This window comes from Ylistrum balloti, unplaced genomic scaffold (genome assembly GCF_031769215.1).
Source record: "Ylistrum balloti isolate Yb309-2 unplaced genomic scaffold, AGI_CSIRO_Ybal_v1 Utg369958, whole genome shotgun sequence".
Classification (NCBI taxonomy): domain Eukaryota; kingdom Metazoa; phylum Mollusca; class Bivalvia; order Pectinida; family Pectinidae; genus Ylistrum; species Ylistrum balloti.
The window spans coordinates 7,501-111,776 of NW_026782057.1; the positions used below are offsets into that span (position 1 = coordinate 7,501).

General features: G+C 34.2%; 7 protein-coding genes across 7 annotated transcripts; 4 read left to right on the forward strand and 3 right to left on the reverse strand.

Moving 5' to 3' along the window:
• Positions 1-5,165: 5,165 nt before the first annotated feature.
• On the reverse strand, positions 5,166-9,031 carry LOC132547517 (alpha/beta hydrolase domain-containing protein 17B-like). Its single transcript, XM_060211272.1, has 2 exons — positions 8,294-9,031; positions 5,166-6,613 (listed from the first exon to the last, which is right to left on the reverse strand). The coding sequence occupies exons 1-2, from the start codon at positions 8,938-8,940 to the stop codon at positions 6,394-6,396; spliced, it is 867 nt and encodes a 288-aa protein (XP_060067255.1). The 5' UTR covers positions 8,941-9,031; the 3' UTR covers positions 5,166-6,393.
• Positions 9,032-9,383: 352 nt separating this feature from the next.
• LOC132547494 (uncharacterized protein C9orf85 homolog) lies at positions 9,384-13,705 on the forward strand. Its single transcript, XM_060211252.1, has 4 exons — positions 9,384-9,638; positions 10,060-10,173; positions 10,814-10,896; positions 11,824-13,705. Exons 1-4 carry the CDS (start codon positions 9,433-9,435, stop codon positions 12,066-12,068), a joined length of 648 nt encoding a protein of 215 aa, XP_060067235.1. The 5' UTR covers positions 9,384-9,432; the 3' UTR covers positions 12,069-13,705.
• An 8,294-nt stretch (positions 13,706-21,999) lies between these two features.
• Positions 22,000-36,072, reverse strand: LOC132547490 (mitochondrial import inner membrane translocase subunit TIM44-like). The gene is made up of 15 exons (XM_060211245.1): positions 36,006-36,072; positions 34,666-34,758; positions 33,731-33,820; positions 33,518-33,595; positions 32,159-32,230; positions 31,149-31,310; positions 30,649-30,709; positions 27,387-27,453; positions 26,851-26,936; positions 25,735-25,827; positions 25,041-25,165; positions 24,285-24,335; positions 23,648-23,737; positions 23,240-23,350; positions 22,000-22,939 (listed from the first exon to the last, which is right to left on the reverse strand). The coding sequence occupies exons 1-15, from the start codon at positions 36,057-36,059 to the stop codon at positions 22,820-22,822; spliced, it is 1,353 nt and encodes a 450-aa protein (XP_060067228.1). The 5' UTR covers positions 36,060-36,072; the 3' UTR covers positions 22,000-22,819.
• Positions 36,073-36,336: 264 nt separating this feature from the next.
• Positions 36,337-41,578, forward strand: LOC132547495 (methylmalonyl-CoA epimerase, mitochondrial-like). The gene is made up of 6 exons (XM_060211253.1): positions 36,337-36,422; positions 37,660-37,710; positions 38,025-38,132; positions 38,890-38,949; positions 39,931-40,017; positions 40,420-41,578. The coding sequence occupies exons 1-6, from the start codon at positions 36,378-36,380 to the stop codon at positions 40,570-40,572; spliced, it is 504 nt and encodes a 167-aa protein (XP_060067236.1). The 5' UTR covers positions 36,337-36,377; the 3' UTR covers positions 40,573-41,578.
• An 8,230-nt stretch (positions 41,579-49,808) lies between these two features.
• Positions 49,809-64,876, reverse strand: LOC132547498 (uncharacterized). Its single transcript, XM_060211256.1, has 5 exons — positions 64,556-64,876; positions 54,553-54,643; positions 52,567-52,743; positions 51,553-51,717; positions 49,809-50,017 (listed from the first exon to the last, which is right to left on the reverse strand). Exons 1-5 carry the CDS (start codon positions 64,874-64,876, stop codon positions 49,809-49,811), a joined length of 963 nt encoding a protein of 320 aa, XP_060067239.1.
• A 1,759-nt stretch (positions 64,877-66,635) lies between these two features.
• On the forward strand, positions 66,636-67,130 carry LOC132547500 (uncharacterized protein K02A2.6-like). The gene has a single exon (XM_060211257.1). It carries the CDS (start codon positions 66,636-66,638, stop codon positions 67,128-67,130), a length of 495 nt encoding a protein of 164 aa, XP_060067240.1.
• Positions 67,131-83,529: 16,399 nt separating this feature from the next.
• On the forward strand, positions 83,530-94,395 carry LOC132547501 (uncharacterized). Its single transcript, XM_060211258.1, has 5 exons — positions 83,530-83,850; positions 90,040-90,130; positions 91,560-91,736; positions 92,497-92,661; positions 94,187-94,395. The coding sequence occupies exons 1-5, from the start codon at positions 83,530-83,532 to the stop codon at positions 94,393-94,395; spliced, it is 963 nt and encodes a 320-aa protein (XP_060067241.1).
• Positions 94,396-104,276: the final 9,881 nt, after the last annotated feature.

Here is a 104,276-nt window from a genome sequence, read left to right on the forward strand (position 1 = left end):
GCCAAAACTTATCAAAAGAGGAAGGATTTAGAAAGTTGAATGACACGGTAAACAGATGGTTGAAGTGAACCTAGCAACTAGGCACTTGTAACCATCACAGGGTGAACACGTAACTGAAATGACAAACAGAGCTTCTGATGATGTTGGTTTGTCTACATTATGGTGTACTAACCATATAAGGTGCTATATGTATTCTATCCATCATCAACACACCACCCTAACACACAAAAAGTGTATAGAGATATCCCTCACAAATATCCTTGGTTTACATCTGTACATCTTTGTTTATTTACATTGTGAAATGAAACAATATATACCTGCACCCATTCTCTCAACAGTAGCACAAATAAGACTTTATAGCTGGTCATAAATTAAAACATATCAACCCCAGTGATGGATCAAGCAAGATATTATGTATTTGTCGGAGGGAGATCAGGTATGAAAAAATGAAGTCATCGAGTATATTTCAAGAACATTGCAGAGAAGTGACACATACTTGCAACATATTTAGGAAGTAATTAAATCACAAATAACCATCGGAAAATGTGTATATAAAGCCTGAAGTTTGAAGGACAGATCAGTTGCATTGGAATTATTTGATACCAGCAAGGAGATAGATTTAGAATAGTTAGACTGACTTATCTAAGCAATGTAAATATAATACAGATATATAGATACAAAGAATTGTCTCCCTTGGTAGCGCAAATGGTGTGCCAAGCAAGTTTAACCAATATGTGCCATAGGGCAGAGTATAATAAACCTATGACAAAGCATGTAATGACATCATAGCCAGATTGCAGTTTCTCATACACAACAAAAGTCAAAACATTACTTATCTGTGACACAAAACTTGGACATCATAAAGTTATAAATGTTTAGTATCAAAATTTTACAGGTGATATTGCTCTTTTCACCTATAAAAATAACATCTTGATAAAACTATTCCCTAACCTTGATATACCAGGTGATTAGTCCCTAACCTTGATATAACTAGCCCCTAACCTTAATATAACTAGTCCTTAACCTTGATATACCAGGTAATTAGTCCCTAAGTTTGATATAACTATTACCTCACCTTGAAATAGCTCTTCCAAAAATTGATATAACTAGTTCCTAAACTTATTTTAGCTAATCCCTAACCTTAATATAACTCTCCCCTAACCTTGATATAACTAGTCCTTAACCTTACTATTCCCTTAATGTCAGTAGATTATGATTATGCAACGGAACTGGGTGATAATAGAAAAGTCACTCTAGTAGCTATCTCTAGTATCTGTGATAGTGCTATCCTATAACAGACCAGATACTCTATGTGTGTGACTAGGAATGTGCACTGGCACCATTACAAACACATTCTTTGATGATTCATCCACACCAGATTCTGTATGAAACATTACATATCATTTCAGCATTTTCTACTAAATGTGTTTTGTTAACCTTTATATGTTTCTAAATCATTCTACAAATGAAAATGAAGTTGAAACAAAGACACCAGTATTATCAATCTCAAATTCACCTAAAAAATAAACAACACAAAACACAAAACCCTATAACAATGTACCTTGAAACAGGTAAGAAAAAATGAATGGATGTTTACATGTTCTTCATCTATGTGACTCTTCCCACTGCTAGGTCTCACTATTGATACACATCAAATGTGGTATTTGTACTGTCAGTTGTTACATTGAATGGTTTCATGGAAAGCAGAAAGAATGTAATTTTTCAGGGAAATTGTGATCAATGTTTTTTCTTATTTTCAAATTATCCATTTCTGTGTGATTTGATTCAACCCTCCAAAGAAGTAAAAAATAAAACCACTCTGACATACAGCCTGACAATATTGTATATTAGACATCTGATGGTGTGAATTGATATCACTCTGATCATATCTACAACAAACAGCAGGATCCACCACAACCATGTTTCTGGTACGACACCTATAACGCTGGCAGCAGTATAAAGTAACCATTATCCTACAAAGCATGAACAACATTGGGGTGAAAATTTGAACCATGCATACAACTCTCACCAGGCGTCTATATATATATATATATATATATGTACAATGAAAAAAAACTATGTATGTGATATAAAAGAGAATGAAAAAAAGTCAACAAAACCATTCACACAGTTCGATGATTTTATACATTTGTAAACTGAGGTTCACATGTACGAACATATGTATCAATGCAATATTAAAGCTTCATTAACAGGTTAGACAATAGCTCTATATCACACCTTCCTGAAAGCAATAGAGAAGCAAAAAAACGAACGGTGTGGACACAAAAACAAAAAAAAACCTAATGGCACAACATAACTATTAACCCAATGCTTAAACGGTAGAAAGTATCAAGGGAAGCAACTCTTACAAAGTTCTGCAACCAAGGCAAAGGTACCAAATTCTATACAAAATCTAAAAATTTGTTGGGAAATTTTGATTACACTTTACGGCCTATATGGCTGCCCTATTGTAAATATACACAAAAGAGATTCATCATAATCCATTTCATTATCACTAGTAACATTGTATGTAATAACAGCATTGCATCAAATTTGCTACCCTAAAATTTGCTAATTCAAAACAGATGACTTCCATTAACAGTGGTGCCATTTCCCTTTTAAAACAGTGATAGAGAAAATGCTCAGATACAATGATAATAAACAGAAATGTAATGGAAATGAAAACCCTGATTTCTTGCTTAAAATCACTACAGAGCATGAAGTAAGAGGTTATGCATTTCTATTATAGCTATTTACATAAAAGGCTAAATACTTGCAGGCCACTACAACACAAGATTGTCAATTGAGCAATATATATTAGCACTGACAGACTTTCTTGTGAAAACTTTTCATCTATCCTGATAGTCCAAATAATTCCTAGAGAATCCATGGGCTGGTACCTGTACCAGTATCTTTGTGTATATATATATATATATATAATTTAATCTATAACATGTGCAAACAAACGACAACATAGTGGATTTAAATGAGAAAATTGTCAGTCCTAACAGTAACATAAGCATACAATAAGTGGACGGAGCAACCAAACCAATTTTGAGTCAACAAGTCGTCTGAAGTAAAATTAAACCCACTTTCATGTTGGTACAATTTAAATTTGAAAATTAGGATGACAATAAGAAGCCCCTTTTCAATCCTAGAAGTACCAAACGAGGTATGATATACAGAGTTGTGTATGAGAGTGATCCAGTGATCCAAATAAGTTTTATATAAGATATACATAATATAAATATTCCCTCTTTCTGATTTAAATCTTGAAAATGGTTCCAATGGAATTGTACACTCTCTAAATGTGTATATCATCTACAATATATAGGTAACCTGGCTTTCTGATCAGGATCAACCTTTTTATACTTACTATACTTACAGACCTGAATCTCTTTCCTGTTAAAATAAACATTTCCTATAATTATACATTATGTATCCTTCCTAACTGATACACATCACCATTTAAGACGTTATTAAATATACATACATATGTGGATCTGTACATTTATTGCACTGCAACTCAAAGCACTATGTATACAGGTGTATATCATGAGAGATTAATAAATGTATAATCAGCTGTGTCTAGGATCCATAGAAGAAAGCGAAAATGTGCCAATGCATCCTTCAATTTTGTTACTGTTTTATCTCTTTTGTCTTTTTTTTTTTTTTTTTTTTTAGCAAAATCATTTTACTGGCTGATGAATGTTACAGAAGTGACATTACATGTCATCTGAATACAAAACAAGTTTTTTTTTTCTCTGTAAAGACAAAATGTCATCCTGTTGATGCAATCGCACACTGATTTTTTGTGATATACCATGGTATCCACCATTTATGAAAGATGATTTTTGTCCAAATTCAGGAGTCACGTTAATCATAATATGCCTGTATTTATCAAAGTTTAGATATTACATCTGATAATACTGGTAAAAGTCTACTGGACATCAAATAAATCATGAATCAATTGCTAAACACTAACATGTTTTCTTTTATTTGTTTTTCTTTTTGGCAATTACTACAACAGTAATCACAAACTACCATTTTCATCACAACACATGACTAAAAATGGGTTGAAAAAAAATCAGGATCCATATCGAACGAAACTTATTAAAACTTAACTTTTGTTTGACATAGTACTCATTTACATTTAATGATAAATTAAATGCAATATTTTTTATATTGTTTTACTTCAAATATATGTTTGTTTACCAATGAATTATTACAATTTTTAGAGAAATAGTTAAGTTGTAAATATATTGCATTTATTCCATTAAACAGCCAATCAAACAGAAGGAGGAAAAACCCAACAATACAAAACAAAAAAACCCCAAAAACAAAACAAAAACACTAAACTGTTCAATGTGCAGGTCATGTTTCATCAAATGCTTCTCCATGAAATGAAAAGAAAATAAGCACGCTTAGTTGGTTTTCATTTGTTTGAAGTGATAGAACAGAAATGTTAGACTCCATCATTTCGAAATCTCTTACATGAAAAAGTTAGTAATTTTTTAAAATGATAACCTCAGCAAATTAATACTAGTACAAGAATGTAAATAACAGATGTCACTGAGAAATATTTTGTCAATTTAAAGTAAACAAAATCTTACTTCTTTGAAGTGTTTTTTTTTTTCAAATCTCAAAAGAATACTTAATATAAATACAATACGTAAATGCACTCCTGACTGACAGGAATACTGTACTCATCCATGGCAATGAGGTTTCAACACAAGGTAAATCCTAAAAGTTTCAAACACGCTATTGATCATTCACATTTTGAGTGTTACATTCACATACATCACAAACATATACATCCAAGTCATTATTGAAACTGAATTAAATAATAAAAAAAATGGCAAATGTGTATATAATAAAAACAAGCAATATCACATTTGAAGCATAAATGTACATTGTGATATACATCGAATTATGTTTTTTTTATCTGATTGTGACACAGCGAAAGAGTTAAGGATGATTAAAAAAAAAGGTTTTACAAACATTCATATAAATTTATCACAAATCCACTTAATGATTCCTCAATGTACATACATGCTACAATGTTCCTCTTCCATGTATCAGCCTATATGGGCAATTAATCATATACAGTTTCCATATACCAAAATGACCTAAAAATCATGGAAACTTTATACATAAATCCATTTCATATTACATTACACAGTTAAATGTATTCATAGTAATTTTTTTCTACAAAACAAAGCTGCTTTTAATAGTTGATTTCAGCTCTTACCGTTTAAACATGGCAATGCTGAAATATTCACCAGGTTTTTATATAATGAATAATTCTATTTTATTTCACTACTACTTAACATACATTTTGTATCTCCTCCATAAAACAATGGTATAAGCAATTAATGAAATGTCAAATGTTTCCTCATGTCGATAACAATAATTGTCAATACAAACAACCACATAAAAAGTCAACAACCATGGTATGTTTAGACTTGATTGACACATTCTATATACGGACATAAGTAACTGAATATAGAGGAATATGCAGTTGATAGAATATAAAAACTTTCAGCAAATTTGATTATTGTCTCAGTTGTATTTTGGAGGAATTTCTTAACTCACAAACATTGTTGCTCAGAAAAACAAAGGACTTTCTAGTCTGTTGTTTAAAGTATTATCAACATCAGACAGTACATAATCTCTATAGATCAGAAACAGCAATTTGTATTTCAAATTTTATTCCTTAATTCTCATAAACCATTGAAAAGTTAATTAACAGCAAAAACATGTATAAAAAGAAACTTTGATTTTCCTTGTTTGGAAACAGGTCCAATAGTAAATTAATTAGACTGAATTACAATGTGTTACAGTAAAAATCAGTAGAAAAGAACTCCGGTTTATTGATTCTGTCAAATAGAGTGTAGTACTGATGAACTGTCTTGTTAACTAAACAAGCATTCTTCAAGCCTTTCTTGCATTATTATACATGTATAATGAAAATCTGCATATTTTTCAACTGTCAAACATTGTTTTGCATGCAAAGTTTCAAACGGATACAAAAACTTTAAAATTTGGTTTGCATTCCAGTCATGCTCGTTCATGGAAATACTCCACTATCTACATGTAAATGAACACAAAGAAATCTAAATAAGAAAAACAAAGTACTGGTAGGACAAAATGGTAACAGGAGGTTTTACAGTTATTTCATGTTTTACATTGTAAGAACAAACAGGTTTCAATGTTACGACAATGACAACAAATTAATTGGTATAATGAATTCTTGATATGGCTGGTTACGCTATATTTCCATTGTCATCCATGTACCAATGCCTACCAACAATCCACAACACAGATCCATGCGATATCAGGAGACGATTATATCAATTCTTCCTGAACAGGCTGCATTATGTTCTCCGCGGGTCAATTGACCGCCAATTCAACGTTAATGAATTGTTTAAGTCGGTCTAAGTATTGTCCATAAAGTTCGACATCGTTGTGTCCTGCTCCCTCAACCCAAAGTGGTTCCACAGCCCTTGGACATCGCTCATGTATGGCTAGGCCATGAGAAAAGTCTATAACCTCATCTTCTGTCCCATGTATAACTAGAACTGGTGATGTTATCTTTGGTACTTTGTCAATACTGTAAATGAAAAATATCAAAGAATTGAGACATTTCTGAATTCAGTTGGAAAATAGCACATCTACATATTTTCATATATGTACAATTTATAAATTGTATATTAAAGATTTAAATCAAAATATATAAGTTATAAATAACATATATATAAAATGCTATCTTTATATATATATTCCAGTATCTCAACTATAATCATATTTTAGATACAGTTCAGAATTAAGTTCTTTTACATGAATTCTACAATCGTAAAACTGCCAACAATTTTATCTTATTTATTTCTTGTAATATATTTTCAGTTGGTGTAAGCTTCTGTAAATATTCTAAAGTAAATGTCCTTTTCAAGCTCAGATAAATTTTCTCTACGTCACACATGAGGACATATACATACATGTACATGTATATTTATATATGTGTATATTATATACCAAATATCATTACTGACAGCACATACACAAAGCTGAAGTACAAATATGAACTCTCTGAAAACTCTTTACAACAAATAAAGAATTGCTGTAAGGTTTTTTTCCTGAAAATTTACAATACTCTTCATATACATAAACATACGTAATAGGGTATACACAATAAAATCTTATCTCTACTTAACATCCCTCATGTACAATATTAGCAAATATATAAAATCTTAGTTCAACTTCCTTCTAACAAGACCTCATCTATAGAAAGGAAAAAAGCACTTGTTCCACTTATACAATTTATATGATCAGTATAGGGAATCTGATAACATGTCTCAAAAAAAAAACCATGGTCTGCTTTAACCAGTTCCACTCTGTACAGGTACACTGTGTTGGCACATGAAGTCTTATGTAGTGTACTTGCACAGAGATGAATTTAGATCTAGTTTTAATCTGATTGTGCTTTAACAGACAGATGGTGGTCAACTGTACAGTATATATGACATCATCTTATGAGTGTGTCATCAATATTGTTGGTTGTCCCCAACCATAGATCCCAAACACTTGACTCAAGCATGTTCTTGCAGATGCTTGCCATGACTGTGTGGAGATAGCCCTAAAGTTGTTACATAACATGAGAATTTAAAGGTGACTGAGAAGGATTCCTTCTGTGATCAATTTAAATAATTTCTTTTCTGAAATGATAAGTATCACTCTATTGCTGATGCAGCCAACACCACACACATGTAATTACATTTTCCATTTAAGCTGTACACTCCCAAATTCATGAGATGCAAAATGACACTTCTACTCTATCGTCTCCATTTCTTCATAGACACATATAGATATAGTATTGATATTATTCTATAAATGTTAATGTAGGAAGAAAACACAAGTTCGTAATTAAGAGCCACAAAATATGGACATGTGCATGTAACAATAGCTTCAATTATCTGAAATTACAATAATATCCACAAGCATACATTGAGAAAAGTTTAAAATTCATTATAACATAAAATAATCCATATTTGCAATTTTTTTGTAAATCTGATTTTTCTAAACAAGAGACCCGAGAGGAATCTCTCAACTGACAAACTTATCTGGACCTGATCATAAACTGGAGATCTAGATCTACAGATTTATGGAGTCTGTAATTATGATCAGTTTCTAAAACTAGTATATAAAGCGATATTTAGTTGAAAAGATCAATTTTCTACACAAGACATTAACAACTTATGTGCAATTATTACAATATCAATAATATTGTGCATACCTAGGAAAAGCATCAAAGAACCATGTTCTCTTTGTATCAGGAAATGCCACTCTCATGCCGGACATCAGTGGAGAGTGGAGAATAGCTGCACCAACTTCATATCTGGACGCAAGATCTACAGTAGGCACTGTGCCGATACTCTGTCCGTACAAAACTACATTCTGTGGACTTATACCATATCTTGTTCGCAGAGCTTGCCAAGCAGCATCAATGTCTGCATAGAGATTTTTCTCTGATGGTTTACCCGAGCTGGCACCATAGCCTGAATAGTCATAGCTGAAAATGTTACAGTTGATTCTGGACCCTAGTCCTATGTAGAAGCTGCTCATTTGGCCCAAATCAACCGCATTGCCATGACTGAAAAGAAGGGTATATTTAGCATTAGGGGAACACCTCGCAAACATGCAGGGTATCCTGTTTCCCCTAGAAGTCCTTGTCATAAACACTTCAATACAGTCTAGTTCTCGCTGAGTGTACTGCCATTCAGCCCTGTCAGTCAGATGGAGGCTATATTTTGAACCCGTTTCATCAGATATCAGTGAATATGTTGGTTCTGGAGGAAGGAAGGCCAATTTTGCTGCTATTCTTGATGGACATGGCGGACAACAAAACAAGCAACACAGCTCGCTGAACGACAGGCTGTTCATGATGTCAAACGAAAAGCGAACTGAAATAGAACCAAAACGATGTAGCAGAAATCAAGCTACCATTTACAACAGTTCCAAGATACCAAACGATGTCATGTGTAGGTGATTTAACACACAATATTGACATACACTTTCTGTTCTTTCTTTCCTCTAATAATACAGCGTGACGTCACTTTGTCATATCAACCGGAAGTGACAAATTGAATTAATATCATATTATCATAACAATTGACGTCCACAAACAATTCGTAAACACCAGCCACTGGAGTTATAATTTACAATGTAAAATTCTAAACACTAATAACCGTTTCATTTGTTTATCCAATGATTTCATTATGTGAAAAAATACTTCCTATGCAAGCGTTTGCATGGCTTGGACTTTTTGAATAATTAACTGCGGAACTAAAATCCCGTGTACGCAATATCCGGTAATAATTTTGACAAGAGCACGTTGTCTCTTATTGACTCTGTCACTACACCACCGTCTTAATAATGAGTACACAAAGAGGAAATGCGAAGAAAGGCGCACAAAAATACCAAAACAAAACTGCGTTTAAAAATGATTTGCATGACCGGACACCAAAAATGCAACAAATCAAGAAAGTTCAAGTAACAGGTGCTTGTCAACACTGTACAGATGTGATAGAATGGAAGATCAAGTACAGAAAATTTAAGCCTTTGACTACAGCTAAGAAATGGTAATGTTGATCAGTAACTCCTTTTACTCAATGTCATGTTTGTCTCCAGAATTGAATACAGGAGGCAAGTTTTGTGTCTCCGTTTATTTCAATTAAAATGTACCATTCAAACTGGCTGGAAAAGCAAGTGCTCTAAAAAGTAAATACACGTCCACAAAGAATGATTTTATGGCGTTGTCCTTGCGTTATAAACTTCTATTTGCTTGGAGATCTCCCACATTTTTTAATAAATCGATTACAGAGGTGTTCTCCCAAAAAAATAGATTAAAAGATTCTAGGATTACATATGTTTTAAAACATTTAATGCAGTTTGTTGTAAAAGTGATCTAAAAATTATTCAGTTTTATGTCAGCTCCAGACTGCCTTGTATTCAGAGCTAAACATGTCTCTAAGTATTTCCTTTTGCCTCTCTCTTTTGTAGTACAAAATGTCTCCAAAAAACTGTGAAACAGTCTTACTTCATCATGTGTGTTCCTTGTATGACAAAGCTTCAGGTGTGTGGAAAATGTGGACAGAAAACAGAAATAGCAGAAAAGTAAGTAATTATGAGAACATCAAATTCCAATGAAAAATATATTTTCTGAAGGTCTAATATTGTAGTACATTTTTTCCTGAACATTTATTCATAAATACCATCTTTCATACAACTAAGGTGTTTATTGGTCCCTTAAAAAAGCGTTTGGCGTCAGTCAGCAAAAGGTATTATCAAGACACCTAAATTTACACTACCATTCTCAATTTTAGTGAATAGCATTGTATCTGTTTTATGTTCTAGGTATGTGATGTAATTTATGTAATATTTGTGTCTTGATAAAGGGGCTGATTGCCTAAAAAATTTGACAATTTACTTATCTGTACTGTTGTTATTACTTCATTTATCATATATCGGTTCCAGTAATACAACTCCTACAAACATTTGTTTGTTAGGATCCGGTATTAATATTGGACCATACCATCGATATTAGTTACTAGATTCTATATATAAATATTCCTGGTATATATATTATAGATGTATGTATATATAGATAAGATAAATTTTCTCTTATGTTCACACTGATATCCTATGTATTGTCTAACTATTTAAGTTACTTTCCTTGTATTTCTGAGGTGCAACATATATATTATGCGCAAAATTTGATTATAATACTGGAATAACTATTTTCTATATTTTTTAGACCTGGGGTATCTGAGGCAGAACAGATGTCACAACAAAGTCAGTCTGAAGCAGAAATAGAGTTTCTGACAGAAAGACAGAGAAGTACGTAATGATAAATCTAAGACAATATAATCGGGAAAACTTTAAATTCTCTCAAAAATTTCATTTCACATCAGCATGCCAGTATATGTGCTCCTGCACTTCATATTGGCTGAATTTGATTTGAAGTTGTTTGTGTGTTATGAGGCACAGTGGTCAAACAGTGACTGTAGGGTTGTTATTTTGAATTGAGACATGGATGCTGTGTTGTATTCGTGAACAAGAGACTTTATGCTGCTTGTTCTAGTAGATTAAGCTGAAAATGAGTACTGACATGTGGTTTAAAAGTTGGTGTACAAGCTTTAAAAGGCACTCTGGCTGTATGTGCCTTGTAGCTGATTGGCCTGATAATAATTTGAGAATTGCTTAAAATTTTAGGCAATTGAGTTGTTGTGATAAAGGTAGAAATTTGAATTATTATTAGTATTAAATACAAATTATAATGAGAGAGCCCTATTTTTTGCTATTCTTTGGTTGTAATTCTGTACAATCATGCATTTTTGTGGGGCATTATTTTTCTGATCCAAAAAAAAATGGTTTGCTAATCTATGATTTTGCAGATAAAATTAAGCTCAAGAAGTCTTCTAATACTTATTATCAAAGTTCGTGGACTTTGTGGATTAGAGAAATCAACAAATATAAACCTCCCCATGAAAACTAATCAAGATTAAAATTAACAACATCACCTTATTTTAGGGAAAAAGAAAATACAAATTCAACATTTTCTGTCTTTATAACTAGAAGCAAAATTAAGAATGGTGAAAATAAATGTCTTTATTCATCTTGTTTTGTTTGAACCTAGATAAAGAGAAGATAAACATTTCTGGTAAAAAAATCTGGGTTTTTGTAGGTCTTCTAAACAAAAACTTGTGTTTGTATTGTTACATTGTATACAAATTTGAATTTAAAATATATTGTTTTGTCATGTAGGACAGTTTTTGCGGTTACAAGCCAGTGGAAAGTTGACAATTGAAAGTTTAAAGAACCTCAAAGACAGTGATGACAATGACTTCTTTAATGATGATGATGAGGAGGAGGAGGAGGAGGAGGAGGAAGAGGATGATTTAGTGCTTGGGACTAAAACTGAGGAAAAGTTGTGCGATACACATGCAATGGACAACATTGACATGAATAAACTGAAAATAGAGACAACAAAGACTGTGATCGTTCAATGATACACATTGTGAAAAGGTCTTTGATTTTGGCCTCATATATAAGGCTTCCCAGTATCCTGGTTGCTTTGATGATAAGAACTATTTGAGTTGGTTTTCAAATGAACACCAACTTGTTATTTAAAAAACACAAGCTGATATAATATGCCAATAAAATGGTTAGAGTTACCTGTACGGAAAGACACCACTGCCACCTATTCCTTCAAATGGATTTTATCTTTATCATGACCGAAAAAGTGAAACCAACCTGTTTCACTGATTTTTGTTTATTTCAATAGAATGGTTCCAGTAATTTTTGTTACGAAATGCTTGTATTTATAGAGAACATTGATTATATATAATAGTTTACTTTTTGGTTTTGATTAAGTATTAGAAATATGTTTGTAAGATTTTAACATTTCAGTCAGCAATTAACATTTCAAATGTAAATATATACACACCGAAACACATCCTATGGAGAAGAAACTGTCGTATGCCTACTGAAATATTTTCATCCTTGAATCCCAAAAAAAACACAACTTTTGCCTCCTAGTGACTCCATCTTCATAATAACGCTAAGGGTTTCCCTCTGAAAACATTGACATGGACAAGTTTTCAACTCCTAGTCTTGTTGTGTTTGCCATTGGTGATAGGGTGTGGAACAAACAAAGCTAAACTGCTTTCCTGTTCACTTTTATTGTTAGGAGGGTCGTCGTTACTTGTATGTTGGAAATTATAAAAAGAAATCCCTGTAAAATAAGGTCAGTAAACATAGGTACTACTCAAGTAAATACTGTAAGGACACCAGGTAATTTAAATTGCAATATACATAATGTCTATAAATGATTCACGTTAAATACAAGTAATTGATAAGTAAAAGTGGTAACACGCTTTCCAAGATGTCTGTAAGTACACCATGTTGTAGTTGTCAGAGTCCAGTAGGTCCTTTAAACTCCCTGGCCACATGCTACGCGCCCGACCCAACAGACTACTATATGCACTTCCATAAACACTCGGACACACCCATGTACAAACTCACACAGTCGTGCACTCCACACTTGACAAGCCTGAACACACTGGACCAACAGACTACTGATATAAACAGAGTGACACAATCAGACTCGCATGGACACTATATATAGACATAGACAGGGAACACCCCCTTTTAACTGTGATACACATAATTAACTAAAACATGTATTGACTATATAAAAAATAACCTTATGAAAAATGTATATGAGCAGTAATATAAGGCCCGGATGAATTTTTATACACATGAATACCAAGGTAATTACATTTATTTTCTAGAATTAGTTATGTTACATGACATTAGCCTAACTTTTGATTTTTCAAGGCTACATCATGTCTGTAGCATGTATTTTCAGTTGGGAAATATAAACCACACTAATCTTTGCTGGAACTGATATGTAATTTAAAGAGATTATATCAACTACATAAAGAAAAATTTAATTATAATTCTGTTTTCTATCATTTTTGCTGATTTCATAACTTCAGAACTAACTTAATCTTTAGTATGTACACTCATCTAGGTAACCAGGGAATGCTGGAAAGACTGAAAAACTGTATTCATTGTGAGAATTCAATATATATTCCATAGTGTACTACTGTTATCTGCTTGAAAATAAACATTAAGAATTCTAGGCTTGGTTATTGCAAGAGATATGTACCTTGCAAATTAAAACCTGTCAGTTGTGCACAATGAGTGAACAAGATATACAGACAGGAACTGGGACATATAACTTGATAAGTACAGAGGAGACTGATAACTCTGACATCTGAGGAAGGACAAGAACACCACAGGGTGAAGTATGGCATGCTTATCCCATACAAGAGAGAATGAATTAACACAAGTACAAAAATGAAATAATGAATATCTTATTTACCATAATATTACTTTATCAATCACATAATGTGAAATGCAGGCAAAGAACTAGCGTTTCTTTAGAAATAAATTACCAAAAGGTCAAAACCAATGATGGTGTCTGTCAGCCATTTGATCTTTTTAATCAGTCCCATATTAGGCTTTACACATCTAGGCACTAAGGGAAACCTACCTTTGAAATCAAAAGGTTTCATTCAATACTTCTCCAGAGGTGAGTGAGTGCTTTATTTGTTTACAACATCTGCGCCTATGTCGGACATTCCTAACCCTAAACGGTATAAAGTATCATTACGTCGACGCAACTCACTACCTGATATGTCTGATATTTCTAGTGACTCTGGAAAATCTACAAAGTCTGCAAAATCTACCATGTCCACCCCAAGCAACCCCCCGTCGGAATCGTTCGTTATACAGAGCCAGGGTCAAGTCATAAACTTAAACCAGCTCGTCCAAGCAACTATAACATCGCCAGGTTTTGCTAGCAGTATTGCCCCATCCTTAGCTCAGGCTCTTGGTCCATCCATTAACGAGTTCATTGTATCAGCTATGACTCCCTTCACTACTAAAATTTCTAAATTAACCGAGGAAATGGCTGTTCTACAAAGTGACAATAAATCTCTCAGGAGTAAGGTAGAGCAATTAGAGTCCAAGGTTGATAATCTAGAGTCCTCTTTGGAGGAGCTTGAGCAATATGGGAGGAGGACCTCGCTACGTTTTCACGGAGTCCCGATGAAGCCAGAGGAGACACAAATGACCGACGAGAAAGTAGTAGAACTATGTGTCTCGAAACTTGGTATTCCTATTTCTACAGACGACATCAATAGGTCACACATCATAGGCAAAGTGAGGAATGGCAAAGCTCAGATTATTTGTCGCTTGCGAAACTGGAAGCTCAAAAATCAAATTTTTCAGGCAAAAAGTAAGCTGAAGGATTCCAGACAGGGCATTTTTATATCGGAAGATTTAACAACACATCGTCAGGCTCTGATTAAAAGTCTAGGCAAGGCCAGAAAAGAAAAAAACATTCACTCATATTGGACAAATGACGGACGTGTATTCTATAAACGAGAGCAGAATTCGCCCAAAGTCCTTGTCAAGACCTTCAGTGACATATCCGACCTTGTACCAGAAGGCCATTGAGTGACTGTCATCGTTTACACAGCCAAACATTACATAAAGTGACTTTCCGGAAAAAAAACCCTCACAAATATGTAAATAATAAATCAATACTTTAATGATATATATATATATAATTTATGTATTCATGTACATGTATATATACAAATATACGTATCAATATGCAAAATTAATATTACTTGCCATTCCGTGTACTGACCTTAAACATACCATTTAGTACTGTATTTATTGCTGTACTCTATACATAATGTATAATGTATATACATAGTGTATAAGGAGTCCGTACTACTATGGTTGGTACATATTCTTGTATATAAACATATCTATATATAGTTGGATATAGTTCATGTTTATTTTAATATACATTTATTGAACACATCGAAATTGATAGTCAGAGACATATATCTGTATATGACACAAATGTATGTGTTACGTACATATATTATTGACAATTTAATGAACATATTGTATATAACAACCAATCCCATTTCATGTTTTCCAAATTAGAAAAATAATGAAGCCATGTTTACTTTTTCTTTCATTTTTCATTCTACTGTTCTGCTTTTATTTCTTCTTTCGACCCCCTCTCTATTTACCTAGCTACCTTGACCTTATATCGACAACCTGGCACGTGCAGTCAGTCATGCGTATAAATAAAGAAATTCTTCTTTACGATGGGTGTTACATGTATGCGTTTTCATTGAGTACTCCCGGGAGAAATCCTGTGCAATATGCTATTTTTGATAACGGTTAGTCGGTGATTTGTCAGTAATATCGCACAGGATTTCAATCGGGTGCTTTTATAACAAAGCATATGGAGGACTGTTTTTTTTAAAAGTACGTTGTGTGATATAGTTAAATGCTGACTATTTTTTCAATGAATATACACTGTTTACAAACCTTTTATTAACTGCTGTTAAAGCAGGCGTATGTTCTCTCATGCTGATGTGCTTACAGTGACACTTTCAAAACATAATTTTTTGTTTTATTTTGCTATTATTACTTGTATTGGATATGGATGTGGAAACTAATCCGGGTCGTCAGTAAATGAATTATCTATTTTCCATTTAAATGTAAGAAGTGTAAGAAATAAAATAGAATATATTGAAAACCTTACAAATGAATTTAATATTTTATGTATGACTGAAACACATTTGGATATGAATGTACCTACTACTGAGTTAATTCTACCTGGTTTTGCCGAACCGTTTAGAAAAGACAGAAATTTCTCTGGCGGTGGTATCTTAGTATATTGTTCTAATTCTTTAAAATGTGTCCGAAGGAATGATCTGGAATTTCTGGACGGGGAAGTGATTTGGATACAGATTGATTTACAATACTACTTTATTAATATGTATAGTTTATAGACCAGAAAATTCACGTCATCCTTTTTGGGAAAATTTTAAGTATTCTGTTGAAAAGGCATTAGATATTACTTCAAATGTTGTTATTGTTGGCGATATAAATGTAGATATGCTAACACTATCTACAAATCATATTTTACATCAAATTATGTTGGAAATGGACTTAACAAATGTTATTGATGAGCCGACTAGGAGAGGTACAACCAGAAATAGTTGATCCAATCTTATTAACCGATCCTGATAAATGTACAGATTCATATGTTATTCCAATTGACCGTAATATTAGCGATCATGATGGATGTGTTGTACTTTTGTCTATACCTGTGAATCTATCTTGTACATACAGTCGAGAAGTTTGGGCCTATAAACATGCTGATTTTAATAAATTAAATTATTTGATAGATACTTTTGATTGGGCTGTTTTCTTTCAAAGTTTTATATCTGTTAATGAAGCATGTGTTGAATTTACCGGGCAGTTTTTGACGTTTGCTAAAGAATGTATACCTAAGAGAATAGTTCATATAAGGCCTGATGATAAATTATGGATGAATTCGGAATTAAGAAAAGCTATTCAGTTACGAGACCGTCTACATAATGCCGTCAAACATGTGAAGTCCATTTCAAACTTAGAGAAATTTAAAAGACAAAGAAATGTGGTCAATAACATGAAAAAATATGCCAAAGAAATGTTTTATAATAGTGTTGGTGACATTATAGATAATCTGAATACCAGTGATCCTAAGTCGTATTGGAGACTAGTTCGCAAATTATTAAAACATTCTGGTTCTCAAGAGGTTATTCCACCACTAGTTAATCCTGATAACGGAAATATTGAATATGAAGATGATAAAAAAGCAAATATTCTTAATAATTATTTTAGTTCTATCTCCAGAATTAGCGATATTGGCAATGCTTTGCCTCGCTTTGATTCCAGAAATGCTTCTGTACTTGAGTCTATTAATGTTGAAAGTGACGAAATATGTGATATTCTGAAGATTCTGAAATTAGGAAAAGCATCTGGTCATGATACTATAAGTCATCACATGCTAAAATTTACAGCGAGTTCCGTATGCAAGCCATTAACAATCCTTTTCAATATGTCACTTGATCATAAGATATTTCCGGAAAAGTGAAAAACAGGCATTATTTTACCTCTGTTCAAAAAGGGCGATAGGCATTTGGTGTCGAATTATCGACCAATTACTTTGTTGTCTTGCATAGGTAAAGTCTTTGAAAGAGTTGTTTTTAAATATATCTGTAATTTTTTATTGATCATTCGTTATTTTATGAAAAACAATCTGGTTTTATGACTCATCATTCAACTGTTCACCAATTAATAGAAATGTATCATAGCATATGTTGTTCACTGGAAGAAAAAAACATACTTGTTTAATATTCTGCGATATATCGAAAGCCTTTGACAGAGTTTGGCATAAAGGTTTATTACATAAATTACATGGTTATGGCATTAGAGGTAGTTTATTACAGTGGTTAGAAAATTACATTTCGAACAGACAACAACAGGTTCTAGTAAAAAACGCATATTCCAAAATAAGTTATACGAATGCTGGTGTTCCACAAGGAAGTGTCTTAGGTCCTCTATTATTTTTGATATATGTAAATGATATTGTTGATAATTTGAATAGTATTTCACGCTTATTTGCTGATGATACCTCTTTGATGTATTCTTCATCGTCTTATGTTGATATTGAAAGGTCTGTTAATAGAGATTTGGAAAAACTTGATAAATGGTCTAGAGATTGGCTCACCAAGTTCAATCCACAGAAAACTGATGTTTTATTAATATCAAATTCAAGAAATATTTTGCCCTTACAACTTACTTTTGGTCATGAAACCCTAAATTGTGTTAAAAGTCATAAACATTTAGGCGTGGTATTTAGTGCAGATGCAAAATGGTCGTTACATATATCCGAAATTCAAAAAACATGTATGAAAAAGGTATCAGTACTTCGGAAGTTTAAGTTTTTATTGAGCAAGAAAACTTTGTTAAGAATATACAAAGTATTTATTTTACCTGTATTAGAGTATGCCTGTGAAGTTTGGGATGGTTGCTCTTTAGCAGATCTCACCAAACTTGAACACGTTCAGTTGGAAGCAGCTAGAATCATAACGGGCCTGCCCTCATTTTCTAGTAAACGGTCATTATATCATGAATCTCAACTTAAACCTCTGTCTGATAGAAGAAAACTTAAGAAACTTTCACTGATGTATAAAATCCGCAATAAACGAACACCCTCTTATCTAACTAACCTTCTATCTCCTAAAGTACACGAACGGAATACCTATCAAGTGAGAAACATTGAAAATTACACTGTTCCCAATTTCCGACTGTCTAGTTCATTTCAGTCTTTTATTCCGTCTTCTATTAGACTATGGAATGAATTACCTAACAGTGTTAGAGAACAGCCATCCATAAACAGTTTTAAATCATTGATTCAGTATAATGAAAATGACTTGTTACCTAAATATTTTGATGTTGGAAATCGTAAACTGAATATTTTACATACACGATTGCGTCATTCTTGTAGTATTTTAAAATATGATTTGTATAGAGTTAATATTGTAAGTGATCCTACATGTGCATGTGGTAATAGATGTGAAAATGTAATACATTATTTTTTTGATTGTGTGCTGTATACACAACAACGACAAATCATGTTTGACAGTATCACACGTTACTGTAACGTTTCTCTTAATGTTATTCTTTCTGGTTCTCCAAACCTGTCTGATGAAGATAATGAAAGTATTTTTCTTGTCGTTCAAACATACATAAAAAATAGTAAAAGATTTTAAGATCAGTAGCAATTTTGTATAATATATCAAATCTTACTCCATTTAGTCTCTACCGTTCCCTTTTCTTCCTTTCTCCCCCATTCTTTTCTTCACTTATTTTCTATACTCATATATATATACTTTTGTAAATGTTATTGTTATTGTTGTCATGCCATTTGTGTATAATGAAATCTGATGGAGAAGGCGTTTTTAAGTTGCGATAACTTGTGCCCAATCCTTTTTGTTGATTGACAAATAAAATATGTTTAAATAAAAAAAAAAGAAAAAAACTTCTCCAGAAATAAGAGTAACAAAAGACATAGCAGTAACAAATGATAATTTAAAATCCAAGAGGGCTGCCTGCAACCATTTTGTTTTTCCTATTAGTCATGAAACATCAACCAGTCTGTCAGTTCATCAATTGGTCTATGTGTAACTTTATCTATTGCATATCTTCTACTTGCATTAATAGTGACCATGCTGCTTCACCCACCCAAGTGCCTCCATATGGGGTCTGTTTAATTTGTGATGCAGAGTGAGCTGTACACATTTGTGTATTTCACATTTCATGATGCTGAACTCTTTGTCTTGCTGCACCATTGGAGCCAATACCATTTAATGCTGGATAATCATAAATGTTATAAGTTATTCCTTTGTGGCAATGCCACACCAAAGGGGAGCTCACTCTTCTTTTTTAAGAATCATTCCCAAGTCACATGGACTAATCATACTTCCTTGGTGGGCTATTTAAATTCCCCAGTGTCTGTGGTCCATCTGTCCATCCATCCATAAATAATGTTCATCGCTATATCTTGGATTTTTCTCAAATTTCCTTGGTCCCTAGTTGTACCCATTTGATTTTGGGACTGATCAGAAAAACAAAATGGCTGAGAGGCAGCCATCTCAGATTTTTTCAATGAAGTTTGTTATCACTATTTCTTGAAAAATACTTTTTTTTTTTCAAATGTAGGTTTCCCTTGGTTCCTAGCTGTGCCCTAGGAAAGTTTGTTATTGATTTTTCTTGAGAAATATTGCATAGATCTTTATGATAATTTATGATAATTTCACGTATTCATTCCTCTTGGGACCTCGTTGTGCCTGACCAATTGTGGGACCTATTCAAAAAATAAAATAACAAACAGGCAGTCATCTTGGATTTCGCAAAGTAAGTTTGTTATCCCTATTTCTTAAGAGGTACTGAATGGATCTCTCAAATTTCATATGAAAGTTTCCCTATGTCTCTAGTTGTCCCCCTTTGATTGTGGGACTGATCGGGGAAAAACATAATGGCTGAGAGGCAGCTGTCTTGGATTTTCACTTTGAAAGTTTGTTATCACTATTTCTAGAGAATTTAGACATAGATCATTTTCAAATTTTAAGTGTTGGGACCCCTTGGTCCCTGGTTGCTCCCGTTTGATATTTGGTCTGATCAGAACAACAAAATGGTCGAAATGTGGCCAGCTTTGATTATGACTTTGGATATTTATTATCGTTATTTCTTGATAACTACAACATCAATTTTTTCTCACATTTCATGTGTATGTTTCCCTTGTTGTGCCCGTGTGATCTTGGTACTGATCAGAAAAAAAAAAAAAATGGCTTCCAGGCAACCATTTTGGATTTGGAAGGTAAAGATTATCATCACTATTTCCGCAAAGGAATGTTAAGATTTTTCATTATTAAGAGCAAAAACAGAAAAGAGAGAAGAAAAGAAAGGAAAAGATCCAGCTTTGAATGAGCAAGTAAGGATCGAACTAAGGTGGGTGCCAAGATCTCTTTTTGAAAGATTGAATCACTATAGAATGTCAGGTAATCTTGTGATTGCACAGTTGATGATCTTTGATCAAATGTCCTGGATAGTGGTGTCGACCCTGAAGCAAATCCTAGCAACATCAAAATGGCTCCTCAAAATTACACAGGAACTGTTCTAAACAACTTCCATGTCAACCATAAATAATTCACACTACAACTTCAGTGTAAAACATACTTTATTTTCTCTTAAAATGATGCCAAGATTTAAAATGGCTACTAGAGTGTTGAACTTTTAATCCATAGCTACCTAATGGTCATACAGTTCTCACCTGGTTTTCTTTATGTAAACTGTATCAAGGAAGTAATAACTGAACCTGTTTAAGTATAGCAACAGTTGTTATGACTAGCAACCCCAAGTTGTTAATTATACATTAATGTTAATGACCGCAATTTATAAAAAAAAAAAAAAAAAACCAACAAAAATCGTGTTATTGAATACATTATTGAAAAACATTTGAAAATGATTCCTGAAATATTGCAGTTCATATATTGGTTAACTTTAGTTTTATAAAAAGAACTGACTTGTCAATTCATTATGATTTCCCTCAATGAATTGAAGCCTTAATCAGACTACCCACTGTTTAAACGTAGATTACGACAAAATAGCACATCAACACTTGCTTCAAATAACTGTAGTACTAAAACATCATTACCTTGGAGAGTCTGAGGTAGTGTTACCCGTTAATTCAAATAAATAAGTGTATTCGAAACTGAATATGTTTGTTATTGTTATAATGCAGTACACAATTACTGCAAAAGTATAAATGGGAAGAATTTGAAACGTTTAAAACTTACATTTTTACATAGAATCTAGTCTTTAATTATTAGGCCTTGTTTGGTAGCAAGAAGATCTCTACATAAGAGAGGCAGAAATGTTCTTCATAAATACAATGTATCATGATGTTTTCTGACAGCATCTTAATATTTTCTGTTATTTAAAGTATTGCTGCCTGTAGACTGTGGTAATAAAAACGATGTTATAAAGACGGCATAAACTTACTAAAAATAGATATTTTGAAAACAAGATTATAACAGCAAACCATAGGTCATTTCATGGCTTCCACAGACAATCTTGCATCATTTTTGCATCAGGGTTATGGTAACACTTCAATGTGAACCACAAGTTTTTAAGACTTAGTCATAAAAAATGCCTCTGTTAGTGTCATGCGAGACCCATTATTTCCAGATTTTGAGGGCAGGGAGTTTATCTATAAAGGGAGTATCTGTATAAGCATTCAGGAGTCAAGCTACACAGCTTTCAGTATCATAACCTTTAGAGTTTCAGCATTTTTGTCTATGCTATATCCCACATTAGAAAATTTTACTTTGAGTGGCAGAATGGAAGTCTTATCTTATATTAATTGTTAAACACAGAATATGCTGAGGTAGCTTGCATGGTGAATTCTTGCAGAAAAAAACCTGTTATATCATTTTTCTACATAGTGTTTCTCCAAACTGCAAAATTCATTATATGCAGAAATATCACAGTCAGATTATCTGGATGATGGTCCAAACTGAACATTTTGAATTGCAGCAAACTCCACTCTTGCAAATATTCAAAATTTAACTCTTTGGGTTAGCTAGGTACTCCACAGGACTTGAAACCCATTTACAGGCAAGAACAGCAGCACTTCTAAATCTGGTACCATGGTTTTAGATTTCAATAATTTGGGATGTCTTTTAGACATCCATTATAATGTTTTTTGTTATGTTTAGCATTTAAAATTTTTGATGTCTTCAACGTCTCAAAAATAACCCAAGAAGAATCAAAGCCACATTTCTCCGATCTGTTCGGACACGTCCAGTAATTTCCATGCAGCTCTTGGACTATACTCCTCTTGATCCCTACACAAAGCCCACACATATGTGATCCGGTTAACTTTGTCCTGAAACAAAAGCAACCATTAAACACATTGGGATTCAGTTTCATAATTTATTTTGTATCATCTGAAACAACTGAATGATACACTACCATACTGAGAGAAATCACATCAGTGTTGCTCAAAGTTTTATATTGGAAGAGCGTTTAACTGAAGATTATAAAAGAAGATCTAATGTTTCAAATCAATTGAGGAATTGGACAATTTTGAAACTACTTCAAACTTTATTGATTCAAATTTTTCAAATTTAGAGATTTTATCAGGTATATTTCGGTGTAAAATTTCAACTGATATTTAAGCACTTACTGGATCTCCATCTACAATCTTTCCCTTCACATCACGGACAACCCGTATCTCTTGCGAGCGGAAGGTAATGATAAGCACTGGGCCCTGTTCCATCATTTTCGCACCAACAATCTGTACAATCAGAGAACAAGTACATTTATACAGAGGAATTTTAAACTTTATATTGGGGATATGGAACAATGCTGCTTGGAACCAAGGGAAACATACTAATGAACTTTGAGAATGATCAAACAATATTTTGTGAAGAAAAAGTGATAATATGAATTGGTTATTGAAAGACAGATCCCAGACAAAGGGTGATTTGAATAGTAAACCATCTGATCACAGCGAGCTAAAAATCTTAATGTTAATGTACATATGATATCACCACCTGAAACATGGCAGGAATGACAAAGTCTATATAAATACCTCAATGTTATTGATGTCCAGGACTTTGTGGTCTAATTTAAGGCCCACAGCCTGCCTTTGTTTAGTAGTATGCGCTAACGTGTTAAAAGCCTGGAAAAAATATTCAGTAATTACTGTAGTATAGTTGTTTAGCTACTGTATCGCTGGTAATATTCATGTGTCAAGATTTATGTGATTTTCATTTAAAACATTCATATTACATCTTAACAAAGTAACAATCTTGATGTAAAAGGACTTTAGAATAAAAAGCCACATACAAAATTACCATGTTACTCTGTGTCTTTATTACTCTATTGATCTGAAAATAAGTCCCCTTCTTCATTTTTGCAGAATCATCAATGTTAAAAAAGTAAACTAAAACAAGTTCACAAACAAGCCCTTCCTAAACTTTAATACTGAACTTTAACACAAGGGTAAGGGACTTATTTGAGGATAAATGTAATATTAGCAAATATATTTCAGTCACGGGAAACATTGGTAGAACAACTACTTTAATCTAATTCAGTATTTACATGTGAATAAATACATGAATATTAAACAAAAAAACAATGATTTTGTTCTTAATAGAATTCACTTTGACTTGTATAGCTAATGTTACCAATGGTGAACCCATTCCTTACATATGCTTAGTACTTACCCCTTCAAAGCACCAATCTTTTAAGATTTCAAGGTTACCACTAAGAGTTGCCTAAAATGAAATTGAATTTTAACATCAGTAGAAATACAAAAGAAACGCAGAAGCATGAACATGCAGCCAGACATAAATAAAGAGGCTTGCCACCTTTCTCTGTCTTCAACCTCACAAAAAAAACCTTATATTTTCCAACATTGACTGAAAATCAGACTAATGAAACCTAATCCTTTTACACATTTCAAGAATTTACTGTTATGAGAAAATCAGTAAAGTAATACAGAAGATTTTTTTTCTACTTGTTGAGATATGTCTATCTGTTTTTGTCAAAACTCCTTGGAAAAGGATGCTGTGCTCAAAATCCCTTGTAATTTGGTACAATTATCAGAGGAAATGTACATAGAACAACATGTGCTTACAAAGTACCATGTTGCAACAAAATTCTTAAGTAGGACATTAAAACTGTACTGTGTAAGGCATGTGCTAATTGCATGCACACTTTGTAAAATACTTTATATCTTCCAACAAGTTATAACCTCTTCAGTAAATGATAAATTTTGTGATTGTATCACTGTGAAAAAGAGAATTCAAGAAACTGAAATCTTTTACATAAATGTATAAAGAAATCAAAGAAGAATTTCTCAAAAACCAGAACATCATTCTAGTCATGTGTGCCGAAGGGGGATAACTGTGCATCATCCTGGTCATGTATGCAAATGGAGGATAATTATGCATAATTCTGTTTTTACATAGTATACTTACTTCTAAGATGTTTGGAATGAAATCTAATTGACACATTTTGATGAAGGTTTCTTTGTCAAATGTTGGATCTATTTTACAGATTTCTGTTAAGACTTCAGACATTTCTGTTGTTGTAAACATACCACCTGAAATGATAAGGTAATGGGTCAGTAGGGGCAAACAGCAGATGCATTTACTTCAACCAATCAACAAAAGTTTCAGTGACCAATCTATTCAAGTCTTATCACAATTTATTAATTTTAAAGCATTCAGTTTATAATAAAACACAAGAAAATTTGATATTGTTACTGAGAAAGATGTTCATAAACTGAAGACTATCGGACATATTTCATACTGAGATTCCTGGAAACCTGACTATGCTTATGAAGCTTCTGTATAGCTAAATCATGAATGCTCATTTTCCAATGAGGTGTAATCGGCTGATAAACCCTCAACCTTGTAAATGTCCTGATAACTTATTGTAACTTAATCACAAAAAAACTTGGTAAACTATAGACAGTTTATTTATATAATTCCATCATCTGAAATATTTATTTAGTAAAATTCTGACTTTGACTTTCTTAACTGTCCAAGTAACAAATTTGATTATCTTGAATATTTTCAGAGTTTAACAACTACTAATTACATACTTAGTGAAATGCTGGTTTTGTTAATTTTCCAGTTTATGTCTAACTCAATCATATCAAGTACTCACCTAGTAAACTGCCTACTTTGTCTGTGAAAGTCCGTGTAACTCGTATCATCACATTATCACTTTCATCATATTTCATCTTAAGCTCAAACATTTCTACAAAAAACACATTACATTTAAATAAATATTGCAGAAAAAATACGTTTTATAAACATCTGAATAGATATTAATAATATTTACATTTACACTTCCAACACTTCTACAAACAAAATATCAAATTCAAATGAATGTTTTATAAGATTTTGAATGAAACTTTTACCTCAAATTATCATTTTCTATCTCTTTGTGTTACTGGTTGAAATAATTTCTTATTACGTAGTGACCTCTATTCCTTGAGCTACAGTATACTGGTTTGGGCTATTTCATGGTGATTAAATTTCCTGCACGTCTATCCATTGGAATCTGTATAAACTAGTAAATAACAGATTTCCTGACGTTTTGACTTATATTGATTGTTTGCTGGGTATTTGATTTTGGGTTATCACTGATAATTGTGACTATTGTGAAATTAAATCACTAACAAATATTAGAAAATATACAGTATTTACACATCATTGGGCACAATTTTCCTACATATCTGATTGGTTCTATCTTCAAGCATGAATGACCATTTCTTTTTTAGTTATGATATAGAGACTGTTATCATATACAATGCTAAAATGTAAATGTCCGATGTTGAACATTGGTGAGATTTCCTTTTTATTATCACTAACATTTTGATACAACTTTTTATATAATCTGACCACTATTGCTCATAAAATGACACACTTGTTCGATATACATGCATCATTATTTCACTTTACATCAATATAGCATGAAATCAATGTCATGAAAAGTAAATTGTTGGCAATAATGAATGAAAAAAGTAAAATTCTCTTTAGATTTTTATATCTGTTCTTCCAATTTTGTTTTTTCAAATATTCTAGATAAAGAATATTATGGCCGCTTCTAATTTTTAGGTTCTACTTGCCTTGAAATCACTCCATAGAAAAAATGATACTGAAAGAGAAGCATATTGACCTCTAACAAATGAACTTTGAACTTCTATATTCTTTTGATTTTGACAAAAAAAGGCAGATGAATATATACTGTTGTTCTGATACTCCGCCTTGTACTTACTGTTAATATACTGATTATTATCCTTGAAATTCGTCCAACTTTGATAGAATTTGGAATCTTTGTGTAGTACAATACCAGTGTCTTCTCTGTAAACAAAATGTTGTTATAACAGTGTTTACAGGTTTGAAACAACCCAATATATAATGACATATCTGATAATTGGAAAAAAATCTTGCCTATATTTGTGTGACATCTCTGAAACTTGCAGAATTTGATATATATTGGTAGAAACAAGTATCTATTTAACACATAGTCTGTATCAATTATTTTTTGTTAGTTCTGAATTGGAGTGCTCTTACAAACAAATGATTAAGGTTGTAAGTATCACCTGTGATGTTAAAAAATCACACTTTTTCTTTTATTGAAAATGAAAAGACAACATCACATTTTTTTTTCCAAAAATGAAAACTCTGCAAATGAAGTCAAAATTCATTACAAGGTATACAGAATGATAATATTTTACTTTCAGTGATTCTGATAAGGTAGAGCTTTGTCACCTAAACAAGAAATGATTATGTAATTAATAAATCACTCACTCGTTAACTTCCACTTCGTCTTTCCTCCTAAAGCTTACAGAATCTTCAGATCGCATTCGAAGAACCTCTGAAAAAGACAAACAAAATACCTTAATTTGACCTGAAACTGATTTCTGCATATCGAAAGCCTCATTGGCAATACTTCTACTCTATCTACTGAAATATAAACTGCAATGACTTTTAGGACACAGATTTGTCAGCTACTGATTAAATTTTGATACTTTTCTTTTTCACAAGAACCTTTTTCTACATTCTGCACTGTAACTACCATATTTTTAAAATTCTGGTTTGTCTCAGCCTTCCTTTTCCAAAAGAATGAACATGCAACTTACGGCCAAAAGTGAGGCAGTGTTAAGGGAGACATTGACAAATAAGCGGTGTTCTATAGAAGAAAAAAGATCAAATACCAAATTCAACTGCCTCTTCCAGATCAATAGGGACAGTCAGTACAATTCTTACACTCTACCTGCAGGGAACCTTGTGGGTAAAATTCTTACACTCTACCTGCAGGGAACCTTGTGGGTACAATTCTTACACTCTACCTGCAGGGAACCTTGTGGGTACAATTCTTACACTCTACCTGTAGGGAACCTTGTGGATACAATTGTAACACCCTACCTGTAGGGAACCTTGTGGGTACAATTCTTACACTCTACCTGCAGGGAACCTTGTGGGTACAATTCTAACATCCTACCTGTATGGAACCTTGTGGGTACAATTCTTACACCCTACCTGTAGGGAACCTTGTGGATACAATTGTAACACCCTACCTGTAGGGAACCTTGTGGGTACAATTCTTACACTCTACCTGTAGGGAACCTTGTGGATACAATTCTAACATCCTACCTGTAGGGAACCTTGTTGATACAATTCTAACATCCTACCTGCAGGGAACCTTGTGGATACAATTCTTACACTCTACCTGTAGGGAACCTTGTGGATACAATTCTAACATCCTACCTGTAGGGAACCTTGTGGATACAATTCTAACATCCTACCTGTAGGGAACCTTGTGGATACAATTCTTACACTCTACCTGTAAGGAACTTTGTGGATACAATTCTAACATCCTACCTGTAGGGAACTTTGTGGATACAATTCTAACACCCTACCTGGAGGGAACTTTGTGGGTACAATTCTTACACTCTAGTTGTAAGGAACTTTGTGGGTACAATTCTTACACTCTACCTGTAGGGAACCTTGTGGGTACAATTCTTACACTCTACCTGTAAGGAACTTTGTGGGTACAATTCTTACACTCTACCTGTAGGGAACCTACTGGATACAATTCTAACATCCTACCTGTAGGGAACCTTGTGGATACAATTCTTACACTCTACCTGTAGGGAACCTTGTGGATACAATTCTAACATCCTACCTGTAGGGAACCTTGTTGATACAATTCTAACATCCTACCTGCAGGGAACCTTGTGGATACAATTCTTACACTCTACCTGTAGGGAACCTTGTGGATACAATTCTAACATCCTACCTGTAGGGAACCTTGTGGATACAATTCTTACACTCTAACTGTAGGGAACCTTGTGGATACAATTCTAACATCCTACCTGTAGGGAACCTTGTTGATACAATTCTAACATCCTACCTGTAGGGAACCTTGTGGATACAATTCTAACATCCTACCTGTAGGGAACCTTTTGGATACAATTCTTACACTCTACCTGTAGGGAACCTTGTGGATACAATTCTAACACCCTACCTGTAGGGAACCTTGTGGGTACAATTCTTACACTCTACCTGCAGGGAACCTTGTGGGTAAAATTCTTACACTCTACCTGCAGGGAACCTTGTGGGTACAATTCTTACACTCTACCTGCAGGGAACCTTGTGGGTACAATTCTTACACTCTACCTGTAGGGAACCTTGTGGATACAATTGTAACACCCTACCTGTAGGGAACCTTGTGGGTACAATTCTTACACTCTACCTGCAGGGAACCTTGTGGGTACAATTCTAACATCCTACCTGTAGGGAACCTTGTGGGTACAATTCTTACACCCTACCTGTAGGGAACCTTGTGGATACAATTGTAACACCCTACCTGTAGGGAACCTTGTGGGTACAATTCTTACACTCTACCTGTAGGGAACCTTGTGGATACAATTCTAACATCCTACCTGTAGGGAACCTTGTTGATACAATTCTAACATCCTACCTGCAGGGAACCTTGTGGATACAATTCTTACACTCTACCTGTAGGGAACCTTGTGGATACAATTCTAACATCCTACCTGTAGGGAACCTTGTGGATACAATTCTAACATCCTACCTGTAGGGAACCTTGTGGATACAATTCTTACACTCTACCTGTAAGGAACTTTGTGGATACAATTCTAACATCCTACCTGTAGGGAACTTTGTGGATACAATTCTAACACCCTACCTGGAGGGAACTTTGTGGGTACAATTCTTACACTCTAGTTGTAAGGAACTTTGTGGGTACAATTCTTACACTCTACCTGTAGGGAACCTTGTGGGTACAATTCTTACACTCTACCTGTAAGGAACTTTGTGGGTACAATTCTTACACTCTACCTGTAGGGAACCTACTGGATACAATTCTAACATCCTACCTGTAGGGAACCTTGTGGATACAATTCTTACACTCTACCTGTAGGGAACCTTGTGGATACAATTCTAACATCCTACCTGTAGGGAACCTTGTTGATACAATTCTAACATCCTACCTGCAGGGAACCTTGTGGATACAATTCTTACACTCTACCTGTAGGGAACCTTGTGGATACAATTCTAACATCCTACCTGTAGGGAACCTTGTGGATACAATTCTTACACTCTACCTGTAGGGAACCTTGTGGATACAATTCTAACATCCTACCTGTAGGGAACCTTGTGGATACAATTCTAACATCCTACCTGTAGGGAACCTTTTGGATACAATTCTTACACTCTACCTGTAGGGAACCTTGTGGATACAATTCTAACACCCTACCTGTAGGGAACCTTGTGGGTACAATTCTAACATCCTACCTGTAGGGAACTTTGTTGGTACAATTCTTACACTCTACCTGTAGGGAACCTTGTGGATACAATTCTAACATCCTACCTGTAGGGAACCTTTTGGATACAATTCTAACACCCTACCTGTAGGGAACCTTGTGGATACAATTCTAACACCCTATTTGCAGGGAACCTTGTGGACAAATTCTTACACTCTACCTGTAGGGAACCTTGCGGATTTAGAATCCCCATATTTATGTATAAAAGACTTTGGACTTACCTGGTCTTTTGTAAGACTGTGCTCTTGTTGTATCTATGTCTTTTAATTCATTCTTCACAGCCTATATCAGATTAAACCAATAAAAGGAATCAATACACTGGTAAACATGATGACATGACACAATACATTCGGAGTCGATACTTAATTCTCAGTTTGATAGGCATCATTTCTTTACAATAGATACTCATCATAAAGGCTTTGAAATATTCTACATGTAGTGACCTTTGTCAGCTGCATTTAAAGTACTTGTTGTAATTTTACAAGAAAACTCATAAATATCACAAGTATTTTTTATTGCGGTGCTAACTCTAAAATATCTAGCCGAAGGAGACTTCAGAAATACAGAATCTAAGAATTTAAACACATGATGGTCCTTACTTTTCCAGAATCATTGTATATAATTATTATATCATTATATAATTTCTAGTCCCTTTCTTGAAACCCTTAATTCCCAAATTAGGAGTTTTCACTCTTTGAAATTGAAATTGAATTTGACTTACCTCTGATATTGTTTGTATAGGCTTTGATTGACCTATTTGTTGACTACCCTTTGACACACCTTTTGAAACAGTTTCTGCCAAGTTACCAGCAGACTTCAATGTTTCTTTCGTGAATTCCTTTCCTTTTTTTGCCACTTCATGTTCAGACAATTCATGCAATGTCTACAATAATGGAAATAATACAAAGGATGATCAAGATTCAGTCTTAATCAGCATAAAAAAATATACATCATTGACATCAGAATTATGATATCCTCTCCATTCGCTAGACAAACTCAGTTAATTGGAAAAGTATATTTTAATATTTGACAATGCACATTACAAACTATTTTGAACAGTTCTCACTAGATAAGATGAAATATCATACTATATATTTGACAAGAGAAATGTATTTCCTAATGTTTGCTATGTATACATACTGAAGCATATGAACAATAGCTCCATAAAAAACCTCCATTTCCAATATTGTTCAAAATTCTATCAACCTATACAAGAGCTAGCATTCTGGCAATACCTTAAACAGGTTTCATAAGGACCAATCTAGACTGAGGGGGAATATACTCTTTTATGAAAAGGTGAAATATTTTCTATATCAAGAAGTAATTTTTCTGTTCTAATTTTAGTTTAAATACCTGAAGAGACATTAAACAATGATAGGTAAAGTAGTTGTCATAGATTTATCCAGGTCATGAACATGTGGTCCCATAATTTCCCACTAAACTACATAGAGCCATGCCCAAATGACAAACACTGAGCAGATATTCCAACAAGCTCATTTTCTAGCATAATTTGGAATTAACCACCACTATGCAACCTTGCAAGACTTGTTCTAAACCTACTAAAAACCAAACTCTCATGAGATTGGCAGCCCTTAACAAAATATGCATGATACTGTGATTGTTGGACAAAAGTCTTCATTGACAGAATGTAAGAACCCTTCAGACTACCTATTCAGTAAAATTCACATCTGACAACCAAACTTATGATACATTGTAATCCTGTCTACTCACACCACTCAGCTTGTCTTTGACCTCATCAAACTTCTTCCCAAATTCTTCGCCTGTTTCTTTCTGGATGTTAATCTAAAAATGAATCACAAAATTAGAATAGATTATCTGGTCTACATTTTCAGTGACTATAATCAATGTTTCATTAACTATAATGTTAGACCATTATCATTGTATCCTTACATGTATATAGTATTAATTAATTCTATTGCAGTTCAACATCAGAACTCAAGCTTTGTCAAATAGGAACTGTCACACAAGCATGTTTATTGTTGATAATACATATTGAATTCTATATCCATCTTGTTTTTATCATCATTACCTAATTGTAAGGCACCTGTGTTGGGCAGAAATGTATCAGGAGTAGATGTGCACAAGGTGAGCTGTTTACGATAGCATACTTTGTTTACTTGGCTTGTATACCTGATATGGTTTTAACGCTATTTTAATGCATGTGAAACAGGCACATCAGACAGACTGTAAGCTCCAGTCAGCCGTGACCATAGTTTATTATTCAAGTGAAAGAAGTTATATCTATGTTGTATTCTTGTTAACTTCATGAAGTGTGTATGTACTACTATTGTATATGGGTTGTAAACACATACTTGATTGTTAAATATGTAATTATGTATCCTGTATCGTGCATTTAACATATTTATTAAAGCATGGAAGCACTGATCTATTGTCACAGTGTTGAACGTATGTATGGATTCTCTTTATTTCTGGACTCTTTCTGTTGGACATAAACTTTACTGGAATAGCCATTGGTCATTGCAATTATGAAACTTTACTTTATACTTAACTGGAAGAGTCCTAAGTCACTTTCATTATAAAATAGGAAATTAATTTCATACTTTACTGGAATAACCTGTAGTCATTGTCATTATGAAATATGACTTAATTTTATACTTTACTGGAATAACCTGTAGTCATTGTCATTATGAAATATGACTTAATTTTATACTTTACTGGAATAACATATAGTCATTGTCATTATGAAATATGACTTAATTTTATACTTTACTGGAATAACCTATAGTCATTGTCATTATGAAATATGACTTAATTTTATACTTTACTGGAATAACCTGTAGTCATTGTCATTATGAAATATGACTTAATTTTATACTTTACTGGAATAACCTATAGTCATTGTCATTATGAAATATGACTTAATTTTATACTTTACTGGAATAGTCCTAAGTCACTTTCATTATGAAATAGGAAATCAATTTCATGGCTCATGATTATCAGTAGTTTCTTCTGAGGCATGTAGATCCAGTTAACTTGAGATAATAAGCTTAATCACTAATCATTGATTAGTGCTCAATTAGCATTGTACCTAATGTCTATTATACTTACGTATTTTTCTTTTGCCTTTTGCAGTGCATCTGATTCTTCTAACTTCTTTGTTTCTTCTCTAAATTTTTTCAAGTTTTTCTGTAAACAATGTGAACAAATGACAAATTGATTCAAATAATTATGATGTATTCTAGAAATCTTGGAATATGAGAATTTCAAGTATAAATGTCTTGTTCCAAAAACTTCTACCGATGGAAATTAACAATTACAAACCTTCATCTCTTGATCTTTCTGAAAACCTTCTTTTATTTCATTCCAGACATTTTTGAAAAAGTTTGGTGGTTGACCAGACATATGTCGAACCTATAAAAGAAAAACAAAATGAATGCAAAGTACATTCAAACAAAAAATTCTCTCACAATCAAGAGTTGTCAAAATTTATTTCTTCAAAAGATCACACTTTTACTTTCTCATCCACATTAAACTAAAAACCATCACAAGGACAGTCATTCAGATCCCCCACCAAAGGAGCCTAGTCACTGATATTATTTAATAGGATGTTAAGAGGAAATAGTAAATATGAAAGATAGAATGGAAGTGATGATTAAAGTCTTATTACAAAAGGTTTTGGAGATAAGTTTTAGAAATGCTGGAATCAATTAATTTAATTTTCTGTCTTGAACTTAACCACAGCAAGGAAATATCAAAACTGAAAACTTTTCTATAGTATACTAGACCAACGAATTGATGTGGGTTTTAAGTTCGTGGAGATATTTGAATGTGTCTTGGATATGTGCACTGGAAATGCTTAAATCAGTGATTGTGACTTTTGGTTTCCATAACCATGAAAATATTGAAACGAAAAACAGCTCCATAGCAAAAGGTATCAGACCACTTGATTGACATATGTAGAAATTTTGTGACAATGTCTTCAATGATTTTGGACATATGTTCCAGAAATGCCACAGGATAGATGAATGAATGGAGAGCTGGAGGGAATCCCTTTGTGTATCATTGGAAGAGGGATAGTATTATAAAAATCTTTATACAGACGGTACCTTTTAAATAACAGAATTAATTAGCTATTGACTACATCTACTAATTATGTCCAGCTATGCTACAATATTTTATCATATTGCATCTGTATGTAATACAATTTTGAAAGGTTCGTGTTTTTTAATATTTACACATTCCTGATTTATCATTACCTGCTGTTGATGAGTTTGGCAGTTTATGTATCCAGCCCTTTGTACAGGTGTCTTTGTCTCTGATGATGCTAGACATAATTGACATTTGATGAGCTGAAATATCAAAAACAAAATGTGTTATATTGGCCATGTGCACACCTGAGTTTAGTTTAATGCTTAACATCCTAATAACAGCCAAGGTCAATTAAACAAGGCAGGGAAAACCACAAATTTGTATATACAAAGTGGCCTATTATATGCCAATAGGGGTAATAGATTTATTATTAAAAAAGTCCAAAATTAATTTACACTTACATGTAGTAAATTTTCAAAATTTTTTGCCTAAGTAGCATTTATTTAGTCTTGGAACATTATACAATTGCAAAAACATAATTCATTTGCATGTGAGAAAGTACTGAAAATATATGCATTATTTTTGGTCAATCTTACAGTAGCACAATCACTATAGCATTGACTACTACATCAAGTTTCTACTGGTACATAGCCAGAACTTTCAGTTACCGGTAACATCTTTTAGTAAACAATTATTTTCCTATCTTGTCATGAATTTGATGCACCTTTTAATAATGCAATGCCAAAAATACTGTTTAAATATGATTTCTGCTAATTATAGTAACAAATCCATACCCCAATTACATATATAATAGGCCATTTAATATATTACATGTATATTGCAAATTTGAGGTTTTCCCAGACTTGTTAAAGAATTCTATGTTTGGGTTGTGGATGAGAGCCACAGTTCCTAGATCTGACCTGCGGCCAATACCTGGCAACTACCCCAGGTACGTCTTGGAAACGCGACCCAGAGGTGGCTGGCTGATCAACACGGTCAGTCTATAGACTTAAGTCTGTGGTCTGACGCCTTGGCCACTCGATCGGCCACTGCCGCACCCGTTCATCAAATAGAAAAAAAAAGACATTCATATTTACTTTGAGATGGAATTTTGAAACAGCTTCATTTGCCGCAATTTTGAAACTTTACCATACAAAACGATTTTCTAAATCTGGAAGGGTGTAGCCAGGTGTTATATTAGCACTACATGTGCCTGCGACCCAATTTATTTTGATTCGTAAAGACTGGAAAGAAGAACCAAATAAGTGAATCAAGAGTTTGCCAATTAACGTTCAAGATTCCGTAAATATTGTTTTAAGAAAAGTTTGTTTTAACAACTGAATACTGGTTCCATAAACTGGTAATTTTAACCTTCTAGAACGTGTTCTATGAAGTTCGGTCACCTTGCCATTTCCATTGCATTCAAAAGGCAGAGTCATAGAAATTGGCAAAACAACTGTAAGCATTGAAATAATTAGCATTAACACTATGGAAATAAATGGTAAACCTGTTGTATTGCAGCTTTTTGTCGCGTCCCGGTTCGCAGAGCATGAAAAGCCATCTTGGAAAATGTTGCAACACATGTGTGAATTTTATCACAGCTTCCGGTTTTAGTTCCGGTGCGTTCGACAAAAAAGTTGTCAGTTATAATTACTTCAGAAATATCATAAAATGAGTTTCATAGGGGAATTACTGACACGAAATATTTTACACGTATTTTTATATTGATAATTTGGCATTATATATTTTATATATCTTATTAAATGCAAGAGTGAATACGTCTACTGCTTTGTAGAGGTCGACGCATGCGCTACTAAGTAAAACGAATTTGTTTGTTGCTGTAAGGTCAACTTAATAGCTGCTCCACAACGTTGTCACCATGACCTGCCTGCTTAAACACTTATCAAGACGAGCTATTTCCATGGTAATACGGTCAAAAAAGTAATAGATGACTGTTGTGATATATTTGCAGTGTGGATGCTGTATGGTTACTCAAACTAACTTGACATTTCTACTTTCACTTTTCCTTCAATTGGTTAAGTTCGATTTCGTTTGTAAGAAATATATTTTGATGTTACACATTTTGATGATAATCAACAAGGGATGATACGGGTATACCTCGTATGAAACTGATAACTGGTAAAAACAAAACCTGTCGCATGTGTGCAGTACATGTGCATGTACATGCAAGTATATATGTATGTTAGAGTTATCATAGCATTAGACCCAAGGGGCCTGTATCATTCACCTGCTAATTTACCGTTCAACAATTTAATAAAGAATTCAAATATGACAAATAATTTCGGATGTAATTTCCATATTAACTCTCTGCCTTGTGGTCAAACAGAAGTGAGATTCATTATTCATTAAAAAATATTCACACAATATATTTACACAATATCCTTGTACAGAAGAAGGTTTATTAAGAACTTACAATTTCCCGATTGGGCCTACCCCACTTGGCTTTTGGGGTACAGGTGCACTATTTATACAGAACTGATTCCCCCTACCCATGGATACTTAACACCAAATTTTGGCTAAATCCAATCATTCCTACAGGAGGAGTAGAATTTTAAATAATTTGTGCTTTTTCCTCTATTGGACCCTGCCTTCCCTTGCAAAATTTCCCCTTTTTGGCCTGCCTTTTCTGCCCAAGGGGTGGAGACCTAACATTTGTACAAGACTGATTCCCCTTCACTCAAGAATGTTTCAGGCAAATTTGGGCAATATCCATTCGTCCATACAGGAGCAATAGGATTTTAAAGAATTTACTCTATTTCCCCTATTAGGACCCAGCCCCTTCTGTCCCAGGGGGCCAAGGCCTAATATTTACATGATTGATTCCCTTTCTTCCAAGAAAGCTTCAGACCAAATTTGGGCAGTTTCCATTAATTCCTACAGGAGGAACAGGATCTTAAATGAATTTCCCGTTTTGGGCCTCACACCTCAATCCTCAGGGAGCTGAGAACCAATAGTTATACAGTTAGGCTCACCTGTCCCCAAGGATGCTTCTTACCAAATTTGTCAAAATATCTTTGGTCTTTCATGACTAGTAGCAGTTTCTAGTAAAAAGTTAATGGAAACTTGTCAACAGATGCTGCCCTACGGCATGCCAATGCTTACAGAACTTTAATGAAATAAAATTGTTGTAATTTTTGTAGGTAAGAGTACAGGACAAGATGTTACACTCAGGGAGGGCTGTTCAGGCTGGAGTAAGTAATACATTGTGTATTAGTATAGATGTTCTTTAAGGAGGGTCTCCTCCTTTAAACAGGTAATGTATACTATGATATGTAACACAGGACACACAAATGTTGCTTCTACATACATAGATATATATGTATTGAAAAGTGTAAAGCTTCTTCTGCAAATAAATGAATGCTAGCTCATCTCATACCAAATTAAGGAGGTATTTTATAATTTTTAACAATACTGTGGTAATTGAATGTCACATGACGACATATGGAATGTTTTTAATCACAAGAAATGTAGTATGTTTAGATGTTGTTTTTTGTTTTTGTGACAGAACTGGAAGATTGGTAAAATAAACCATGTGGCCATGGCTGTTCCTGACATGGACAAAGCTACTTCTCTGTTCAGGGATGTCATTGGAGCTAATGTCAGTGAAAAACATGTAAGTAATAATCCTGTTTCATTTGTAAATGGGATGGATGATAAGTTATTCATTTTTGTATATGTGTAGAAGTTGAGAGTACATGTCACCTTAGCTAATTGGAATTTCCCTTTAGTTGCCAACTGGAGACTGAAAGGTCACAAAGATATGAATATCTGTTTTTTCATTTAGAACTTTTAATTTTGATCATAGCTGTGTTTGAAACTGGCTTTAGACCATGGCATATGATTAGTCTCATCTTGACATTTTTTTGTCGAATGGTAGAACGAAAAAAGAAATCCATTATCAGGTCGATTTTTTCCAATGTTGAGGTAGTTCTCTGCAGATGGATTCCTTACAAATACAGAGTCCAGTTCAAGAAAGTAAGCAAAGCTAAAGGTAGAGGTGACTAGACAACATCTGTCGAAAGATATCAGCAGACTTTAATGGTTGACATGTTTCGGCAAACTAAGTATGCCATCTTCAGAACAGTGAAACAGTTTAAAACATAGGAATTATACAGTAGGAGCGATGCCTCTGCTTAGCAACTGCACATGATGTTTACATGTGATGTCAAAGATGTCAAATTTGGAGACACACAAGACATTGTAAGTCAATATGTTTCTGATGCACTGAAAAATATGTAACAGGATGGTAAAGACTATGGTTGTATGAAGGATCTGGCTAAAATTGCCTGTGGAGAACACTGAATATTATCTATTTTATTTTTTTGATTATTTGTATAATTTTTATTCAACATGTTTTATGATATTTACAGCCTCAGCCTGACCATGGTGTTTATACAGTGTTTATTGAACTTGGAGATACAAAATTGGAGGTTTGTACAATTAATGTAAATGCTGTCTATTTTGTATATTGTATAATACTAATTTGTAATGTTTTCTGGATTTCAATTGACTCAATCAATACATAGTGGATCTGATGGACAGTTAATTGCACTGAATATATAGAAACAATTATCGAGGATGAATTTTGACCTTATATAAATGTAACAGAGGTCATTAATTATTTCAATGCCGCGTTTGGGATTCAAACCTGGGACCCCTGGCTTACTAGTGTGACACTCAAGTGATTGAGCTAAAGAGAAATTTTCTCTATCCAAGTGATGTATTGTGGTAAGTATTTACCAGGGTTACATACCCCCCCCCCCCCCCCCCCACCCCCACCCCTCCAGGAAATAACTCGTCTTCAAGTTTCTAGGGATTACAGTGATGCTGGTGAAAGTATTGCAAAGTATTATTTTTGAAGTCCCTATATGTGTGCCAATGTAATGTAACACAGGTCATTATTTATTTCAATGTCACCACTATGATTGGACCCTTGGCTTACTAGTCTGATTCTTAACTGATGGAGTTAAAGAGAAATTCTCTCTGTTTGAGCTGTATATCACAGATCGTGTTACGCCACGGTTACATAAAACTGTTCATTTTCACCCAGTGTCATGCTCTTGAATACAATTTTTGATTTTGTAAAAGAGTTTTAGCCACTTTGTATTTTCAGCATATTGGTAAAAATGCAAAAAAAAGAAGAAAGTTAAAACCTTGCCAAAAAATTCCAATCTAATAATATAATTGATCAGTAGATTTTACTTCGGTTGTTCACAGGCATCAAACTCTTACCAAAAGATAATGTTTGTAAATTTAGTATGTAAATTTATCATTACTTAGCAAATTATACTACCAACTCCAAAAAATATACAAAATTTGTTAAAACCAGACTCCAGACTAGGATAAATATGTCCTGCAGTGACTATATTCTGGTTTTTGACGTTAATTTCCATGTCTTTGTTTTTCCTCAGTTACTGAATCCTATGGGAGATAACAGTCCCATACAGAACTTCTTAGACAAAAACAAGAATGGAGGAATGCATCACATCTGTATTGAGGTAAACACGATTTGTTTTGTTTAAGATAAATGTATGGTGTCATACACGGTAGTGTAAATTCTTCGTTGACTTCTTCAAAGTACACCCAGTACCCTCTGTAAATTTGCTATTACTAAATATTTTATCGGTTTCTGTAAACGGTTATGGTGAAAATTTCCTCTGTTGCATCATTAAGATAGCATGTCATGGAAAATTCCTCTGTGACATCATTAAAGCTTTCTATTGTGGAATTTCCACTGTGACATCATTAAGACAGTTTGAAGAGTGAAAATATCAAAGATAGCCTTTGACACAGGAGCAGGTCCATGTTTCATATTTATTTGTAAATATCTAAACTTGTGTATTTAATGATATATCATCAAGCAGTGCTAAAGAAAAAGAATGTTTCTTTCTATTTCAAAGGTGGACAACATTACTGAGGCGATGAAAGATTTAAAGGACAAAGGAATTAGACTGTTGAGTTCAGAAGCAAAAATAGGAGCACATGGTAAACCTGTTGTGTTTTTACATCCAAAGGATTGTAATGGTGTGCTAGTAGAGCTGGAGGAAGCCTAATCGCAAAACATATATATATATATTTATTTACCTGATAATGTGTAGTTGTTAAATTTCATGGCGTGAATATTTGATGGTTATCCTGGTTCTAGCTTGTTTATGGGCATTAAATAGTGTGCCTGTCTATCAATCAATAACTCTGTACACAGACATCAAAGATAATTTCTGAGATTTTAATACCCAGTAAAAAAATGTTTGCAGTAATTTCCTTTTGTTCCATCACTCAATAATCGATAGTACAATCGAACTAGAGTTACTTACAATGAGCAAAATAAAATTTACAGCAAATATTAAGTACTATACAGTATATGATCCCTGTACAAGTTTGGTTTTGATCATTGAATTTAAAATAAATATGTATCATTGTAATTTAATGCATAGATACAGTCATGTTCAAGGGGGAGGGTATCATGCCATTGTTATTTGATCCCTAGAAATAATATTTTCAATGTTTGTTTGTTGGACGGGTCGTGCCGTGGGAATGCACTTGCCTTTCACCTAGTTGTCTGGGGTATTATTCCCAGTACAGACATGAAAAGGTATGGAGTCACCGCCCCACCACGTGGGTTTTCCCCAAGAGTCTGATTTCCTCCCACGTTTAGACCCAAATCACTCTTCCATCTGGGTCAACAAGAGTGTTGCTAAAAGCTGATAGCTTGTTTTGCAGTTGCATAATAAACAAAATTGGTATGCAGAAAAAAATACGGTATATATACAATGTATGTCAGTGACTGTGCAGGTATTAGGGTTTAAAGATTGAACACAGATGATATATTTATACATGAAAAAAATTGATGTTGAGATTATGTCAGAGAATAAAAATGATGTTAGTGAAAGGTTAAAGAGAAATAAGTATGATGAAAGGGAGAGAAATTGAGAGTAAATGAGAGAAGAATATATGAAGAAATGAGAAAGTAAATGTTTTCAAATACTTTTTCAATACTTTTGTTGTGTTTTCACAAGCAGTGAGATGTATGTTTCATTAAATTATGGCGTTGAATCACAATGTTTATTGTCATTATATTATTTTAAATTTAAACAATATTTATTCAATAAGTCAGCATAATCAGACATGTTACTTTGAAAAAAAATCACTGCTAAGTACAACTGTTTTGCATCAGAGCTATCATTTTTTCCCAAGACAATTCCAAAGTCTACTTGGAAACACCTACATCTCTAAGATGATGTCGGGGAATTAGTTGTCATGATGAGTTTTGTTGTGAATAAAATATTTGTGTTTAGCTTGGAATACTTCATAGTAAAAGATTGACTAGGAAAACCAACTTTTCACATGTATAACATCAATAATTTTAAAAATGATGGTAATTTTTCAGAAGAGACGAAACATACCTGTGAAGACTGAATATGAACTAACACTTACACTTACTAAACACTTATGCACAAAATGAGTGACTAAGCATTCATACTCACACAGATTACTGGACACTAACTAAGTTGAGTGAACAACTGCTTTTGATTTAAGTGGCTAAAGACTAACTCATAAATGAGTGACAGGACAATCATAAGTGGAGTGACTAAACCTTCACAATTAAGTGACTTAACACTCACACAAGAGCTAGGTGACGGAACACTCAGTCATGAGTGGAGTGACGGAGAACTTTCTCTCTATTTGAGGGACTAAATACCTACTCATGTTTCGAGTGATTTAACCCCTTAAACCCTAAATCAGAGATGAGTGTTAGGACAATGATGACTTGAGTGACTGAACACTCACCAATTGAGCGATTTGTTGCGCTTTTATTCATGTGAACTAGCGACCCATTGGTATGGAACCGGACTATCTACCACTAGACTAATGGGAAATTCTCGAAGCTAGAAATGCGATCAAGCTGTACTCTCAACTTCTACACTGGTATGATGACAAACAAATATATATCAACATTACCTTCTGCCCATCTATCTGTTTCCTTTATCAAAATTACATACATGTACCTGCTTAATCATTTAAAATGACAGTGTTAGAACAGTTAATACCAACCTATTTAGCATTATAAAGGACAAAAACATATAATAAGTTCTTATTTCCCTCTAGCTTTCAGCTCACTTTGGTTTCCAAGGGATCCAAGGTACTGATATTGGGCATGCTGGGGATGAAGGACTACCAAGTTCAAATGAAAAGCATTGATCCACTCTCAAGGTCACAAAGGTCAAATGAGTGTTAAAATTTTTCAAACAACTTTTTGATAACCAACAGGCCAAGGGGTCTTACTTGTATAACGGGTATGTAACATAATGGGCTACTTAATTTGTTAAAATGAATAGCTGGAAATTCTGCAAACTTTGTAAGTAGGGCAGAAGCTTGGTTAATTTGGTCTGTAGGGGGCTTTGAAGGCGGGACCCTGGACAGAATAATTTACTCTTTTTTCTCTGTAAGAAGGACAGGTTTTTGTCCAAAAAGTACCGTGACCGAGCATCTATTTCAGTTCATCATTTTGGTTGATCTAAAAATACATGACTAATGGCATCAGGCACAGTGTAAACATTTATGTACGTCCTGAAAGTGGTGTGTTCAATTAAATGTCTTACTTAAAACAGAATATGACATTTTGTATTTAGACCATGATGGTAACATCAGAACTCATCACTACACTTTATCAACGTACAGTTTATCTCTAGAAACCATGTGTTGGGAATTTTCTTGTTATAAACTATTGAAGCTGTAATATGAAAATACCTATGGGTAAAATACTATATAGAATATTTTAAGTGTGGAAAACGCGGTCGTTAATGTCAATAAAGGGATATCCATTTCAAAGAAAAGCAGTCTCTTTTAAATTTGATGCAAAGATTAATTAGGAAATTGATGTTTAAGAGTTTTGTTTTTGGTTAAAGTTCAAGAGAGTATGATGACATGGTGAATGGAGTGATTTTAAAGCAGCATATCATTGAAATGTCTTAGCATGAAATTGTAGGATTTTAAACTGCTACCTATACTGATAAACGAACAGAGAAAATTCAATTTCACAAAAAAAAAACTGTCTAACAAGAACAGAATAATTTTCCCGACATGATCCTCAGTATTTTTCATCCTTGCCAAATTATTTTCCTTTTCTGCTTCAATAAAGTAGACAGACATGTATCTCAGCTGTTTTGTTGTCATCACACCTGGTATCGAAGCATCCGGACTGGAAAAGTCAGGTTTGACTATAGAGAAAATTAAAGACTGAACAAATAGCTATTACAAAGTGACACATACACCTAACAGAGTAAACCGAGTCATAGGCGTCAGTTTGTACTAAGTTTGGAAGTGTTTGGCGGAACAATCAGTTGAGCCCGCTTTAGAGAAACGTTATGAGGACCGTTAATAAAGTCTGTTAGATGCATGAATACATTATACCTTGTCCTTTTCATAGTCATAGATGGGTTGTCCTAGTTAGCAATCTTAGGAATTTTTATAATATGTAAGTGACTTAACAGTCTTTGCTGCTGGCTCTATAAGAAGATATCGACATTCATTTATATTTCACATGCATTAAAACCCACGTCCATCATACCTACCCACCAGAATTGGAAATCAAGTACACGACAGAATCTTCATCAGCCGCTTATTTCGATTCCTTCCAACAACAAAACCAATACGATACGCATGATGATTTCAACTTCCTCACCTACTGTTAATTTTCCATTTCTAGGTAGCAACACCCTGCATACCCAGCATATGGTGTTTACACATCGCAGGTCATTCGACATTCTATGACTTGTTCTCACACTCACGATTTTCGTGCATGATGTCGATTACTGACATAAAACTCACCATGCATGGATTCGAGGGAAACAGATTGACAAAAACGGTCTCATAGGGAAATATGCAACTGCCTTATGCGATATGACGTTAAATTAGGCGTGTTTTGATGCTCGTTAACCGAGGATACTTTACTCTTATCTTATGGATGGCATATGGGTCTCTCATTTGTTGTTTCTGAGATAGTCATTTGTTACTACAAGGAGGCCCTGCCTCAAAATCATCCTAGCTGTTCTTGAGATTTCTTTGAAAATCCAAGGGTTACGATCGTTTTCGATCTCTGTACCCTTGGAACATTTCATTGCAAACTGGAGGGCACACGCGAATCAATTTGATTAGTCTTGAGTGGGTCTCAGAAGAAAAAATATGACCAATCGCAGAATACAAAAGAACGATATCCGTCTTCAAAGTCGATACAACATACCGTTATGCGACCTCGAGATTTGCCTGATGTACATCAAATAATCAGACTAGACTTGTCCACAATGTGCCGCATATGGAACCTTAATTTTTTCCATGAAATATTCCAGGGTGCAGTGAACGAAAAATGCTCGTAACCTCTGTAGTAACAAGGATTTTCACGGGTCGATAAACTCAACAAATAGATAACAATATTCCATTTTAAAGCAAAATTGACCATGCCACAAAGACTCTGTTCTCGCGAATACATTCGGTACAGTGCTTATACAAAGTTTGATACCGTATCCTGTACCAAGAGCCAGGTACACAAGTCCTGATATATCACCGGGAAGTTCAAGTTTAATTAGATGTAGTAGAGAAGGTGACACTGTAGCCTTAATTGTAATAAGTAATTATAGTACTTAAAATATCGTGTGTGTGTTTGGCTGCCATTAAAAAACGGTGATGAATACTTTTAGGGAATCAGTAACGCTCCGCCAATCATGCATTTGGTCCAGGCAGTTAATGGCAGTAAGAGGACGATGAGCTCGTAATTACAGCAGTTAAAATGACCGACAAAAATAACATTGGTAAGCAAAACAGAATATTAACAGATAAATAAGTAAATGTTTAAAACAATCGGACCGGCAGGTCGATGATCAAGGATGGTTGTAAAATATCTATTACGTTACATCATATATAGGCTTTAGATAAGGAATCGTCTGACTCCCATTTTTCACTGACTCTGTTATTCAAATTTTTTTTATTAGGAAAGCCTTACGGCTAATGAATTTAGTTTACACGTGGAATATTATGATGTTTAAGTGATAGATAGCCGTTTTTACATGAACTAACTCTTACACCTGCACACGCACACACTTTCACACTCCGATACACGAGCGTTCACACTCATTCACTCAATCGTGCTTGTTGACAAGTGTTTTCGCAATCAGTCGGTTTTCTTAAATAAAATTGGAGAATTTAACAATCTTACGGGCTACTGTTATCATTGTCCCAATATTTGGTGACACTGTTCTCTAACATACATTAAAAAGTTAGAAAGATTGCAAAAGAGAGTTTTACGCATAATACTAGATGCAGATTATTCTGTATGAGGTGAAGAGCTTTTTGTTTACCAGACAGTGTTAAGTACTGCCAAAACCTGAATAGTTTTAAATTTGAATGCACAAAAATATACATTCAACTTTTAAATATAAAATTCCACTGTCTGGCAGTTTTAGCATATATTATCATCGTAACTGTATTTCATGATTGTATTTTATGTAACTCTTAATCCCTACTGTGTGTGTCACATGTTTTATATACATTCATAATGCATCTTTTAGCTAATTTTATTTAAATGTTCTCTTACATCTTACTGTAATATTAAGATTTGTCTGTAATGTTTCAATATTAATTATTATAAATATTGTATATTTCTGATGTCGGCCACTTGTGTGAACTCAAAGTGCCATCGAACCTGTTTAAAATCTTTTATTATCATTACTATTAGATATCGCGAATCGGATAAAGTCCACCGTCAGCCATTTGTTTTATGTACGAAAATGCAAGCTGTATAGCTAATTTTATGTGGCGACACATAAAAACTGCTTTCCTTTATACCGTTCTATAACTTGATTGGTGATGGGTTAACCACCCCCCCCTCCCCCCTCCGCACCTTAACCAGGTTGGTGTCTCATAACTTTACATAGAAGTTACAACAAATTCAACGATCAGTGATTTTATATGTATTTGAGTCCAGATCTCAAGATTTTCCTGTAAGACTCGCTCAAATTTTAGGAACCAAGTACTCTTAATTACTGAACTCATCAAAATTTTGGAAATGGTGCTCTGGACCTAGCAGAATAAATCCCACAAAAATTACTGACGTTTGCTTAAGGCGACTTAAGCTAGGCAATGAGTGTTCATCACGAATTTTATCTATTTTTTTATTCATTCATTTGTCAAAAAAACAATGAATATTTCTAAAGTCTAATTTTTGATCAAAAGGCAGAAAGAAACAACCCTACCCAGCTGTTGTTAACGTAGTAAATGACATTGCCTATTAACTTTTAAATGTTGGTTATTAATTAAATCTTATTCGTGTCCAAATGACTCTTAGAGATATTCTTTTAAGTATTCCGAATATACCTATGGTGCACGAGGGCTGATTGATAAGCTGTGAGCCTCTTATGTAAGGCTTTGAATTTTGACGGACATATTGCATTACTTTTTAACATAATCCCCTTCAATATCTATACACTTATGCCAGAGATGTTTAAGGACTTCAATGCCACTTTTAAAGAGATTCTTTTCTTGGCCATTTAGAAAGTCCTCCACTGCATGTATGACGTCATCATTTGAATTTTGGAAATAGATGAAAGTCTGATGGTGTGAGATCAGGCGAATAAAGCAGAAGCTCAATCAATTCAAAACCACAATCGTTAATGGCAGCCATGGAAATGACAGACTTGTGAACAAGGGCATCGTGCTGCTGTAAAGACACACCTTATTGACTTTAATATTTTATCTAAACTGTCTAAGAAATGAGGCATCATATGTGCTATTGTTTGTTTCTCGCTTTTGTAGATAATCTACCATTGGAATACAATAGGCAATTTCAGCAGATGAACCATTATATGCTGTCTTTGGCGAGGCTTAGCAAGGGTGCTTTCATTATTTTGACTGTTGTTTGGTCTCCGGGGTTAAACTGATGGTCCACGTTTCATCCATAGACACAAATACCCGAGGAAAGTTAGGAGAACCAGCATCTAAACGATTCAGTTTAACATTAATTAGTTTAATATGAATAACAAGCATTGAATATCATCTATGTATGTACAGCCTTTGTATCGAGTGTTACTTATAATTCTTGGCATATGTTTTTATAAATTCTTTAATGTGACACATGAACCAAAATGACTCTAATCATTAACTACCTAATATGATATTGTATAGAAATATTCTTTTTACTTGCGTGTCTGTTTTACAGTCTTTTAAACCCAACAAATTGTATTGAAGGGAAGATTTGAATGTTGAAGACAATAAATGAAACATTTGTTACAGCTGAAATGTTTATTAACTTTAAACATCGTAAACAATACACAAACATATATCATTGATGCATGAAGCATCAGTGTGAGTCCACTGGATGACACAAAAAGAATTGTGATAAAAATGATAAAAAAAATTTACAGAATGATATTTAAATTTGATTCTAAGTTACAATCCTAAACCATAAATGCCATAGACAACACAAACATGAAAAAGTTTTATTGAACTCGAGGAAAAAGGAAATGATGAGAGTCATCACAACCATCATAATATAGGTTAATCTATATAAACGATTAAGTTAAAACAAGAAAAATTGCTGAGTAGATACTAGGGACGATAGCTCAGACGTTGGGTCGTCTGCCTATATAACCTCGGGTAAAATCCGAGGTGTGTGGTTTGGAAATAAGCCGGATACTGAACTGTACTGCACTACACTACACTACACTACACTACACTACACTACACTGCACTGCACTGCACCGCACCGCACCGCACCGCGCCACGCCACACCACATCACACCACACCACACCACACCATTAACAATGGCGAGGCCAGTCTCCTCCTCGTACATATAGTGTAGTTTGGTGATTATATCTCACTTAAAACACATGACCGACTCTGTTCAAACTGAAAGTTACACTACTCGTCCTTTTGGTGCATAGCGGAATAAACATATTCTTCCCGATGAAAATGTGTAACCATACCAATTTTTGGTGTGAGGGAACAAGTAATATGTTTTGTAAACAACCGCGAAAAGCTGCCCCATCAGTATATAATATCTTTAAAAATGTGATGTGAAATTTAGCTTATCATTATCTTTTAATTGCTACATATTACAATATTTTAATGTATGTTTCGGTATCATTTTTTTTGTGCAGCCCTTTCCTAAAAACTTAATTGTCTTTACGTGACATTCGACTGCTATCTTCGAATTTAGTGGTAGTAGACACTGCTTGTGGACTAATGGTCCCCGAGGTTTGTCGTTACCTGCATGCCACGTGTTACTTCATTCGAATAGTTCAGAATATACACATGTACTCTATGATCTGATGAAATTATAATAAAACAATTACAAAGTCTATGGAATTATTGGGCCAATGCACCTCCCAAGCTACATAGATTTTCACAATCATTCCGGTGATTTTTTTCTATTTTTCTCATTTGCCTTCTGTCCCTTAACATCAGTGACAGAGGTATAAAACAATTGTTGGAATTTCAAAAGGTATGAGTGATTTTAGTAACGATTTTGAATGAAAAAAGACGACACTCAAGGATGAAAAATACTGATGGTATTTAACATTATCTAATCTAGCTATGATCATTGACAAAAACAGCCAAACAATAACAACAAAAACTATAAAACATACGCTAATACCATTTTCTCAATAGAATATCCTGCAAATTTAGCAGTTTGTCACAAATGGCTGAAACTTCACTATCGCTCTGTGTATGGATCAATAGTGAGCGTTATGCATGGAGTATCGAGGATGGTTCAAACACATATATTATATTCTTCCTATATACAACAAGAGCATGTTATATCTAACAGCGAGATATGAGAGAAAACTTAAAATGTATTAGTTCAAACTAGTTTTTCTATTATTTTGATAACGGAACACAAAACTAGGTAACTGTAGACAGCCTTTTATTTCATGTATACTTAATTGTTTCGTTTAGAATCAAGACACGTAATTTTTAGTTTATGTATTCTCAAATTCATTACAAATTAATTCGTTAAAGACTTTATGATCTGTATCATGTTACAAATAATGTACTATATTTCAAGTAAAGCGCATTCAACATTTTCCAACATTAAGTAATAATTGCATCCAAAAGCACGTGATCAAATTGATCCCGTGGTGTTTACATCATACATTCCATGATGACTCTACTTTCAATTCAATCAACGGCACTTGTTGAAATTTAATTGAACTGAAACAAATGTATATGCTACAGAATATTTCACGTAATTTTAACATTTGATTTTATTAATCATATTCCTGACCTGTCGTATAAGTTCTATACAACTTCGCATATGAAGTTTGTTGTTAGGTCGCAATAAATATCCCTCAATTTCCCTCTACTTCTGTCATAGGTTAGACAATCATCAACATCGGTGTTTAACTCTGTCCCTCGACTTCGTATCCACGTCATCTCTTCACCATTAGGTAATCTCCATATGCCTTCAACATCTACGTCTGTTCCTGCCAAAAAGTATCTCCCGGATGCTGCAATGATAACATATATAATGTTGTAAAATATATTCATTTTGAACAAAACAACATATTATGTTAGAAATTCTTTGTATAGCATTATGTCAAATCCACAGCAAAATATCGGTACCGTCTCTGAGTTCTTTGGAACAGTAAAAAGTGCTGGAGGTCAACATCATGTTTTTAAAAAAGTATACAATCACGATATTAAATGATGATTAACTGTCTCAGCTTCCAAAAGAACACATATCGCTCAAACAGAGATAAAACCACACGCTTCGGATCTTCATTTGTAATTCCGTAATTGCGATGCTCACACACCTCGGATCATTATCTTAAGTTAACTTCATTACCTGAACGTCCCTAATTCTAATGCTCGCACACATTGGATCTTAACCTAAAGGTCCCTTATTCCAACGCTCGCACATCTAGGATCTTCACCTGAAGTTCCGTTATTGCGATGCTCATACTCATCGAAAAATTCTTTATTCCTATGATCACACACCACGGATCATTACCTAAAGTTCCCTTAATTACCTGAAGGTCCCTTAATTACCTAAAGTTCCCTTCATTCCCTTATTCTGATGATTACACGCCTTGGATGTTCCCTACCATTTACATGGTGCAAGCCATCGGGGCCTTCATTAAGAGAACTTAGACGGATCAGGTAATTAAACATTTTGTAAATGTTTCTAGTTATCTGTATATTGGAGAACAGAGTGAAATCAAGCAAAAAGAAAAAAATAAAGTTTGGAAATGAAATTAAAAGGGCAGGAAACTATATTCTGTTTGATGGATTCCATGTAAAAAGTACAGAATTTGGTAAATTCGAAAATTTGATCCATCGAAAATACAATTTTAACTATAAACATGTCTTTTCTCAAATAAAATATTTTTGGGCTAGACTGTTGGATTACCTATCGAAGTGAAATGAAACTTCATTTTCAACACAACAGTTAATTCATAGAGTTATTTCTATCGGTCGATTTTGCTTTCCTTAGTCGCCTCCTAGGTTTCAAAATTTAGGCCTTAAGGATCCCTGACAACTCCTAGAGGGACGGAACAGCAGTATCATACAGTTGAATTCATGACCTGGTTCTGTTATATTTAATTCTGAATTTGTATTGGAAGGACCTATTAACCTGTGTGTCTTAAGTACAATAACAGCAAGAAAATAACAACAAGTCGACATAATCATAATCAAATTCGATCAAATCGTGACAAAACAGGAACAAAAGAAAGATTAACACGAAGACTCCTGAAAAAGTAATAGGAAAGTAAGATCACATGTTCAGGGACAGTAAACGCTTCTGCTGCATCGGCGACACCCGCGATAGAAATCTTGGTCAATGCAAGTAAGTAAAGTCACGTCATAAAATGTGAACAAGGTATACAACAACGGAAGCAACATGCAAAGTAATGAGTACCAAACATGTCTAGATTCATATTGCACATCACTATTTGAGATGAAACGTGTTCCGATTGAGCTTTATAAATCTAAAACACGACAAAATGTATAGCTTGGTAAGTATTGAAATAATTCTACTCACTAATAACGGCTTCGACGGCATCGAACTTTTCCACGCTTGTCATCCAGATAAGTCGGCCTCCTTTTGTCTGGCAGTACTCATCACTGTCGGTTGCCGTCAATGATTGATTTGTCACAAGCAGGATACAATAGGCATCGGATACAATTTGAAATTCCAAGGGACACTCTGAGAAAATATAAAAGTAATTACAAATTTTATGAGATAGGTTTGCAATGTTTAAAAAGAATAAAACAAACGCCCGGCAGTTTCATTGATTGTAAAATTATGCATGGTTTATTAGGTATATTTACAACGTTACAAACAATTCAAGGAAACGCCCCGCAGGTTTTTATTTCATTTCTTATTATGTGTGCTTGCTTGTGATGGTGTGCGTATGCATGTGTGTGTGTGTGTGTGTGTGTGTGTGTGAGGTTGTGTGTATGTGTGTGTGTGCGTGTGTGGATGTGTGTGCTTGCTTGCGCGCGCGCGTGTGTGTGTGTGTGAGGGGTGTGTGTGAGTGTTGATGTGTGTGTGTGTGCTAGGGTGTGTGTGTGTGTTTGAGTGTATGTGCGTGCGTGTATGTGTGTGTGTGTGTGTGTGTGGATGAATGATATCACACTTCTATAAACAACCGTATAGTTATTCATTTTTCCTCCAATAATTAATAAAAGCGAATACCATAAACGTAGAAAAGAACAATATATCATGAAATAAATGACGGCAATCCGTTCTTTAGAACGTTGTTAAGACAACCAAAAACCTTTAGTTAGACACTGTACTGTCTTCTAGTATCGGCTGGTGTATGTTTAAGGAACTGCTCTGGTAATGTTCCCAATACTCATTCAGGTATAGGTACACTTCTCTCCGTGACAGACAAAACTGACTACAGAGGTAAGTATATAGCCTTGCAGCAGTGTATAAAACCTTCTTATCGACTTCAAATATTTACCAATAAACACTAAACCATGCAAAATCTGATCGAAAGAAAACATCCTCAAGGATGTTTAATTCGAAATATTAATTTTTCATACTCACGTTTGAATGTGTACTTCGGACTTGTCCACGTATTGTCTGCCTTACATGTGATGCTTTCCGTTACACATGTGACGTTTGGGAATGAGGAGTTAGAAAGGTATTCGTTACTAATAGTAATGCCAACGGACCTTAAACTAGATGTGGTGGATAACGTCATTTCCGGCGGATCGGAACATTCTGTGGAAATGGAAATCACAATTAAACAGTTAAGGCTGACACTCTGACATCCCCACCTCGTTGTTAGTATTCGTAAATTTAATAAAGAATATATATCAACCACTTTTTGTATTTCTTTTGTAACTTGATTGTCTAATTCATCTCAATCGTTTTTCCAGGCTCCTGGACCCGTAGTATTATCAAAGCAGTAATAAAAATAGTTTTGTTGTGCTACTGTATACTCGACAAGTCGAAAACTTTTAATGTGGATTTTAGAGAACTCAGAACTCATTCTTTGATCATGAATGATTTATTTGCAGAACAATTGCAAATGCTGGCGATTTTCTAAGAGGAAGATAAAATATACTGACAAATAATGAAATTGTACGAATGATTGAATTCATCAGTTAATTTTGTGGTAAACGTTTCCAAAAGACTATGACATTATCCATGGGACTTACTGTGTGTCTCTGTTCACTGGTTTGTCTTTGTTTTCAAAAGACATCTTTCCGAAAAGCTCATTAATATCGGCAATAAAGTCATTCTTGTCATTTTTTTTTCAATTTCAATTAAGATATATTGATCATATATTCAAGAATTCTATTGACTAATGCCCAAATAAATATTCACCAGAATTGAAAACAGGAACATGACTGACTTGTATTTTTTTCTACTATTATATTGATCTTTTCCTAAAACGCAGCCAAAAAGAACACTCCATATATAATCTGTGTGATAAGCAGTATGATTTTGATTTTCCCATGATGAAATTTCCATTTCTTCATCGAATAATTCCTGATTCCTGAAAATACAATGTCCAGTATCATGATGTCCGTGAAAAAAAACTGGCAGGTAAACTTACAATACACGATTTCGAGTGACGAAGACTATGAGAAAGTGTCATTGTCGCCTTGGGAAATATCATGCTTTCGTCAGCAATATCTTTGATTAGGAGTAATGTTCGTTATCATTATGTCTGGCTGTTTTATTGCTTCTCATAAAAACTTTATTGTAAGCACATTCAATATCAAATATGCAGATGGTGGTTAATAAATGAAAGCAGGTATTAAAATCAAACCAATTATTTGTCTAAGACACTGAGTTGTTACTTAAATTTGCTGCTATTTCAATATCAAGAACTAATTGAAAACATAGCAGGTTTTAAGCAAGTTAACATTTACAGTTTGGAAGCAGTTCAGTGTTTGTATACTGGTATCCATAGAAAATAACATTGCTTTAATAAGAATCAAAGTAATGTTATATGAATTACATATATGTACCTACAATGAATACTGAGTGTGTTCATTTCTTGCAAAATAAATCTCTTGTTTAATTTCATTCGTTGAGATATGAATTCTTTCCATTGATTTTGTACCGTGTTAACTCAAAAAACAAAACTAGACAAAGACGGAAAGGTTTTTTTTCGAGCCACAGCAACAGCATCGCAACGTTAGTTAGTATACTGTACAATGCTTCACTTAAGGAAGGGTGCACCATGAAATTGCTATTCGTTACACGGACTACCAATTGTTTGCGAATGAATACTATTGAGACGAAGTAGGAAATTTACAGAAATTTTGTAAGGAGAGGACAACTGAAGCGTGATGATTCAATTTACTGATTCATTATCCAAATAATATGTTGATACCAGCAAATCATCGAATGAATGACTTTCAACTGGACAGCTAAAGCTGGTAAGAATGACAATGTTCGAGACAATTGAAATTGAACAGGAGATAATATCTAAATTTCGATATAAATGCCAGCTGGCCCATGATCATGGTTGATTATTCTAATGGATGCCGGTTCCTATGACTGTCTAACACTTACCTGTATTAATACACACAATATTGCCAGACGAAAGTTCAGTACATCTCTGTCCGGACCCACATGGTTTTTCAGAACAGTTTTTAGCAATATCCTGGAATAAATCGAAATAAAAAATTGTATTAAATTTTAGGATCAGTGCATCTCCTATTTATCATTGAACATCTGCTTCGATCAGGTTTGATGCCTCCTAGGCTTCCATAATTTAAACCCTCAACATTTATGACGACACCTTGAACAGTAAAATAGCCATGTGATACAGTTTGATTTAGTACTTAGCGTATCTAATTATATTTTTTCTTTAAAAAAATGTTAATCACTTGTTCCTCTTCTGTATCATATACATAATATCAAAATTCGTCACATTTTTTAAAAGGAAGAACCAATAAAATACAATTTTTATTTACTCTTTTAAGTCACAAATTAGATATACTTAAAATGTAGATGTTACATAACAATACATGTTGTTTTACTGAAATAGATATGCTGAACAATGCATATCTACCGTTACTTTACGATACATGTGTGGGCAATTCAATTACAAAACAACAAGCCTCCCTTGTCAATGAATGGAAGAGGTAGACCTCCATTAATGTAAGAACCAGTGTCGATGTTAAGGCTAGGGTTCGAAGAGCGAACAATAACCTTTTATCACTAGAACAAATGTACTCAGAGACCTTCATTCTAAGTTCATGTGCTGAATAATGAATACTTGCCGTCTCTGATCTTTTTAAACATGTACGTAAAGGGCATTATTTAAAAAACATGTCAGGAATACTAGCTGTCATTAAACCCGGCCTCGTTCTGTGCATGTACTCAGATACCTTCTTTCAAAAGTAAAGAGTGAATCCAACCTCTTGTATCTGAACATTTTACCCAAAATTATGATTAAAGTACATAGTTAATTCCTTATGACAAACTAAGCAATACGATAGTATTCATGGACCTTATTTAATAGGTTAAGGTATTTTTATGTATATTTTCTAACAAAATCATGTAAATGCGTTCTCAATTGACAGGTTTAACATGGATCTAAGCACATGAAATTCTGGCAGAATAAGACATTTAAATACCACAGAAGCTGATCTTAAGAATATATACGAAGGTAAAGGTATAAAATGCAGAATGGTTTTCATGATGTTACTGAGCCATAAAGAGTCGATAAAATGAAAAAAAAAAAAAAAAAAACATAGTAGTTTTTAATATACACTTAAAAACAATGGAACGATATTTGTGAGGATCTTTAATTCGTTGAAGATGACTGTTTCCCATCATGCTCTATGATTAGCGTGGTTATTCACATTTTTATATTGTCATTTTTTTATTTCTAGAAAGCGACATTCCTGCTTCACCAACCAATGGTGTTCACATGTTGCAATTGATTTGGTATTTAGTGGTTTGATCCAAATATCATCATTTTTGTGCAAGATGTCGGCAACTGCAGAAAAACTCACAATTGAAGGTTTGGAGATTGATGAAGATTATTGGAAAGTTTTACGGTCGTCATAATGTTCTCATTGGGAATTATTCTATCTTATTTTGCAACATCGAATTCAACGTTAGTGTTGCATGTTGGTATGTTTGGCGGTTCTGTGACATGAAATGTGTCGACGGTGAAGAAGACGCTCGCCCTTTCGGAACACTTTGTGCATCCTCCTTGCACTTTTTCGTGGGATCGCCGTGTAAGTTATATTTTTGAATTTGAATTAAGATTAGTGGACATGTCAATGTTTTACTTGATATTTTATTTAGAATAATAGAATTGACAGGTTTTTTTCAATCATCATATATGAATTTATATGTCTCAAAGCTAGAAATCTCTCATAAACCAATAACTAGAAACAAAATCTAACTTAAATCGTTCGTTAAAAAAGAATCACCACTGAATTGATTAGTGTGCCACTCGACCTATGAAACAACACCGGCAATAAAGAAATACAGGTGAAAAAACCAATGTCAGTAAATGTTCAACTATATATATATATATCAATAGCAAAGGACGTCCAATATAGAAAAATAGAGCCTAGATATGGTCTTATTATAAGCAGAGGTTTGGGAGGAAACAGGAGACAAGAAGACGAGGTCATATTCGAGGAGATGAGTCGGTGGGCGTATTCAGTGTTAAAAAGTATTGAGAAAAAAAATTTCGACCGAGAGAAAAGTAACTAGAATCTAGTTTGGACCACGAAGAACAATGGAAGAACGAGCCTATAAAAACAATTAAAATGTAGTTACAAAACAAAAACACAAAGCATCCATAAAGATGTTCAGAGAATTCTAAAAACACACAAAAGTAAAACTATATTCAAATACTGTTTAAGAATCAGACACACGTATTATAGCCAAATTATGAAAATAACTGCATAATACAACTGTTTCATGATTCTAAGTATGGTCATTGACGGTAAGAGCTGAAATTTATTAAACCTAGGATACCCGTTGTTATAAAACGATTGATAGGGTAGGTTTGTTGTGAAATATGAAGCCCCAGACAAGATGAGAATTCGAAGAAATCTATGAATATATCGTGACAGTTATTTCATTACTCCTTAAGGAGACTCGACCCTTTCACAATTAATATAAAGATTATCTTGAAACTTTTACAGAATGATTATGTTACCTTGGGAATGTGATTTTCTGAAAATCTAAACATTCAAGTGAGTTGTAAAATTTTTGGTGAAAACGCCAAAAAACTTATCTTTCTCGAAATTCAATTTTTTATTCATTGCATTTTCTTGCAAGATTTTAGAAGGTCATTAAAAAATGATAAACAGAAAAAAGAAATCTATATATACTTTGCAAGTATTTAATTTATGAAAAAAATCCCAAGCAATATTTAAAAAGTAGGCTATATTGATATCAACAGACTTCAATATTTACACCTATACAATCACATAACACATAGATGTAAAAACTATAATAGAATGGTTCCTATGGTAGGATGCCTTCCTTGCAATTATCAGGCACCTTTCTGGGCGGGTAGTGTTATTGATATATACAGTCATACTAAATTGACCCTTTTATAACAGCATCATGATATATAAATATATTTAAAGAGAATAAAATCAACACGACAATTGTATTCCGCTAACGTTTTCAGGCCTAACGGCCATCACCAGGTGACACATTTATAATAACATCTTGGTAACGACATTGTGACGTCATACATATTACCTAACAACTATAAATGCAAGTTAATGTTTTGGAAAATCGTTAACTCATAATTGATTAATAACAAACGCCCATAAATGTAATGTCAATATAATGCAAACGATAACGTTATCTCCCACCCTAAGTTGTTGGATGCAAGATGGTTATCAAAATATCAATAATGTTTTACACAAATCCATTTATGTTTTGGACTCTAGACACTGAACGTGTATGTGATTGTAACGAATACTACTGCGCGTCACACTCCAAGGAAAGTAGTCTACTTATACATCATAGCCGCATTCTAAATGAGGATTGTTTGATTAAAAATAAGAAAATTTACTGTAAGAAATGTTAAATGTATGTGTAGTTACAATAAAAAGTAATTTGATAAAAAAAACCCAGTTAAATGCACAATATATATATTTAAATATAATTTTGCATATGATCAAATAGTCCCCACAATCGTCAACTCACCCAAAAAAAAGTCGTCCCATAAAATTGACAATTTCCACTTACGGACTAGAGTTAATAAACGGCGCCAATCTCAAATAGGTAGTCAGTTTTGCATATCTAACTAATGCAATTTTACAATAGGTCGTAATATTATGCCCAAACTAATATGTATGTCCAGAATGTGTTTTCTTGAATTTATATGTATGATATATAATGATATATGATATTTCTTTCATTCTCGTTAATTATTTGTTAAAGAAAAAAATTACATAAAACACTCGTTGAAATTTGGCTCGTCTTGATTTACATAAATTCATGATAACATTTGCATTTTCTTTAATTTTATGTTGCTTTAAGGTTTGTTCGAAATCTGAAGTAAAATAGTCCCCAACTGTCAAATTTGCTATAATTTACTTATTTATGCTTATGAATAAACGTAAAGGACACTGTAGTACTATGACGATGTTGAATTACATTAAGCAATAAATGTTTTCATGAGTGCCAGTTTGTGATGTCACACGCGCATTGACGTGCTAATGTTTACATACGTTTAGGAAATATTAACAGAACAACAACAGTATGACTTTCACCTGGTACGTGTACAGCATCACTGGTGATACCTACTGCTTTCAATTGTGCATGCGTTGTAATAGATGTATTTATACATCCATAGGCAGGACTTTCCGGCGTATTTTAGGTCATTACCATTGACAGAGCACATATCTCGATCTTGGATTGGGTAATAAAAATCATTTGATCAGTCCTGGATGATATGCATTTACAGGTAACATAACCTGATTAAATAATAATTCCAAATAAGAGGACTGACTTATTCCTCTGTTCAGCAACAAGCTCCAATTTGTGCCTAGACTAGAATTTCGCTGAGGAGGAGCTTCATACAGGGAAAGGTTACTTGTTTGTTCAAGCCGCATTTTAATGTTTTCTCAACGTTCCAAGAACCATTAATATAGTTAGTTCACATAGAAACAAGAAAAAACAAATGGACAGGGTATTAATGATGGAGAAAATAATTTATAATAACATCTTGGTAACGACATTGTGACGTCATACATATTACCTAACAACTATAAATGCAAGTTAATGTTTTGGAAAATCGTTAACTCATAATTGATTAATAACAAACGCCCATAAAAGTAATGTCAATATACAGCAAACGATAACGTTATCTCCCACCCTAAGTTGTTGGATGCAAGATGGTTATCAAAATATCAATAATGTTTTACATAAATCCATTTATGTTTTGGACTCTAGACACTGAACGTGTATGTGATTGTAACGAATACAACTGCACGTCACACTCCAAGGAAAGTAGTCTACTGATACATCATGGCCGCATTCTAAATGAGGATTGTTTGATTAAAAATAAGAAAATTTACTGTAAGAAATGTTAAATGTATGTGTAGTTACAATAAAAAGTAGTTTGATAAAAAAAAAAAAAAAAAAAAAAACCAGTTAAATGCATAATATATATATTTAAATATAATTTTGCATATGATCAAATAGTCCCCAGAATCGTCAACTCACCCAAAGAAAAGTCGTCCCATAAAATTGACAATTTCAACTTCCAGACTAGAGTTAATAAACGGCACCAATCTCAAATAGGTAGTCAGTTTTGCATATTTAACCAATGCAATTTTACAATAGGTCGTAATACTACGCCCAAACTAATATGTATGTCTAGAATGTGTTTTCTTGAATTTATATGTATGATATATAATGATATATGATATTTCTTTCATTCTCGTTAATTATTTGTTAAAGAAAAAAATTACATAAAACGCTCGTTAAAATTTGGCTCGTCTTGATTTACATAAATTCATGATAACATTTGCATTTTCTTTAATTTTATGTTGCTTTAAGGTTTGTTCGAAATATGAAGTAAAATAGTCCCCAACTGTCAAATTAGCTATAATTTACTTATTTATGCTTATGAATAAACGTAAAGGACACTGTAGTACTATGACGATGTTGAATTACATTAAGCAGTAAATGTTTTCATGAGTGCCAGTTTGTGATGTCACACGCTCATTGACGTGATAATGTTTACATACGTTTAGGAAATATTAACAGAACAACAACAGTATGACTTTCACCTGGTACGTGTACAGCATCACTGGTGATACCTACTGCTTTCAATTGTGCATGCGTTGTAATAGATATATTCATACATCCATAGGCAGGACTTTCTGGCGTATTTTAGGTCATTACCATTGACAGAGCACATATCTCGTTCTTGGATTGGGTAATAAAAATCATTTGATCAGTCCTGGATGATGTGCATTTACAGGTAACATAACCTGATTAAATAATAATTCCAAATAAGAGGACTGACTTATTCCTCTGTTCAGCAACAAGCTCCAATTTGTGCCTAGACTAGAATTTCGCTGAGGAGGAGCTTCATACAGGGAAAGGTTACTTGTTTGTTCAAGCCGCATTTTCATGTTTTCTCAACGTTCCAAGAACCATTAATATAGTTAGTTCACATTAAAAAACAAGAAAAACTAATGGACAGGGTATTAATGATGGAGAAAATAACAATAAGATATTTAAAAATGGAAAAATAATAATGAACGAATTAATGCAGTAGATGTTTGTAATAAACAGTGACATCTTGCTCTGCACCATCAGAAAACTAAGAAAAGGAAATGTATATCAACCGTGTAATCTCGCCCTGAAAACCGATCCTACTAACTTCTTTGTGATAGTCGAACTTACAAAACAAGCTTGCAAGGTTTCACATGACGCTGAATGCCAAAAAAGGTTTGGAAAGCTAGAACGTAGCACCACTACTAGCTAACCCAGATGCCAAAAAACCTTACACATTGTACACCGATGCCAATGATACGTGTATTTGAGTATGCCTCATACAGATGTCATAAAATGGTGTAAAAATGGCGCTTCACTATTTGCCGCTAAGGCTCAGCCATTCACAAACAAAATGACCTGTCAAAGAATTGGAAGTGTTCTTTGCAATAAGATTACTTAATGCCAATTTTGTCCTCAAGACAGATCACAAACTAAAATATATCTAAATTCGCAGATGAACAACAAAAAGATAAAATGTAGCGCTAGGGTTGAAACAGCGCTGTCACGAAAATCCGACAATGGCGGTGACAAAAACAAAGAAACCTCTAAGGAGCTTGTGGACGAGTAACACGAAATAGAAACTCGCGCAATAGAAATAAGCATATTGAACTCTAATAAGTTTGATCCGGGAGAACACGTAACTCGCGACAAAGATGCACCTGATAAACTCAGCAAACCAGAGTGGAGCATAACAGGAATATACAAAAGAAACAGGGCAATGTTAAAGATATACAAATGTAGTAAGAATTAATTGCAGTCAAACAGTGGGAATGCTATTAAGATGGAGGAGAAACGTCACTTGGTCATTGATGATCTTCTCTATAACTAAACTAACGAAGATTCGGGCGATTCAAGATTATATTTGTACATTCCTTAGGAACTGGAAATTTTAGTTATCAAATAGTACCACAATCTCCTTGCCCTTTAATAACAGTTATGACTTTATAAAGATTATTATTTTCCCCCAAATACGAAGCGGAAATTGTAGACGTCAACACAAGAACTACTTCTGTACCCATTTGCAAAGATTGGCTTAGCCTTTCAATGTCCTTACCTAACAACACTGTCAGGCAATAAATAAAAAGTTCATTGACCTGTACTGAACGGCCAGAAACATTCAGCCTGTCAGATCAATCAGCTGATAGCATTGTATAACCCATCATCAAAGAGATATTTCCAAGGTACGGTTATCCCTTATAGATTATCACAGACAATGGAAATGAAATTGTCAACAAAGAGCAGCATTGTATATCTAATATGTTTCTACATCCTACCACTGTCAACAAAACAATGGCAATGTAGATGGGTATCCATGAACTCTATACGTTGTTCTGGAGAAAAAATAGAAGATGATGTACAGACAAGGGACGTATATCTCAACTAAACCTTGGAAGTGAATCAGGATAGTCAATAACTAGTCGACGATGTGTTACCGTTGTTACAACTGAGATGCAACACTACAATAAGACACTGTTATTCAAACAATATGACGACCTGTATTACATTGGGAAAACAGATCAAGGCCATTCAACTTGTGTGCGATAAATTGTATATTGTAGCAAAATGCATGTTCCATCACCTGATGCAATGGAAGACCAGTGTTAAACGTAATGGTACATCTGACTGTTACGGACGATCATATTGCGACATTCTTGAAACCCACCCAACTTCAAGGCGCCCTGATTATGAAAGGTTAAGGAGGAATATGAGTGCCTCCACCAACAGTTAGGGATGTCGGAGGGAGCATTGTAATGGTAATCCTATACCTGGACAGTATAACCTTGATTTCCATAATTATAATTTGTTTGTAATGGAATTTCAATGGTGGTTTTGGTCAAAAGTTAATTGGACCAAATTTGAATAATTGTATTTTAACACGCGATATTGTATTGACATCCGAATAATGGATTTCAAATGATTATTCAATATAAAATAGGACACTTCAAAAGTGTTGTACTCCCTAGAAAAGAATGAAAAAACGATGTAATCAGAGTGGTGGAAATGTACTATTAATAAAGAATTGTATTTCATATCTGTTGATAATTCGTTTTAATACCTTTATACCAGTCACTATTGACAGCCGACTTGTTCACTATGCTAAAGACATTATTATCATATTATCCTACGTTCCCCCTTAGTTCTCGTAATTTTATTTGCTATGCAAATGTGATATTTGCAAGAAATAGAAAAAAATATATACTTTGGTTCTTTGAACACATGATATGTTGATCGGAAACTTAAATAGTCAAACAAACAAATACGATTTTATTGCACATGATACAACTGTACATTTGTGGAGCGTTTCTAGAAGCACACTGAATCCATTTTTAATTATCTTAATGACTATTCAGATAGGAATTCACCAGGGAGAGTTAACCCAAATTCTGGTATAAATATATTCGGTTTTACATTGATTAACTTTTATAAAACTACGGATCTTTGTATTATGAATGGTAGGGACATTGATAGTTCCTCAAATGACTTTACACAATGTGGATCGAATGACATGAGTGTGATTGATTACTTGATAATGCCTTTTGTTTCATTCTAGTGGAAAAAATTATTGTCGGTTATTTTACTGAATTCTCCAATCATTCACATTTATACATTCATTTTCATACTGAAACAATGTCACTTCTGATGATCCTGTAGTTCATGATTTCGTCGGCGTTGAAGGCCCAAAATACGTTTAGAGTGAGGAAGTTTAACATTTATTGATGGACCTCCGGAAGTGAATTCAGATAGGTTACAACAACAAGACGAAATTAGGGACACACTAAATCAGGATTCCATTGATAATGGAAAAAATTTACTAGGGAATTTATACAATGGAACCCCTTTTCAAAAAACGTTGTGTGGATATTATATATTAGTAATGTTGAACGTTCAAATGTTAAGTCTAAAAAGAAGAAACCATGGTTTAACAAGGAATCCAGAATTTCAAGCAATATTTAGTAGCTTTACATATATTTGACATATATCACACGCTACTTTTACATAAAAATAATCTTAAAGCATTGAAAATAAGAATAAGATAAAACATTTTCTCATAATCATAATCCAAATTCAAATTCAATAAAACTACAGGGAAACTAGAACAAAAGAAAGATCTTCAAAGAGACTCCTGAAAAACTACAAGGAGAATAAGACAAGGCGATACGGAAGAGTAAGCGTGTTCTGCTTTTATCGACGAAACCTACCAAGTAAATAATTATTAATCTAAGCTAGTAATGCCATGTTAGACAGTGCCTAACACTTTAAAATTCTGCACAACACGAAAACAACATTTAGATTTAATGCATGTTAAAGAAAGAAATTTTGGCGATGGTAATAATTATATATCGGTGTTGAACTACAGTAAGACGTATTTGTTTTCATCAGTACCATTTTCAACAATATAACAATAGTACAGTCAACACCTGGTACGTAACAGAATCATCGTTGATTTTCCCGAGTTATTCTGGTTAAAACCGTTGACAGAGCACACCACCTCGCTCTTGAACCGACTCAAAAACATAATTAGATAACCTCTTGATGATGTGACTGTACATATCATATAACCTTATGAACTATTAAGGGTTTGTTAATTTGATTTTAATTTTTGTGAGTAGTTTTGAAATAAGTATCATCAACAAAACGTACAAAAATGTTTTTTCTTCTGTTTTTAGTCTCTCATTTTCAATGACAATAGGTTAGCCGTTGGTTTTGAAAGATTCAAATGGCATGAAGTCTAAACATAAGGTAACAGGTACTATGCTTTCCCAAACGCTATCTACAACTATATAACATTTACCTTAGGTGGATTCCAGTCAGTTGGATGGCTTGAGATTATGTTATTATCACTGACCACTTGTAGGTCAGTAGACTGGTTAACCAGGTGGCAGTAGAATTGAGTCCGATGGTACGTGATCCCATGGCAATGTACACGAAATAGACATTCTTTTACACATGATGTATAAGACGAGATATCAATCACGCGGAATACTCCCTTATGTAAACGAAATCCACGCACGTACTTTACATAATTCAGGTATATGATATCCTCATCTGACACGCTAACATCAAGAAATACCAGGGCTGGCATTGCCAACACAACAATTCCAAAAATAAACATTATCAGTCGTTGATCGTACAAAAATGCAATACTCGCATATTAAATGTCGATATCACGACCAATATAAATGAGATGAAGTCACTTTCTAATCCAGATTTAATGCTTCAGGCGAATTTCACACCCATATATTGATTGTGCAGTCCAATTGCATGAATTACGATGACACCTCTGTCCTGAGCTGGCGTTTTTCGAGTGACTACCGTAAAACCTAGAAGGGAAACAGATTTTCTGTATAGAAAGCATTGCGGACACTGTTTCGGAAAAAGCAACAAACAAATACTAACATTTCAGTCTCGATTTAAACTCAAATTAGGACAAAATGTAAACAAAAGAAAGAATTACAACTCTAATGCATTTACGATCAGATATTCCGGAAGGGTTAGCATTTTCATCATCAACAGCCATCTTTTACATTGATTTATCAAAGTTAGCAATGTTCCGTTCTTAAATGAGAACGAGGTAAAACAACAAGATTACAAACGAACATCAAACAAGTTAAACGTCATATTGTACATGGAAATGAGATATTTCCAAATTCAAAATATGACTACTGTCAAATTTCCCCATAATCTTCACCAACCAGCATTCCTTTAACCCATGTGTTGCCGACATTTTGCACTGATTTTGACGCATATCATTCTAGTAGTTCTATCCTGTTATAGGTACAATGTTTTAGGTCTTCAGTTCAGTCGTGGTTAGAAACAAACAAGGTAAATGGCTTATACACCACAAGTACTACTATGTGAGAGTCCAAGAAAATATCCGTTCATGTCTGCGCACGTTTAAGGCTTCAGCATCACTGATGAATTATATATGAAGTAACTATCAGTATGATGTGGTTCAGCTAATCTTGATTTCAGAATATTTTATTGTTATGATTTCAAAAACAAAAGGAATTGAGAAACCGGCATAACCAATAAAAGCCTTCTCCTTGCTACTATAATAAGTATACACATCATTCAGATAATCAAATAATTAGAATAAAGGTACGGAAATTATACAGATAAATTTGAGATATGTTTTCTGTCACAAAATAAACATTATTGGATTTTCCCAAGTAACATTTAGAGAAATATCTTATTGATTAAAGTGTATTTTTTACTTGTTAAAAAGAAAGTCAGAAAACAATGCAACGCAAATTACCTTATCAGATATCAAATCCAATCTTCAACCGAAAGTCTTGAATTTGGAGCTAACACGTTAGACATTTCAATTGTGCCATCAACAGCGACAACTGTAGGTTGCCGCCATATTTTTCAGCTGCATAGTAACTTGTCACAGGTTAAACTCTCTTTGAACATTATACAGCAAAATTTGTCTCTTAGTGACAAGAATAAGTACCATTTTCTATGTAAATATAAAAATAAATTTACAATGAATGTCGCCGCTGTGAAGTTATAATGAGAAATCAGTGTCCTCGGAAAGTTTAGTCAGCTTCCTCTTTTTATATTTCTTATATTTGATCTAAACATGCTAGTAATTTGGCTATTTTTCTTGTTAAAATATAGTAAATAGAATATCTAATAGTATCTACAGTAATAACACATATATTTCACTAGTGAATCAGCTCAAGAATCGATATATTCATATCTGTGTCATGTCAACCATTAATGAAATGTTTCATAATTAATAGATACATTCACTCGGCTCAAATAGGTGTCTTTGGTTAATAAAATAAAACGGTGACAATCAAACAGAAGGCTGTCTACCAGGATATCACACAATACATATTGACAGTAAAGTACAGCCGCGACCAGAAATGCTTGACCGGATACATGAGGCGCACCTTGGTATGGTCAAATGTAAGGCACGCGCGAGGGAAGTACTATTTTGGCCAGGAATGAGTACTGACATAGAAGAGAAGGTTGCCACATGCAACATTTGTGCTAGATACACAAACATCAACGCAAAGGAACCATTTATACCCCACGACATACCAAACCGACCATGGGCTAAAGTGGCAATGGATCTATTTGAACTTAAGGGTCAACATTACCTGCTTAGCGTAGACTATCTTTCAAAGTGGCCTGAGATCTCAAAATTACAAGGACTGACAAGCAGCTCTGTTATTAACCATGTTAAGTGCCAGTTTTCCAAATATGGAATTCCAGACCAAGTCATAAGTGACAACGGACCACAGCTTGCGAGTCGGGAATTTGCCAAATTCTCAAAAGACTACGGTTTTCAACACACTACCACGAGTCCACATTACCCCTCATCAAATGGTCAAGTGAAAAGAATGGCACAGACATAAAAGAGACTGCTGAAGAAGGCAAATGACCCATACCTAGCAATACTCGATTATCGAAACTCACCGATCGATGGAATTGACCTTTCACCTGCACAAATGTTCATGGGAAGGCGACTTAAGACCACCCTACCCATTGTTGAAACCACGAGTGTCAGACGAGATTCAGGACAGTTTAAAGTTAAGACAATTTCGACAAAGAAATAATTTTAATAGACATGCGACAAAAGGTCTCAAACCATTACAAGAGAATGACACTGTCATGAAGAAAACAGGTAATGAAAGGAAATGGACGCACAGCACTGTAGTTGATAAACACCAGACACCAAGATCCTATGTAGTACAGACATCAGATGGAAAGAAATACAGAAGGAACAGGAAGCATCTCAAAGTAACACAGTCCTTACCTACACTGGATGATGAGGATATAAAGCTAGAGAGAAGTCCTGCAGTTCTAAGTCCAACAATACACTCCGAGGTTGACCTCAAGTCACAACCTGCATGTGTACCAACTGTCAGTCCTGATGATAAGCCTCGTGATTTAGTCAAAAGTCCATATAAAACTAAATCAGGTCGCGAAGTTCGGAAACCAAGTCGGTTCCGGTGAATATTAACATATACAAAGCTTAAACAGTTATAGTTCTAGTCAAAACAATATTTAGTTGTGATTTCCTGGCAGGATGTGTTCCGTGACGTGTTCCAATACGCGTTCCATTGTTATATGTTCTTTGATCTATTCTTTGGTTTGTTTATGCTATACTACTCATTGACGAAGTTCAAGAACATTGTAATTTATTTTGCATATCATTCAATATAAAATAGTTTTTATCATTTACAAGAATTACAACCGTTGTATTGCTTTTATAAAAAGACTTTTGATCTGAGAACTGTGCTAAATGATAAGAAATAACAAACACTATTGATATGGTAAATATAACTCATCTTATTATTAGTGTTATAGTGTTAAAGATCTTTCAGTTAAAAAAGAAAAAAAAGAGAGATGTCGTGTAATCACATTTAATGTCCATGTTCAGGTCAATAGTGTTACCCGTTAGTCTTGATCTCATCTGTGTTTTAATTGTTAATATGTATGTCAAGCGTCTGGCTGAATAGAATGTTGTTGTTACAAGACATGGTGTGGTTCTTTGTATGTGACAGTTGCTTCCAATTGGACATGTAGGTCTATAATACTGCAATATCAATTTTTTAAAAAATACATATATCTATATACATATATATATATATGTCTGTTGAAAAGTGACCCTCCAAAACTACTCGACCTTTGTTTATATATCAGATGATTTGAGTCCGCGTAGATAAAATCAGTATATTTTTCATAAACATTTACCTATGTTTGGACGATAATTTGTTGTTTTTTTATTTTGAAACGAAACCAAACAGTAGTTGCATGGCCTGATCTCCAAAATTTGAAGGGAAACAAAGTTGCCAAAACATTTTGAGTATCAGTTTGAAGGAGAAAGTGGATACAGAGTAGGGCTATATATGTGATAAATTATTTATTGAACGGCGTACATATCTCTTTTTTGAAATCCTTCTAGCAGCTTCACGAACGTGAAGGTAGTGTTTTTATGTTGCTCTCCGTTTCCAAGCGGTCTATCGCAAGCGAGTTAGAATATGACAAATACGTTCCTAATCAATTAGAACACATTTACGACTGTACAGTGGGTTACCACGCACCATGATCCATGGGTCATCAGCAAAGCGATTACAAGAATAATACCTCCTAGAAATTACTTTTACCAGTTGTGATTTATCGAATATATCTTGATTCATTCCGTATCACGTGAACTGATCATGGTGGAGTGAATTCTTATCAATTCAATAACGACAGAAAGTTTTTTGTCGGATTCGGGTTAGATATCACCAGCAACAGGAAGCGATTGTTTGTACAGGCTCTGCAAGCCCGGAAATAAGAATATTATTTTCAGGTGCGGCTGTTCTTAACTGTATGTAATATTGACGCCATATTAATAGTGAAATCAGATTTCGTGAGAATATACTGTTTATACAGTGGTAAGATGACATGAATCTTGTCAGCAGGTCACCAACTCCTTGCAACAGCATAAAATAAAACATTGGAACTCGATCTCAGTTTCTTGATTGTGATGAATAACAAGTGTGAGAGGGATTCATGTACGTCAGTCATGCATTTTATTGTCGTCTCATACTCATACGAAAAGTTGTTGCCGGTTAGCTTCATCCGGACTTAGGTACAAACTAATAAAATGATATACAATAATGTCCGGATTTCAGTTATCTCCCTTTGACCATTTACCCTGTTCTCCATGCCCAGTACACATACTAATATAGAATCACAACATGATGTTATCTACTCTTTCTCTTCCAAATCGATCAAGTCCTCAGTTGATTCATCAAAAGAATGTTTGACCATGAAAATCCAAAATCAATTACTGCGGGGGACATGTGTGTATTGCTGCAGCTATAATCAGTATGCTTATTCTTTATACAGTATTAATGGTGTCCTTGGCTAGAACTGATTTTGTCTTCATGATATTTTTTTTATTAATAATGATGTAGCACATCAGATGAGAAGCTCTATATCCACCAAGCCAGTCGTAAACTATAAAGTTGAAGTAGAATAGATGGAAAGTTCAGCTAATCATAGTAATCGGAAACCTTCGGGACTATCCGTAAATGAGAAAGTATTCTCATGAGAGGAAAGTTTTCATTTACGGAAAGTACCGATGTTGTTTTTATTGCTGAGGTACGTTACGTTACGTTGCAAAAATGTGTAATGGATGTTGTCAAGCTGATAACAGGATTGTTAAGATTTTACACCTCCGATTTACCAGCAGGTAAAGAATTCCGGAAGGATAAGCGTTATATACGTTCAGTTCGTGAAATATCGACATCAGTTCTTCCATCAGGCCATCTTCTGTGAACTGACATGTGAAATCTTATTGAGAAATATCCTACAAATGCATGTCTTTGTGAGACCTAAAGTTCGACGTTATTGATACTGGTTAGTTTGTCTGCTGCTTTCGTTGCAGCATAAATTGCTGTCATTATAAGAACGAGACATTACTGACTTGGACTGGTCAAGATTTACATGGTGGATATCGTCCATGGAACAGAAAACGCTTACTCTTTCGGAACACCTTGTCTTATTTATGTCCGCTTTCAGAAATCTCCGTGTAAATCTTTATTTTGTTCATATTTTATCTAGTTTTATTGAATTTGAGTTTGGATTATGGTTATGTTCTCATATTGGTATTTTCTTTTTTTTTCTTTTTTTAAAATATTTTTTGCATCCTTGAATGACGGAGGAATTGCTGACAGTATAAGTTACACATTTATGCCTACCCATAGAATCCATATTAGAAAAAGTTTCATCCAAAGTTGGTGCTTCATCTCTCTATTATGAAATAACAATATTTGAATAGTTGAGAAGCAAACAAATATCGATTCGTCAGTGTTCGTGTTCGATGTTGTCAGGATGATTACATCAGAATTACTAAATTATTGAAGCGAAATCATGACCGAGGCCTGGTGGAAATACAAATTAATGGATTTTCACCTGCTTCACTTATTCAAACCGTAAAAGATAAAACACCCTTTGAAATTCACATGGTCTCTACGACAGAAGATACATTATTTTATAATCCTGAAACAAGCCTTAACCCAGTATATATGTACCGTAACGTTATTGATCCTGGCTTCAGTGATATGTTGAAACAATCGTTGAAAACCTACACTCGTATTGTCTGTTTCTATAAATATGGTTGTATATGTAAATCCGATTCTACTTCAAGATCCCATTTGATAATCAGGTGTAATAATTCCTCTATATTATCCTTACCCATGCTACGATCTCACCCCTTTACTTACATAGAAGTGAGAATCATTCAATTACATTGTGTGATGTTAAGTTAGATGTGTGGGAGTATATCTGATGATTATTTAATCCATGCATAACTGGTTCTCTTTTTAAATTGTGAGATTATTTTCAATCGATGTGGATTCCCGTTTTTTATCTTTCCATATGTATTTTCAACGTTTTGCTGATTTCAAGTTGAAATTGTTCTTATCTCCCCTACAATACCTCATATATGTATATGTGTTTCACATAATTTGTTATGCAGGCGAATTCTTTTACATTTTAACGACGTTAATTTTTCAACACAAAAATTTTTTTAGATGCTTAAAAATGTTGATTTCATCCTCTTTTGTAGGTATTTGTTGCCATTTTGTCGCCAATCGTCGGCATTTCCCGCCATTTATCGGTTCTAAATTAAATACCACATGGCGCGGGATTTCGTCTGCAGCCGATGAAATAGAACAGGGAAAACAAAAAGAATCGAACCCAGGTTTCAGGCATATTCAACTGTCCCGCCAACCGAGCCAAAGAAACATGTTCGGTTAATTTTTTTCCACTATGTACCAGCAACAATGACCCGCTCCTTTTATACTATAACAAAAAACAACTTAAGTAGTGCTACAGTCATTGTCATAGATGCATGCATGAGTGACACAAACCAGTACCATTCGTATTGAAAAGCATTGACTTTGACATCGAATTCCTCAAAGTGCAGACTTCAAGCCTACATTTTGGTAATTCCTCTTTATAAAAGAGACGAATTACGAGGCGATTTCTTCTAGCTGTCTTTATCAAAGAAGAAAATTCTTTTTTTTCATTTTAAGAAGCGTGTTTTTAGGCGAGTATTTTGAAAACGTTACATATTTCACTATTTTATGTCGAAAAAGGCCTTTTTAACGGTTTTTTGGAGGCGATGTTTTTGTAAGCCTTTAGTAGACATATGTTGTTAATCAGACCATATTATGCTTTTTTTATCCTAAGTGGGCTGGAACATGTACGTTAATCTATGAAATGTAATCCAATAAGATATATACTGAAACTTATTTGTCCTGAAATATGGAATGTTGTTACGAATGAAGCATTCATTTGGTTAGCTATTGTCGGTTTACATTAATATTGAGGAACATTTTTGTTTTTATTATTTTTCTTTTTTCGAGTATGTGTGTGGTGTGTGTGGGGGAGTGTCTTGAGGGGTATGGGGATGATTTGCTGTAGGAGTTCTTCCTGGGCCTCCATAAATCTGATCAACCTTCTTCATCAATAACTATACCGAGTTGGGAATGTTACCAAATTAATATCTTTGTAACAAACCAGGTAAATTTACATGTTAAATCAGTTAGACTGTAATGGCCTGAAGTCCTTTAAACTGTAAGAGAACTACTGAGCAATAAAAATAACCTGCTGTAATACTGTTGTCACAGGAAATCATCGATGTTTGAATATTGCATAGCTTACACGCATGTGGTAATGGTTTGCATGTATTTTATTGTGGCTAGGGGTTGATTCTCACCTGAATTGCGACACTGCTTCTTCGGCGACACAACCCATGCAAATCTTGGCAAACCAAAGTAAGTAATGACACGTTTTCAAATGAGAACAATACAACAACGGAACCAACAGGCAAATTAACGAGCATCGAACACGTCCAGCTTCATAGCTCACATAGAATTAGAATATTCTCAATCAGATCACTATGACGACCGTAAAAACGTCCCAGAATTTTCATCAACCGCCATCTTTTGAAACCCTGTGTTAAGGATGTGCCTGTCAGTTGACGACTTCTTGCACGAAAATCGTGATTATGTGAACAAGGCCTTAAATATCAAATCAAATGCGACATGTAAACACCACAGGTTGGGAAAGCAGTGCTGTTGCTGTACAGAAATGTGTAGTGTTGGGGGGCTCGGCAATGAGAGGAGATAACACGTGTCTTCCTATGTTTCCATAGATATTTTATTAACATCAAACATAACATTTGAGTTAACTCCTCTGTACTGTTATCGCATATTTGCATTATTCCCAATTATATATGTATCATATGATGGAATATGCACGAAATAATCCTACCTATCGCACAGCATGATGGAAAGCTCTCCATACTGGTTTCATTGTAGGAAAAGATAGTGATAAGCGAGTGATGTAGAAAAGTCTGTCATGTCCTTGATTTTCGTTTCTGCTGGGTATATATGATGGACGTAATCAATAAATATTTTTGTTAATCAAAACATGACGTCATCAATGTATATGAGAGTGAAATAAAAGAATTTTGCAAGGTTCTTGTGACATGTTTTGATAAATTCAGCCACTTGTGAAAACCAGTCACTCAACAGAAGGGCTCAGAATACCAAATAAAGTTCACAACAATATCTTTGTACCGTCGTTCACCTTTCCTGAAAAAGTCAACTTTTAATACAAGAGAATGAGGGCGTTCTTTCAATTTAGAGGCGTCACGGTGGTATAAAGAGATGAATAAAATGTTCCAATAGAAGAAATGGTTTGGAGAAGAGGGTGTTGAAGACTGGTCAAAAGTTCTTTGCAGTTCTTTACAATCCACATACTATTTATTTCACTTTTTTATTAAACAATATCACAATAAGACTGTAACCTAGGTTTGATAGTTCTGAGAATAGTGGTAAGAAGTCTGGACAAGGTTTTGGTTAAACAGCTAAACGAGCCCGCAACAAAACGCTGTTTTATTGATTCTTGTGACGTTTAAGAACACAATCTAAACTTGGAGGTCCGTATCTTTATCATTAATAGGCATTCTACTGAAGCGTCATTAGCTCATTTTCTTCTTTAGAAAGATAGCGTAATGCATAAAAGGGTTTCACTCGTTATCAAGCAACATCAAGACTTTCTCACTATGAACACATTATCTATGTCTTTAAAAAGTTTAGTTGTATAAAAATATCTTTTTGTGTAAGTATACATTTTATATATTTTTACGCGTATTGTTTTGAAATTTGATTTCGATTGTTATTTCTTCTTTTCTATTTAAAACTTTTCCAAAATTAAAAGACTTTGCTTTCTTTATTCTGTTGTACAATTTTGGGAATGCATCTTTACAGAAGATTCTGTTTGGTTAGTGCTGTAGATGGTATCGGTTCAGTATTCTCTTGACACACCTATATACGTCTGTACCTATTATTTGTAAATATTGTTTTTGTTTTGTATATATATATATATCTGTGTGTGTGTGTTTGTGAGGGTGTGTGAGGGTGTGTGAGGGTGTGTGTATGTATGTGTGTGTTTCTGAAGGTGTGTGTGTGTGAGGGTGTGCGTCTGTGTAACGCGCTTACCTAATCATTCCCACGCGTTGCTTCCGTTTATAATCGAAAGTACCATTCCACCAGCTTTCAGCATTTGTCAATTTTCGACTTACCATTTTTAAAGTATCAACACATGTATGATATACTAGTAATACATACATAAATGCTGCTTTAAATAGCAATTAAACTCGTGCTTAGTTAGAGAATGGAATGCCCAAGTTTAATCAGGATTATCGTTAATTTAAGTGTATCATTTGGTGTTTTACGGTACAAAACTCAAAGGCAAACACTGCAAGAAGCATGGCAATGGTTTATGTTAACGATGAACAAAAGGAAAAACAATTTATTGATACTGAAATTTGCGGTCCCTAGCTTGTGGCCAAATGTATATGTTTTCTCTTCTCATATCGACTAAGTCAAACTTTCTACACTCTTGAATAGAATTTTCCGAGGTCATTCATAGAAGTGTCTATTTACATATCGATAATATGTTTTATTTCTGGTCCCTTTCTCCCGCCTAGTTCACATGGGAGGCTAGATATAATCATCCCCCCACCCAAATTCTCGTACAAAAATATTATATAGAATTACAAATCATAACATATTATTGTCCCTTAGTACACGCTTTAAATGGACAGAAAACGTTTAAATTGAAACAAATCTTCAAAGGATTTATAACTTCACAATGCACGCAGTCGATCAATATCTGATGAAGGTAACGTTACGACACAGTGGATGTTGTCTATGTGTGTGTTTAAGGTAAGATTTATGAGTTCTTTGTTTATTTAGGATATTTTAATTGTAAAATTTGTTAATACATCGATGCATTCTAATGAGTTTGGGTATCCAGTTTCCTTCCTTTCGAATTTATTAGATGTTATATAAATCAATTATTTAAAAAAAAAATGCTCATATCTGCTTTAACATGTTCAATCTATGTAAAATTCAATTCTCATCTCTGTGTCACGAAAACTTCAAGTGGGTTCAGCTAATACTGCTTCTGATGAGCTGTGGAAACTAGCTTAGATACTTTATTGAATTGTTGATTATGCGTCACATATCAGGCTTTCTAAACCTGTCCATAAAAAGTCTGTTCTCCGAAAGTCGCCAAGTTGTGAAAGTTGAGTTTGAAAGTAAGGGAGTGGATCATTAAAATCAGTAATAGTTTACACCAGAAGTCAAGCTAACACTCATCATAGTTTCAAAGCAGATATGTCCTTGTAATTTCCCACAGTTACTCCTAACTCATTGAATTCAAACTTTTCATCCACAAACACAGGCTGCAGCAGCAACTGAATGTACATGACTTAAGAACTGCTCCTCCGTCAGCTTGTTTTCACAGGTCAGTGTTAAATTCACACTTCAATATCTACATAACAGGTATGTTATTGTCTGCAGATTAGGCATCCAATAACGTGATCGTTGTCTGCAGACATTTTCTCATTTCTTGCATACACAAAGAACTAGACTTGCTTGTTAACGAAGGAAACCCTTTTATACATTACGCTATCTTTCTAAAGAAGAAAATGAGCTAATCTCGCTTCAGTAGAATGCCTATTAATGATTCTATTCTTAAACGTCACAAGAATCAATAAAACAGCGTTTTGTTGCGGGCTCGTTTAGCTGTTTAACCAAAACCTTGTCCAGACTTCTTACCACTATTCTCAGAACTATCAAACCTAGGTTACAGTCTTAATGTGATATTGTTTAATAAAAAAGTGAAATAAATAGTATGTGGATTGTAAAGAACTGCAAAGACTTTTGACCAGTCTTCAACACCCTCTTCTCCAAACCATTTCTTCTATTGGAACATTTTATTCATCTCTTTATACCACCGTGACGCCTCTAAATTGAAAGAACGCCCTCATTCTCTTGTATTAAAAATTGACTTTTTCAAGAAAGGTGAACGACGGTACAAAGATATTGTTGTGAAATTTATTTGGTATTCTGAGCCCTTCTGTTGAGTGACTGGTTTTCACAAGTGGCTGAATTTATCAAAACATGTCACAAGAACCTTGCAAAATTTTTTTATTTCACTTTCATATATATTGATGACGACATGTCTTAATTTAGAAAAAAAATATTGATTACGTCCATCATATATACCCAGCAGAAACGAAAATCAAGGACATGACAGACTTTTCTACATCACTCGCTTATCACTATCTTTTCCTACAATGAAACCAGTATGGAGAGCTTTCCACCATGCTGTGCGATAAGTAGGAGGATTTCGTGCATATTCCATCATATGATACATATATAATCGAGAACAATGCAAATATGCGATAACAGTACAGAGGAGTTAACTCAAATGTTCTGTTTGATGTTAATAAAATATCTATGGAAACATAGGAAGACACGTGTTACGTGTTATCTCCTATCATTGCCGAGCACCCCCCTCCCCCTATACAGCAACAGCACTGCTTTCCCAACCTGTGGTGTTTACATGTCGCATTTGATTTGATATTTAAGGCCTTGTTCACATTATCACGATTTTCGTGCAAGAAGTCGTCAACTGACAGGCACATCCTTAACACAGGGTTTCAAAAGATGGCGGTTGATGAAAATTCTGGGACGTTTTTACGGTCGTCATAGTGATCTGATTGAGAATATTCTAATTCTATGTGAGCTATGAAGCTGGACGTGTTCGATGCTCGTTAATTTGCCTGTTGGTTCCGTTGTTGTATTGTTCTCATTTGATAACGTGTCATTACTTACTTTGGTTTGCCAAGATTTACATGGGTTGTGTCGCCGAAGAAGCAGTGTCGCAATTCAGGTGAGAATCAACCCCTAGCCACAATAAAATACATGCAAACCATTACCACATGCGTGTAAGCTATGCAATATTCAAACATCGATCGATTTCCTGTGACAACAGTATTACAGCAGGTTATTTTTATTGCTCAGTAGTTCTCTTACAGTTTAAAGGACTTCAGGCCATTACAGTCTAACTGATTTAACATGTAAATTTACCTTGTTTGTTACAAAGATATTGATTTGGTAACATTCCCAACTCGGTATAGTTATTGATGAAGAAGGTTGATCAGATTTATGGAGGCCCAGGAAGAACTCCTACAGCAAATCATCCCCATACCCCTCAAGACACTCCCCCACACACACCACACACGTACTCGAAAAAAGAAAAATAATAAAAACAAAAATGTTCCTCAATATTAATGTAAACCGACAATAGCTAACCAAATGAATGCTTCATTCGTAACAACATTCCATATTTCAGGACAAATAAGTTTCAGTATATATCTTATTGGATTACATTTCATAGATTAACGTACATGTTCCAGCCCACTTAGGATCACAAAAGCATAATATGGTCTGATTAACAACATATGTCTACTGAAGGCGTTCGAAAGGATCTACGTTGAAAAAAAGAAGACAAATAAGGACACAAGAGAAAAAAACGAGGACGAAAATAAGGACAAAATGAGGACGAAGTCAATATTTTTGAACACCTAATACATTTTTCTGTTTGTAAAGTTGCCCTCTTCAACATTCATTTTAAAAAATTTACCTTCGTCAGAAAAAAATTAATATTTGAAAATGGGTCTTACAAAAATCGTCAAAACATCGCCTCCAGAAAATCGTTAAAAAGGCCTTTTTCGACATAAAATAGTGAAATATGTAACGTTTTCAAAACACTCCTCTTAAAATGAAAAAAAAAATTCTTCTTTGATAAAGACAGCTAGAAGAAATTGCTTCGTAATTCGTCTCTTTTATAAAGAGGAATTACCAAAATGTAGGCTTGAAGTGTGCATTTTGCGGAATTCGATGTCAAAATCAATGCTTTTCAATACGAATGGTACTGGTTTGTGTCACTTATGCATGCATCTATGACAATGACTGTAGCAGTACTTCAGTTGTTTTTTGTTATAGTATAAAAGGAGCGGGTCATTTTCGCTGGTACATAGTGGAGCATAATTAACGGAACATGTTTCTTTGGCTCGGTTGGCGGGACAGTTGAATATACCTGAGACCTGGGTTCGATTCTTTTTTGTTTTACCTGTTCTATTTCATCGGCTGCAAACGAAATCCTACGCCTTGTGGTATTTAATTTTGAATCGATAAATGGCGGAAAATGCCGACGATTGGCAACAAAATGGCTACAAATAGCTACAAAAGAGGATGAAATCAACATTTTTAAGCATCTAAAAAATTTTTGTGTTGAAAAATTGCCCTCTTCAAAAATGTCGTTAAAAATGTAAAAGAATTCGCCTGCATAACAAATTATGTGAAACACATATACATATATGAGGTATTGTAGGGGAGATAAGAACAATTTCAACTTGAAATCAGCAAAACGTTGAAAATACATATGGAAAGATCAAAAACGGGAATCCACATCGATTGAAAATAATCTCACAATTTAAAAAGAGAACCAGTTATGCATGGATTAAATAATCATCAGATATACTCCCACACATCTAACTTAACATCACACAATGTAATTGAATGATTCTCACTTCTATGTAAGTAAAGGGGTGAGATCGTAGCATGGGTAAGGATAATATAGAGGAATTATTACACCTGATTATCAAATGGGATCTTGAAGTAGAATCGGATTTACATATACAACCATATTTATAGAAACAGACATTACGAGTGTAGGTTTTCAATGATTGTTTCAACCTAGATCTTAATCACTGAAGCCAGGATCAATAACGTTACGGTACATATGTACTGAGTTAAGGCTTGTTTCATGATTATAAAATAATGTATCTTCTATCGTCCTATCATCATGACAACATCAAACACGAACACTGAGGAATCGATATTCTCAATTACTCAAATACTGTTACTTCATAATTGAGAGATGAAGCACCAGCTTTGGGTGAAACTTTTTCTGTTATGGATTATATGGGTAGGCATAAATGTGTAATTTATATTGTCAGCAATTCCTACGTCAATCAGGGATGCAAAAAATATTTAAAAAAAAAAAAAGAAAAGAAAATACCAATATGAGAACATAACCATAATCCAAGCTCAAATTCAATAAAACTAGATAAAATATGAACAAAATAAAGATTTACACGGAGATTTCTGAAAGCGGACATAAATAAGACAAGGTGTTCCGAAAGAGTAAGCGTTTTCTGTTTCATGGACGATATCCACCATGTAAATATTGACCAGTCGAAGTCAGTAACGTCTCGTTCTTTTAATGACAGCAATTTATGCTGCAACGAAACCAGCAGACAAACTAACCAGTATCAATAACGTCGACCTCCAGGTCTCACAAAGACATGCATTTGTAGGATATTTCTCAATAAGATTTCACATGTCAGTTCACAGAAGATGGCCGAGTAACGCCTGATGGAAGAACTGATGTCGATATTTCACGAACTGAACGTATATAACGTTTATCCTTCCGGAATTATTTCTTTACCTGCTGGTAAATCGGAGGTGTAAAATCATAACAATCCTGTTATCAGCGTGACAACATCCATTACACATTTTTGCAACGTAACGTAACGTACCTGAGCAATAAAAACAACATCGGTACTTTCCGTAAATGAAAACTTTCCTCGCATGAGAATACTTTCTCATTTACGGATAGTCCCGAAGGTTTCCGATTACTATGATTAGCTGAACTTTCCATCGATTCTACTGCAACTTTATAGTTTACGACTGGCTTGGTGGATATAGGGCTTCTCATCTGATGTGCTACATCATTATTAATGAAATATCATGAAGACGAAAATAGTTCTAGCCAAGAATAGCATTAATACTGTATAAAGAATAAGCATACTGATTATAGCTGAACAATCATATATTATACACACATGTCCCGCAGTAATTGATTTTGGATTTTCATGGTCAAACATTCTTTTGTTGAATCAACTGAGGAGCTCGATCGATTTCGAAGAGAAAGAGTAGATAACATCAATATACTGAGATCGAGTTCCAATGTTTTATTTTATGCTGTTGCAAAGAGTTGATAACCTGATGACAAGATTCGTGTCATCTTACCACTGTATAAACAGTATATTCTCACGAAATCTGATTTCACTATTAATGTGACGTCAATATTACATACAGTTAAGAACGGCCGCACCTGAAAATAATATTCTTACTTCCGGGCTTGCAGAGCCTGTACAAACAATCGCTTCCTGTCGCTGGTGATATCTAACCCGAATCCGACAAAAAACTTTCTGTCGTTATTGAATTGATAAGAATTCACTCCACCATGATCAGTTCACGTGATACGGAATGAATCAAGCTATATTCGATAAATCACAACTGGTAAAAGTAAATTCTAGGAGGTATTATTCTTGTAATCGATTTGCTGATGACCCAAGGATCACGGTGCGTGGTAACCTACTTTACAGTCGTAAATGTGTTCTAATTGATTAGGAATGTATTTGTCATATTCTAACTCGCTTGCGATAGACCGCTTGGAAACGGAAAGCAACATAAAAACACTACCTTCACGTTCGTGAAGCTGCTAGAAGGATTTCAAAAAAGAGATATGTACGCCGTTCAATAAATAATTTATCACATATATAGCCCTACTCTGTATCCATTTTCTCCTTACAACTGATCCTCAAAATGTTTTGGCAAATTTGTTTCCCTTCAAATTTTGGAGATCAGGCCATGCAACTACTGTTCGGTTTCGTTTCAAAATAAAAAAAAACCAAATCATCGTCCAAACACAAGTAAATCTACACCGACTCAAATCATCAGATATATCAACAAAGATCGAGTAGTTTTAGAAGGTCACTTTTCAAAAGACATATTATATATATATATATATATTTTAAAATTTGATATTTCAGTATTATAGACCTACATGTCCAATTGGAAGCAAACAAGAGTCATTCCGATAACTTTATATTGCTTTCATTGTGTTACAATAAGTCTCAAGATTTCTGAACATCTAAAAGTGTGCAGTCTAAGATCGATTAAAGTTATACCCAAATTGAATTGTACACACAAGTGAATATCACCTTTCAATATGATCTATAATTCGATTCAATATAGTAAAACAATTTTATACTTCTTTTTCTATTGTCACCGTTTTATTTTATTAACCAAAGACACCTATTTGAGCCGAGTGAATGTATCTATTAATAATGAAACATTTCTTTAATGGTTGACCTGACACAGATATGAATATATCGATTCTTGAGCTGATTCAGCGATTTGTTTCTTGTCGTTGGCTTCTCATTTAAGTAAATGTCTCATTCATGCACTGTTGTGTCAAGACTTTATCTGTTTCTTATCTGTATGGATTCATAAGAAGAGGGTGAGTATGTATAAATACTTTGCTTCATTGAAGATCACGTTCCGAACGATTTTTGTTTTAATTATTATATGATATTATTTTCTTGACCTGATAGCGGAGGATTCTAATAGTGCCTTCAGTAATAACAAATATATTCATAAGTGTATCAAATATTTTAGTATCACGAGTGAAATTTACAAAAAATATTCACTAGTGAAATATATGTGTTATTACTGTAGATACTATTAGATATTCTATTTACTATATTTTAACAAGAAAAATAGCCAAATTACTGGCATGTTCACAACAAATATAAAAAATATAAAAAGAGGAAGCTGACTCAGGTTTTTGTGGACACTAATATCTCATTATAACTTCACAGCAGGCGACAAAATATAGTCATAAATATATACGTAAACACATTCATTGTAAATATATTTTCATTTTCACATAGAAAATGGTACTTATTCTTGTCACTAAGAGACAAATTTTGCTGTATAATGTTCAAAGAAAGTTTAACCTGTGACAAGTTACTATGCAGCTGAAAAATATGGCGGCAACCTACAATTGTCGCTGTTGATGACATAAATCCCCTTGAAATGTCTAAAATGTTAGCTCCAAATTCAAGTTTTTCGGTTGGAGATTGGATTTGATATCTGATAAGGTAATTTGCGTTGCATAGTTTACTGACTTTCTTTTTGACAAGTAAAAAAATACACTTTAATCAATAAGATATTTCTCTAAATGTTACTTGGAAAAATCCAATAATGTTTATTTTGTGACAGAAAACATATCTCAAATTTATCTGTATAATTTCCGTACCTTTATTCTAATTATTTGATTATTTGAATGATATGTATACTTATTATAGTAGCAAGGAGAAGGCAGTCATTGGTTATGCCGGTTTCTCAATTCCTTTTGTTTTTGAAATCGTAACAATAAAATATTCTGAAATCAAAATTAGCTGAACCGCATCATACTGATAGTTACTTCATATATAATTCATCAGTGATGCTGAAGCCTTAAACGTGCGCAGACATGAACGGATATTTTCTTAGACTCTCACATAATAGTACTTGTGCTGTATAAGCCATTTTCTTCGTTTGTTTCTAACCACGGTTGAACTGTAGACCTAAAACATTGTACTTGTAAAAAGATAGAACTACTAAAATGTTATTCGTCAAATTCAGTATTTGGCTAACGTTTTCCTTTCTAGTGAGTGTCGCTTTCCCCAGCTTTGCTTTATAGAGACATTGATTAAGAGCATCTGTTTTGTTTTTTCTTTCTTACCTACATAGATTCTTATAATGAAACTAACAAGGAGAGTTATCTTCCATGCTATATCATAAACCTGATGATTTCAATTTCATCTTCAAGCTATGGTGTATACATGTCGAGGTTGATTCGACATCGTTCCCAATATCACTATTTTAGTACAAAATGTCGGCATCACATGGTTTTAAGGAATGCTGGTTGATGGAGATTATGGGGAAATTTGACAGTAGTCATATTTTGAATTTGGAAATATGTGCAATATGACGTTTAACTTGTTTGATGTTCGTTTGTAATCTTGTTGTTTACCTCGTTCTCATTTAAGAACGGAACATTGCAAACTTTGATGAACCAATGTAAAAGATGGCTGTTGATGATGAAAATGCTAACCCTTCAGGAACATCTGATCGTAAATGCATTAGAGTTGTAATTCTTTCTTTTGTTTACATTTTGTCCTAATTTGAGTTTAAATCGAGACTGAAATGTTAGTATTTGTTTGTTGCTTTTTCCGAAACAGTGTCTGCAATGCTTTCTATACAGAAAATCTGTTTCCCTTCTAGGTTTAACGGTAGTCACTCGAAAAACGCCAGCTCAGGACAGAGGTGTCATCGTAATTCATGCAATTGGACTGCACAATCTTTATATGGGTGTGAAATTCGCCTGAAGCATTATATCTGGATTAGAAAGTGACTTCATCTCATTTATATTGGTCGTGATATCGACATTTAATATGCGAGTATTGCATTTTTGTACGATCAACGACTGATAATGTTTATCTTTGGAATTGTTGTGTTGGCAATGCCAGCCCTGGTATTTCTTGATGTTAGCGTGTCAGATGAGGATATCATATACCTGAATTATGTAAAGTACGTGCGTGGATTTCGTTTACATAAGGGAGTATTCCGTGTGATTGATATCTCGTCTTATACATCATGTGTAAGGGAATGTCTATTTCGTGTACATTGCCATGGGATCACGTACCATCGGACTCGATTCTACTGCCACCTGGTTAACCAGTCTACTGACCTACAAGTGGTCAGTGATAATAACATAATCTCAAGCCATCCAACTGACTGGAATCCACCTAAGGTAAATGTTATATAGTTGTACATAGCGTTTGGGAAAGCATAGTACCTGTTACCTTATGTTTAGACTTCATGCCATTTGAATCTTTCAAAACCAATGGCTAACCTATTGTCATTGAAAATGAGAGACTAAAAACAGAAGAAAAAACATTTTGGTACGTTTTGTTGATGATATTTATTTCAAAACTACTCACAAAAATTAAAATAAAATGAACAAACCATTATAAGTTCATCAGGTTTTATTACATGTACAGTCACATCATCAAGAGGTTATCTAATTATGTTTTTGAGTCGGTTCAAGAGCGAGGTGGTGTGATCTGTCAACGGTTTTAACCAGAATAACTCGGGAAAATCAACGATGATTCTGTTACGTACCAGGTGTTGACTGTACTATTGTTATATTGTTGAAAATGGTACTGATGAAAACAAATACGTCTTACTGTAGTTCAACACCGATATATAATTATTACTATCGCCAAAATTTCTTTCAGAGAAATTAGAAAATTAAAGAATCTTTTGAAAATAAATGTTGCTAATAATTTAACGTCCATTTACAGATAACGATAATAAGCGACCATGGTGATACCTGGGGTGTCATAATTATCCACATCATTGTACAACTAGTATTTAACATAGAAATATGTACAATTAACCAATTATGATATATTGTAATACATTAACATGCATTAAATCTTAATGTTGTATTCGTGATTGTATAGTTTAAACTATGCAACCTGTGATTGTGCAGAATTCTAAAGTGTTAGGCACTGTCTTACATGGCATTACTAGCTTAGATTAATAATGATTTACTTGGTAAGTTTCGTCGATAAAAGCAGAACACGCTTACTCTTCCGTATCGCCTTGTCTTATTCTCCTTGTAGTTTTTCAGGAGTCTCTTTGAAGATCTTTCTTTTGTTCTAGTTTCCCTGTAGTTTTATTGAATTTGAATTTGGATTATGATTATGAGAAAATGTTTTATTTTATTCTTATTTTCAATGCTTTAAGATTATTTTTATGTAAAAGTAGCGTGTGATATATGTCAAATACATGTAAAGCTACTAAATATTGCTTGAAATTCTGGATTCCTTGTTAAACCATGGTTTCTTCTTTTTAGACTTAACATTTGAACGTTCAACATTACTAATATATAATATCCACACAACGTTTTTTGAAAAGGGGTTCCATTGTATAAATTCCCTAGTAAATTTATTTATGCTATTATCAATGGATTCCTGATATTTTCGACATGTTGTTGTAACCTATCTGAATTCACTTCCGGAGGTCCATCAATAAATGTTAAACTTCCTCACTCTAAACGTATTTTGGGCCTTCAACGCCGTCAAAATCATGAACTACAGGATCATCAGAAGTGACATTGTTTCAGTATGAAAATGAATGTATAAATGTGAATGATTGGAGAATTCAGTAAAATAACCGACAATAATTTTTTCCAGTAGAATGAAACAAACAAAAGGCATTATCAAGTAATCAATCACACTCATGTCATTCGATCCACATTGTGTAAAGTCATTTGAGGAACTATCAATATCCCTACCATTCATAATACAAAGATCCGTAGTTTTATAAAAGTTAATCAATGTAAAACCGAATCCATTTACACCAGAATCTGGGTTAACTCTCCCTGGTGAATTCCTATCTGAATAGTCATCAAGATAATTAAAAATGGATTCAGTGTGGTTCCAGAAACGCTCAAGAAATGTACATTTGTATCATGTGCAATAAAATCGTATTTGTATGTTTGACTATTTAAGTTTCCGATAAACATATCATGTGTTCAAAGAACCAAAATATATATTTTTTTCTATTTCTTGCAAATATCACATTTGTATAGCAAATAAAATTACGAAGAACTAAAGGGGAACGTAGGATAATATGATAATAATGTCTTTAGCATAGTGAACAAGTCGGCTGTCAATAGTGAATGGTATAAAAATATTAAAAGAATTATCAACAAATATGAAATACAATTCTTTATTAATAGTACATTTCAACCACTTTGATTACATCGTTTTTTCATTTTTTTCTAGGGAGTACAGCACTTTTGAAGATTTCTATTGTCTATTGAATAATCATTTGGAATCCAACATTCAGATGTCAATACAATATCGCGTGTTAAAATACAATTATTCAAATTTGGTCCAATTAACTTTTGACCAAAACCACCATTGAAATTCCAAAACAAACAAATTATAATTATGGAAATCAAGGTTATACTGTCCAGGTGTAGGATTACCATTACAATGCTCCCTCCGACATCCCTAACTGTTGGTGGAGGCACTCATATTCCTCCTTAACCTTTCATAATCAGGGCGCTTGAAGTTGGCTGGGTTTCAAGAACGTCGCAATATGATCGTCCGTAACAGTCAGATGTACCATTACGTTTAACACTGGTCTTCCATTGCATCAGGTGATGGAACATGCATTTTGCTACAATATACAATTTATCGCACACAAGACAAGTTGTAACAACGGTAACAAAGCGTCGACTAGTTATTGACTATCCTGATTCAATTCCAAGGTTTGGTTGAGATATACGTCCCTTGTCTGTACATCATCTTCTATTTTTTCTCCAGAACATCGTATAGAGTTCATTGATACCCATCTACATTGCCATTGTTTTGTTGACAGTGGTAGGATGTAGAAACATATTAGATATACAATGCTGCTCTTTGTTGACAATTTCATTTCCATTGTCTGTGATAATCTATAAGGAATAACCGTACCTTGGAAATATCTCTTTGATGATGGGTTATACAATGCTATCAGCTGATTGATCTGACAGGCTGAATGTTTCTGGCCGTTCAGTACAGGTCAATGAACGACACTTTTTATTTATTGCCTGACAGTGTTGTTAGGTAAGGACATTGAAAGGCTAAGCCAATCTTTGCAAATGGATACAGAAGTATTTCTTGTGTTGACGCCTACAATTTCCGCTTCGTATTTGGGGAAAAATAATAATCTTTATAAAGTCATAACTGTTATTAAAGGGCAAGGAGATTGTGGTACTATTTGATAAGTAAAATTTCCAGTTCCTAAGGAATGTACAAACATAATCTTGAATCGCCCGAATTTTCGTTAGACCAAGTGACGTTTCTCCTCCATCTTAATAGCATTCCCACTGTTTGAATGCAATTAATTCCTACTACATTTGTATATCTTTATCATTGCCCTGTTTCTTTTGTATATTCCTGTTATGCTCCACTCTGGTTTGCTGAGTTTATCAGGTGCATCTTTGTCGCGAGTTACGTGTTCTCCCGGATCAAACTTATTAGAATCAAGGTGCTTATTTCTATTGCGCGAGTTTCTATCTCGTGTTACTCGTCCACAAGCTCCTTAGAGGTTTCTTTGTTCTTGTCACCGTCATTGTCGGATTTTCGTGACAGCGCAGTTTCAACCCTTGCGCTACATTTTGTATCTTTTTGTTCTTCATCTGCGAATTTAGATATATTTTAGTTTGTGATCTGTCTTGAGGACAAAATTGGCATTTAGTAATCTTATTTTTGCAAAGAACACTTCCAATTCTTTGACAGGTCATTTTGTTTGTGAATGGCTGAGCCTTAGCGGCAAATAGTGAAGCGCCATTTTTACACCATTTTATGACATCTGTATGAGGCATACTCAAATACACGTATCATTGGCATCGGTGTACAATGTGTAAGGTTTTTTGGCATCTGGGTAAGCTAGTAGTGGTGCTACGTTCAAGCTTTCCAAACCTATTTTGGCATTCAGCGTCATGTGAAACCTTGCAAGCTTGTTTTGTAATTTCGACTATCAGAAAGAAGTTAGAAGGATCGGTTTTCAGGGCGAGATTACACGGCTGATATACATTTCCTTTTCTTAGTTTTCTGATGGTGCAGGGCAAGATGTCACTGTTTACTTTAAACATCTTCAGCATTAATTCGTCCATTATTATTTTTTTCCAATTCTAAATATCTTATTGTTATTTTCTCCATCATTAATACCCTGTCCATTAGTTTTTCTCTTTTTTTATGTGAACTAACTATATCAATGGTTTGTGGAAAGTTGAGAAAACATTAAAATGCGGCTTGAACAAACAAGTACTAACATGGCAAAATAACCTTTCCCCGTGCGAAGCTCCTCCTCAGCGAAATTCTAGTCTGGGCACAAATTGGAGCTTGTTGCTGAACAGAGGAATAAGTCAGTCCTCTTATTTGGAATTATTATTTAATCAGGTTATGTTACCTGTAAATGTACATCATCCAGGGTTGATAACATGATTTTGTACCTAATCCAAGAACGAGGTATGTGCTCTGTCAATGGTAATGACCTAAAATACTCCAGAAAGTCCTGCGTATGGATGTATAAATGCATCTGTTACAACGCATGCACAATTGAAAACATTTACTGCTTAATGTAATTCAACATCGTCATAGTATTACAGAGTCCTTTACGTTTATTCATCAGCATAATTAAGTTAATTATAGCTAATTTGACAGTTGGTGACTATTTTACTTCAGATTTCGAACAAACCTAAAAGCAACATAAAAAAATAATGAAAATGCAAATGTTATCATGAATTGATGTAAATCAAGCCGAGCCGAATTTCAGTGTTTTATGTATTTTTTTTTTACTTTTACAAATAATTAATGAGAATGAAAGAAATATCATATATCATTATATATCATACATATAAATTCAAGAAAACACATTCTGGACATACATATGTTTTAATAACGTTATTAGTTTGGGCGTAATATTACGACCTATTGTAAAATTGCATTAGTTAGATATGCAAAACTGACTACCTTGAGATTGGCGCCGTTTATTAACTCTAGTCCGGAAATGGAAATTGTCAATTTTATGGGACGACTTTTCTTTGAGTGAGTTGACGATTCTGGAGACTATTTGATCATATGCAAAATTGTATATATATATATATTGTGCATTTAACTGGGTTTTTTTTTTATCAAATTACTTTTCATTGTAACTTCACATACATTAAAAAAAATTTACAATAAATTTTCTTATTTTTAATCAAACAATCAACATTTAGAATGTGGCCGTGATGTACCAGTAGACTACTTTTCTTGTAGTGTAACTTGCAGTTGTTTTCGTTGCAATCACATACACGTTCAGTGTACATTTTACATTTTATCGACTCCTTATTGCTCAGTAACATCATGAAAGCCATTCTGCATTTTATACCATTACATTCGTAAATATTCTTAACATCAGCTTCTGTGGTATCTAAAGGTCTTATTCATGTGCTTAGATCCATGTTAAATTTGTCAATTGAGAACGCGTTTACATGATTTTGCTAGAAGATATACATAAAAGACTATAACCTATTAAATAAGGTCCATGAATACTATCGTATTGCTTAGTTTGTCATAAGGAATTAACTATGTACTTTAATCATAATTTTGGGTAAAATGTTCAGATACAAGAGGTTGAATTCACTCTTTACTTTTGAAAGAAGGTATCTGAGTACATGCACAGAACGAGGTCGGGTTTAATGACAGCTAGTATTCCTGACATGTATTTTAAATAATGCCCTTTACGTACATGTTTAAAAAGATCAGAGACGGCAAGTATTCATTATTCAGCACATGAACTTAGAATGAAGGTCTCTGAGTACATTTGTTCTAGTGATAAAAGGTTACTGTTCGCTCTTCGAACCCTAGCCTTAACATCGACACTGGTTCTTACATTAATGGAGGTCTACCTCTTCCATTCATTGACAAGGGAGGCTTGTTGTTTCATAATTGAATTGCCCACACATGTATCGTAAAGTAACGGTAGATATGCATTGTTCAGCATATCTATTTCCGTAAAACAACATGTATTGTTATGTAACATCTACATTTTAAGTATATCTAATTTGTGACTTAAAAGAGTAAATAAAAATTGTATTTTATTGGTTCTTCCTTTTAGAAAATGTGACGAATTTTGATATTATGTAAATGATACAGAAGACGGACAAGTGAGTAGCATTTTTTTTTAAAGGAAAAATATGATTAGATACGCTAAGTACTAAATCAAACTGCATCACATGGCTGTTTTACTGTTCCTGGAGTCGTCGTAAATGTTGAGGGCCTAAATTGTGGAAGCCTAGGAGGTATCAAACCTGATCGAAACAGATGTTCAATCGTTAATAGGAGATGCACTGATCCTAAAATTTAATACAATTTTTTATTTCGATTTATTCCAGGATATTGCTAAAAACTGTTCTGAAAAACCATGTGGGTCCGGACAGAGATGTACTGAACTTTCGTCTGGCAATATTGTGTGTATTAATACAGGTAAGTGTTAGACAGTCATAGGAACCGGCATCCATTAGAATAATCAACCATGATCATTGGCCAGCTGGCATTTATATTCAAATTTAGTTATTGTCTCCTGTTCAATTTCCATTGTCTCGAACATTGTCATTCTTACCAGCTTTAGCTGTCCAGTTGAAAGTCATTCATTCGATAATTTGCTGGTATCAACATATTATTTGGATAATAAATCAGTAAATTGAATCGTCACGCTTCAGTTGTCCTCTCCTTACAAAATTTCTGTAAATTTCATACTTTGTCTCAATAGTATTCATTCGCAAACAATTGGTAGTCCGTGTACTGTGGCTCGGAAAAAAACTCTTTCCGTCTTTGTCTAGTTTTGTTTTTTGAGTTAACACGGTACAAAATCAATGAAAAGAATTAATATCTTAAGGAATGAAATTAAACAAGAGATTTATTTTGCAGGAAATGAACACACTCAGTATTCATTGTAGGTTTGATTTTAATACCTACTTTCATTTATTAACCACCATCTGCATATTCGATAATGAATGTGCTTACAATAAAGTTTTTATGAGAAGCAATAAAACAGCCAGACATAATGATAACGAACATCGAATACTCCTAACCAAAGATATTGCTGAAACAAGCATATTTCCCAAGGCGACAATGACACTTTCTCATAGTCTTCGTCACACGAAATCGTGTATTGTAAGTTTACCTGCCAGTTTTTTTTACACGGAAATCATGATACTAGATATTGTATTTTCAGGAATCAGGAATTATTCGATTATATGTGGAAAGAGTGTTCTTTTTGGCTGCATTTTAGGAAAAGATCGATATAATAGTAGAAAAAAAGTCTGTCATGTTCCCGTTTTCAATTCTGGTGAATGTTTGGGCATTGGTCAATAGAATTATTGAATATATGATCAATATATCTAAATTGAAATTGAAAAAAAATGACAAGAATGACTTGAATGTTGCTGATTTTAATGAACTTTTCGGAAAGATGTCTTTTGAAAACAAAGACAAACCAGTGAACAGAGACACACAGTAAGTCCCCTTGGATATTGTTATAGTCTGTCGGAAACGTTTACCACAAAATTTACTGATGAATTCAATCATTCGTACAATTTCATTATTTGTCAGTATATTTTATCTTACTCTTAGAAAGAATGAGTTCTGAGTTCTCTAAAATCCACATTAAAAATTTTCGACTTGTCGAGTATACAGTAGCACAACAAAACTATTTTTATTACTGCTTTGATAATACTACGGGTCCAGGAGCCTGGAAAAACGATTGAGATGAATTAGACAATCAAGTTACAAAATTAAAAAAAATACAAAAAGTGGTTGATATATATTCTTTATTAAATATACGAATACTAACAACGAGGTGGGGATGTCAGTGTCAGCCTTAACTGTTTAATTGTGATTTCCATTTCCACAGAATGTTCCGATCCGCCGGAAATGACGTTATCCACCACATCTAGTTTAAGGTCCGTTGGCATTACTATTAGTAACGAATACCTTTCTAACTCCTCATTCACAAACGTCACATGTGTAACGGAAAGCATCACATGTAAGGCAGACAATACGTGGACAAGTCCGAAGTACACATTCAAACGTGAGTATGAAAAATTAATATTTCGAATTAAACATTCATGAGGATGTTTTCTTTCGATCAGATTTTGCATGGTTTAGTGTTTATTGGTAAATATTTGAAGTCGATAAGAAGTTTTTACACACTGCTGCAAGGCTATATACCTACCTCTGTAGTCAGTTTTGTCTGTCACGGAGAGAAGTGTACCTACACCTGTATGAGTATTGGGAACATTACCAGAGCAGTTCCTTGTACATACACTAGCCGATACTAGAAGACAGTACAGTGTCTAACTAAAGGTTTATGGTTGTCTTAACAACGTTCTAAAGAACGGATTGCCGTCATTTATTTCATATGATAATGCAGAGGACAGGTGTAGAGAAATATATTGTTCTTTTCTACGTTTATGGTATTTGCTTTTCTGAATTATTGGAGGAAAAATGAATAAATATACGGTTGTTTATAGAAGTGTGATATCATTCAACCACACACACCCACACACACACACACACACACATGCACACGCACACCATCACACACACACACACACACACACACACACACACACACACACACACACACACACACACAAGCAAGCACGCATAATAAGAAATGAAATAAAAACCTGCGGGGCGTTTCTTTGAATTTTTTGAAACGTTGTAAATATACCTAATAAACCATGCATAATTTTACAATCAATGAAACTGCCGGGCGTTTGTTTTATTCTTTTTAAACATTGCAAACCTATCTCATAAAATTTGTAATTACTTTTATATTTTCTCAGCGTGTCCCTTGGAATTTCAAATTGTATCCGATGCCTATTGTATCCTGCTTGTGACAAATCAATCATTGACGGCAACCGACAGTGATGAGTACTGCCAGACAAAAGGAGGCCGACTTATCTGGATGACAAGCGTGGAAAAGTTCGATGCCGTCGAAGCCGTTATTAGTGAGTAGAATTATTTCAATACTTACCAAGCTATACATTTTGTCGTGTTTTAGATTTATAAAGCTCAATCGGAACACGTTTCATCTCAAATAGTGATGTGCAATATGAATCTGGACATGTTTGGTACTCATTACTTTGCATGTTGCTTCCGTTGTTGTATACCTTGTTCACATTTTATGACGTGACTTTACTTACTTGCATTGACCAAGATTTCTATCGCGGGTGTCGCCGATGAAGCAGAAGCGTTTACTGTCCCTGAACATGTGATCTTACTTTCCTATTACTTTTTCAGGAGTCTTCGTGTTAATCTTTCTTTTGTTCCTGTTTTGTCACGATTTGATCGAATTTGATTATGATTATGTCGACTTGTTGTTATTTTCTTGCTGTTATTGTACTTAAGACACACAGGTTAATAGGTCCTTCCAATACAAATTCAGAATTAAATATAACAGAACCAGGTCATGAATTCAACTGTATTATACAGCTGTTCCGTCCCTCTACGAGTTGCTTAAGGCCTAAATTTTGAAACCAAGGAGGCGACTAAGAAAACCAAAATCGACCGATAGAAATAACTCTATGAATTAACTGTTGTGTTTAAAATGAAGTTTCATTTCACTTCGATAGGTAATCCAACAGTCTAGCCCAAAAATATTTTATTTGAGAAAAGACATGTTTATAGTTAAAATTGTATTTTCGATGGATCAAATTTTGGAATTCACCAAATTCTGCACTTTTTACACGGAATCCATCAAACAGAATATAGTTTCCTGCCCTTTTAATTTCATTTCCAAACTTCATTCTTTCTTTTTCTTGATTTCACTGTGTTTTCCAATATACAGATAACTAGAAACATTTACAAAATGTTTAATTACCTGATCCGTCTAAGTTCTCTTAATGAAGGCCCCGATGGCTTGCACCATGTAAATGGTAGGGGACATCCAAGGCGTGTAATTATCAGAATAAGGGAATGAAGGGAACTTTAGGTAATGAAGGGACCTTCAGGTAATTAAGGGAACTTTAGGTAATGATCCGTGGTGTGTGATCATAGGAATAAAGAATTTTTCGATGAGTATGAGCATCGCAATAACGGAACTTCAGGTGAAGATCCTAGATGTGCGACCGTTGGAATAATGGACCTTTAGGTTAAGATCCAATGTGTGCGAGCATTAGAATTAGGGACGTTCAGGTAATGAAGTTAACTTAAGATAATGATCCGAGGTGTGTGAGCATCGCAATTACGGAATTACAAATGAAGATCCGAAGCGTGTGGTTTTATCTCTGTTTGAGCGATATGTGTTCTTTTGGAAGTTGAGACAGTTAATCATCATTTAATATCGTGATTGTATACTTTTTTTTTAAATATGCTGTTGAGCTCCAGCACTTTTTACTGTTCCAAAGAGCTCAAAGACGGTACCGATATTTTGCTGTGGATTTGTCATAATGCTATACAAAGAATTTCTGACATAATATGTTGTTTTGTTCAAAATGAATATATTTTACAACATTATATATGTTATCATTGCAGCATCCGGGAGATACTTTTTGGCAGGAACAGACGTAGATGTTGAAGGCATATGGAGATTACCTAATGGTGAAGAGATGACGTGGATAGGAAGTCGAGGGACAGAGTTAAAAACCGATGTTGAGGATTGTCTAACCTATGACAGTAGTAGAGGGAAATTGAGGGATATTTATTGCGACAAAACAAAAAACTTCATATGCGAAGTTGTATAGAACTTATACGACAGGTCAGGAATATGATTAATAAAATCAAATGTTAAAATTACGTGAAATATTCTGTAGCATATACATTTGTTTCAGTTCAATTAAACTTCAACAAGTGCCGTTGATTGAATTGAAAGTAGAGTCATCATGGAATGTATGATGTAAACACCACGGGATCAATTTGATCACGTGCTTTTGGATGCAATTATTACTTAATGTTGGAAAATGTTGAATGCGCTTTACTTGAAATACAGTACATTATTTGTAACATGATACAGATCATAAAGTCTTTAACGAATTAATTTGTAATGAATTTGAGAATACATAAACTAAAAATTACGTGTCTTGATTCTAAACGAAACAATTAAGTATACATGAAATAAAAGGCTGTCTACAGTTACCTAGTTTTGTGTTCCGTTATCAAAATAATAGAAAAACTAGTTTGAACTAATACATTTTAAGTTTTCTCTCATATCTCGCTGTTAGATATAACATGCTCTTGTTGTATATAGGATGAATATAAGATATGTGTTTGAACCATCCTCGATATTCCTGGCATAACGCTCACTATTGATCCATACACAGAGCGATAGTGAACTCAGAGTATCAGCCATTTGTGACAAACTGCTAAATTTGCAGGATATTCTATTGAGAAAATGGTATTAGCGTATGTTTTATAGTTTTTGCTGTTATTTTTTGGCTGTTTTTGTCAATGATCATAGCTAGATCAGATAATGTTAAATACCATCAGTATTTTTCATCCTTGAGTGTCGTCTTTTTTATTCAAAATCGTTACTAAAATCACTCATACCTTTTGAAATTCCAACAATTGTATTATACCTCTGTCACTGATGTTAAGGGACAGAAGGCAAATGAGAAAAATAGAAAAAAATCACCGGAATGATTGTGAAAATCTATGTAGCTTGGGAGGTGCATTGGCCCAATAATTCCATAGACTTTGTAATTGTTTTATTATAATTTCATCAGATCATAGAGTACATGTGTATATTCTGAACTATTCGAATGAAGTAACACGTGGCATGCAGGTAACGACAAACCTCGGGGACCATTAGTCCACAAGCAGTGTCTACTACCACTAAATTCGAAGATAGCAGTCGAATGTCACGTAAAGACAATCAAGTTTTTAGGAAAGGGCTGCACAAAAAAAATGATACCGAAACATACATTAAAATATTGTAATATGTAGCAATTAAAAGAAAATGTAAGCTAAAATTTCACATCACATTTTTTTAAAAATGTTATGTAATGATGGGGCAACTTTTCGCGGTTGTTTACAAAACATATTACTTGTTCCCTCACACCAAAAATTGGTAAGGTTACACATTTTCTTCGGGAAGAATGTTTATTCTGCTATGCACGAGTAGTGTAATTTTCAGTTTGTACAGAGTCGGTCATGTACAGTGAGATATAATCACCAAACTACACTATATGTACGAGGAGGAGACTGACCTCGCAATTGTTCTCTCTGAAATAATAGTATAGTATAGTATAGTATAGTATAGTATAGTATAGTATGGTATGGTATGGTGTGGTGTGGTGTGGTGTTGGTGTGGTGTGGTGTGGTGTGGTGTGGTGCGCTGCGGTGCGGCGCGGCGCGGTGCGGTGCGGTGTATGTAGTACAGTGTAGTGCTGTGCAGTGTAGTGCAGTACAGTTCAGTATCCGGCTTATCTCCAAACCACACACCTCGTATCTTACCCGAGGTTATATAGGCAGACGACCCAACGTCTGAGCTATCGTCCCCAGTATCTACTCAAGAATTGATATTTTCTTTCTAAAAGTGTTTACAATTTTTCTTGTTTTAACTTAATCGTTTATATAGATTAACCTATATTATGATGGTTGTGATGACTCTCATCATTTCCTTTTTCCTCGAGTTCAATAAAACTTTTTCATGTTTGTGTTGTCTATGGCATTTATGGTTTAGGATTGTAACTTAGAATCAAATTTAAATATCATTCTGTAAATTTTTTTTATCATTTTTATCACAATTCTTTTTGTGTCATCCAGTGGACTCACACTGATGCTTCATGCATCAATGATATATGTTTGTGTATTGTTTACGATGTTTAAAGTTAATAAACATTTCAGCTGTAACAAATGTTTCATTTATTGTTTTCAACATTCAAATCTTCCCTTCAATACAATTTGTTGGGTTTAAAAGACTGTAAAACAGACACGCAAGTTTCTATACAATATCATAATATGTAGTTAATGATTAGAGTCATTTTGGTTCATGTGTCACATTAAAGAATTTATAAAAACATATGCCAAGAATTATAAGTAACACTCGATACAAAGGCTGTACATACATAGATGATATTCAATGCTTGTTATTCATATTAAACTAATTAATGTTAAACTGAATCGTTTAGATGCTGGTTCTCCTAACTTTCCCCAGGTATTTGTGTCTATGGATGAAACATGGTCCATCAGTTTAACCCCGGAGACCAAACAACAGTCAAAATAATGCAAGCACCCCTGCGAAGCCTCGCCAAAGACGGCATATAATGGTTCATCTGTTGAAATTGCTGATTGTATTCCGGTTGTTGCGTGCTGGGTTAACCCAATCAAGTTATCGAGCGGTATAAAGGAAAGCAGTTTTTATGTGTCGCCACATAAAATTAGCTATACAGCTTGCATATACGTACATAAAACAAATGGCTGACGGTGGACTTTATCCGATTCGCGATATCTAATAGTAATGATAATAAAAGACTTTAAACAGTGTCGATGGCACTTTGAGTTCACACAAGTGGCCGACATCAGAACTATACAATATTTATAATCATTAATATTGAAACATTACAGACAAATCTTAATATTACAGTAAGATGTAAGAGAACATTTAAATAAAATTAGCTAAAAGATGCATTATGAATGTATATAAAACATGTGACACACACAGTAGGGATTAAGAGTTACATAAAATACAATAATGAAATACAGTTACGATGATAATATATGCTAAAACTGCCAGACAGTGGAATTTTATATTTAGAAGTTGAATGTATATTTTTGTGCATTCAAATTTAAAACTATTCAGGTTTTGGCAGTACTTAATACTGTCTGGTCAACCATTCAAAAGTTTGTGTTTAGTAAAAAAAAAAAAAAAAAAAACTCTTCACCTGGTACAGAATAATCTCCATCTAGTATTATGCGTAAAACTCTCTTTTGCAATCTTTCTAACTTTTTAATGTATGTTAGAGAACAGTGTCACCAAATATTTGAACAATGATAACAGTAGCCCGTAAGATTGTTAAATTCTCCAATTTTATTTAAGAAAACCGACTGATTGCGAAAACACTTGTCAACAAGCACGATTGAGTGAATGAGTGTGAACGCTCGTGTATCGGAGTGTGAAAGTGTGTGCGTGTGCAGGTGTAAGAGTTAGTTCATGTAAAAACGGCTATCTATCACTTAAACATCATAATATTCCACGTGTAAACTAAATTCATTAGCCGTAAGGCTTTCCTAATAAAAAAATTGAATAACAGAGTCAGTGAAAAATGGGAGTCAGACGATTCATTATCTAAAGCCTATATATGATGTACCGTAATAGATATTTTACAACCATCCTTGATCATCGACCTGCCGGTCCGATTGTTTTAAACATTTACTTATTTATCTGTTAATATTCTGTTTTGCTTACCAATGTTATTTTTGTCGGTCAATTTAACTTCTGTAATTACGAGCTCATCGTCCTCTTACTGCCATTAACTGCCTAGACCACACGCATGATTGGCGGAGCGTTACTGATTCCCTAAAAGTATTCATCATCGTTTTTAATGGCAGTCAAACACACACACACGATATTTTAAGTACTATAATTACTTCTTACAATTAAGGCTACAGTGTCACCTTCTCTACTACATCTAATTAAACTTGCACTTCCCGGTGATATCAGGACTTGTGTACCTGGCTCTTGGTACAGGATACGGTATCAAACTTTGTATAAGCACTGTACCGAATGTATTCGCGAGAACAGAGTCTTTGTGGCATGGTCAGTTTTGCTTTAAAATGGAATATTGTTATCTATTTGTTGAGTTTATCGACCCGTGAAAATCCTTGTTACTACAGAGGTTACGAGCATTTTTCGTTCACTGCACCCCTGGAACATTTCATGGAAAAAATTAAGGTTCCATATACGGCACATTGTGGACAAGTCTAGTCTGATTATTTGATGTACATCAGGCAAATCTCGAGGTCGCATAACGGTATGTTGTATCGACTTTGAAGACGGATATCGTTCTTTTGTATTCTGCGATTGGTCATATTTTTTCTTGAGACCCACTCAAGACTAATCAAATTGATTCGCGTGTGCCCTCCAGTTTGCAATGAAATGTTCCATGGGTACAGAGATCGCAAACGATCGTAACCCTTGGATTTTCAAAGAAATCTCAAGAACAGCTAGGATAATTTTGAGGCAGGGCCTCCTTGTAGTAACAAATGACTATCTCAGAAACAACAAATGAGAGACCCATATGCCATCCATAAGAATAAAATATCCTGCTCAAGGACAGGCCACGACAGCACAAGCCGCCCGTTTTCAGTTTCCCGAGAAACACAAAACCGCCACGTTAGGGAGCGTCTGACTTTCTCCTGAGGTTAGGTAGGTATACCAATAGGTGGTAATTAGTATTTGCATCTTTTAAAACACATAACGACATCCATTCAATATCACCTAGAAAGAAAAATGACAATTGCCATGTGATTAATACACCTGGCTGGAAACCGACATACGGATGTTTTCATCCGGAACGAAATTCTTAATTGACTTGTAATGTTGCGGCACGTTGGTCATCACTTAAAATCACCGAAACGTGAGAGTCTAAGTAATCAATGTATTGTAATGTGTTCATACCACTTGATCAGTTTACTAGCAAGGCATATATGCATTGGTACTCCACTGGAATACACTAACTTCACGATCAGCACGCTATAGAGCCAGCGTCAGGAAAAGAGTCCGACATGGATGTTGTGTGTTAATGTATTAGAATTCTGGTGTTATTTTAACTAACATGGCGCTGACTTTGTGAAGCTGGAACTATCCATCGGACATTGTAATCACCCAGATACAGGTATAGTGATTTTCCTCGATTGCTTTTTAACTGTGTACATTCACGAACTTTAATTATTTCATTACATGTCAATGTAACACTCGCAAAATCCTATGAATATGCTCCTTATTATAATTAAAATGGATGATTTTATAACGTTCATCATTTGATATGCATAGCTTTTGCTGAAAATTGATATATTGGTGCAGAATTTTCGCCAAGAAATATACTTGTACATGTAACACATAGCGTGCCTTGTGCTCATATTGACATAACAGATGCAACAGAAAAACGTATATTGAGAACGATCTCGATTGACAGAAAATGATACAGCATTGTTTGATGAAGCCACCATTACGATGCTAATCAATTACTGAATAATCAATTCAGAATCCTACAATCGATATTTGTTAAAAATGACAGTGTCTTATTCCTGTGATAGGCATTTCGAAGATATTCATCTATTATCTAATGGTGTTTTTTTATGAACATCTCATGTAGTTAACAGTGGTGTTAAATGAACGTTTCCGTTGGAAACATTGTTGTTAAATGAACGTTTCCATTGGAAACATTGGTGTTAAATGAACGTTTCCGTTGGAAACATTGGTGTTAAATGAACGTTTCCGTTGGAAACATTGTTGTTAAATGAACGTCTCCTGTGGTTAACAGTGTTGTTAAATGAACGTCACCTGTGGTTAACAGTGTTGTTTGATGAACGTCTCATATGGTTAACAGTGTTGTTAAATGAACGTCTCCTGTGGTTAACAGTGTTGTTAACTGAACGTCTCCTGTAGTTAACAGTGTTGTTAACTGAACGTCTCCTGTAGTTAACAGTGTTGTTAAATGAACGTCTCATGTGGTTAACAGTGTTGTTAAATGAACGTCTCCTGTGGTTAACATTGTTGTTAAATGAACGTCTCATGTGGTTAACATTGGTGTTAAATGAACGTCTCCTGTGGTTAACAGTGTTGTTAAATGAATGTCACCTGTGGTTAACATTGTTGTTAAATGAACATCATCTCCTGTGGTTAACAGTGTTGTTAAATGAACGTCACCTGTGGTTAACAGTGTTGTTTGATGAACGTCTCATATGGTTAACAGTGTTGTTAAATGAACGTCTCCTGTGGTTAACATTGTTGTTAACTGAACGTCTCCTGTAGTTAACAGTGTTGTTAAATGAACGTCTCATGTGGTTAACAGTGTTGTTAAATGAACGTCTCATGTGGTTAACATTGGTGTTAAATGAATGTCTCCTGTGGTTAACAGTGTTCTTAAATGAACGTCTCATGTGGTTAACAGTGTTGTTAAATGAACGTTTCCGTTGGAAACATTGTTGTTAAATGAACGTCTCATGTGGTTAACATTGGTGTTAAATGAACGTCTCCTGTGGTTAACAGTGTTGTTAAATGAATGTCACCTGTGGTTAACAGTGTTGTTAAATGAACGTTTCCGTTGGAAACATTGTTGTTAAATGAACATCTCCTGTGGTTAACAGTGTTGTTAAATGAACGTCACCTGTGGTTAACAGTGTTGTTTGATGAACGTCTCATATGGTTAACAGTGTTGTTAAATGAACGTTTCCGTTGGAAACATTGTTGTTAAATGAACATCTCCTGTGGTTAACAGTGTTGTTAAATGAACGTCACCTGTGGTTAACAGTGTTGTTTGATGAACGTCTCATATGGTTAACAGTGTTGTTAAATGAACGTCTCCTGTGGTTAACATTGGTGTTAAATGAACGTCTCCTGTGGTTAACAGTGTTGTTAAACGAACCTCTCATGTAGTAAAAAGCGTTGTTAAACGAACGTCTCCTGTGGTTAACAGTGTTGTTAAATGAATGTCTCATATAGCTAACAGCGTTGTTAAATGAACGTCTCATGTGGTTAACCGTGCTGTTAAATGAACGTCTCCTGTGATTAACAGTGGTGTTAAATGAACGTCTCCTGTGTTTAACAGTGTTGTTTGATGAACGTCTCATATAGTTAACGGTGTTGTTAAATTAACGTCTCCGGTGATTGACAGTGGTGTTTGATGAACGTCTCATGTAGTTAACAATGGTGTTAAATGAACGTCTCATGTGGTTAACAGTGTTGTTAAATGAACGTCTCATGTGGTTAACATTGGTGTTAAATGAACGTCTCCTGTGTTTAACAGTGTTGTTAAATGAATGTCTCCTGTGGTTAACAGTGTTGTTAAATGAACGTCTCATGTGGTCAACAGTGTTGTTAAATGAACGTTTCCGTTGGAAACATTGTTGTTAAATGAACGTCTCATGTGGTTAACAGTGTTGTTAAATGAACGTCTCATGTGGTTAACAGTGTTGTTAAATGAACGTCTCATGTGGTTAACATTGGTGTTAAATGAACGTCTCCTGTGGTTAACAGTGTTGTTAAATGAATGTCTCCTGTGGTTAACAGCGTTGTTAAATGAACGTCTCATGTGGTTAACCGTGTTGTTAAATGAACGTCTCCTGTGATTAACAGTGGTGTTAAATGAACGTCTCCTGTGTTTAACAGTGTTGTTTGATGAACGTCTCATATAGTTAACGGTGTTGTTAAATTAACGTCTCCGGTGATTGACAGTGGTGTTTGATGAATGTCTCATATAGTTAACAATGGTGTTAAATGAACGTCTCCTGTGGTTAACAGTGTTGTTAAATGAACGTCTCATGTGGTTAACATTGTTGTTAAATGAACGTCTCATGTGGTTAACATTGGTGTTAAATGAACGTCTCCTGTGGTTAACAGTGTTGTTAAATGAACGTCTCCTGTGGTTAACAGTGTTGTTAAATGAATGTCTCCTGTGGTTAACAGTGTTGTTAAATGAACGTCTCCTGTGGTTAACAGTGTTGTTAAATGAACGTCACCTGTGGTTAACAGTGTTGTTAAATGAACGTCTCATGTGGTTAACAGTGTTGTTAAATGAACGTCACCTGTGGTTAACAGTGTTGTTAAATGAACGTCTCATGTGGTTAACAGTGTTGTTAAATGAACGTCACCTGTGGTTAACAGTGTTGTTTGATGAACGTCTCATGTGGTTAACAGTGTTGTTAAATGAACGTCTGCTGTGGTTAACAGTGTTGTTAAATGAACGTCTCATGTGGTTAACAGTGTTGTTAAATGAACGTCTCCTGTGGTTAACAGTGATGTTAAATGAACGTCTCCTGTGGTTAACAGTGTTGTTAATGAACGTCTCCTGTGGCTAACAGTGTTGTTAAATGAACGTCTCCTGTGATTAACAGTGGAGTTAAATGAACGTCTCTTGTGGTTAACACTGTTGTTTGATGAATGTCTCCTGTGGTTAACAGTGTTGTTAAATGAACGTCTCCTGTGGTTGACATTGGTGTTAAATGAATGTCACCTGTGGTTAACAGTGTTGTTAAATGAACGTTTCCGTTGGAAACATTGTTGTTAAATGAACGTCTCATGTGGTTAACATTGGTGTTAAATGAACGTCTCCTGTGGTTAACAGTGTTGTTTGATGAACGTCTCATGTGGTTAACAGTGTTGTTAAATGAACGTCTCCTGTGGTTAACAGTGATGTTAAATGAACGTCTCATGTAGTTAACAATGTTGTTAAATGAACGTCTCCTGTGGCTAACAGTGTTGTTAAATGAACGTCTCCTGTGATTAACAGTGTTGTTAAATGAACGTCTCATGTGGTTAACAGTGTTGTTAAATGAACGTCTCCTGTGATTAACAGTGTTGTTAAATGAATGTCTCCTGCGGTTAACAGTGTTGTTAGATAAACGTCTCCTGTGGTGTACAGTGTTGTTTGATAAACGTCTCCTATGATTAACAGAGGTATTTGGTGAACTTTTTAGCTCTTCGAACTATGATGTGTGAGATGTGCTTTATTTTAAGGTTTTCTCCAACGAACGCTAAGAAAGTTGCAAAAGGAAATTACTCTAACCTTTACCTTGTTCACTTGGATCAAATTTATCAAAAAAATTTCATCGAATTTTTTCAGTAATCAAAAGGCATGGACTTACGTACTTGAAACATTTCTAGAATGCCAAGAAGGTTTGCGAAAATAAAATCTTAACCACAAGCGTCTAATTTGTTGAAAGCTTCAATCATTTTTTCTCCACAACCTAAAGGTATAGAATTATGAAGTTTGACTGAAAGGTTTCAAACATGAAGCCCAACAAAGTCTGCGAAAAAATTACCTTGATTCATATGAAGCCACAGGGGCCAAATTCGTTAAAACTTTTAAAGGCACTAAATGGTTAAATTTCGTTATTTTTTCGGATACGTTTGATTTCGGGCAGGCATTGTAATACTTGAAATTAGACTCTTCACAGAATTAAAACACTCTCTAAGAGAAATTGATAAAGATTATCAGCTTCAAATTATCGCTAGTCGACACTCACTGTGTGTCAACCACTCATCCCTGTTTTGATCGTAGACAGCCGAGTTCGTCACGTGACCTTTCGGAGCCTCGTTTTAACCCGCCGTTTTGATATGATTTCTTACTATGTATTATCATTATGCAATCCTATTATGCAGTCAACCAAAACTTAATTTGCCGACCATGTTTTATGTTGTAAAATAATCTCTTGTTTTACGCTATACGCGTGACAAAGCGAATTAAATTAGTTTGGATTAATATAAATCTAAAATTGCATGCGCAAAGACATTGTTGACACTCTCCAAACGATCATGATAAGAATTAGTGTTGAATCGCTCCTATCTTATTCTAATTTTTTGACGTTGTTAATGAAATGGTTGTGCAAGCTTTAACTGTTATAATCAACAGAAAGTACACAATATTTAACATATTTAAATGTTATAACGTTTTTTTTATCAATT

What these genes read in the sequence shown, in the direction of transcription:
- LOC132547517 (XM_060211272.1), bottom strand. Translation starts at nt 8,940, where the DNA reads ATGAACAGCCTGTCGTTCAGCGAGCTGTGTTGCTTGTTTTGTTGTCCG. An exon ending in TTCTTTGATGCTTTTCCTAG is followed by an intron (nt 6,614 to 8,293) that starts GTATGCACAATA and finishes TTTCATTTACAG; the next exon opens with TATTGACAAAGTACCAAAGA.
- LOC132547494 (XM_060211252.1), top strand. Translation starts at nt 9,433, where the DNA reads ATGAGTACACAAAGAGGAAATGCGAAGAAAGGCGCACAAAAATACCAA. An exon ending in AAAACAGAAATAGCAGAAAA is followed by an intron (nt 10,174 to 10,813) that starts GTAAGTAATTAT and finishes TATATTTTTTAG; the next exon opens with ACCTGGGGTATCTGAGGCAG. An exon ending in TCTGACAGAAAGACAGAGAA is followed by an intron (nt 10,897 to 11,823) that starts GTACGTAATGAT and finishes TTTGTCATGTAG; the next exon opens with GACAGTTTTTGCGGTTACAA.
- LOC132547501 (XM_060211258.1), top strand. Translation starts at nt 83,530, where the DNA reads ATGTTTATCTTTGGAATTGTTGTGTTGGCAATGCCAGCCCTGGTATTT. An exon ending in TATTGTGTGTATTAATACAG is followed by an intron (nt 90,131 to 91,559) that starts GTAAGTGTTAGA and finishes CCATTTCCACAG; the next exon opens with AATGTTCCGATCCGCCGGAA. An exon ending in TCCGAAGTACACATTCAAAC is followed by an intron (nt 91,737 to 92,496) that starts GTGAGTATGAAA and finishes ATATTTTCTCAG; the next exon opens with CGTGTCCCTTGGAATTTCAA.
- LOC132547500 (XM_060211257.1), top strand. Translation starts at nt 66,636, where the DNA reads ATGCTTGACCGGATACATGAGGCGCACCTTGGTATGGTCAAATGTAAG.
- LOC132547498 (XM_060211256.1), bottom strand. Translation starts at nt 64,876, where the DNA reads ATGTTTATTTTTGGAATTGTTGTGTTGGCAATGCCAGCCCTGGTATTT. An exon ending in CTGACTGGAATCCACCTAAG is followed by an intron (nt 54,644 to 64,555) that starts GTAAATGTTATA and finishes GATTTATTCCAG; the next exon opens with GATATTGCTAAAAACTGTTC. An exon ending in TGCCGTCGAAGCCGTTATTA is followed by an intron (nt 50,018 to 51,552) that starts GTGAGTAGAATT and finishes TTATCATTGCAG; the next exon opens with CATCCGGGAGATACTTTTTG.
- LOC132547490 (XM_060211245.1), bottom strand. Translation starts at nt 36,059, where the DNA reads ATGGCTTTTCATGCTCTGCGAACCGGGACGCGACAAAAAGCTGCAATA. An exon ending in GCCAAACTCATCAACAGCAG is followed by an intron (nt 33,821 to 34,665) that starts GTAATGATAAAT and finishes TTTCTTTTATAG; the next exon opens with GTTCGACATATGTCTGGTCA. An exon ending in AAAAGGCAAAAGAAAAATAC is followed by an intron (nt 32,231 to 33,517) that starts GTAAGTATAATA and finishes ATTCATTTTTAG; the next exon opens with ATTAACATCCAGAAAGAAAC.
- LOC132547495 (XM_060211253.1), top strand. Translation starts at nt 36,378, where the DNA reads ATGACCTGCCTGCTTAAACACTTATCAAGACGAGCTATTTCCATG. An exon ending in CTAATGTCAGTGAAAAACAT is followed by an intron (nt 38,133 to 38,889) that starts GTAAGTAATAAT and finishes TGATATTTACAG; the next exon opens with CCTCAGCCTGACCATGGTGT. An exon ending in TTGGAGATACAAAATTGGAG is followed by an intron (nt 38,950 to 39,930) that starts GTTTGTACAATT and finishes GTTTTTCCTCAG; the next exon opens with TTACTGAATCCTATGGGAGA.